The sequence below is a fragment of the Denticeps clupeoides genome, chromosome 3 (genome assembly GCF_900700375.1).
Source record: "Denticeps clupeoides chromosome 3, fDenClu1.1, whole genome shotgun sequence".
NCBI classification, from domain to species: domain Eukaryota; kingdom Metazoa; phylum Chordata; class Actinopteri; order Clupeiformes; family Denticipitidae; genus Denticeps; species Denticeps clupeoides.
Genome location: NC_041709.1, coordinates 12,089,236 through 12,211,131, shown reverse-complemented (window position 1 = coordinate 12,211,131; position 121,896 = coordinate 12,089,236). Strand labels below are relative to the sequence as shown.

The 121,896-nt window shown below is 44.7% G+C and overlaps 4 protein-coding genes and 1 long non-coding RNA gene across 12 annotated transcripts; 1 reads left to right on the top strand and 4 right to left on the bottom strand.

Moving 5' to 3' along the window:
• Positions 1–4,449: 4,449 nt before the first annotated feature.
• LOC114786742 (uncharacterized) lies at positions 4,450–22,284 on the bottom strand. The gene is made up of 4 exons (XR_003749240.1): positions 22,108–22,284; positions 17,147–17,226; positions 5,847–5,937; positions 4,450–4,667 (listed from the first exon to the last, which is right to left on the bottom strand). It is a non-coding gene; the product is annotated as an uncharacterized LOC114786742 (long non-coding RNA).
• A 2,058-nt stretch (positions 22,285–24,342) lies between these two features.
• Positions 24,343–57,596, bottom strand: mef2ca (myocyte enhancer factor 2ca). Of its 5 annotated transcripts, none has more exons than XM_028971690.1 (11): positions 57,505–57,596; positions 54,248–54,373; positions 43,693–43,887; positions 40,460–40,663; positions 33,281–33,421; positions 31,690–31,879; positions 30,661–30,708; positions 29,168–29,340; positions 28,088–28,217; positions 27,501–27,636; positions 24,343–27,177 (listed from the first exon to the last, which is right to left on the bottom strand). In XM_028971690.1, the coding sequence occupies exons 3-11, from the start codon at positions 43,744–43,746 to the stop codon at positions 26,784–26,786; spliced, it is 1,470 nt and encodes a 489-aa protein (XP_028827523.1). In that variant the 5' UTR covers positions 43,747–43,887; positions 54,248–54,373; positions 57,505–57,596; the 3' UTR covers positions 24,343–26,783. The 5 variants fall into 5 exon arrangements, with proteins under 5 accessions (XP_028827523.1, XP_028827526.1, XP_028827525.1 ...); XM_028971693.1 differs by having other exon boundaries at positions 24,343–27,081; XM_028971692.1 differs by having other exon boundaries at positions 31,690–31,876.
• A 15,315-nt stretch (positions 57,597–72,911) lies between these two features.
• On the bottom strand, positions 72,912–75,718 carry cetn3 (centrin 3). The gene is made up of 5 exons (XM_028973352.1): positions 75,578–75,718; positions 75,341–75,476; positions 75,161–75,275; positions 74,821–75,012; positions 72,912–73,496 (listed from the first exon to the last, which is right to left on the bottom strand). Exons 1-5 carry the CDS (start codon positions 75,592–75,594, stop codon positions 73,453–73,455), a joined length of 504 nt encoding a protein of 167 aa, XP_028829185.1. The 5' UTR covers positions 75,595–75,718; the 3' UTR covers positions 72,912–73,452.
• A 13,064-nt stretch (positions 75,719–88,782) lies between these two features.
• Positions 88,783–94,626, bottom strand: arrdc3b (arrestin domain containing 3b). Of its 2 annotated transcripts, none has more exons than XM_028972743.1 (8): positions 94,086–94,626; positions 92,137–92,180; positions 91,809–91,956; positions 91,557–91,659; positions 91,195–91,451; positions 90,948–91,110; positions 90,720–90,853; positions 88,783–90,622 (listed from the first exon to the last, which is right to left on the bottom strand). In XM_028972743.1, the coding sequence occupies exons 1-8, from the start codon at positions 94,389–94,391 to the stop codon at positions 90,554–90,556; spliced, it is 1,224 nt and encodes a 407-aa protein (XP_028828576.1). In that variant the 5' UTR covers positions 94,392–94,626; the 3' UTR covers positions 88,783–90,553. The 2 variants fall into 2 exon arrangements, with proteins under 2 accessions (XP_028828576.1, XP_028828575.1); XM_028972742.1 differs by having other exon boundaries at positions 92,137–92,218; positions 94,112–94,626.
• An 11,625-nt stretch (positions 94,627–106,251) lies between these two features.
• nr2f1b (nuclear receptor subfamily 2, group F, member 1b) lies at positions 106,252–113,511 on the top strand. 3 transcript variants are annotated; one of them, XM_028973354.1, is made up of 4 exons: positions 106,252–106,944; positions 107,137–107,758; positions 107,832–108,019; positions 112,748–113,511. In XM_028973354.1, the coding sequence occupies exons 1-4, from the start codon at positions 106,584–106,586 to the stop codon at positions 112,903–112,905; spliced, it is 1,329 nt and encodes a 442-aa protein (XP_028829187.1). In that variant the 5' UTR covers positions 106,252–106,583; the 3' UTR covers positions 112,906–113,511. The 3 variants fall into 3 exon arrangements, with proteins under 3 accessions (XP_028829187.1, XP_028829189.1, XP_028829188.1); XM_028973356.1 differs by having other exon boundaries at positions 107,231–107,758; positions 112,748–112,910; XM_028973355.1 differs by lacking the exon at positions 112,748–113,511 and having other exon boundaries at positions 107,231–107,758; positions 107,832–109,057.
• The last annotated feature ends 8,385 nt before the right edge of the window (positions 113,512–121,896 follow it).

The window sequence follows — 121,896 nt, the reverse complement described above, 5'->3', positions numbered from 1 at the left end:
GATTGTAGGTGGCCCGTTATTACTGATTTACACTTATATCAAAAGTATACGTGGGGGCGAGTGGATGTTGTGTGAACGGGGGGAAGGGAGATGGGGGTTGCTTCTTAGATCCACTCAAGCCATTACTGAGGTTTCTCCACATCCGAGGAATTGCATATTACCACACGTACCATATGGGCAACAGCAAAGAAAATGAAACACATGAACAACTGGACAAATTGCAGCTACGCTGGAGGAAATATTTCTTAGAAATATTAAGAATTCAGTTAAGAATTGAAAGGTTAAAAGTGAAGTGTTTTAATTTCTGGTGATTACAGTGATATTCTATTTATGATAACAGGAAGTGTTAAGCATTTATCTACGATTGTCAAGAAATGGGATAGTGCGGGTCAAGCATTTCATGCTAACCTGCCATCGCAGAAAGGACATTTCACAAAGGAGTGGCGAAAAGATCTGTCATTTCCATGGCAACCAGCAGCTGGATACCAATCAGGGCTGAGGGGCGAAAGACGTATTTAAAGTAGTAAATACATCCTAAATGTCTCTTTCATTTTCTCTGACAGTTAATAAAAAACACCACACCAACAGGGAAACCTGAAGCATGCTACCACACGACCTCACGTCAACCAACTTTTCATTCCGCAGGAGGATTTGACTGCAACGTTATTTTAAAGATACAGTGGTCGTGGTTTGTCTTCACTTGTAAGGATCTTTGGTCAAATGCAATCTAATCTTTACAGGAAACTTTTTGAGCTCATCCATTCAGAAAGCATGCAGCAAACCTCATGACCAAAGGCAATTAGACATAATAAAAAAAATGGCCTCAGCATCAGTGGACTGTAGTTCTTGATATGCGTTATGTGAAAACCTGTAACAAATTCACAAAATCAGGTTGTGACCTCTGATTAATTTCTAACAATTGCTAGTTATGTATATGATGTCGAGGCTAGTGCTCGTATTTAAATTGTAACACTGCTGTAATAATGTGGTTATTTAGAATTAAAATAATACAAGTGTTGAAACCAAGATAAGAGTGACAGCTGCAAATGTCTGTCTGGCAATAGATTTGCACTTATCTGATTGGTTGTTGCCAAATGTTAGTAGTGGTGCGTGCATCTCACCTGGTTCATTAAAAGGCCAAAGATGAGGTGGTACAATGTAGTCTTGATTAAACCTTTTTTCTCTCAATCACAAAAGCAGACATTTTTTTCCTGACGGTGGAGTTTATATGTAAAGACGCCATCGTTTCAGAGAAAAGAGACAGATGAAACGCTGAAATCTTTTCATTTTTCACAAGTCTAAGGGAATCTTTTGAGCCCATTGATAAGGTCCTGCCATTAGAGAAGGTGGTCTGTGGGGTTCTCTGAGACTGTTCTCTCAGCACTTGACCGGGGCATGCTGGATCCCAGGACTGAAGAGAAGCTGCGTCCAGGCCCTGCTGCTGTGTAGACACGGGAGGCCGGACGGGGCCTTTGGTGAAGACCTCGGCTCCGACCTGCTCCTTCATGGCGAGAGCGGACGGCGCGGGGGGTACGAAGACTCTCCCCACACAGCAGTTCTGCAAAGATGATTTAGGCCCACACATCTTTTTCTCTCACACGCTCACACAGAGTTCAGTGCTTTCATCCCTCATTCTTCCATCTTATAACTTTCTGAATCATTTTTTAAAAGAATTTATTTTCACCAATAATCTGCCTTCTGATATATAGTAAAAAAATTCCCTAAAGTCCAAAGACCTTAGAGATTAGGGTCATTTGGACACTAACCACAGGGGAATTAAAGCCAGAGAAGGACTACGGCCGTTAGACAGCAGTTTGGTTCATTTAGGATGTCTAGTGGTGACCCCGAGGGTTAAAAGGACATGACCAAAGGTTGACCCACTGCTTCACATAATTGTAATCTAATGGACCCCTGCCTGCTAACACATATTGATGACATTTTCAAGATGACCTCAGAGACAGATTATGTGTGTTATTGGTCTTAATGTTCCTGCATCTCTAGAGTGAAGGATTGCAATCATGCTGCTATTGGGTCTCAAATGCAGCAATGAGGAAAAGATGGCAAATTCCTTTTTTCTGTGAATTGAGATGTAAAAGCAGATTTTAAAAGTCACCTTTCAGCGGGTGGTTTATCGTACAGAGCATGTGTGACACAAGAAAGGATCGCCACATTTTTTTTCATGACAAGCCTTTTCTTTAAAGTAGTTCTCTAAAAAATACATGTTTGTGCCGAAAAAAAAATGAAAAAAACAAAAATGCACTATGATTATTTTGGGGTTACAACGTGCTGAAGGTTCTCAAGGAATCATTTCTGTTTCACACTCCACTTGGCTGCTGATTTGAGATTGGCTGTTAGCATAACAAAGCCGCAGAGCCTGTGAACTTGGGGAACCTTTCGACCCTGGTGCTTTAGTGATGAATAGGCCGTGGGTCTGCCTATAGAGATCTTCCTTCGCTCCCCTGTTCGTGGCTAAATTGTTAATCAGGGTAATTTAATATAGTTTTCAAAATGCCTCATCTCTCATTGGGAGGGCATTCACAGGCTGCCTCTCTCTCAGCCTCGGCGGAAAAACACCCCTTCATTCTTGTGTGGCGAGACGGGCAGCTGCAGTCTGGCCTCCTGAACCGAGGGGAACGAATATCAAGGATGGCTGCAAAAGAAAAGAAGGGGCTAGGGTGAACTTGAATGTGGAGCCTCTTAGCCATCTCTGACTCTGAGAACGGGACAGGCTACACTGCAAGGGAGCTGGGCGACAATGGGGCTGTCTGTAGCCAGCCCAGACGTGCCATTCGGCCCAAAGTCATTGTCAGGCTTCCCTCATCGAGTTTTTATTTCTCCACAGTGTGTCACGAGAGTTTAAAAAAATTGTATACAGAAACAATGGCATGGTGCAATAAATACATTTAGTTTGACCGTTTTGGGTGTTTTGAGATGGTATTTATGCCATTTAAAAAATAGAAAAGAAAATGTGCATGCCAAAGATGCATCATCGGAATCGGCTATAACTCCTTCACTGCCCGTCTCCGTCTTTGTGCAGGGATGTAATAGGTCAGACCCACAGAGAAAGTAAACTGATTGCAGCTGTGATATTATGTAATGAATTGCAAAGATTATTGTGTTGTTATGTCAATACATACACACGCACACTGTTACATTGTTGCGTGTTCATACGACAGACTGTTTTTTTTTTTTTTCAAGAAATCCCAGTGCATTTGTTCAACCTGCCTCTGCTTCTAGTCCCTGACATATTGAGTGCTAACAAGAGTTTTTGTGAGGAGCTCGTCATATGTATAGATTCAAACCCGCACGGTCGTCTGGATTAAATCCTGTGGGATGAGAGGACACCAGAGCCAAGGCAATAAAAGGGACCTGTTAGTTAAGTAGACCTGGGTTAAAGAAAATAGGAGCAGCGGCCCTATTGGCTTTTATCATCACCTACAGACTGCCACCGAACCAAATTACTTTCACTTCCCGAGAGTTGTCCCATTCCCAATCCAGATCCATGCACACGTCTGAATGGAAGTATGTGACACAGACTCTGCCTTTGATTCTGGTTGTTCAGAAGCTACTGTCTGCCATCTTTGTGCAGCTGAACAACCCTAATTATCTGCTAACTCAGGCAGCGAAACCGTGTTCTCAGACACAGTCATGTACATTATGGAGAGCTTTATTCAGTCACACATTCTGCATTATATGACACCTTGCTTTAGATGTTGTCATATTTGCAGAACCCCATTATTTTTATGATTTTTTTTGTCTAGTCATTTCAACTTTTATGTTAATATCATTTTTTTGTTTTAGTTTTGTTTTTATTTTTGCTACAATCTACAGCTTCCTAACACCATACTTTAAAATCCAGTGAAAATGTTGAATGAATATATGTACGTATATATCCCATGTATGCATACCATGTATAGTAACTATTTGCACCATTTTTCAGGGTGGTTTATTGAAGGCAAAGATGAATTAATAATCTGCATATTAATACCTGCCATGTGTCTACATCAGATAATTAAAGCATTAATTTCACGTAATATTATAATTATTATTATTATGTGATATAAGTAATATTATAGTGTTCTGTATTATAAATGTAATATGTCTGTCATTTAAAAGAAAAAGTAAATAGAAAGCATCAAGGCCTTTTAACTAATATATGTATATACATGTTTTTTGGCAAGCTGTTATATTTTGTCACTACTGAAAACTGCATAGTGTATAGTGACAGGTTTAAGATTTGTGCACTGCCTGAACCAAACAATATGGAATTTCTGTTCTAATTCTGCATGTACTGGACATAAAAGCATTAGTGATTTATGTTGAGTGCTGAGCCTGTGCAGTTATGGTGGGGTTAGACCGAGTTACAGTGATTACTGGACATGTTATGATCAATGGAAGTGCTGCACAGTAACACACAATTTCCAAAAAGAATTACAAAAAAGCAGTAGATTAAAGGTAGGAATTGCTTTTATTTTCAGCATGTGAGAACAGATGAAAAGAACATTGGACATTCCCCAGAAATGCTACAAAATAATTATTCAATGCACGCTAATTCCCAAGGCCCTGGTATGAGGCCTTCTTGAAAGCCAGACTTCATACAGAGATGACTGCTGTCACATGACTTGCATGGCCCTTTTCTCTGCATGTCACGCTCAGTGTGTTTCCTCCTGCAAAAAAAAAAAAAAAAAATGAAAGAAGTGCACGAGAGGCGTTCAATATACCTGGAGAAAGACGATACCTCAAAAAAAGAAGTATGTCAGGACAGGTAATTAATAAAATATAACATTTACCCTTACAAACTTTCAGACATTGAACATTTTTGGAGATATCTAAAAACACTGGGTAATAAACATTTGCAGTCAATTCACAAAAGCACTAAAATAAATAAGCTGACAGCTCCCATTTAAGCCCAACTCAGAGTCAATGTCTTTCCCTGGCACTGTGATGCCTCTACAATATTTTGTGATCCATGTTAATTCATTCCCTGCTAGGTTTGATCTAACAGGGTCCCCCTTGAAAGGAACCATGTGCATTAGCCTTGCCCCACACAAGGCAATTCTGAGAAGCGAGACACCACTGCTTGCATGACGGTGGCCGGTAAGTATGCCTTTGGCCCTGAGTGGGCATTTAAAGTGGACTGAAATCTGTCCTTTTTTTTTGTGCCATTGTAAATAAAAAAATGCAGGTAAAAGCGGTTGTTTATTTGCAGTGTTAAAAGAGACGTTGAGCTCTGAACTCACGCGCCTCACTGTTCTGAGGACACGCTGAAAGATATTCCTGGTTGCTATGCACTCGGGAATGAGTAAGTACCGTATAAACTATGCCGACTGCCGTTTACGTGCACATGAATACTGTGTCTTAAGTGTTGTGCAGGAGGCTCGGGTTCAAGCAATTGTAAATACCCTCAACCTTCATATCTACCCAGAATGTCATGTATACATGTCCCATTAAAGACAAAATGGTTTTCTATTTATTTATTTTTTTCACATATTCAAAGGCCTCTGAAAGCTGGAGGTTGGGGTTAGAATTTATGGTTGTCGCCAGTTTCATCTTGCCCTTCAGTATTGCTGCAGGTGGTCTTCAAAAGCTTCAGACTGAGTTAACAGGTATCCCTATTCACAGTAGGATCTCTTTCATTATTAACACACATATTTCATGTGGCCTGCGTCAAACTGTTTCTCGCTAGTCTCAGCGTAGCTTTATTTGTCAATGATTTAATCTGGATTTGGGTGATTTGATATGGATGTGAGTTTGTGTGCGCTTGTGGTTTTAGCCACATAATTTAAGAACGGATGTCATGATTTTGGACACAACAGTACAAAACAAGCCCCACCTGCATAACTTACAGTTATATATTTGATGACCATGATGAGCTTCCTGTAAACTTTGACCATTGACAGTCTTTATCCTTCAAATGAGATCCTTCAAACCAAGGTTCTGGACACAAGAAAATGAGAGAAGTGTATTTAGGTTTTTTAGACACATACAAAGACCTGCAGGAACAAAAATGTAATATTACTTCATTTCATTAAAATAATTCCAGACGTGTTATACATGGTGACATTTATATCAATGTGATGAAGATAACACCAGGAGGTGTGAGGAGGCGTGAATCGGAGTAAAGCAGGAAGGACAGCTATCATTAGGTATATAAAAAAGGATGTAATCGTGACATCAGTCTATACATGTATTACATTAAAATAATTGTAGAAAATGTAAGAGTACTGCTACAGCTTTAACTAATGGTGACATTGTGCTCTAACGAATCATCCACAACATTAAAACCACCGTCAGGTTAAGTGATTAGCATAGCTTATCTCAATATAATGGCACCTGTCAACGGGCGAGATGCAGTCTGCAGCTAGTGAACAGTCAGTTCTCGAAGCTGATGTGGAAGCACGAAAAGCAGGAAAAATAGGCAAAAGTAAGGATCTAAGCTGCTGTGACAGGTGCCAAATTGTGGCATGAGATGGCTGAGACAGAGCCTCTCCAGAATGGCAGGTTCTTGTTAGATGTTCCCAGCAGGCAGTGGTGCTCCATGTGAACATCAAAACAGAAACGTGGAGAAGGAAGGTGGCCTGATATGATGAATCAGGTTTTTCTCTCAGACCATGTGCTTGTGGAGATAAATCACTACTACTCTTTGGAGGAGCAAGTGATCCAGCTCTTAATCCAGTTGAGCATTTATGAGAGACATAACAATTCACAGAGTTCCTATTTCACCAATAGCAGGAAATCTGTTTTGTACCATAGGACACCTTTAGAGGTCTCCTTGAGTCCAAGCCTTGATGTGTTACCAAACCTTGTTTGGTTGGATGTGGTGGTTTTAATGTTGTGCCATTGTGTGGTCTCTTGAGCCTCATCTTGGTCTACAATCTTGTATCCTATTCATAGAACGTAGACCTGGCAACTAAGTTGAGAGTACATCCAGACAAGCACACTAAAACATACTAATATTCTGAACAAACTGAACACCTGGAATTGTTGATATTTTACTGTGCTGACTGTGAGTTGTATAAGATTGAAAACTAAAACTGCATTGTTTGAAGTTGGTTCCCCTATTTGGTACTTTTCTAGAATGGGCATCTACATTTAGCAATTTGCAAAGCATGACAAAACAGATATTTGATGGCATAATTGTTTTCTTATTTAGCACAAGAAACAGTGTTTTGTGGCAAACCAGATGTTAATGTACCAACATTAACATCTGGCTTGCCACAAAACACTGTTGAGTTTTAAAAGGAGATGTTAAAAAAGGGGTTCAGCATGTTCTGGTGAATGTGAAATACCAGGGCTTATGGAACGCAAAACACAAGCGTGAGCTTCCCACCAAAATCTGCTGAGGTTCTGAGAGCCCTGGAGTGAACGAGATTCAACTTCAGCATCGGCAATGTTAAAATCAACAGCCCCTCGCTTCTGGCCCTTGGGGATGTGAGCATATTAACTTTAACCCATCTCACCGCAATCCTTTTCATTAGCCTGGATCAATTATTCGCCACACACTTCTCCCTACGCCTCCCCACGCAGATGCCACATCCGCTCACACACTTCAAGCGCCTTGGCAAGCTCCATTTATCGGATCACGTGGAAGAGCACAGAACGCACCAGGGTTCCTCGACAGAGCTCACCTCCTGTAAGATTTATCAGAAACCACAGGGAACATGTGCTGCCATCAAATTGCCAAATAAATAAATAACTCAGGATGTCTTTCTTTTAATAATGCAGAATATTGCTGATTTGAGAAATAACTGATTCCATTTTTAAAAAGAAAAACCCTTTGGAAAAGACTGGTTAAACGTTGTTTTGAGTTAAATTTGAGTAAAGTAAGTACCTTGAAGTAAGTAAGTCTTGTGTGTAATTACGAGATCATTGTCCGAGAGGGCCATTGAAGTCCTTTAAAAGTGCTCCATTTATTTCTTTTTTTCAGATCAGAAAAGCCCATTATGAGCATCTGTACACCCCTTCAAACGGCTCTCAGTGATTATAAGCCCAATTTGATGTATCAATTATTCTTATGCTAATGAGGGTACAGTTTCCCAAGGTTAGCAAATGCAGCTGCTTACAAAAATTCAAACACGCAACCTCTTTTTCATTTTGTTTTCCCCTCCTAAAAAAAAAAGAGAATCTGTCAAAGTCTCGCACAAAGCCTGTAAGAATAGCGCAACAATATTTGCATACTTTTGTCCTCTTTAATTCTGGTTATCCAATAGAGCACAGATGCAGCGTTACACCACACCCCCCTCCTGAAAGCCCTGTTTCTGTGGGTCCCTTTTCATAGCACCTCTCCATCTAAAATCGCTCTCCGCTGTCCGAAGCACCAGTCAAAACACAGGCAGATGTACCTGCTTGTAGCAGTGACAGTGATATCATTATTTATTCACTTTGTACTGCTTGCCAGGTGCCTGCTGCAGTTTTTGTTACTCAAAATGTACGTGCATTTTATCATGAAACAGCTCAGATATTTGCCAATAAACTACAACATGTGCTCTGGTGGCTTTTAGACTATGCATTTATCCACAGCATACATTTTGGCCTCTTGGAGGTTTGAAGGGTTACTCCATTAGCCACCCCCTGGCTTTCTCCTTTGATCCTTTTTACATTTTCAGATTTCTAAGTGACCTGTTTGACTCAGCAGAGTGGTTGGAGATATGGGTGTAAAAAAAAGCACCCTCAGCTCCCATGTTTCAGCTACCCTCGCCTCGGTGGTGGAGGGCAGAGCTGAGGCTAACCTATGTTCCCATCCTGACTAAAATAATTAGACTCAAACCATAATGGGCTGTAGGGCTGCGCAGGGACAGCCATTCCCACACCACCACCACAGAATACAATGAGATCACTCTCTCCCCACTTGATGATGCAGGATGGCACCCAGTACCTGCAAGATGCTACTGAACTTTACAGACTATTTCAGAAACATCACCACCTCCTACAAGCCCACTGAATGGGAAGGGGTTATGGACTGGGTAGATGAAGTCACTGTCATTTTTATAACATCACCCTATACTGCATCATTCTGGCAGACACCCATAACTTACTCCATCCTCTATACAAAGTTCTTCCAAGCCTGGATAGACTCATTAGAGAGTATTCTTTGGGCCCAATGAAGCTCAAAAGACCTCCAACAATGGAGCTAATCACAGGCCTTCCCTAACCCAAGGCCGAGATTTGCTTTCTTTTCTTTCTTTTTTTTTCAACTGCAGTGTCCTGATTTAAACAGTAGTGCTACTATCTTTGGATAACACTTTTCATACATAAGATATTCATTCTCACTTTGAAAAATACTTTCAGCCACAAAACATGCTTCTCTGTCAACTCTGTGTTTTTTTTTTTTTTATTGAATGTCAATGTTGTTTAATGTCCCTATTTATTAACAGCAGAACCAGATCACAATTTTTCACTGTCAAAAGCAGTAGATGTGTAATGCTGGGATTAATTTATAAATATTTAATGCAAATAAAATTAATGAACGCAGATGTGTTTTGTTGACTTCCTGTAATGGTCTGACCTATGACATGGATGCTAAAATCATAGTAACCCAACACATTCCCTCTATAAAGAGGTAGATGGCTAGAATTTGTATGCTTACATTAGTTTAACACTTAGACACATGGCTGCTGCACTCAAACATGAGAGCAACACGCTTGGAGTGTGTCTGTGATGTACCTGAATGTTTTTCACGTGTACAGAGAGTGGAGATCAGCCAAGACCAGAAGAAAATATTTAATTGTACACAGCACCATGTGATGCTTCACAGCCTTTTTGGCTGAATTGTTTCTAAATGAAGCAGAAATTCAACTATTGAACTAAATTTGCAGTATAATTTATATTTTAGTTGGCAAAATGTATTATATAAAAAAAAGACCACATAATTTCCCTGTCTGACACACTTGCCCATGTCATAGTTGTAGACTTAAGAATTAATCACAACTAATCAAGAATAATTCAGTGCAATTAATTACTTTTTTATTTTTAATAAGATTACAGTCCCTTTTCCTAGTATTTTAAGATTTACATTAAAGTTACTTAATTATTATTTCTACACTCTAATTGCATTGAGGCATGCAGCAGTTCTGAGAGTGCAGTATGGAGTACACTCCTCTCAGCAGCAGCAGCCTGGGCTTTGTTGCTTTTTCACTCTGTAGTGCTCGAAATGATCTTTTAGCATACCGCAGGAGATGGAAGGTGGGTCAGGAGAACTTGATTGACCATCACCAATACAACAAACAATGCGTTGTATACCTGTGAATTCCAGATGAAACACCCACTCAGACACTTGTGTAGAGGAGGCATATAGAAAAAGCACCATGTGTTCCCATGCCAAAGGAATCTCATAGCCATTGGCTGTCTTTGTGAAAGACACTTATGACACAATGCACATGGCTTATTCTTCTAGAAATAGCAAAATCCATGAAATTTTTATGCTTGATTTTAGTTTTTTAAGATGATTTTCAGACAGAATTGTACCACTTTAGTCTGTACCTTTGAGGGTATTAAAAATCCTGGTCTGAGCTGCTCACAGAGACAGAACAGGAACATCAGAATTATCTGTTATAAAGTTAATTTCGACTCTAAATCCACAATAATTAATAAAGAATAAAAATAAATAAATAATAACAATAATTAGGAAATAATCGTATTGTTGTGTATTTTTAAAATATGTCTGTTGGTGGATTAATTAATATTACATTATGTTATATTGATTAGGAACAAATGAATCATTGATTTAATTAATTTAACAACCATGTATGTGTTTACTGATGTCTAAATATTCATTTATAAAAATAGGACAGAGGAAATAAAGAGGAAAGATCTGAATACTATTGATTAAAGTGGAACAGGAGAGATGAAGATTATATTAAGATTAAAGAGGCAAATGACGTAAAAGCCTTTAAATTCACAGGTGAAGACAGAGCAGCAGGACCAGCTGATGTGATGTGATGGGAGCTAGAAGGGGAGGAATGTACTTTCTCATCTGTCGCTGAAAAAGCCCTCCAGTCATGATGCGCAAGAAACGAATCAGTAGTGGGGAGGGTTCTCTATGATACACCCATCACATGACAAACTAGCTTGGGTACATATAAAAGGTGTGTGTGTGTGTGTGTGTGTGTGTGTGTGTGTGTGTGTGTGGGGGGGGGGGGTAGCTTGGATTAAATTTGGTATTAAACAGAATTTATTTGCATTATCTTCTGTGACAGTAACATCTGAAAACATCTGACAGATTTATTCATTTGGGAATGTTTATCACTGGTAAAATTGTAATGCTGTACAAAGCTGGACTCATAGCTGGACATTTCATGGAGAAAACAGGAGAATTCTGTAATTTAAAAAAAAATGACAAAAATGTACAGAACAATCCAACAGTTGGTTTGTCCCACTTTGACGAATTTAAGTCTCCATCATTTATTGTCAGAAACCATAATTAATTTCACTTAACCATTAAAGTACAATTTATCCACATTTCCCCCCTTTGCCAATATTTGAATACCACAGTGGTGATGCTATTACACATAGTGGATTCCCATGGTTACAACAGCATTTTGTCTTCAAGTGGGCAGGCTAATTTTAAAACAACTTAGCATAATTTTCAGATGGATACAGGCTAATGGCAATTGCTTTTTGAATGCCACTTCCATTATCACAGGAATGACTGGAGAAGATGGCTTAGTGCATTTCAGCGAAGGGTTAATCACAGTTACTGTCATGGTTAAATACGATTCTACGCTTGGGGGTTTGAGTCAGACTTTACCTTCAAAATTATTTGAAAAAGAAAAAAAACACAAACCATGAGCGATCTACAGAATTTAATGCAGAATTTAAATCTGGTTAACATTATTGCTCATTGTGCACAATACAGAATTTTTTGAACATTTAACATCTAAAGAGACCTTTAGTAATCTATCAGTGTTGGTGTTATTAATTAGTCATTTATTTTGTAAGTTATACTAATGCTATATTGAAGAGTACTGAAGGTCACATACAGCAACAATGCTGTTAAACAACCATTTTTAATGCCCTGCAGTCAAACCACGTTCATCTCTTAGCACATTAGTCCATTCAGGAGGACATGTCCAGATATTAAATTATCACAACACAACTGATTTTATGAAGCATTGAGGTATCGGATGGGGGGGTTGCATTTTCTTTTCTAATTGACTGGCTCTGTGTTGTCTCTTCCTCTTGTCATTAAAGTTCAATTCAGCCACCAGCAACCCCCCATACACACACACACATCCAACCGCTCTCTTTATTTCCCCTCCTGCCTTCCCACCCTCCCCTCATACAAACCACAGTCTGTCTTTTCTGTCCATGAGATTTTGACGTGAAGATGTCGTGACAAGCCTGGCCTTTTTCTCTGGCCTACAGCTGGCATGGCCCATGCCAAAAGGCTCATTGCGCTGGGGCTGTGAGAGCCCGGCTCGCTCGGCTTACCCACCAGGTTCCCACCGCTTTCGAGGCTCTCGACAGCCCAGGCCGAGCGCCCCTGCCCCCCACCACACCCTAATGAGAGCCCCGGGGACAATGCGGGCATTGTTTGGAACCTCAGCTCAAGAACAATAGCTGTTTACCCAAGCAGTTGTCCGGCCCAAACTTTGCCGTTGATTACTGTTAGGTCCCCTTATTAACTCTGCTCTCCACCCCGGCACAAAGGCCTCTTTGACATAGCCACTTCCCTTTCAGTTTGTCCTGCACCCTTCGCCTTTTCTCTCTGCAATCGCTGTCTCCCTGTATCACCACTTGCACCGCATACATCTCCATATTCTGACTAAGGAACTCTCACTCGGCCGTCCTTCCCATACAGCAGCCTGCGCCCCACCCTGCAACAACCGTAATACGTTGTTGAGATGACAGGGAGAGATTTAGAAAATGTGGGAGGCATTAGGGCGCAACATCACCACACGGCCTCGCCGGCTGTAAGTCCTTTTGGTCCTTGACTGCATGATATATTGCTAATTCCGTGCCCTGCAATTTATAATGTTTCATTTACTGGGGAATTCACCAGGGCCTGGATTTTTAAAGCCTGACGAAGAGAATTCTACAGATGATGTCTCCAATGTGTACAATGAATGTAAATGATTTTTTTATCCGTCACCCCGGTGTGAAAATTCTAAATGGTAGAATATGTACATTAAGCAAACACGAGACAGCGTGTATGTAAATATCCCTGGCTGCTGCTCTTTCATGTTACGCAATGTGGCATTTGTGGTCCGGGATGCATTTGCCATGGCCATCTCCAACAGACACTTTTTACTGTGCAATATACTACAACAACAACCAAAAAAATAGGCACAGCACGTCATTCCAAGAGTGTCATTGAGCTTCAGAAAAACACAAAGATCCTTTCATTAACGCTGCATCAGGCAAATAATGCTCCCCGTAAACACAAATTATGGTGAGCAGCATAATGTAGATTCTGCAGTGGCAGACATGACACTTGTAAATGCTAGAAATTAAATTTTAATTAACTGACTTGCTTTTAATATTTAATAATCATTATTTAGTGACAAAAGCTCTACTGCTGGTCTGGAACAAGAACTATCAGCTGTGCCTCGTGCAGTGGCATTCGCTTTGCATGCTTGGAAAGGGTGGTAGTATAGTGGGTAAGACACTCGTCTATGAACCAGAAGACCCAGGTTCAAATACCATGTGTAACCATCGTGTCCCTGAGCAAGGCACTTAAAGGGTGATTGTCCCTCTAACTATTGATTGTAAGTCACTCTGGGTAAGTGCATCTGATAAATGCCATAAATGTGCATGTAAATGAAAGGTGCTGGGACACAAAAAGGTGTTTGGACACAAATTTATATCCAAAAATTGCTGGAAAGGATGCAACAAATTTGTGCTGGTATTTTGATTAAACAGACATTAACATTAATATACCTTAAATTGCACTTACCATGCATGTTATAGTATACAGTGTATGTTATGCAGAGCTTTATAGTTCAAAGTTACATTCAGTAACATTTATTTTAAGTATTTCTACTCTAATGTTTTTTTTCTTTATTTTTGAATGAGCGACATGTGGTTTATTACGTGCTAACACAAATATACCAAAATAGTATATTTAACTTTCTGCTTATGAGAGATGTACATTCGTTCTGCCCCCTCGGCAATGTGGGAAATGTATTAATGTGCCTGATGCTGATTTCAGGTCGCACAGTCAAATTACAGTGTTGGGCTCAGATAATGGCCACATTGCTGCCTTTTACCACCATTAAAATGTTGCTTGTGATATTCAAAAGGTCTCTGCATGCAGTTGGGTTTTGTAATTCTGACCAAATCTGTTTGGTGTAGAGCGTGAGGCATTATAATCACGTCACACCTTTCTGCTTACACCAGAATTATTGCCGTCAGAGTTTACAAATTCTCTCTGTCTATCCTGCATCTGACATCTGAATGAACCTGTAACCTCCATGTTCAATAGATATGCAGTAAGAATAAATGGTAAAATGATCATAATGTAAAAAACAAATGTAAAATAGATATACACAGGTGAAAAAAACTTCATTCACTCCCACACACATGGTCGTAATTTCCTTTATGAGTACATACATCTATTGTTATGTATGATTTGGACACCAACTTTCAAACATCACATTTACGATGTAAATCCTTGGGAGAAATCAGTCTTGGGTAATCCTGTCATTGTGCTGCATGTAAATGAGACCGGTCTGGTCTGAAGGCGGGAAGAGGAACATCGCTCTCAGACGGCGAAGCTCTGTGCCCACTCTGTCCTTCCCATCCCCCTACACTCTCCTTCCCCCCAACCCCCGTCTGCCAACCACACAGAGATCCACCAACACGGCCAGCGATAAACTCAGAACGTCAAACTCCACACACAGCGAGAACACACACACACACGTCTGGCCTGATACGACTTGCTTTAATCCCTCATGGTGCATAATACGGAGCGTATATAAGCCTGAGGCCCACACTCTTCCCTCAAATAAGCTGCACCTCTGTGGAGGTCTGTGGGAACGTTCACTTCACAGGTCTGTCTGGTTTCTTTCTGATGGCAAATATTATTATTGGTTTTATTTGATCATTTCTAGTGAAAAACAATCCCAGATAAATATGTGTTCATTAGCCACTTATGATTGTGGAGTTATGACCAAGCAAATAAGAACAAAGCCACGTGCTTGGAGACATTTACAGTATTAAATACTGTACAAATACAGTGCTGCAGTATAATAGACTCATCTCATTCAATATAAACGCACACATTTTTTTTTCTGAGGAGCTATGGTAATAACTTGGTAATAAAGGTGTAACAAAACGTATCACTTTAGCCTAAACTTAATCGATCATTTTTTAAATTATGGACCAGCAAAACATTGAACCTTTTTTATTCAGATTTTGCCAGCCCCATTTTTTAAGCCCTATATGAAATAAATACAACACACAGACACACACACACCCACACATCCACACATGAACCATGATTTGGGGGCATCGCTGCAGCCGATTCACCATCCAACAGCTTCGACCCAGACATCCAGGCCCAGTCTGGAATATTCAGATAAGGGGGCAGGCCAGATTAATAAATCATTAAGGCCTGGCTGAGCACGACTGGCCCATTCACACACCCTGCGCACCGCTGTCTGTCTGTCTCTCTGCCGCCGCTCCTGCGAGCCAACCCCATTAGACATGCAAGAATGTTAATGTTAGCAGTCGCTGCTGCTTGCGTCTGTAGCGTCGGGCAGCAAGGCGAAGCCATATTGTGTCTGAGGAGCGGAGAGGCCCTGTCTGTCCGTCTCATCAGCCCCATATTGTGTCTGATGAGGGTGTGTCTCTTATGGTGACGCAGAGACGCACTAATCTGCATGCTAATGCCAGCTACAGTTACACTGACCATGGGGAAAGCTGTCTTCGCTAAAACAATCAGCTTTTATTTCTTTGTTTTAAATTCATGGCCCACCTCAAATGTAACGACACTGCATTCAAGTGCAATAAGTAATTATGAATAAAACAATTCTGAATTCAAAAGTGAATGTTCCTTATCCAAAGCATCTCCCAATTCAGAAAGTACTCATCCTTGTCTTTGTCTTAATGAAATACACTGTAAATTCAATGTAGCATGTCTGATAATAATAAAGTGTCTGTATTCACAATAAATAGATGGGGGAAAAATTAAAAGAGGAATTAGCTTCAGCCAAGGGAGCATTAGCATATGTTTCATTTGAAAGACGGGAGCTTAAATAAGACAAAATCATACACACTTTTTAATACCAGCTTGCATTGTCTTGAAGGCTCTAACCATATAGACAGGGGATGGGGGGTTATGATTGCATCACAAAGGAAAATACCAAGTCCTTACCCCCTTCGCTGCCTGCAATTTGCATGCATTTGCATGATTTTATTATATTCATGGTCTTTGTTCTTCGGGTGGGAACCACAGGAAAATGATGTCTGCAATTTTTTTTCACCCCCGACATCAATAAATCACCAGCTCACTTAAATACTAGCAACGTGGATTTTTAATGAAACCAAAAAGAAAGCTGTTCAAATATGAATAGACCAGCGTAGCACACGGCTGCTAGTTGTCCAGCATGTGCACGTGGAAATTCGTCCGCCAGCCGCAATTGTGCAACATTTGGTTGCTTCGCACCTTGTCCACTATGACTTTCAAGATTTCTATATGCAGTTTTCCAGATCTGAGGAACAAACTTCGGGAGAATAATCAATTTTTGCTAAATGCAGTTGTTTTAATTTAGAAACATAATAAAAAAAAAAACACACACACACACATTTTGTGAAACATCGTGTCCAGGCGGCGGTCTGGCTCTGTGGTAAAAGTGGTTTTGCTCGGGTAGATTCCCCTTCCACTGATGTGATTCCAAAACACAAAAATAGGTCAGGGGTTTGATATTGCCTTTGGCCTGGTTTACTTAAACCTCCCTCAAACATGTTTGCTGTGTCCTCCGGCTCGATGAACAATTCCTTGCACTTATTTTGCCACAGGGATCTACAAAGAGGTAACACACCATAACAGCAGCGATGGCTGCAAATAAGTAAATTCACAAAACCTAATTGGCTGCAGAGAAACTACAGGCATTTGCACACACACACACAAACAAACACAACACACTGAGACACAGATGTGCATTCAGAATTTTTTTTTTTTTTGCCCTTTGGGTTTCTAGCTCACCTCATGTTGCATCAGCCTCATGAGGCTGGCTTTAGCTGTATCCTCCTCTGGGCAGCCTGCAGCCATGGTTCCAGTCATACCTAAGTGAGAGAAAAATGAAGATATACATTTTTCATATTTACAAAACTCAAAGGAAATACCTGAGCTGTCATCTAAAAGAAACCTTTCACTTTAAAGTATAAAACATATCTTTCACTTTAAATAACTGTCGTGAGGCCATGCACTGATTCCAACACCTGAATTACTAATGAGAACTGAGAAAAGGATTATTATTTATTATTTTATAACTGGTCATTTGAGGGAGAGGAAAAGCTTGATTTGACTTTTGAAAATTGGTATAAAACATATTTAGATTAAAGGAGACTTTTTTCATTTTTAAGTAGACTCGTCCTTCCTCTTCACAATCCTATGAAAATATGTACACTGTTAGGCTGCACCACTAAGTTTACTCAATCATTTACCCCACAAGAGCCAAAATCCGTCCCAAACCTATGCCCCATTAAATATAAGCACATTAGTAATTTACTGCGCTCAGAAATGTATACATATTTACTATTATAAAAGGGAAGATTATTCAGTTGGACTGATATACTACACTCATACCCAGGATAAGTATATATCTTCTTCTTGTTCTGGATTAGTCAAACACACACATACACAGTGCTTGCAAAACATTGTAGATTTTAGACAGCAGAAGACCAAACCTAACACACTATTGGGTGTTATATATTAGTTGTGCATCATGTAAAAGTATTCCCCACTGCCACACATTGAATAAAGACAAATCATTAGACCTTTAAAATCTTTTCTTTTTTCCACATGGAAAGAAAATAAGTTTAAGTAAGTAAATTTAAATACAGTTAATGGCTGTATCTTTTCTACCTAATGTTGGTTGACTTGAAGCTAAGCAACAATATTGACCACTAAGTCCCAATTATTAAATAGACAATTGTTAACGCCACAATAACTGAGACTCTTGTACATCACAATACAAATTAGTCTGTGTATTATATCACCAGATTCAGAATTTATTATTCTAGTGGGGTTCAGATGCGTCCCTTTTGTCAACTGCATCCCAAATCCTGAGATATATATTCTAAACGCTTTGTTGCGTTTATACCCATAAACAACGTCTTTATTTAGCCATTTTTATGAAATAATGGAGTACCTGATAATGAAACCCCTGATGGATCATGGCCAAACCCGTTCGCTAACATGGATCTTCACAATGATCAAGCTCACTACATGCCATCGGCAGCAGTGTTAATTAGCAAAATTGGTATCCGTGGCAACAGCCACTCATTCTACAATGACATATGCAAAGCGCGCATGTGTATGCCAGCAGACATTTTGGGCTTGCCCCTTCATCCTCCACCGTCAAAGCCATAAGATGGTGGCAGTTTGAGAAAATTGCTTCCTCAGAAGGAGATTTCAGGATGCTCTGTTCAGCTGAGGGGCTTCACGTCGTGAATGACAGAAGAAGTACTTTGTGCAAGTAAATTAATTTCAAAATCCTGACCATTTCAAAGCAAACAGTGCTGAAGCCTCATTCAACGTGTGGGATTTTTTTTATGAATTATTTATACGGAGAGCTATGCATATATTAGGACCCATGTCTGCAGCAAAGCAAATAGTCAGTCCATCAGAACGCTATATTAATATATTAACTATCAGCACCAATATACAATGTCTCAAGAGCTGAGACCAACGTATAACATTTTTATACATATCTTTTCACTTAATATATAACGAATGTATCAGATCTCCTCAATAAACGAAAGAACTATTTGTTCGTTTTTTTAATTTTTTTATTTCATGATTGGAAGAACAATGTCCAGGACTGAACAGCCTCACTGCAACTAATGGTGAGTTTTTATAATTATAATGAAATCGAAGGTAACAGCTGTAACAATTACGCAGAATATTTTAATCTACAGTGAAGATGATATAATTAGCAAAGCAATAAGAAAAATACTAGAGTTCTTTGAAAGTGAGTTCAGAGAAGATCTTCGGACATTACATATGTTTGTTCTTTATCGCTTGCTACCACACTACATCACCATGTGTATCCACCTTCATCATAATCATCAACACAATCACCATGATCCCTGTTCACATCCCAAAAACTCCAACAGTCTTAAAAAATTCCTTCAAGTTCCAATTCCACTGAAACGATTGTCTGTGCAGAATGATAGACAACAGTCAACAAGTGTCAAAATTACTTTTTTTTTTGTGCCAGTCCATAAAATAGACTAATTACTGTGAAATAGGAAGCACCCCACCTCATCATTTCCATGGTTACCCCAATCAGCACGAGAGCTGGCCGCACATGACAGACACCTTCTAGAGCTGGGATGGGCTGTACCATGCTCACACGCTCGCAACACACACAGACATGAGAAATATGTGGCCATATTTAGACTGGAGGTAATTGCCAATGATTTCCATTTTTGTGTGCGAATGATAAAAATATTGGCCTGAGGGGGGTGGTTGTGGTGGTCCCGTTTTTATTTTTGGAAGTCTGTTCAGAAATAGCTATACTGCAGGAGTAAAAACAGACATTTTCATTCATTCTTGTTTTGCTATCGCAATATTTCTTTAAATAAATTGTTATTTAAGCAGTAAAAATGAAATCCATTTTTAAATGGATATAAGAACAGAATCCGAGTAACTGGCGGATTTGGCGCCAAGACTGAAAACCTTGACCTGCAATGACCACAGTCCCGGGGTGTCAAGGGGTCAAAGTTCAAGTCCGGAGGTTACGGCACGTGCTTCACTGCCAAGTCCAAAGTCGCTCATGTCCTTCCTCTCCTATGTTGTGGCCCATGGGGAAACATGGAGTGTGTGTGTGTGTGTGTGTGTGTGTTCCCATGCTCAACGTGTACTTGTAAAATGGCGAGCGCTTCTAATTCATGTCACATACGCCGTGAGCCATTAACCATTCATGCTGTCGCCACTCCACCTCAGCTGTGGGTGGGAAACGTCGCCACCCTCCACAGTGATGCAGATGAGTCGGTGCACTTGGGCTTCTTTCATGACCTCGGCCGCCCCCCCCCCCCCCCCCCCTCCCGTCCCAACGCCCCCAGCCCGCCAGCACTGTCTGTCATATTCGGCTCCACACGACACTGCCACTTGCCCTCGAGCGTGGGAATGGGAGTCTCCGGTCGTTCACATCTTTTACCGCCAGTTTAACCGAATCAATTAAGCAAGACCGAGCCCCCCCCCCCCCCCCCCCCCCCCCTTCTCTCTTTTTTTTCTTCTTCTTTTTTGTCAAATCCATAAATGTCGTTAATGATCAGGCCTACAGTCCGAAGTGGGGATAAAGCCGCGTGATCATTCCAATTATTACAATTAAAAAGAAACATTTGCATATTAAAATTTAGCTCTCTTTTTTTTCGCTGTGCGTTTCTCGTGTGCGTGTTTTTTTATTATAGTATTTTACCCCGCTTAACACCCGCCACCCCTCCTTCTCTGTTCGCGTGGATCTTCTAGCTTCCTTGGTGACCATGGAAGTAGTTCTTACTTTCGGTTATCTAGCTTTATGACGACCAACACACTCATACAGCTAGATAACCAAAGATAATAACGCACTTCCCGTCCGTCTGCGACGCGCCGCGTGGGTTTTATCCACTCACTTCTGTTCTCGGGGAATTTCACAGAACCCACCGAGCCCCGGCGTGTTGAAGAGATGGATGCGGCGTGGACGTGATGCCTGCTTTTGAATTTTGATGAGAATTACACAGCAGCAGCTACGCGCCGCGTCCTGCGTAACCGGCGGCTCCGGTTACGTGGAGAGCGCGCGTCCGCGCCGCCAGCAGCAGCGACACGCAACACGCGACACGCGACACGCGAGGCGCAGTGGACGTCGCGCCGTAACGGCCGCGGCTCGCGGTAATGAAACCCGCCCGGGCTTTAACGTTCGTGGGGTCAGAGGTCGCGTGGTCTCACCGACCACGATCGCCGACCACGACGAACCGGGATGCTACGCTGCTAGCCACGCGCACGCGTGAACGCGCATCCCGCGCCACCTTCTCCCCGCGCGTCGTCTCTGCCCCCTTCTCCCCTCCTCCCGCCACCGTCCCCTTCCGCGGCGCCTATTTCTGGCCCAGCGCGACGAATCCCGCCTGCGGTTCCACAAACACCGTCGCGTCGGCCGCGCGGATCCGGTCGCGCGCGGGCGCGCGCGCTCCCTGGCGCGCGCCTCCTCTCCCGGGTCACCGCGCGGAGCTCGCGTCGCGACGCGGCCTGCGCGGTCACGCGGGAGCGCATCTGCGGGCGTCAAACTTTCTACGCCGTTTATACATCGTCATCATAATCATAGTCACATAAACCATAATAATCATAATTACAATAAACGCCGTGTGTCCATACTCAACATACACACATTACTACAGTACAGTTACTAAAATACTTCACATCAACGCGAACATTACTGCTTCCGCTCACATACGACAAGCAGCGGCTCAGTTCATCTAAATAATCGGTTTCTGGATCAGGTGAACGTCGACGACGTCGCTGTGACGTCACCGCCGCGCTCCAAGGAGGAGAGATTTTCCTCCCTCGCTTCCAGTGTCTACCACAGGTTCACGTCACGAAGGGTTGATAATCCGCTTTTATTCCCACCCATCCTGCATTTCTTCATATATTTCATATTGCTGCAAACGTTTCCCTGGATTTTGTGCTCACGCACTTCTTTTAACTTTTTTTCCATAAACTTTTGCACCGTTTAATAAAAAAATGATGAAATACTTTATTTTCCACATGATTTGGTTTTCTTCACGTTTTCAGCGTATATCGAGCTTTACGCTTTAAGCTCTGCAGCCGATATTCATAAAAACATGCATTATTACCAATATTCACTATTATTTTTTTCAATTGATAAACGGCATTATTTATCACAATGACCCGGTCAGACCTGCACGTAGGTGGGTGGTGAGGGAAGACGGCGAGATTTTACTCACGCGTGGGTCCGAGTCCGTCCGCGCTCCGCGGTACGTTCCACCCCGAAGCAAACCATCCGTTCGCCGGCACGCCGAGGCGCGCACTGGCAGCGCGGTCCGGTCCTGCCGTTACTCTGCGTATTCCGAGTCCGCGGCGGCGCGCACAGCCACAGTGAGCGCGCACAGCGCTGCGCTCGCGCATCAAGTTTTTTTTTTTTTGGGGGTGGGTGGGTGGGTGGGTGGGTGCGGAGGGAGGGGTCCAACCCTCCTGATTCTAAAAAAAAAATAAGTATATGGTCGGCGGCGTCACCGTCACCCCCACGGAGAACTGAGTGGAAAATCCACTCACACCAACCTGCAGGGTTTTTGATTCCGAATGTTTATATCATTCTGAATTCTGACTTTTTTTTCTTTCTTCTCAGTCTGGCTGAGCGTCACCAAGCCCACTAGCAATTAAAACTCGGTAACACCCCACACCAGCTACGGGGTCGCGCCTAATGACGTAGGAGCGCGTATCCGCCGCGCGCGGCCATATTGATATTAATCAAGCAAATTAGGGAATCGCTGCATTCGAGACTCCGCACTCCTCCAACCCCTTTTCATTCACGTGTGTGTTTTTTTATTCCATTTTATTTCTTTTGCACTTTTCATTCAATGAGCGCGCGCGCGCGCGAGCGGCCTGCGCTGCAGGGAGCGCGCGTTTCGAATCGGGGCCTGATCCGCGCTTATTAATATTGATGAATACGTAACTATGCTTTATGCTTTACACACGCTGCCGTGGCCCTAGTCCTGCGTGTGAGGGGTAAGTTTTTCTTGTTCTTCTCCAAAATAATACGTGACGTTTAGCCTTAAATAATTCAAGAGCAGAAATTAATAAGTAAGCGCGCATTAAACGCAGTGGCGGGTTTCATATTCTAGCAAATGAGCGATGTAGCTGTTAATTCTGTCATTTTATTTAATTTAATCAGAGAGCCCACGCCATGTCGAATACAATGTGAAATAAAAACTTAAGCGAAATGTGTGATTATAATGTTTTTTTTTTAATCAGGTTCTAGACTGTTCTGCTTGTACTGACCCATCTTTATTTATTGTCTTTATTTTTTGCTATTTTATAAAGTCACTGTAATAATTTTTAAATTGGTGAACCAATTAAAATAAGGCTTCACATTCCACGACCAGCGTGAAACGCGTCAGGAACGACTGCGCCGCCATGTCCGGATTAAAAACCATTTAAACTGCTGTTTTTTTTTTTTATTCGCCCAGTCCGTAAATTCATTCAGACGGTGGAACGGTCACGACGTGTTCAGGCTGGTGACGGGTTTTAGTGACAGAGCTGGCCAACCTACACACTGCCAATTATGCAGCTATTATAGCACACACACACACACACACACACACACACACACACACACACACACAGTTGCATGTACAGTACATTTGAAGTGCACGTATAATACATATTTTTTTGCCTGCAAGCTACGCTGTGGCGAAATAAAATTCCCAAATGAAAATTTCTATTTATATTACATAACATCTCGTCGCCGCGCGGTTATAATATCGACGTTTAGGTGAAATTAGAAGGTTCCGCGCCGCGCGAAGCTCCGGCCCATCGCGACGTGGCGACACCTGGCGGGCGAAGGCGGGGCTGCAGCGGCGCAGTGCGTCTCCTCGGGCCGCGTGTTCTCTACAGGAAATAAAAAACCTGGACGACGTCCGAAGATGTCTGTCTCTCGGCTCTTTGTAAACGTGCGGGAATTTCATTCTTTGTTAAAAAAAAAAAGAGAGAAAGAAAGAAGAAAAACTTCGAGACTGCGCCGCCCGCGATGAACGGGACCGTCACCACGCCCCCCCTCCCTTATCATTTAATGTACGTCCCCACTACTGGCACACGTACTCGGATGTGTGTTTATTGAGACACAACGTTGTTCTTGTTGTATTTGTACAGATATGATTGTTCCCCCCTCCTGATACCCCGACAAGTGCTGTCTGGTTGTGTTGGATGTTGCGACGTCATTTCGTCCGATTATCGTGTTCCAAATTAATATGGATCCCAATTACGAGACGGGCTGTGAATATTTCTAACAGAAATGACCTTGTGTTTTTTTATGTTCATTTGAATAAAAACGCGATTTTAAAAAACGGGATATTGTCGCAGTAATGAAAATATATTTGTTTTTTGTTTTTTATATGGACCGTGATTGTGAAATATGCAGAAAACTATATGCAGAGACGTAAAGAAAGCACGCAGAAACACGGTAAGAGAGCCAGTAACTTTACTGAATTGTCTGCAAAATACAAATAGCATTTCCATTTTCTCTCGTCAGCCGAGTGTGTTTCCTTGGGGTGAAAGATGTCTTTCTTTCCTTCATAATTTTTTATATTTTATTTCCCAGTAACATTTTGTCCTCAAGTGGCGACAAAGTCCAGCTTGTGCCGCTGTGAGCCTCTTAATTTCAAAACATTTACCGCAAAACGTCCCCATGTCGCATCTCGAAACAGAAATAAAGCACTCAGGCTGGTGGAAACGGGATCATTTATATTCTAAACACCGATCATCAAATTAATACAATTCAGTTCGAGATACATTCATTTTAAAGGTTGCAAACACGATCAAGCCGGGGGGGGAGGGTTCAGCTTTCTTAAAAATGAAACAGCGATACAGACTGGATTAGAGGACAGTTTCATCATCACAGCTACTCGGGTGGGTACGTCACGGCTTTCGGATGATTTACCGTGAAAAAAATTAACCAACAACTCAAGCAAAGGAACAAAGAAAACGGGGAAAAAAAAGTCAAATGAATGGAGACTTTGAATGGACTAATTGTATAAAGCTTTGCACACTACAGTGGATTTGGTTTCATGTCGTAATAGCAACTGTGCCTTGTGTTTAAAAAACTGTCTGTATTCACTCTCGATAACTGAAAACAGGTCTTTTTTAATTTAGAACAAAAAAAAAAATACAATCTGATGAGATAATCATGGGCTCTGCCCTTCATCGACAGCACGTGGACACTGGAGTTCTATTTATTGCAGCCTGGCAAAGAAAAAGAAGAGATGACTGTCAAAGTCAAAAGGTTAAAGAGCCACCGTGTCTCATGCTTCCTACGTAAAGATTCACACGAAAACTGGGAGCAGGCCAGCAGTCCAGCAACAGAAGGAACAGCAGGAAGATCCGATATACTGTACACACGTCAGGTGTGTTTTAAAAAGCCACTAGGAACCAATGGCCGTAAACCGAACAGGGACTTTTCCACTTATAGCTTGTGGCTGGAGGTGGAGGTTTTTATAAAACGACTGAAAATTAATAGGTATTGTGTGGAACAATTAAAAAAAAAAAACAGATAAAGATGGAAAGATGGCCTGAATGCTCGGTAGTCTAACTTTTAAGGCACTGCTTGTCTAAGGGCAAGGACGTGAATGTGGATTCAGGTTTCTGTTGCTTTGTAAAAAAAAAAAAAAAAAAGATTTGGCCATTGCTTAGACTGAGATTGGGGGGGGGGGTCAAATTTCCAAACCCCTTTACGGCCTGATTCCAGTTACACACGCACCTCTGTCCGGAAATGGGATGGGAAGGGTAAGGGTTACAGCCTTGTTCAAGTTTACGGACAATCGTTACAATTCAAACAAAAGTGGAGCTTTTCGAACTTTGGAAAGAGTTTGCAAGATACATAAAGAGGAAGTTGGCTTTCAGTGTGTTTCTATGGCTTTCATGGGACCAAGCCCACTACCGTGACCTTCTCTGGCGAAGCTTCATCACATTCTGGCTCATATAGTCAAGAAGAAATGCGCTGCATTTTCCCCCCTCCCTCCTTCTTTCACTCGCATCTTTTCTATTGTTGAAAATTAAAGCAAAAAAAAAAAAACTGTATAGTACATCCTTTCCACCGGGGATATGTAATACATGGCCCAGAGTGTGTCAACATGGCTCTTAGATCTTAAAATGAACAACATATACAATTTTTTATTCAGCACATTCTCATTTATATTTCATTCTTTTAATACGTATATGTTTGTAACTTCAAGTGGAACACACTTCTCCTGGGCACCGGATTTTCAAAACATTGCATATTAAAACGTCTCTCTTTTATTTATTATAATTTTTTTTTTTTATTTTCTGTAAATAAATCTGCAAATCCTGGCAGGTTTTAGCCCCTCCCTCACCCTCTATGTACATAAATACGTTGAACCTGCAACACAACCATGTCTGTGGTAACATATTTCAGCAAGTTATCTAAGCACTGACGACTGTGGGCTCGGGCTGAGGGAAGCCCCTCATCAATGCATGCATTTTTTTTTTCTTTCATATTTAATTCTGCCATATATATATTATTGTACTAAAAATTAGCTTTACCAAACAGAGTACCAGACTTCTCTTTTTTAAGCGTATGCTCGCATATATACACACATATACAGTACATTACGTATATGGGTGTACAGTATATACTTGGTTTTTTTGTTTTTTTCCTCACACAGCACAAGCATTGCATGACCCCCACCCGCCACCCCCGACCCGTCACTAAACCTCCGACCCTTCCCCACGCTGCAGCACCTTATATATAACTGTAATAATAACATAACGGCACACGCTCCAGAAAAATAATAATAGAATACTAAAGTGAAATCTATGTATAGAAAAGCTCTCTCCCTGAGGAGCACGGGGGGCCGCGGCCGCGGCCCTGGCGACGCCGCCGGGGCGATCAGGACGCCCAGCCCTCCGACAGGCGCACGCGCTTGACGGACGGGCTGTCGCGCTCCTCCTGCGCGGGCCGCAGCAGTCCCAGCGGCGAGTGGAAGTCGGCGCGGTGCTCCTCGCGGTCGCTGCCCTCGTACGAGCTGCCGCAGCTGCTCAGGCTGTCGACGGGCGAGCGGCCCGCGTCTTGCCGGTGAGGGGCCTGCTGTTGCTGGAGCTGCTGCTGCTGCTGCTGCTGAGGGAGAGGAGGTAGCGGCGGGGGAGGAGGGGCGGCGTAGCCCCCGGGGGTGGCCCCGGCGCGGTCTCTAGGAGGAGAAACAGGTTCGGACTTGATGTGCAGGCTTTGAGCAGAGGGCAGGGAGAGATTTGAACCCTGACATAAGTGAGTGCTAGTGCAATTTCTGTGGGAGGAAAGGAAACCTGGTTACAGGATGCGGAATGGCATGCGGTCGTACAGATTTTAACACACAGAGGTTCTCAACCCAGCCTTACACCTCCTTTACGCGTCCAAAACACCACGACTGGCCGGAAAATGATGTGAAAATCCCACAGGAGGTGCAGCAGACTGGGTTTGCACTTACTCATTTCAACACACACATACACCAAGATATACCAAGTAAGCATCAGTGAGAAGATAACAGAAGAAATGGTCTTTATAGCGAAAAGTGATCTTTACAAGGTGCTAAAGCCAAAAGGAGTGTCTGCAGAGAGTCGCGGGCCTCACCCTAGATGGCTGAGGGACGAGTGCGGCATGTTCTGAAGATGCTGCTGCTGCCAGCCGGTCATGGAGCCCAGGTGCAAAGACCCTGAGCTGTTAAAACCTGACAGAGAGGACAGGTCTGCACTGCTCAAAGAATATTCTGGGGAGAGAATACAAGCAATCAACATCCTCTTCACTCCCAGGACCAGTAGCGCCATTCATTTTGCAATGGCGCCATCTTGTGGCAAAATAGAAACATTCAGTATGTTTATAGTGAAAATAGTGAAACTGGCCATTTAAATTGATTTATTCCATATTTTTAATTATGCATAAGGTGCTGTTGAGAGAAAAACACCACTATTACACTACAACACTTACAGTGTATTCTGTTTTGAGACATTCTGTGTATTGAGTTTAACTCGACAAATGACATTTCTTCTTCCTTTATGTTTTTATAGCACGGCTTTCTCTGCCAGATAGATTATGTAGTATGTAGAGTTTAATCCACTGTTGGTCTTTGAAGATGTAATAATGCACAAAAATGCCACTGTGAATATGGTTTACAGTCCTAAACGCTAGAATGAATGTTTCGATTGTGCTGGACTACACACCTGTACCATAGGAGGTGGAGATGGCAGACGGGTATCCACCCATTCCCTGCCCAGGCAGCGTGGGCGTAGCTACAGAAACCACAGGGGTGGCCAGAGACTGGGCAGACTGTGAGTTGTTTATTCTCTGATTCTGTGGATTACACACATAGACAAAGCAGCATTGTGAGTATAAAGATACTGTAAACATGCAGTAGCAAATATACATAGCAGCATATATAAGGTCCCATGGGGTAAAAAACTAGTAATTACCCATCTCACATACAATAACGCACTATCCACCCTCATCTATCATTACGGTATCACTCCTTCTAAGGTCTAGCTGTGGCCATGGAAACCCCAACACTGTCCCCTTGGCAACATGGAAGTGAAAATGAAGCCGTTCTGGTGTGGTTGGTGAGAGGATGAAAAACCCATTGGTAAGACTTAGGTAAGAAATCACAGACCCTGAGAACAACTTATATATTTAGTATTTTCCTGGAAATTTTTTTAGGGAATCACTAGCATCAGCATTTTAATTTTCAGCATTTGGAAATATTTTTTTCCTTTCTGCAATTATATATTTGGAGTGTTGGGTATCTCAAGATGACAATGAAGTGCTTCCAAGTATTTCTACTAACCCTAAAATGAGCTACATTATTTAGTAATACAAATTTTACTGTTTGTACCTCCTGGTGCACAATATCTCATGGAGGGTTAACACAGGCCAATTCCACTAGAATATCTTGTTAAAAAAAGAGGCCACTAACAAAGTTCTGGACTACTTACCAACAACATATCAGCATCCTCTGACTGGAAGCATTAAAAGCAATTGAATAATGGTTAGTTCTATTGATAATGGGCTGTGTCAGAATAACGAAGGAATGTGTGCAGATGGCCAAACACCCCACGACATCAGAAGATTCCTACATCATTTTTTTTCGGAAAACTCTTTTCTGCAGATATCTGCATTTACTAATGTAAAGCATAGTGAGACTTAAATTTATTCAATCAGTAGCGCAGAATATGTGAATCTGAGGGCCCAAGGTGTTTGGTGAGGTGTGAAGGGAGAGAGAGGCCGGTGGAGACGGACAGATGACTTACAATCGAGGGCATGGTGGACTTGGAGCCTGGTGGTATGAGCACACGCAGGTCCGGCTTGCGGTTGCTCATGCTCATGGACATGGATGGTGGGGACTTGGCCTGCATGCCCTTGTTCATGCTTCCTGGAGAAACCAGCAGACCAGGGGAGTTGCGGTGGTTTCCATAACCGTTTCCTAGTGTGACAGTGTGACAATGTGAGGGGACCACTGTTCATGGCAAAACTACATTACAATCAATTCATGTTGTTCCCAACAATGTGACACATATGATGTATGTAATGCAAATATTAAAGACTTTGCTCTCACTAACAATGTTCCAATGATCCCATTTTTGTTTCTGTCTTGAAGTCTAAACAGAAGTTTAAATGTCTAAACACTTCCTCCCTCATGCCAAAATATTCCCAGAAACGGCAAAAGTTCCCCTCCATTTAAAAAAAATGATTACTCAGCATAATTGAGACAACTTAGTTTAAAAGTTTAAAATGATTATTTTAGCATTGCTGTAATGTATATAGACCAATCAAGCCTGAGGTAACCCGTTAATTGACATTACACCAATGCTAAAAGACAAGTAAAAGAATGTACCATTACTCTGATGTCCTTGTCTACTTTTTACGTGCTACCTGCACTGAGCCTTTTGTAGTTACCTACATGCAGGTTTTTGTAGTTACCTACATGCAGGCCTCTGTATGGGGCCATTTTGCTGATTCTGTTGCCTTGTGAAATGCACTCACCTTCTATCGGTTTACTGAGTAAACGAAAGTGGTGAGTGCAGATGCAGTTACTCTGGCTGCCGTTTGCATAGCAGCATTAACGTTACTTGTGGAAGCATTCTGAATAATCTTGGATCAGTAAATATCGATTTTCATAGAACAGTTTCTACTGAAATTAAATTGTACATATTTGTATTTGTGTGTCTCTGACAGACACAATAAAGTTTTGATGTATGACTACAACAACAATAAAGCTTCCTTTGCATTCATATTCAAAACCATATCTCACTGCTACACATAGATCAATGTACTAATGCACTAGTGGGAAATTAGTGTGTAATTTTTGTAATTTTATTAGTTTCTTTCTTCCATTGCTCACTGAGACAAAAACAATGAATTTGTCACTTTACACATAATAAATTCTATTTTAAAAACGATATATCAGATTTCTTTAACCAATCCTGATGACTAAGTAACACAACGTATGCCCCTCCTGTATGATATGTGCTTGATGTACCGTGGCGTAAATTCTTGCTTCTGCTTACATGCCAGGGCTGTCATTATATCAGACTTCAAATACAGTGTGTTTTTCTTCAGGGGCCTTTTTAAATACACCATTTGCAGCCATTTACCACAATGTCCTACAGCAGGATCTACTGGGCAAATATCCGGAGAGGAACCAACCCCACCAAAGCGCAGCTCTGAGTTGAATGAAGTGGGTCAGTATTTATATATGAGAGCCCGAACCGACATGCATAACAAACACATACATCGTTCTTACCAGCACTGGTGCCCACTCCACTGGTCATATCTGGACCCATGAGGCCACCTGAGGTGAGACAGGAGACGTTAAGCCAAACTGACAGGGAAAACATCGGGGGACGTCAGATGACTTCCTCATTACACAAAACTGAGACGAGTCACTCAACATTCACATCCTCCGGCGTCATTCAACGGCGGGGCAGCGCACGGCGCAAAGAAAACCTCTGTCGGTAATCCAACCTGTCTCCGCAAGCAACGCTCGTCTCTATGGAAATTACTGCAAAAGGGGGGACGGGACTGTCCAAAAAAAATGTTTCAAAGTCCTGCTTGGTTTGAGGAATCTTTGGCCGTGCCAAGACTCATATTTAGGTTTGCATCTGTAATACGAAGCAAATTGTACGATGAATCCAAGGATAATGACAGGGATCATGCTGCGGTTTGCCGGCCTCCAACCAAAGGACAAAATAGATCTTTTAGGCAACAATAACAAACCGACAGAGGGATTTAACTACCCACACATATGTCACCACAGACTGTCTCTCCCTGTCACTCTCTCCATCGTCCTCCCTCTCACTTCCTCAATATGTACACACACACACACACACACGCAGAGTGAAACGTCGACAGATTGTGTGTTTGGAAAAATCCTGGTCTGACCACACTTCCTCTCAATAAAACATGCACCACAGGCCCGAGGGTTTCAAAAGCGATAAAATGGGAGTCAAAATAAAAATAAAATAAAACTTTTTCTTAATGGTTGAAAGATGGGAGTTCCTTCACAAGATGCCAGATGGCCCTCCGAGGCATGTGCTAAACCAAGGGAGAACCTCAGAAGATGTGCTGAGCAAATTTTCAAATTATAAAAGATGTCTATGCCTGCAAAAAAAACAGATCCCTGTAATCCTATCTATACACCGCAGTTGAAAGGGTCTGACAACAGGAATCGTGAATGCATTTGTGCACATTCAAGCACATTCAAGAATTTGTTCGCTGCTAAATTAATAAATAATAAATTCCGGTCTGTGATGGTTTGAGGGGACTCCGGTACCTGTGTTGCCTGCACTGGGGGGCCGGTGGGTGACTCCAGGGGACATGCTGTTCCTCTGCAGGGTGGAGTGGGCCAGGGGCAGTAGGTTGGGGTTGCCTAGGGAACCACCTGGATGGCTGTAAATCAGACTGTTGGGATTGCTGACTGGGATGGACACAGGCATGTCGTAGTTAGAAGGTGGAATTGCCTGCTGGGAAGATGCAATTTGGAAGAAAACAAAATTAAGCCTGCAATGTAGACATGAGAAACTTTTGAGACTATTACACTGAAAAAAAAGTGAACACTGGCTAAAATAAAAAAATGAAGTAATCTGTCAAATGATTTAGCATCGCATTAATGTGAATAAACCAAACAAACCTGCTGTCAGCATTATTATAGTAATGTAAAAAAACTATTTTACTGAATAAGCATAAATTAGACAGCTTAGAGCAAACGAATATTTTTTTAACTACTGTAATGAGAAAAAAACGTATTAAAGGTCCCCTGACATGAAATTATTTTTTGCTTTATGTAGGTCTTATTGGTCCCCTAATACTGTATCTGAAGTCTCTTTCCGAACTTCAGCCTTGTTGCAGAACTACAGCCACTTTTATATAGTTCCACAAAGAGATTTCCCCAGGACACGCCGATTCGGTGTCTGTACCTTTAAATGCTAATGAGGAGGAGAGAGGCGGGATGAGGAGAGCGGCCTATAGAAGTTGAGCAGGCATTCTCAGAAAATGCGTCATCAACACCACTCACCAACCACAATGTTTGGCACAAACAGGAAAAAAGAAATATCCTTGTGACAACATAAGGGAACAAATTCCAGGCGTCTGAGATGCTGCTCTCTGAATGGTGAGGCAGAATGGCCAAAGCACACTTTACACCTATCGGACCTGCGTGTGCTCATACCACCAGGCTCCAAGTCCACCATGCCCTCGATCTAGCCACCGCAGAACCATCGACAGGGTAGGGGAACTCTTATTATGTTGGGGAACTCTTATTATTAATGTTCAATAATCACAAAGGTCAGGGGACCTTTAAACAATCAACAGCTACGGTTTACTTTTTTCATGAATCCATACACTGAAAAAAGTAAACACTGGCTAAACGTAACATTTTAGCATTGACATAATGTAAATAGACAAGTTACGGCAGTGTGATTGGTTTATTTACCTTACGTCAATGCTTAAATTTTAGGTGTCACAGATTGCTTCAATTTTTTTAAGTTTAGCCAGTGTTCACTTTTTTCTTAAACAAAATCCAAATAGTCTGACTGAGCCCCAAGTGCTTGGAGAATTCAGTGATAAAGAGGACATTTTGACATTTCTATCATGTGACTTGCACAAACCTGGAACCCGGAGCCAATTGTGCCATTTTGCTGTCCACTCTTTTATTTATATTATATATATTATACATCCAGACAGGTAGTATTAATATCAGGTCAATCATGTCCATGTTGCGATTAGAGCCATCTTTCAGCACAGTACATTTAGCCTCATGCTCTATCTCATCTACACCCCTCGTCTGACGTGTTGTGGAGTTCATCAGCATAGAAGAGAACAAATCCAAAGTTAGAAAAGCGTGAAGAGAGGCAGGAAGTACTTACACACAGTCTCTGTCTGCTGATCATCAGGTCGATGTCCTCGTTGATTTTGCGGTATTTGTCCTCCGACTCTGGGCTGTGTCCGGAGTCGTCTGCGTCGATATCAGGACTGTCACAGCCATTTAGTCCTTTCTTCCGCAGAGTCTGCACAGACAGCAGCCACATATAGATATATAAACTACAGAAGGAAATTTACTTAGGACATTCACCCGGATTTCACATTGAGTATATCTACATTCATACATACATGTGTGTGTGTGTGTGTGTGTATGCATATATAAAATAATACATATAAAGACTAAAAGAAAGACTTCTGTGTGTAATCTCCAGCATGACCACACGGGGGCTATGTTAGAGCAGGAATCGGAACCTTTTTTTCTCGACCACCCAGCATCATGGAAATTAGCTACCGCAGCTGGAGGGGGTGCGGTTTCCGTGTGATAGCAGGGCCGTGGCGGCACAATCTCACACAATCAACAGTGCAGAGCACACCGCTGACATTCAGAGGCTAATTACGTGATTGAAATGTCAAAACTCTTCAGCTCCTAATATGTACCTTTTAACCTTTGATTTCTGTTAACTGCGTCATAATTGGACTGTACTTCTGCACTACGTTTCATTTGAAATAACACGTTTCTTAGAGTGTTTTGGATTACAATTGTATCAGAAAAAAAATACACTAGCAGCAGAACAAGTTGAGACGGCTGAGTGGTTCTCCATCCCCCAGTATCTGGGACCTCCACCAGGGGAGCAGGGGACAGCGTCCCTCGGAGCCACGCTGGAGCGCAATGCGCAGGCGTTGAATATGGGGTGGGGGGTGGAGGCATGTGGTTTGGCTTGGCTTTCTGCACGGCCTCAGCACTTTGCCGCGCAGCACGCAGTCGCTGCACTGGCCAGCAGCAATGTCACTCATTCAAGACATCCCCACCTGTCAGTGGAGTTTGCACCTGTCAACAAAAGCCTTGCCCCCCTCGCCGAAGGGGAAGGGAAGAGCTGGTCGACAGCCAATCACAGGCCAGGATCTCGGCCATGGCCGTAGAAGGCTATTTTTCCGTCCGCCAGGACGCCACCCAACAACCCCCTTCCCCATCCATGAGGCCCGTGTTGCACCATCTGTGGCCCGCTGATGCCTCCAGCACCCACTCTGAACCCACCCCGCACCCCGCCCCACCGCGTACTCCCCTCATTCCCTCCAGCTTTAGTAACAGCGAGTGCAAAACGCGGCCCTGACATCAGCAGACTAAACATCTAGACTGGCATGGGCAACACATGCCACTGAACTCAGAGGTCACCCCAGTCCCCCCGAGATCAGGATGCACTGGGTGGCAACAGGTCGCCAAGCCTCCTTTCCAGTTTACAGGGATCACGCACTGAAGAGAGGATGTCGAAATTGCCCCTTTAGACACGAGTGGCTCAGTGATTTGGCACATCGAGTAAGTGTGCCAGAGGTTCTTTTAAAGTGGGAGCTTTGGATTGGTGCCTCCGCTCGCTCTCTCCCAGTCCTCCCAACCCTTTGGAGGCTTGCTCCTAATTAAACCAGCGCTGCGGCGCTCTCCCACCTGGCACAGGCAGCCCCCAGTCTGTCAGGGTGTAGACACGGCGTCCTACATAGCCCTGACAGTCAGTAACCTTCAGCTGAGAAATGGAGTCCTGTACTGTATGTTCTGTGGCAGGTGGTTCAGAAGTGTCACGCTGGCGGGGCGGGGCGGGGCGGGGCGGGGGCCCAGCTGACCCCGCAGTCTCCGTGCCTTTTTGCGGTTAACAGCTGACTGGCTGCTTCGTCCGCCGACGCCCTTCCCCCGATCGCTGTGAGGCCCTGAGCTCGGCCGCCAATACGGGTGGTCCCTGACACCGCACGTAGATGGCCGGCGGTGTGGTCCTTTCTGCCGGAGGGGGGTTATTAAACAGGGGGCGCGGTCGGAGGGGCATCGCTTTGTGCCCTTTATACTGGTGAGACAATGGACAGGCAGAACACACGCAGGCACGCTCGCCACATCCAAGGCACAGCCAGGTGACCACATTCGGCCCCTTCAAAGAATCCGGGGGCACCGATTAAAAGCCTCCCTGTTTCGTTTCGGTGGAACGGCATTCAAGTGGCGATGTAAAACCCGCCACTTCAAGGCTGTGCAACAACTTTCCCGAAGTGGAAAATATTCGGACGCCGTGACTCACGCCACAGACAAGGACATGGAAGTCTTATTAAAGCGCAAACGTGACTACCCGGCTGTACCCCTCCACGGCGGGACCTTTAATCCACCCGGGTTCACCGCCAAATTCACCCTGCCTCGTCACAAACGAAAAGGCGAACGCATCTGAGATCTGAGAGTGATGGCGGTTGGCATGTGCTGCCTTACACATCAAGCGTGGCGCAGAACTCGTGCTTTTCATCGGAAGCAGATGGGTGGTACAGGACAGGCGAGGCAGAGGAGAGGTCACTGTTTTATTAACCGTGGCCACGGACGTGCCAGAATCATTTCAGGGCCACGCGGGCCGACCTGCGGCCAGCTCCTGGCCCCCGTCGGGTCATGCTGCCACTGCGTGGCACAGGCTGGCCGGCCTCCAGACCTCCGATCCGCCAGTCACGCCAACCGCAGCAGCTGGGCATTGTTTGGAAAATGCCACACTGGGGACTCATGGGTAATTTATCTTCTTTGAAGCTTCTGGTCCCCTATAATAAAGAATCAAAGGAGCACTATTTTACAGGCTCGAGTTGAGCGCGGCGCGCTCTGCATTAAAACATAGCCGAGTGTGCAATTACAGCTCCTCCGCCAGGATCGCATGAACAGAGCTCACCTCAAATGAGGCCTGGATATCAAACCCAGCCAAAGGAAGCGGAAGGCTTCCCATTTGCAATTAAGTTTTTTTTTTTTCTTCTCCACCAGTACTGTAAACCAAAAAGACTTCAAGGGTTTAAAAAGTTGATCTGAATACATACATTTTGAGAAGATTTAATTCCATCTCAGGTGCTTCTGGGAGGTTTGGGGATCAGTGGTTCCCTCTGGTGAAGAGACTTTACATGAAATGTATAAGGTGATTGTTGTAGCCGGCGTTTTTTGGGATTGCCGTATTCCGGGTGCTGCAGACAGTATGGTTATTCATGGTAAATATCCACTGATCTGGCCTCTCTTGCACAATGCCCCTTACTGTAGCCAAATAATGGGCTCTTATGGGCCCCAATATTTCACAGTCACCAGACCGGGCACTGACTCAGTGAGCAGCGAGCACGTAAGAGTGTCCCGACGGGGAGAGGGGGAGAGAGAGCGGCGCCAGCCCCCACCGCTCTGCCTGTCAATTAACAGCTTTTGTCTGAAACTCTCCTTATCAAGGACATCATGGCAGGAAAGAAGCCGCGACACATAACTGGCCTTTGTTGCTCAGCAGCCACTTTCCCTGCCCTGAACGGCCCATATGGGCTCCTGATGGAAAACTCCCACACAGAGTGGACCACGGAGCACCATAGAGTGGACAGTGGGAGTGCGTCCCAGAAACAGTAAACAACCCTCTCTGCCATATTCTCCTATACACTTCGCCTCACAGACAAAGTGTGAAATTTTGCAATATTGTGTTAAAACATGTTTTTCGTCATTAAAATTGGTCTATATACATTACTGTTCAATAAAAATTGTATTAATAATTAGTGGAATTCGAGACTAGTTTTGCTGATAAGGTTCCTTTCATCAACAGCCATTTACAACATTACATCATTAGAAATGTTTGAGCTACTATGGGGGACATTTGCAAATGGCCCTAAACTATTGAATTGAAGTGCATATATAATCTATGTGTACTTTTTAATGCTACTTTTACATTGCATGAATAGATGGACATACTTAAATGACAAAATAAAGACAATCACAAATAATGACACCTTTCAGTTTGGTTAATGAGTAAAAAATGATAGGTGATAAATGTTAAAATCCATGATGTTCTCAGGCTGTCTGTGGCTGCACACGGCGCTCCATCATCAGCACTGTTCCTCCCAGCTTCTCCACTCCACGCCTATTCTTCTCCATTTTCCTTGGCACGACTGCAAGCCCGTGCTATTTTTAGCCGTGCCGCTTTCTATTTTTAGAAAACTACCGGTTTTCAGGCATTTCGTGGGGAGGGATACAAAACACACAGAGCGGACGGAGGGGAGCGAGGGCTTTTTTGGCTCCTGGGTCGAGCGTCTGCTCCTCATTTGAGCTCGGCCCTTGCCGAGACGCTCAGCTGTTTTTCGGCCGGAGAGTCGGAGGCCGGGGCTCAGAGGGCGAGGGGGGGGACGGGGACGGGCGGAAGAATGCAAAAGTTCTCCGTTTTATAAATAACCGCACTCCCAGGCAAGCGGCGGCGCAAAATACAACAAGCTGTTACTAAGTGAAGCAGTAAACCCGTGTTAACCCAGCCCCCCACCCCCCCGAGGAAAAAAAGGGGGGAAGCAAAACAAAGGAGACTCTATTTGGTCAAATTCCTGCTGAGCTGATCTTTGTGAGGCAAATATTTTCTTCATGGACATGTTATATTTTACAGTTTTTTCCCCTTCTCCTTACTGGCTGACATTGGCTTTTTCAGCCCCTATATAAGGTGTTTACTTGTTGACACTCTGGCAGAAAAGAATGAATAGGGGTGGGGCCAAATTCAACATATCCATACATTATATTTATCTCTATTGTTTAGATGTATAGGCTAATTGGCAGAAACTGAATTATGACAAAAAAATAAAGCTGACTATAATACATATTTAGACCTATTACAGGGAAATGATCTGGTCTTTTTAAATAAAATATCCTGAAGATTGTGGCAGTAAATAAAACTTCATTTAGCGTAAATGACGTAGTCTCAATAGCTCAGTTGGGCAAATTTTATTTTTGCCTAAGGCTGATTCAGGTGGAGTGCCCAAAAAACTGTACTCGGCGTCTAAATATTTCCTCTCTATGTGCACCTGAAAAATGCAGGCAGCCCATTTACTTCGAAATTGATATTAAATTTACACACATCACCATTTCATGCAAATGAATTGAGCATAGGACATTTGTCAGTATTGTGACATCATTGTTACTGAAATATTTCATTTACAATTTACCATGTCACAATATTCAATGAAAATATAATAAAAATACAGATATATTTGACAGTTTTAATAGCAGAAAATGGATCTTGTGTTAGTGATGCTATTGCTAGAGCAACAAAGCTGCTTTAAGCCTTAATCTTTAATCAAAGTCAAGGACGCCGACAAGGTAGGGTGTCCATACATCTAGTTCTCTCTTCCTGACAAATTACAAAAATCCTGTGTCAGATTTGCATCACATATATTACTTTTTAGCTGCAAATATTGCTGTCCATGTTTCCTTATCAGGGTGAATTAAAAAGTCTGGATGTCAGGTCAAAAACACAATCATTCAAAATAACTAACCCATTGTCACACGTCTTACCATGACTGAGAACTTGACAATATTACTTTGCGCGTGTGTTTTATCAGGAATCGTAACAAGGAGAACTCTGAGTGAACTGAGAGCAAGTGAAAAAGGTTCTGGCTGCATAAGAAGGGTTTGGCATGCAAGTACATGAAGACAAATTATCTCAATTAAGCAAGAGGAAAAAGGTTTGCGGCAAATCAGCCTAAGACCGAGCCAGTGCTGTGGGTTCGCCGGCATTTTTACACTCGGAATAATATCACTTTGCCAGATGCTCGGGGGAGCGTCTGTGAGTGCCGTGTGGGTGCCCGACATCTAAGGCATATGAAATGAAAAGCTGTCCCCTCCGCTGCCTTCGAGCGCACGAACATACAAGAGGTCGGCCATCATAAGACGGGAGCTTTGCGGAATCTCATTAGCAGGGCAGGTAGTCATTAACAGCGCGACCTTTGGAAATAATTAACGGACTTTCCCTCCTCTCCTCTCCTCTCCTCTCCTTCACCCCCTCCCCGCCCTGGCTCATTCAGAGCTCCTCGCGGGGCGAGGTATGCGGTGGCAGCGTGCGCCGACAGTTCGGGAGATTATAGGGAGCATTTTCAGATTAGTCTAATGAAGGATACGGGATTATCGTTGTTCCTTGCTGCCTTGGCAGGGGGGGGGGCTGTGAGATTTGGAGTCTGGCGTTGTTGCCAGCAGTCAGACGTGCCGTGCAACTGTCTTAACTATTTGCCAATTACCCCACCGCACATCCTCACCTTAGACGGCACAGGCAGGCACCTGCAGGTCTCAACTCCACATGGGCGCCCGCTTCGCTTTTGCATTTACTTGGCATTAACAGAAACCAATCCAGAGATTACAGTACAAGCACAAGGATGTGTCTTCGCCTGTGCTTAGCTAATTGGCAATTACTGATTTGTTTAATATGCCCAGAACCTACAGATGCATACAAAATTCATACTAATGTTCATATTCATATTATAATAAACACAAATTTTATTAAACAGGACCTGTTTGTGAGGCACCTTCAGGCAGCTTGGCAATCCCATGTGCGTCAACGTTCGCTTCTATTTTTTAGACTGGAGTAGGGGACTTTTCCACCAAAAGCATTTTTCCCAGCACTCCCAGTGGGACAGCCATGGCCTGCATTCATCAAAACGCTGGGAACTTTTGAATTTCCCTCTTCCCTGCAAGCCGTGCAAGATTTCCCAAAAATCCGAGCTCACCTCCCACTCTGTGACCTTTCCAAAGGAGTCACGTGTCGTGAAAAAAAAAAAAAAAAAAAAGGTGGCAGCGACGAGCCAGCGGGAACTTAATTCCCTGTGCAGACCACCTGCCTTGGACACTGGCACCTGCCTCGTCCTTTTAAACCTGTTGCATAACAGCGTGCTGACGGAATCAGACAAAGTCTTCATCTCCTGTCCTTTGGCTTGCCTTGAGTCCAGCTTACGGGCTCGGCTGCCATGTGCCGGGCTCATGTCGCAAGGCCCATATTGCGCCATGCCTCTCCGAGGGAGAGACAAACACAACCGGAGTGAAGTGGGTTGTGAGCAACACTGGCGTCATTCTTTGGCGTAATCGCTCCGCAGCGCACAAAATCAGACGATGTTTCACTACCCGAGGTCACACTTTTGTTATTGCAGCGTATAAATACATGGTAATGACATTTTGTCATGTTATACGGTGCGTTCTACTCTACATGCTGGTGTATATACATAATACTGTACTGCCCTGGTAGTGGTGATGAGGGAAGATCTTTTGCAATGCAAGCAGAAAGTTGAGGGTCCCTCACCTCGACAATGTCTGAATTAGTCCGACTCTCGTGGGGCTCGTTGTACTCGGTGTATTTCAGCAGCACTTTGTCCATGTCAGTGCTGGCATACTGGAACAGCTTGTTGGTGCTGTTGAAGATGATGAGAGCGATCTCGCAGTCGCACAGCACACTCAGCTCGTAGGCCTTCTTCATCAGCCCAAACTTCCTCTTCGTAAACGTTACCTGAGAGAGACGGAGAACAGTCACGTCACTAAACCTTCTGTCCGTGGTGTAATGGTGATATATGAAGTATGTTTAAGAGTGCAACAATATGTGCGTACAGATTTAAAGAAATGAAAACAGTTCAGTAAATCGAAAAATGATAAATGATTTTTGAAAAAAAAAAAAAAAAGAAATGCGTTACTCAAGTGCATTCTGATTACTGCCATGGATGGCCCTGTTGCTCCCAAACACAACGTTTTAACTGGCAAGACGACTCTCAGCGCTCTCTGTGCCGTGCCAAATTTAGACCGGGAGGCGTTCAAGGTGAAATTCTGCCCGGCAAGCTTCATAAATTGAGTCCTGGGTTGCTGGGTTTGTGCTATTGCTCTGGCCAATGGCAGCCCCGTGACACCTAGGCACAAAACCAGCAGTTCACACTGGCTGCCGACGGCCTCTTCGCAGACGACTACGTGAGATACAGGGCTGAGAGCAGTTTGGGAATTTGTGAGTAAACAGCCGAATCCGTCCTACAATGAACGTCGTGGGTGGAGTGGATCTTCAGCAAATCCCTTCTTCACGAGATTACACGAGGTCCCCGAGAGGCTAATCTGCGGCGGAGGATCCCACTGGATCAAAAGACGCTAGGTGGCCGTGTGCCTTTCTGATCCTGTGTTCGGACGTCACATGCGGCGTCGCAAACAAACCCACACCAGCAGGGTGACGCTGGCACCCCCACCGCTCGCAGCTCGCACACTCGCACCTCCGCATGACTTCGATTACACCAAAGCACAAGCGCACATGCTCGCAGGACGCCCGCTGCCATGCGCCTCGCACACGTTCCACCGCTGCTGCTATAGATAGTACAGCAGATACGGCGCACGGGGCGCCGCTGCCAGCAGGTAAACACGTTCTCCACAGCCGGCACTCGCACAAAGGGCTCCTCTGAATTTACGTGGGCCTACGAGGAAAAGTGCGAGGGGGAAGGGGGAAAGGTCAACGGTTAGCCCTGGCTTTGCATGAGGGGTCAGGAAACACATTTGATTGCATTTCCTGTCATAACAGGAAGACTCCAATGGCTTCCCCTCCACAATGGTTTTGCTTCTGCTTCCGGCCCGTGCACAGCATGATGGGGGGCTGTGGGTGGGTGGGTGGGTGGGGGGTTCTGGCCGGTGAGGTAAAGGGAGGAAACATGGATGACAGGCAGCTATTTATCCTGCAGCTTGTGTCCATGTGAACACACTGGGGCATTGTTTAAACGGACCAGAGGCGGATCGGCACAGCATCGGGGCTAAAAAATCCCTCTGATCACAACATTTGAACTTTTTTTTTTTTCCTTCACTTGCACAGTAAATTTATTCAGATAAGAAAGACAACTGCAGTCTTTATCTTTATGTCATGTCTTTAATTTGCCCCTGCATGCCCCTCCCCCAAAACAACTCCCCACACAGGGCCGCGTCCAGACACAGTCACACATTTATTCAAATATAGGTCAGGCTGTATTAAAGCTTTATGGATTAATAGTTATTTTCCCCCAAAATGTGTCATACTGTATGCATATGCATGACCTGTATTTATGATCTGTGTATTGGAATCTCATGAATCATGCACACGCTGAAAATGCATGAGAACCTATTAGAGACGCATTCATACATGTATAAAATGATAAATGATATGAATCGAACAAACACACAATTTTGGGAGAAGGGTGAAGAACATTTCTATAATTCTACTACAACTAAGACATTACGATCACTAAGGTTTATGGTGTGATAAAACCAGGTTAGAAATGAGGGGCTATGCTGCTCTGTTCCTTGAGTTTTGGCTCCTGGCATGAACAGCCAGCCAAGGCAGTTCAATGGGATTAATATTTGCTGGGCCGTACTAAAACACATTCTTCTACTGATAAACTCCCTCCATTTGGGACATGTCCAAGACCCACAATTTGGAGTAGGGGAGCTCAGATTGAAGTCCTCAGATTGCTGTCTCCCTGGCAGTTGCATCACTCTTAATGGTTATAAGTTGTGGGGCCCTCAGGAAAGCAGCCCGACACCATTATACTCCCTCCAACATGCTTCACGGTGAGGGCGAGCTTTTGCTCATCGTTAGATCCAAGTCATGGCAAGGTCTTCTTTATTCATTTAGAAATATTAGGTCATGCATAATCTCAAGTGTCATTATGTATGGGTCTTGCTGTCAACAGGAAAACCTTTTTCCTTTCTAAAGCATTCTGTCTAGTTGCTGGGAAAAAAAAAATTAATAAAATGGTTTGATCAGGACACATCGCACAAAACTGCGTTTTATATCTCATGACACAGCAATGTCTCAATATCAGCAATGTTTTGTCTTGGGCAGCTGCAACAATAATAGTAAGGATAATTAAATAATACTAATTAAAAAATGATTTGCATGTGTAGCTTCATGTGCTAGAGGGCAATCAAATCACTTAATACGTCTCCTCCAGTGTCAGCTCTGGCATAGCACTTGGGCTCCAAAGCCTATCAACACAGTGGCAAAACTGGCCCCAATCTGAGTAGTTTTCCACCCAGCGAGGCAGGATTTAGTACTGGATTGAATGGGCTGTCTGCCGAGCAACACTTTCTGGAGCCCCTTGCCATCGTGAACGCAAAATGTCTTCTTCTATGTCTAAACCTTCTGCCTTTTTTCTGAAGAGAAGGCAGGGATCCGGTGTGGGCCAATGTTGTCCATGAGCAATTTTTTTGGAACATCTCAGCATGAGGAGTGTGACACACCCTCAGGACAGAGGACACGCGTCCTTCTGTGCCTCTGCTCCAGCCCCTGTTCCTCCCAGTCTGGACCAGCTGTTCCCAGCAGCGCACGCATTTCTGCCACGTGCCCACGGTTCGACGTACAGAGAGGAGAGCAGGAAAAAGACACACACACACACACACACGGATGCAACAGAACCTGCCCCTGCCCAGCTTGTGAGGGTCTTGTGACTGGGTGACAGTGTCCGCGGCAACTTCCCCAGAGTGCTATGCTGTGTGCTGCTGAGCCTCTAAGCAAAGACACAGACGCTGGGCTGCGTTTACCTGTCTGTTGCGTTCGTCCATAATTCGCGCGATCTGAATCTTTTTCCTCCCCATGCTTCCTGTCTCGTGTCGCCCTCCTATCCCCGAAGAACTCTGCGCTCCTTCCTTCTGCTCTTCCTCTCCCTCTTCGAAGTCTTCACCACAGTCTTCCCGCTGTATTTGCTCCTCTCAGTTCCAACACTCCAGCGTTCGTTCCTGCAGAGACAGGGAGAAAAAATACACATTGTGTCAAATAACAAGTCCCCACACATGTGACAAGAGTTGTCTTCTGTATGTGTTTATGCAATTATTAATATTCAAATGGCTCGGTTCAAGCCTCCTAATCAAGTCACTTCTTTCTTTCCAAAAAGAAATAAATAATACACGGCTTATGAAACATTGAAGTAAACAACGTCACGCTGGCCCATAAAAGCCCAACGCTAAAACACAATAAGTGCTTTAATGGACCATCAAATCCTGAATTGCATTTTCGGTCCACAAATCCGTCGGCTGCACCCCTGTTCTGAGACGGGGGAGGGAGGGGCGGGGGCCGCACGGGACGCGGACAGTTGTTCCAGCTCAGGGCGTCGGCTGAAGAGCGTAGCCGGAAGCGCAGCACGCGGGCGCGGCCTCCGATGCAAATGAGACGGCGCTAAGCGGGGCAGCTGTGGTCTGCGGGCCCGACAGGAGCTGTTTGCATCGCCGTTCCTGTCTGGCCCTTCAGATCTGAGGCCCCGCGCGCACCCACCAACGCGTTCTTTGGCGCTCGCCGGAGATTAAAGCGCGCTTGCACGCAGGCCTATTTGTTGCACCGCGGGCGGCAGCTAGCGAACAAACAGAACCGTTTCTGTCCCCGAAGAGGAAGCTCACAGAAGCGAATGTTTTGACAGCACCATTCATTTGAATTTGAAAAGCATACCAAATGACAGAGAGCGCGGCTTGTTCTCGGCATCAGTGGATGTTTTTCAAATTGCCGATGAAAAAAGTTTGGAAGGTTTTGCAATTAAAACACAATTTCATGCAATTATTCAACTTGCATATGGTCTGTGTCTGTGTGTCTGTGTGTCTGTGTCTGTGTGTCTGTGTGTGTGTGTGTGTGTGCGCGCATAGGCAACCATGACTGGTGAACATCTGACCTAAAAATGAGGTCAAAAGAAAAAAAACAAAATGAACTCGTAGCTGCACGGCCTCGCCGGTGTTCACGACTCCCTCCTGAGCCTCTCCGCTCCATCAGCCGTCCAGTCTCGTGCACCGTCAACCACAGCTCACGCACCGACTCCCATGGAGCAACGCTTTACGTAACCATAAGCTGCTGTTCTAAACACTTAATCCATTAAACCCGGACTCACACCCATCCCCTCGTCCACAGGGCACTTGAGCTGCACCTTGGGAAGCTGCCCGCCTCCTCACACCGAGATGCACTTCGGAGAACGCCGGCTCAGGATGCCGCAGGGAGGGAGGAATCCCTGATCTGCATGGTAGATGGTGTGCGTGTAACCAAAATGCCCTCGTTCAAAAATGTTGCGCAGAAGCTTGGTAAAAAAAAAAAAAGTTGTTAAAAAGCCTCTTACAGTGAGTAATGATACTCGTTCCGTGGAGCACACGCTGCCCAAACGCTGCCCATGAGGGGCTGTGTGGCCTGTACGTGGGGGCTGTACGGGAAGGAGGATAGATACGTGCGTTGGGTTGATGTAATAGTACGTGTGTGTGTTGGTGGGAGTGTTTGGGGGGGGGGGGGGGGGGGTGATAAATGAAAGACAACATATTTGCATATGCAAATGTTATTGTGTCAAATATATCACCTTGGATCATTTTTCGAAAAAAATCAATGTCACACCTGTCTATAAATACTTTATTTTTTTACTTTATTCAGCGTATATAAATGTGTTAAATACAACCAAAAATCGGTGAGATTGGCAAGGTGTGCTGAATGATTTATTCCAGAACGTGTATGTGCGTGTATGTCCATGACTGTGTGGAAGCGGCAGGAGCCAGGAGCTCCAGAGGCGAGCTGAGATAGCGCTACTGGACATGGCCGTAGAACGGGCCTGGGAATCCTGGGAGGCCTTTTTAGCAGCAGGACTCCCTGTAGCTCCCTCATTACAGGGCGGCTCTTTAGCGAAGGGAGAACTCTTACCACAAGTAAAAGGTCTTGTGTGAACAGAGGGAGACTCTCAAGACCAGACTCAGCGGATCGGGAAATGATTGATGACTCCGCGTTTAGGGGTGTATTTTTCCATGACCAACTGCTGCAAATTAATGCCCCCCTTCCTCCCTGACATCTAAATCATATCTCATAAAGCAGCAGGAAAAACAGGAGGTTGTTTATCTTGTTCCGGTTTGAGGCATAATATTGCACAGCCACCCTTTCTAAAGGGAATCTGAGAATTTTTGTGAACTGGGCTCCAACCATATAGCAGAAACCATGTTCCCCTAACTGTACTGTTCACACTAACTGTACTCAAGCCTGCTAACAACTTCATAAACACTCTAAAATGACCAAATCTGGAGTGGAGTGGAGTCCTTTATCAAAACTCTAACTACTATCCAATATTGATATTGTTTTATTCCGTTATTGTGTACAACATATCAATCATTTATTGTCTTGTGGGATTCTATGCAACCCGCAGTCCCAACTGCAAAGCTCACCCTGTGATAATATACACTGTGGATGCAAAACATTAAAACCAATGGTGCTGGAAAACAACTCCAGCCCACTGGTATCCGTGGTATCGGGCAGCAAGATGTTGGCAGCAGAGGTGGTGCCTCCATGGTTCAGACTTGTTTTTCCAGCATCTCCCACAGATGCTCCATCAGATTGAGGTCTGAGGAATGTGGAGGCCAAGTCAACACCTTGAACCTTCTGAACGTTTTTTCTCAAGCTTGGCAGGATATATTACGCTGCTGAACGAGACTACAGCCATCATGGAACAGTGTTCATATCTGGTATGTGTAAAAGTTCACATCTACATGAATGGTAATACCCAAGGTTTCCGAGCAGAACATGGGCCAATTCAAAACGACTGTCTCTGCCACCGCATCCACATGTGGTAAAGGGAAATGTGATTCATTCTCTACGGTCCAGTTCTGATGTTCACGTGTCCATTGTAAGCGCCTCTGGTGGTGAACATGAGCGCTCTGTCCAGTCTGGAAGCAGCAGTAGCTCTTCTGTGGTATCAGACCAGACGATGTTTGTCATTAGTCCTTACATTCATGAGCTCCGGTGGTGCATATTCATTTGCTGCCCAGTGTGCGCCGGGTGCAGTTGACCTCTTTATATTTATCACACATGTGCCTGATAACGAAAATTTGTCATTTATTCTGACTGAAAAGAAGATTTTGAAAAGAAAAAGAACCGAGCTGCCATTCCACTCAACCAATGTGTGTGACATCGTGACCTCAGTGCCGTGAATTGTGTGGTGTAATTAGGTACTTGCCAGTTCTCAGCTCCAGAACCCGTCTCAGGACAACCTCCCCTGCCACACAAACACACATTCAGGCTATTTGAATCATCAAGCATTCTTAACAGTCTGAAGAGGAACTTGTCTGTGCACGCTGGAGAGCATCCTCAGTGCATTGGCACTGTCCCCAGAGCTGTCAGACGGCTGACTGTAACTTAAAGAAGGAAGTGCTTCTTCACAAACACCCCACAGCTACACACACACACACACACACATACACACACACAGATGGACAGAAAGACAGGAAACCTGTGCAGACGCACTCATGGAAGGAAGTGACATGAGAGAGCACAGACAATACAAGGTCCAGAGGTGCTTCCTTCCACGACCCACCCCCTCCACAAAACACATAAACACCCACACACGCTCACATCCTCACACACACATGCATGCAGAGGCAAGCATGCAGCGTCCATTAATTCTGACCAGTAGAGACGAAGCGCGGACTGATACCCGGAACCACTCTGCTAGAGGTGAAAAGGAGAACTGGGAGTCTCGCTGACAGACAGACAGACTTCCATGTTGATTGCATGTTGGTCTACAAGATCCTCAGTCGGACCAAACATGACCAGAGGGACACTGACGGGACCGTAATAGCCATAATCATAGTAATCATGACACAATGTGACATAAAGTTACTTTCAAAATATCATTTACGACCATGTCTCTGATTACAGGGCGTCCCGTCTGCCGTTGTCCGGTGAAATGTGATGGTGATTATACTTGCGCGCTGAGTAGGGTGCATTTCTCTCTATGGATGGATGTACATGTTTATAACTGCAAACCGCTGGTACGCCACAAGTGGTAAAAATAGCAAAACTTCTGCCTCCCACTCGCAGTGCCGGCGCTGAAAAGGCTACGCTGGTCTTACGCAGGGCCGCTACTGTGCGTTACGTTGCAGAGATGGCAGTGCGGAGGAGCGGAAGCCCTTCCTTCTATGGCATGAGGGACACAAAGTGCGCGCCTGGGCTGGTGGGTGGGGTGGGTGGTGTAGAAAACATGGCCAAAATAGCCCTACGAGACGGCTACGTACTGGCAATAACAATGTCAGCCTACACTTCATTGTTCAGCTGGCTCTTGCAAGTCACGTATTTTTGAGGAACAGATGCATGTTAAATTGTAGTTATGCATTACAGGAGCGCTCTTTTGGCAGAGGGGGAAAAATCTGCTTCTGCAATGGACCATAAAAAATGTGTTAAAGATGTTTCTGACCCCAGGAAACCTCCAGAGACACCCCAGTGAAGTCACCGAGAACTAATAAAAAAACAGGCCCCTCCTAACTAGTCCATCTTCAGGGCATTAGAAGCTAAATGCTCGAGAAATGCCTTTTGAGAATGCATACGGTCGTGACGGCGGCCTTGTTTGGCGGGGCCGTTCCACAAGTCCCGCCTCTGCGAACTCAGCCCACGCTCTGTGGCTGCTAATGACAGGGGCAACCCAGATGACTCCAGCCATCCCCGCCGTCCCCGCGGCGGCATTATACGGCGCTGCGCCGCTTCTTTAATAGAGCGAGCACGGAGGCCCCGGCACGGGCTGTCTGGGGACCGGCCGGCTGCTCACGCCGGGAGACGGTATCAATCAGAGCCGGAATGGGGACAAGTGAGTCCCTTCACTCCACCCCTTTCTTGTTGCCGCTGCCGCCACCTCGGAGAAGGAAAAAAAAAAAAAAAAAAAAAAACTTCCCAAGGACAAAAAGGAGACGAGGACCGAGATCGCTTTAGCAGAGTGTGAGACGGAGGGAAAAAAAAAACGGGAGCGTTGGAGGTGAACCACATGGCAGAAAGAGGGCGTCGCCCAGACGCCGGCTTTATTCCCATGGCCCGAGCCTGCTATTCCTCTTTCCGTGCCCCACCCTGCCATGTGTAGCCACCCGCACCACAGAGGGTATGTGGCTTAAGGAGCTCGCTGCCCTTCCCGCGAGCCCCCAGAAACACACCGTGCTGGCACTGCGGAGGGGGGACGGGGACGTGAGAGGGCGGGACTGTCATCTGCTCGCGCTCGTAACCAGAGAGACCTCACCCGGGGCGGGTCGCTAGTCTGTTCCAGCTGCCTGCTTATCGGTTGAAAGGGGGCCGCGGCAACTTTCGTGTGGCCTAATTACGACTCTTGCGCTGATCTCCGACAGTCGTCACCTGTCTGAGTGACCCGCGCCATCGCCCGCCGCTCCGTCCACATGCGTCTTCGGTCAGGTCTCAGCTACGGCCCGTGGAAAAAAAAAAAAAAAAAAAAAACGACCCGAAAGTGGGTAAATCGACAGGAATATGTGGGACGGCTGCTGGTGCTTGATGTGCTGTTTGGGCGCTCATTTGCATAGCTTCCTCTGGCTGGGCCGATGTGTGTCACAGCTGCGCTCGGGCCCTCTGCTGCGTATGATCGAAAGCCACAAACCGAAATGCCTTGCCAACTGAAACTCTGTGGTCATCCTGAGGCCACATGCAAAGATTTCATCTTCTTTTTGATGAACGCAGCTTGCCGGAGCGAGAAAAATTCCACCTCCCCCAAACTCGTTTAATCGTTCTTGTTTTTGGCCCGCTTTGCAGGAGGACTGTCTCTTGCCCCACCGAATGCTCAAAATGCTTCAGCTAGTTGCACAGCGTAAAACCATGCGGCGGCGCGAATCCCTCGGTTCTGCCTTTGATCGGGCCTGCGTTCGATATCCTTAAGTGCGGCCGTCAGGCGGACAGACTGCTCACTCAGGGTGATGGGTTAAATGCGGAGGACAAATTTCACTGTGTGCACCGTGTGCTGTGCTGCTGTGCATCACATGTGACAATCGCTTCACTTTAAAGACTGAGCCGCCATTTTTGGGGCCTTTTCTGAGTGTCCCTGAAAGTCTGCGAGTGTGCTGTGCAGGTAGGTGGCAGTGCGTGAGCTCCTGCTCATCCGCAGAGCCTCTTAAAAAAAAAGGCGTCGCCCCGAGCCCTCGACAGCGAGCAGTAATCAGAGTTTGCGAGCCGAACCGCAGAGGCTGGCTAGGCCCACGTGGCTGCAGGCCGGGCATGGGCGTGGGCGATCTCCCAGCGTGAGAACCCGGGCTCGGGGGGAGGATGTGACGCGAGAGCCCGGCCAGGATGGTGGCGCAAATCCACCCGGCTCCTCCCACTGCCCCGCGCTTCCTCCGCTAAACATACCGCCGCCGAGCACTTCCATAAATAAAATATTGAACTTTTTACCCCAAACTACCCGGCCAGGCTCATAGAGAGGCGGGCAGATGCGCAACTTCACGCTGGAAGGCCTCTTAGAATGAAAGCTGCTTTCTGGCTTCCAAATATCGCCAAGCGGGATGTGCCAACCTACAGCCTAACAAATGCACAGTTAGGGCACCGATTTCTCTTTCACCGGGTTTCATTCAGCGCCTGGTTCCATATAGTAAAACCCCATCGAGACAAAGCAAGAGTCGGCATCAGGCGCGAGACGAAACGCTGCTCTAACATCGGCGTACGAAGACACGCGACGCTGGTCAAACACGAACTGGCTGTGATCGGCGTCTCTCTTTTGACTCACATTTGACCGGCAGTAAGGGGGTCGTCCGATATCTGTGTAAACTGGACTTGGCCTGTATCTCTCTGTGTGTTTCGGCAAGGTAGCTACACCATGGCAACCAGACGCCGGTGAGGGTTAAGAGGGCTTCGGGTGCAAAAAAAAAAAAAAAAAATGAACGAATGAATAAATAATGGGCTTCGAGGTGAAGAAAGTCGACGTTCTGAAGATCCTGAAGGACTACGACCGGGAAGGGAACGGGAAGATTACCTTTGATGACTTTAAAGAAGTCGGTGAGTAGGGTTCCTGTTGTCATGGCAGCCTGTTCCACCATTTCCCCTTCTGCCCATGTAGGATTATCAGATTAATTTCGCACGTTAGGTGTCTTCATTCATTTACATTTACAGCATTTATCAGACGCCCTTATCCAGAGCGACTTACAATCAGTAGTTACAGGGACAGTCCCCCCCTGGAGCAACTTCGGGTTAAGTGTCTTGCTCAGGGACACAATGGTACTAAGTGGGATTTGAACCTGGGTCTTCTTCAAATATCAGTGTGCATCTGATAGTATCGTTACGATTCTCTCATGTATGTCTCTGGTAACGCTTGTATCATGACAGATTAGGACCCGATTAGAAGGTTTGGTGTCAATTGTATGCTGTGCGCGAAAGAAAGTTTCGAGTCTTCCTCGTATCCCCGAACACGTCCATCACTGTCAATCGTCTAAAGCGGAGCAGCACGGGTGCCATGTTCTCTCATGTGACAGCCAGGCACAAACGTCCTGCCGCTTGTTTGTCTCGCCAGGATCCGTAACTCGATTTCACTTCCTAAAGAGCTTTTTCGCGTGTGAATTAGTGAACTGCGAGGATACGCGGATATTCAAAGTGCACGCCGGCGGAACTTCGTCACCGACTTTCGCTCAATTCACCGAAAAAAATGTCTTCTCTGAAGACGGGGGAGCGTTTTTTTTTTTCTTCTTCCACGTTTGTCTAACGCTACATATGGCCGGCGCACAAAGGCCTCTCTGTACAGAGCAGGCGAACCGAGGGATGTAACACGGCCGATTGACTATTTTAGTGACGAAGATTAATTCGATTTGACCAAAAACATTTTTTTTTTTTTTTTACCGACCTGGGACAAAATTTACTGCAGCGGTGAGAGGGAGAGAGGCGATATCCCGGTTCCCATTTCATCCATTCGTTTATCTAGGGTTAAAATGCAAATACCCGAGGCGGGCACCAAGCTGTGGCCTTTTTTCCCCCTTCCAGTCGTTCGCAAGACCCCAAAAAGGAGGGATATGTTTAGATTTTACGAGATCGGAATTAACACTATCTCAAATAACGTCTGCATACGCGAGCAGAGGGGCTGACGTCTGACAAATCAAAGGTTTCTGGACGTGTGGGCAGGGGGAGGGATGAACAGTTTTACGAACAGAAGGCCGAAGCAGCGACTTTTACACTTTTTGCACAATCGTGGCATTTATGAGCTTTTTTTTTTTTTTTTTTTTAACCTGGTTCGTTCTCTTCACAGAACGTGTGCTAATGACATCATGTCCACGGAGACATCTGTCCGCCAGGCTAAGGGCTAATCACGTGAGGCGGCGTGCGGCGTGGAGGTGTGCCTTCTCTGGACCACCCAAAAGCTCGCCCCCCCCCCCCAGCACACGGGCACAGACCTTCCTCACACCCCGGTGGACGCGCCCGCGTGCACGACAGGAGCAGAAACATGCCAAATCGGGGGGTCGAAGGTTTTATTTAGATGTGAGCAGACCGTCCCAGCTCATCCCCGTCACACGCGGCTTTAGGCAAGACGTGGCCTCCTCTAAATGTACATTTACATTTACAGCATTTATCAGACACCCTTATTCAGAGCGACTTACAATCAGTAGTTACAGGGACAGTTTAGGGTTAAGTGTCTTGCTCAGGGACACAATGGTACTACCACCCTTTTATGTACAGATCTATAGCACTATAATAGCTATAGTATAGATAAAGTCATAATAGTGATCAATATATACCATAATACTACTTTGATTGGAATGGGAATGACTGTCAAATAAAGTATCTCGATCTATTTATTGTGAAATGAGAAACTATGTGGGAGTATGTATTAAATTATATGGTTAATAAGAATCTATTCAAATGAATATCTCTGTACTCAACACACAGCATGTTACGTAGGTAAGAAAAAAAAACACATACATTTTCATTTTTCCATGATATATTTCCCCGTCCCGGCTTGTAGTCTGCCTATGCACCGACTGCGAGCGGCACAGCAAAGTTGCTACAGACTTTGTGTCAGCACTGTGTGAGGTCGAATGACACGTGTCATTCATGATGGACAATCCATATAATCGCCATGGTAACATTAAAGCTAAATTCACGTGTCTTTCACAGAAGTTTTTTATTTTTTAATTTTTTTTTACCTTACTCTACCCACATCAGGGTGGAGCACAACGTGCACCCACTGCACTAAACACCACAACTCTATACTTTATCGCTGCAATTGTTTTTTAATTTTTTTTTCAGCCTGTAATAAAATAAGTCCACTTATATTAGAATATTAGAGAGAATATTAGATTACTTTCGTGCCTGCACTTCAGCTAAACTGGTAAAGAAAAGAATCCCGCCGTCCACAAACACGAACAGGGCAATAAACCACACGTTTCAGCATCCCATTCAGCGTGGAATGGTCTCGGGTGGTGTGACGGATCTGTCTCCATTCCCGGCACCGGCACAGGTGACGCGCTCCCACGAGGCTGCGTGTAAAAAGTTACTTACTTCACGGCGCGTGGGTTCTGGCCGGTCCGGAGGAGGTCTTTTTAATCCAGGGCGCGCGCGACACGACACCACATTCCGCGGGACCGGACCGACGCCGTCCGACGGGAGACTTCTGCACGGTCCGCGCTCGGCGCAGCGAGGAAGGGGGCACAACAAAAAAAAAAAAAAAAAAAAAAGGAGGGGGCGGGATTCAGGACGGGTTCGAGTCCCGAGCGCGTCGTCGTCGTCGTCGTCGTCGTCGTCGGGCAGCGGAGGGGGCGTGTCCGGCGCGCGCGCGCGCATCACCTCTCCGTCGCCGCCCGCGCGCGTCCCCGCACCCACCGGCCCTCCGCTTACTGTAAACTTTCCCCCCGCTCCCCGCCTTTATATCTCTATATTCTCGTCAGCCATGAATGTTTTGTCTGCTTTTTATGCGCCGGCCAGCTCTCTTCGAGTTGTCCAGGGCTACTGAACGAGCCGCACGTTTCGCGCGTCGCGCTGCGCCCCGTTCAGTAGTGAGAGGGACGGCGTCCTCACGATCTATAACGATGTATAAACAGGAAAAACAAGAAAGAGCCGCTCGGAGCTTGTCCGTATTTTGAGGAGAAACGATCCGTTTTAAAATGGGAGGAGCCTGATGACTGACAGGTCTCAATAGCTCACGTGCACAGAAATCACCGCTCTTGTTCTATCTGTTTATTTGTGTGAATCGTGAAAGCACACAGCCTTAGAGTAGCTCTGCACTGGAATAAAAGTGCCACCAGCCTCCCTAATTGCCCTGTTTATTTATCAAAAATCCAATTTAGTTTATTACAAATTAATATTCAGAATTACTGTAATTTCAGACCTTCAGGTCAAGTTAGGAAAAACTCTTACCACAATGACTTGCAAATGGCCTTCTGTCAAAAACATCAACCTCAGATCCCTCTGGCTAGTCTTCAGCGCTTCACTGCTTCCATTAAATGGAGTTTTCACGCCATCCAGGCCCTTCTCTCTAGGCACCTATGCATCATGAAAGCAAATATTAATTACAATTTTTTTTTAAAAAGTCCATATGTAGTAGGTTCAACATTTTTAACAAGGGCTGTTCTGGGCCTGGCTGTCAGGCCGGGGCAGCAGCTGCATTATGGCTCTTCAGTGCACAGCAGTGGCGGCTCGGAATATTGCACTTGTTCAGAGGTTGGGCTGTAGCTTTGCATAAAACATTGTGCAGTCAGTGTTATGTTCAGTTGGGTGTCCATCTCAAGGGCTTCGGCTGTGACGTCAAACACCCATGTCAACATTTCACACTGGAACACACAACAGGCTGAGTACAGTGGAATTGTGTGTTTAAATATGGCACAGCCACAACTGTATTTGTTTTCCTGCCAGAGGGGAAAAAAGGTTTAGTTTCAAAATTCACGAATACATATCACACCATATCTTGATTCAACAACAAATGTAACAAGATTCACAAATGTAACTAATGGATTACAAAAAAATGTAACACCATTCACAAATGCATTTCTCGACTCCATAAAATGTTTATGTGATACACAAATGTCAGTGCAGTTACATTTATTCACAAACCGATAAACCTGCATTTACAAACTTGTAAACTTTGGAGACATTTGATTGGCTGCCTTTTGAAAAACAAATCAAGCGCCATCAGGAAATTTGAAAAAATCCACAAATAAATGTACTCACAAATATATGGTGGTTTGTAAATGCAGGTTTATTTGTGAATAAATGTAACTTCACTGATTTGTGCCTCAAATCAATTTTTTTTTTTTTTGGTCGAGAAAATTCATTTGTAAACGGTATGAAATTGCTTCATGAATTTTGAAACTAAATCTCCAGAAAAAGAGCATGTACCTCTCACAGCCCTGCTTATTTTCTAACCAAACACGCTGTTGTACATGTACAAAAGGAACATGTGCTCTCCCGGGATTAAAGTTCCCCCCCTCAAAGCTGCCAAGAGTGGGTAAGGGTAAAATCCTGGAATGAACTTTGCCATCGTTTTTTCATGGAGTTCTTCCTAGTAGATTAACAGGCTGCAAGAGCCCGGAGACACCAACACATTTAAACCTGTAACATCTGCATCTGATGACCTTTTTTCAAGGCTAATTTCAAATATTTTAGGCAGAAGCATGATCACTGGGGATGTTAACGCATGACACACTACATTCGATTCCACCCAGCACGCTCAGACCCGCGCATCTCAGTGAGAAATGTAGGGCGTTCGGCGTGAGCGTAATGTGCTCTGCGCTGCTGTGCCACTGGGGGCTTCTTTTGGTCATTTACATGTTCTGTTGAGCAAATGGCCCCGAGCGCTACACCTGTGATCCATAATACATGAGCGGGAACGCAGGCAATATGGTACCTTTTTGTTGCTCATCCCACTGCTGTTCAACGCAGCGGGCTGGTCGTGGAATAAGAAAAAAAAAAACTCTCTTCTGACTGGGAAAGAATTGTCCGGCTCTGACTTTATTAAGTCTAATTCGTAATACGTGCTGTAGCCTTCAATCTCAGCATGCTGATTACATTCCTTTCAGATAAAATAAAAAAGAACGAGTATATAACTTTCAATATGTCATTGCATATGGTGTGCATGGTGTTGTTTTTGGTTCTTTATTTATTGACATAGGGTGACATAGAAAACCTGGTTTCCTGAGAGAAACAATGCTTCCCCCCCAACTAAAATCAGCCCAATTCTCTCCATCTTTCCTTATCTGATCCTCAGGATACTGTGAATGCCACTGACAGGCTTTTGGAAATGAATAAAGGAAACTGAAAACAATTTTTGACTGGCCAGACGTGGTCTTTTAGGCCTTTTGTCGCACAGGCACAAAAACACTGCCCACGTTTTTGCAACCACTGTTCAAAACTGGAAAATTGTCAACTCTGCAGCATTTTAGTCTGAATGAGTGTTTGGGGAGATGGAATGTAGATATATCCATAGTGGCATTGCTGCTGTGTTTGTACTTGTTCCATGCCCAAGCGCCCATCGAGTCTTTTGGACAGTGGCACCGACCATAAATTCCATTTAGAGCGGAGAAAAAAAAAAACTATTTGAATATATGTATTAATAAAACCACATGCAATTTTATTATTAACACATGTATATTGTAGTAATAAATCATTTTATTTTGGCAGTGCAAACAAAAGGAATTTTATACTGTACATAATTATCAGACTTTTCAAGGTCAAAGAACAGAAATTACTTTTTTTGCCTAAAAAGAAAAGCATTTTTTACCTTGGCCCTTAGCAGTAAAACCACAGCTAAACTCCAGCTACATTGTACGTGTGTGAAAAAATACGGACATTGTGAACGCTGAAGCTTACCCAGGAAGAGCTATATGTCTAAACGTCAACTCATCACCCACTGGTAATGTTATCAACATTCAGAGAGCATTTAATAATCGTTATAATAAAAAAAAAAAAACGTAAGTAATCATCAAAAGAAAGGCATCCTATTTGATGTAGACATATAAAAGCTTGAAAACTAAGCTGTTTTGAACAAACGTGACGGGCGTGACCCGATGGTGAGTAATTTTGTGGCTTATTCGAAATGCCCTTGATGTGCCTTCCATTAGGCGAGATTTGCTTCTGATTGATTTGCCACAGCTGTGGCACTTGACTGCGCCCACCACTGCAAGACTGGAGTGGCAGCGACCTGACCAGTGAATGTTACACTGGCATGTCCCACTGAACGTTTTATGTCATTTGTCTTTCTTGTTTTGCATGTGCATAAACAGAAACGGCCCCTAAAGCATCAAATTCAATGGTAAGGAACTCTAACCTCCAATTTCCAAACGTTGGAGTCGTAGCGGTACTGCTCCACAACATAGTTCTTTTTTTTTTTTTAAGACAAAGGTCTTTAAAAAAGTGCTAAGCTTGTTATGACACAGTCGTGCTCTGGACTGGGAGACGGGGGGACAAACGTATCACTTTACCGAGCAAAACCATGCACTGGGCGCATTCACCTCTAAATTTGAATCTTTCTATTTCTATTTTCAGGCCTGCATTCCCAAAAGGAGGCACATTGAATGACCGTGTCATAAAAGCTCGCACACTTTTTCATAGTTGACTGATTGGGCAGACGCGCCCAGAACCCACAGAGAGACTGGACGCTGGAACGGCGAGACACTTACCAGTCCTAAAGTTCTCTTCTCCAGGAAGTTTGACCCGCCAGCACCTGCTGTGGGCTGGTTTAACAACAACAGCAAAAAAACAAAAAAAAAAAAAGAGAATTACAGAAAAGAAGGAAAAAAAAAAAAAAAAAGAAATTAAGCCAGACCAGCTGGCTTAGGAGAGAAACCCAAAATTGGGTTGCGTTTTGTTCAGATCTCACTCCGTAGTGAGGAGAAATAGCATCCCAGCCCCCACCACACCCAGCCAGGACACGGACAACCGTACACGCGCACACACACACACACGCACATTTCAGCGTGACCTAAAGTCTGTCCATGATCATTCACTGCAAATGTCCAGCAGCAGCTCATTCACCTGGTCCCGTCACTCTCCGGTATATTTAGCTCAGAGGGCTCAGTGACAGCCAGGCTTTTGTCGGCCTTGGCACAAGTATCCACAGATACAGAGGCTGCTTCAAATGGTGTCTGCTAAACAACATTTTTTTTTGTATTTTATTTAGTTCTGTGTTGTATTGGCCCACTGCATGTCTCCCTATTATCCTATTGGGATTGCTGCAGTTATTTATGGGTGGAAGCCTCACAAGCCTCTTTTTGACACCAAAGACTTCTATGCGTTCAGTGTTGTGCCATTTGTTTCTTGTTTAAAAATTCTAAAATGATCAAGAATGTAATCATATAGAAAGAGAGGATCAAACGCTTTCAATGAACATGTGACTTCTGCTCATATGGTTCAAACCCTGCACTACCCTGCAACTGAGGTATAAGAAGTGAGTTCATGGAATGGATAGGAGTCCACTATCACCTCTGTGTCCATGAAAAATATCTGTGAATATGTGTAAATGGTTTGTCTAAACGCTTTTTGAACGGATTCTTCTCCATTATTCTAAATGTAAGACGTTCACAAGGAGCAAGTTGAAACGGCACAATGAGATGGGAGCTATGAAAGCACTCGGTCACATGACCTGTTATGAGTCACCAGACGGCCACATGCAATAATGCGGGGGATGGCTGGGCCTGTCCTGCTACGGTCTCCGACCAAACCAGACACGCCGGTGCTCAGGCTGAAACCAATGATAACAAACATCAGGCCGAGCCGTGGGCTGACGAAACATGGGCGAGTGGGTTCACACAAAGCATCTCAGAAACTTTCGGGAAATGACACTCTTCAGATCCACATTGTGATGCTTTTTTCGCTTACAGCTGTTTACCGTAATATAAATCCTTACAGGAGCTCTGGCTAAAGTTTACTGGAATCTTCACCCATGCGCACCCATATGCTGGCAGGGCAAACGCTTGCATAAGTTAAACTCAATGTAGTCTTAGGTGATATTAGCAATATAAAACAAGAATGGTGAGGATGTTATACAAAGAGACTACTGAGACTAAGCAGGCAAATCTATATACATACATAAAACATTATGGGAATGTCAAATTAGGACACGTGATGAATCTGGAAAATAATTTCTGCCTCCTGTCACTTGCAGTTGGACCTGACAGAAGTTTCATTACCTCACCATGTTGGTTACCGTAAATTGGCTACTAGTTTGGAAGCTGGCGGGGGCAGCACTCGTGCAAACTCATACCAGAGGTTTCAGCGTTAGGAGACGAGCCTGGCACGAGTGGCAGAGCCTAATGACAGGGCACAGGAGCCAGCGAGTGTCCGCAGGAACACAGTGTCCAGGACTCGGCACCCTGGCACACGTCCCCTGCTGTTGCTGTTGGGATCTGAGACCATTGTCCGTCTTAAACTCCCATTCAAATATATATATATATAAAAAACCAGATGCTGGTGTCCCAGTCTCAAAGATCATCCGAGTTTCTGTTGTGTTGTCTAGGGAAGGCGGAAAATACATCAGTAAACTCGGGCCATTACTATAACGAGTTAGCTGACAGATTTGCATGTGCCTTTTCCTAACTTTTCTGCTCTCGTTACCACAGCAATATAAAAACAACATTTATTCAAGAGGCTCCAGCTACCTTTATTCAAAAAAGTCCTGAGGTCTGCGGGCCCCGCTTTTTTCCCCCGGCGTGGCCGTCCATAGAGGTGCCTCTGTGCGAGAGAACAACCGCGCTGTTTCCCTGACACTGTGTGGCGTGAGGCGAGCGCAGGCCGTCAGCCCGTGGCCCCTGCACCGCTGCACAAGGTCGCACTGTGTGTGTTCAAACCAGACGATGGGTAGAGACACACACACACACACGCAATAACAGCAGCAACTGTGGCCCTAATTTACCCCATACAGTCTATAGTTTATATAGATGATGAACATTAATATGAAAAAATTGTGTAGTTTTGGGGGTCTTGAGTTGGAGGGGGACTGCAGTAAGGGGGGTGGAAGAAGTAAGCACTTCCTTCCAAAAATAATATTTTCGGGAGATCTTTGCCCATACATCTGGTTCTCTTCAAGGTCGGATTATTGGTAGTGCCACGGCTTATTTTTCTTCGACCATCACGTCTCCTGCAGAGCTCTCCTAAGCATATACCAGGGGCTGGTATGAAAATCCTAATGCGCCAGGCACTTAGACAGGTCTGACTCAGGGGAAGTGCACTGAGGACTGGCCTCTCAGCTCCTTCCTCGAGTCTGGATGAAAGGGCCAACAGTCCACATGTTCTGTGATGACAAAAAAAATTTTTTTTGACACTGATTTTACACTGAATTTCAATATAGACCTTCAGGATATGAACATGTGCTGTGGTTTACCACATGCTAGATTGTATGTTGTTCTTTGTTTACACTGAGCTGGAGACTGAACTTTAGCTAAAGTATATGGTTGAAGACAAATAAGAAGGCAAACGTTGGCTAAGAATCCAGGGCTGGTTCTCAGCAAAAATGGCTGATTAAATCTCTTTTGAATCGCTTCAAGATATCGAACTGACCACCAAAGTCTATTACCGCTGGAATTACTGTGGATGTATAAAGCTCACTCATGTTTATTTTAAAGGGAGCATTAACAATGACTCTACTAACTCATACATACACTTATAATCAATATACAGTACAGGCCAAAAGTTTGGACCCATCTGTTTTCTTTATTTTCATGACCATTGGTAGATTCACACTGAAGGCATCAAAACTATGAATGAACACATGTGGTGTTATGTACTTAACAAAAAAAAAGGTGCAATAACTGAAAACATGTTTTATATTCTAGTTTCTTCAAAATAGCCGCCCTTTGCTCTGATTACTGCTTTGCACACTTTTGCCATTCTCTCGATGAGCTTCAAGAAGTCGTCACCCGAAATGGTTTTCCAACAGTCTAGAAGGAGTTCACAGAGGTGTTTAGCACTTGTTGGCCCTTTTGCCTTCACTCTGCAGTCCAGCTCACCCCAAACCATCTCCATTGGGTTCAGGACTGTGGAGGCCAAGTCTCCACTTTTTGTTAAATACATAACTCCACATGTGTTCATATATACCTATGATAAACCTGTTCAGACATACAGACATGAATCAACCAGCAGAATCTATTCATAGTGGACATTTATTAACATATTAAACCCATTCAATTCCTTTACCTCCACTTCTACTTCTATCCATGTATAGTCAACCACTAGTCACTCTATCCTTTCCTAATTAAGCAAATGATTGATGCTCCTCATAAGAACAACAACCACATATCCAGTGATCTGCAGCCATCTACTTTGGTAGAACAAATCAGGCTAAATGCAAATCAGTCACAGCTTCTTTTCATTCGAATTGCAGAATATCATGAAAATATTTTTTAATTCCTCATAACTGATTAACTGCAGTAAACTGCTTGGACTGCTTAGTTTTTGTCATTTTGGAGAAGAGCCCCAGTGTTGCTTCATATTCCCTCAAAAAACATGGGTCTGTGATCAATGCTCATATTCAAAGCTCCATTTATCCCTTCAATTTTCTGAACCCAGACAACCTGTGCTTGTCTTTCCTTACAACCTGTTTGCTCAGGCAATATTATGGAACTACTACAAATAGAAAATGTGTGTTTCTCTGAAACATTTCTGAGATATTTGATTGGATTTCATGGATTTTTAATGTCACCTTAACTATGTTATTTGTGAAAATGGCAACAAACCAATAACCTGCAAAAAGATATGTTGGGAAATTATAAATGCCAGTTCATAATTCGATTTGAATTGAATGCTTTAATGTCATATTTCTGAAAGTGCAATGTAAACAGCCACTCGATGCTTCACTTCTTAACCAAATGGATTTGACAGGAACTTAAACTGTTGGACCGGGTACAGCAAACAAAGCACTGACTTTTTTGTATTCATGAAAGAGTAAACTGTGGTAAAAAAAACTGAACGCGGGGCCCTACACATAATCAGAGCAAATCTAAATTGCCTTTATAATTACAAGGTTTCAAAATATAGGAAGGACTATTCGTAAAATCGAATTGTAATGTGTCCTGCTACTTTCATTCAGAACGTTCACTATCTACCACTAAAGATATTGTCCTCCACAAATGGCCCAATAGGACCTGCACTAAAGCCTTAAAGTTACACAAGTATCTGTCACGATGGCTGGACATGACGAGGAACAAGGAAGCATATGCACAACATCATGAAACAGGGTATTTAAGATTACCTTGGACATTTTGTAACCTCACCCATCATATGTTTAATGTTTCATTTGAGGTCAGTTGTAAAAGACATTAGGTCATGTTTAATGATAATTTAAGCCCCAAACTAATTTTATTCATTTAAATAAGAATAATGAGACGAAACTGAAAAGAAATCGGCATGAAGATTAGAAGAAAAAGTACCACAACATCAACTTCCCGGAAGGTGGCAGGGGTCAGGGGCCAAGTGATGTCTGGGAGCGTCACGGTGGAGCCACCACTGAAGCCTTGAGGCATCACAACAGAAGGTCACGGCCCCCAGGATCTGGATGACCTCCATCCGTGGCGGGAAGCTGAGGGACGTCAGGATGCAATGTGACAAGAGGAAGCCGAAGTTAATATGGCACCGATTACGGAGATCTCTATCTGCAATCCCCTCCGAGTGTTTATCATCAGCGGAGCCAGTAATGTGTCAATTTTCAATGTGTCAATTTACCCACCAGACAGTCGTAATGAATGTAGAAACGTTTACGTAAGATGGAAGACACTCTGTGCTTTTTTGTGTATAAAAAAAACAATTGTGAGGGATAAATTCAAGGCATCACATTTTGTCCAAAAAATGCCAGTGGAATAAAGCTATGAGGCGAGATTTACATCTGAAGGGTCATAATACCAAAAATCTCTGAGCCCCGTGCATGCCGACATACCAGGCTGAAAGTGGTGATGGGTTCTCTGAGAGTCCATTTCACCGAACCAGTTTGTTTGCGCCTTCGACTCAGTGGGACTTACAGGGGCTTTAGACCGGCCCTGCACCTCTGAGGGTACTGTTACTGTGAAAGCCATGATCGGGTGTAAAGTAATCTCCTGCTATGGAGCTGCCTGACGTGCCTGAACTTCACAGCATGTCCGAGGACATTCTTCATCGCAGGCCCCACGGGCTCACCTGCTGCCCGGGCACTTTTAATCCCAGCATTTTATCGCTTTTCTCCCTTTCATTTTCCTGTTGGGAGCAGGAACTCTGCTGAACTTGCTCAGTGAATTCTCAAGCTATTTCGAAGCCTGTCCAATTGCATGGCAGTCAACACAAAGCGCAACGTGGCATCTGACAACGTCACTGTGAAGATTGTCCTGTCTTGGCCACACTGTGTGGAATTAGGCTTTGAAATGTCAGACCCACGCTGTGCTTAGGCAACAACACATCAACAATTAAGGACTAAGGGCAGGTTTGGGTTTGTGTGAATCAGAAAATTGACAGATCAAAAGCCCACGCTGCTGTTCGAGGTTTCGTTGCAAACCCTCCGAGCCGAAACTCCCTCAAGATTCCCGTATGGAACACATCAGCTTGTGTGGCTCATTAGCCTCACCCTCCCCTGGCAAAAACCTGCAGGCTGCTGTGGTCGGAGAGACCTGCTGGTGTGATCTGGGGCCCGGAGGAGGAGGAGGACGGGGAAGGAAGAGGGATTTTCCACAGCTGAGGGGTGTGAGTGGGAGAGCTCGAGCCTGCAGGGGAGGCGAGGTCTGTGGAGAGGCCTGCGAACCCAGCCTCGCGCTCCAGATCCAGGGCCCGGCCAAGGAAAACCGAGGTCTTCTAATAGTGCATGATGCATGACTCCTAAAACTAGAATCGTCTGCAACTGAGCAACCGCAGCAGCGGGGGTCTGGGCTGATGCGCTCACCCACTGCACGTTTCAGTGTTTCACCAACGTTCATATCGTTGCGTGGGTTTCGTGAGTCACTGAGCATTTGTCTGCGTTCTTTTTTTTTTTTTTTTTTTTGTCCTTACATGTGCTCTTTTTGCGCACTGGCGACACGCATTTTCCCTGTTTCTGCATGAGTGCCGGTTATTCCTGGAACGTAGAGAGGCAGTCACACGTGGCGTGACAGAAGTCACACTCGAAGACAACACAATACGTCCGCCTCGCTGCAAGAAAACGATGTGTGAATGCCACAACAAGCGCTGCAGCCTTGCATGTGTTCCACCACCTCAGCTGCTGTTGTGGGAGCTGAGGTGCCCAAAGCAATTAGGAAAAGTGAAAAGCAGCAAATGATAGCATGCAACTAGCCTCTTGTGTGGTGTAAATATTGAATTGGACCCATCCGATATCAAGTGACCCCTTATTCGTGTTCCAAATACTTGGCAAAAATTGCGCTGCAAGCTGTCACAACAGTCTGGCTGGTGACAGACAGTGGGCAGGCAGGAAGTCAAAGAGTGTCCAGGAGTCCCATTAGGAGGACCACACATACTGCCGGACACGTCCATGTTGAGATAAAAGGTTATCAACTTGTGTGACAGGTGCTGGGACAAGACCCCCGTCTCCCCGTTCACAGTGGGGCTGCGTCGGTGACGTTCCTGTACAGCTGAGCTAATGAGGGTCTGAGGAGTCCACGAGACGAGAACCCTTATCATCGCCCGGAGACAGTCTACATGCGCTCGGCTCGTTTCTATCTCGCAGGCTTCGCCGGGCCGACATGTCGCCTCGGTGAAGCTGTGAACAGAACCATGCATGGTTGTTTCTCGCAAATTACGTTGACTGCAAAAGAAAAAAATCCTGCGAAATAAAAGTTTTTCTCAGCACGGCAAATCGTCTATAATACGGTCGAAGCCAAACCCTGGATGAAGCCAAAACCAAGGCCTCTGTCAATCAGTGCTGACACCTATATTGCTTTCAGCTGTCCCTCAGGCATACCTGCATGCTTGTTGGTGTGTATGCTGGCATCTCAGCAATGAAATCTGCGACTTTGAAGTGCATGCCTCACCATCCTGTGTCAACTTAGGTCAACCAAAACAACAGTTACCCTAGTAAAACCAAATATCAGGGACAGTTGCTTAACCTTACAATGGCTTCAGTGTGGTAGCATCAGACATCTGAAATTTTTCTTTGTGATGACAGCAAAATAATTGTTTTTTTTTTTTATTTAAGCAAACTCATCATGGCCGCACTAATAGCAGGGACCCCGGAGGTAGGTGAAAAGCATCCACTCCCGACACTGTGGTGTCAGCAGACGACTGCCATTCAGATGTCAAGGGGCCAAGTACTATCATACGGTCAGCAGAGTCCCAGTAATGGCTGACAGGTGTCACTGCTGGAAGAACTGTGACCTTGTTCCTGCAGAGGGAGAGGGAACATCCCCCACTTAGTCAATGGGGGCATGAGCACCACTTCCTGACCAACCTATAAATCTGAACACTGTGCTGCATGTCACCTCCAGTTTCCTCTGTGTGTGCAAATTCAGAGCGCTGCGAAGGAATAAAAAAAAAAAGAAACCTTTTTTGCTAAAATCTGTACAAATCATGTGGCAGTTCTCTGATACATTGATGAATTTATCAAAATCGTCCAATAGTGTTATTGGTTGGACAGCTCTGGTTTTTTGGCTAAACTTAATGAGCGTGCACACACACACACACACACACACACACACATCCCCAATCTAAAGTTTCTAATAAAAATTATAAACTTACAATTCATTTAACAAATACAGGCCAGTAACAAAAAACAATAATGCAAACTAAAGCTGTTTAATATGTAGGCGAAATGGCTGCTTACGATGACGGTTGTGTGGTGTGTTTTTATTTCATCCCCGAAAAGACCTGGTAATATAAGAGACGAGCAACGCACGACAGAAGGGGCAGACACTAGGCCAACACCTCATCTGACAATTTATACAGACTTATCTCATCCATATCTAGCTGACAGATAAACTGTGTGAGAAAGTTTGCTTTCTGATAGGAAGTAGCCACAGCATGATGAGCTCTGGCTGTTTACCTTAGATAACCTACGGCTTCACTGAAGACTTTGCATCAGTGATTTGTAACAGGCCAAGAGTATTTAGATAACAGACATATCTGCGGATGACCTATCAGCAGAGTAGTGTCATGAAGCTGGATTAGCTTGGAATGGAAAGGAAAAGGCAGATTCCCGTGTGGACCGATGGTGGGGGTGAAACGGCAAGGGTAACTTACTTTTTTGGCCATGTTACGTAAAGGTCACCTACAGTATCCAGAGGTTCATGGGCGACTCCCATGCTGCTCATTGTGTTTTCAATGTTCTTCTGGAATAAGTAGTTGTTCTGCAGTTGGAATAAGATGCTGGTGTAATTTCTCCAGCAATTGAGCAATTTTGGGTAATGATTTTTTGAGTCTTTTATCGCTTGAAAAGAACATTAAAGACCACATTTTATTATGCTGTTTGTGTCACATAATGGTTTTCCACATAAATCTCAGCTGCCTCTGTAAGCCATGACCAACTCCCTAGTTGCTCTGGAACAATAGGTTGTTAAAGACGTGCATGCGCACACACACACACACACACACACACACACACACACACACACACACACATATATATACAGATTAAAGCATACTGATAAGAGTGATATAGCAAATATTACAAATATTATTAATAATGAATGGGAACACAACTTTAAGGAAATTTGTGTTAATGTGCAATGCAGTGCAATTCAGTGCCAGGTCATCAAACTGGAGTTTGTGAATTAGCAACCCTTTAAAAATCCACTCATAATCCATTTAGAATGCAGGTTACTTCCAGCATTGTCTTTTGGACGTCAGCATTCTCGAGACCACATGAGATTATGTCTGACATGCATACGCCGCCACAGGCACTAAAAGCCTAAAAAAAACTTTTTGTCTTCTAAATGCCAAGGAACTATGAGTCCTTTTGTAGGCTGGGTTGTCTGTTTCCATCAATGCTGAACGCCATCGTGAATTTACCTGGGCTGAGAGGCACATGGATACCATTTGGCCCGTGAGATTACAGTTCATGAAACAGGTCAATTCAGAAAATAAGCAGAGCTGTTGCACGGGGTATGAGTGATATTGCTAAACTGCACACATTTCTATTTTGCCAAGCAGCGATTTGAGAGTTTGAATGTTCATCTCGATGTGGGGGGGAGGGGCGGGCCGCTCTACTGTATCTTGTGTGGGAGGATTGTTGTGGTGTGTGGGAGGAGGCCGTCTTTTCTTTGGACAAGTTAGTGAAGTACAGCCTACTTCTTTGGCTGCTTGATGCCTTGCCTCAGTATGACAGTAATCTCCAGAGGGCGTCGATTGTGCTGGGAGACAATGGCGTTATATGTAAAAAAAAAAAAAAAGTGCCCCGCTGATGGTAAATATACACAAGGCAGACGGGCATTCTGATGCAGCCAAAATGAAGTGGTTAGGCAGTCCTGACACAATCGCGTGGTGGCGCCACTCTGGCGTGAACAAACTGTGCTGTTGCTGTCCAGGCGGATTCAGACATTCAAAGTGAAGGCCTTGAGGTCAGAAGATATTGAGTTTTGCATTTAAAAGAAACTTATTATTTAAGGGATAATGAATATTTTTGTTTTTAATGCTAGTCGGCAAAATATGATACTCTAGTACTAGCTTGTGTGAGGCACCTCAAACTCACCAACCTGACAGCACACAGCATAAATGCAGGTCAGCAGCTTTGCCCCAGATTTCACATAGAAACCCTGAAAACCTCAACCCCACGGCCCGTTCAGACCAGTATCACACAAGCGCAGCTCTTAAGAGGTGGCTCACGAGGGCGTGGGTTTGGCTGTAACCGGGTAAAGTTGCGAGGCTGTTTATTTCTGGTGCATCTCTACCCAGTGACTCACATGCTGGCTGCAAAATGGCTCCTTCTCCAACAGCTGAGCATGTGCCAACTCCAAAGGCATAGAACTTTGCATTGCCCACCCACTCCGCCTGCTCCTGGCCTCCGTGGCACTCGTCATCCGCCTATTTTCTCCCTGACTTAATCCCAGGGTAATCATGGGGTGCAGGTTTTTATAATCAGTGCAGAGTCTGACCTTGAGCAGGTTAAGGGGTACGCATGAGGTGGCAGAGTGGCAGAGAGAAGGTGGTGGTGGCCTCATTGGGGGTAAATCATGAGGATCAAGGAAATATGGGCACTATGATCTATAAAGTTGAAATGAATAGCAATGAAATATAGACGCCACTCGTGATGTTGAGGTGTGTTCATTACAAAGGTTAGAAATAAATTAAAGATCAATTCATGATCAATAAAAATGCACCACAAGGTCGGGCTAAGCAATTTTGCTCCCATTATCCACAGCCTCTATTCAGTCAAGGCCAAATGTGCTGCCAAAGGCAATGATGCTCTGATTAAAATGTCTGAAAAGGTTAAATCTAATTGGACCAGACTGTCACATTCCAACATAATGCTACTCATTAACTCATTCATGGTGGTAGATGTATGTGGAGCAGTAGACGTATGAAACATGTAAAACAGTCAGCGTCTCACATTTACACAGTTATAGTGAGTTACGCTTTATGATTAGTTAATGCAATTGTATAATGTATAGTAACACATTAAATACTGTACTAAACTGTTGCCCAATCCAGGGGTTGCAAGTTAATTTGGCTGTTGTCACCTCTGTACTGGAGTAAGGTTTTGGGGCTGAATTTACATTTACATTTACAGCATTTATTTTATTTATTTATCAGACGCCCTTATCCAGAGCGATTTACAATCAGTAGTTACAGGGACAGTTCCCCTGGAGCAGCTTAGGGTTAACTGTCTTGCTCAGGGACACAATGGTAGTAAGTGGGATTTGAACCTGGGTCTTCTGGTTCAAAGGCGAGTGTGTTACGCACTAGGCTACTACCACCCTGAATGTTGAGTGATTGGTGTCAATCATGACATAAAATGGTTTACTTTCAACTCGTTATGACCAAAATACAAGAAAAGCAGAATAGCTAGATAACCAAAAAAATTAATCCATCTTTGTGAAAGAGGCATTAAAACCAATAATACTGAAAGTCATGCTGGTCTACACAGTTCTTTAGCCATTGCTGGCTTTGAAAGTTTGAAGATGATTCTAAAAGCCACTGCTGTATTTAGACATGACTGACAGGGGCATCATGCTGTGGGCAATACAAACTAGTTAAAAAAAATGAAATTATGACATGTCGCTCATTTGCATGTCACATCATTCATATCATGTCACCTTACATCTGCTTTGTGAACTGGGCACTGGGGGGGGGGGGGGGGGGGGGGGGGGGTTAGAGGAGACCTGAATGACACAGACGTTCATCTTAACTCTCTGTGATCACCCGACGTTCCGTCCTTATTTGTTCTGTATTTTCATCTGTGAGCACAAACAGCCTCATTGTCAAACAGTGATTTGCCGTCAATCATCTTCAAAAATGTGCTAAATGAACAGGGATTCTAGCTCCCACTCTATGTTTCTCCTGTGTTTGTTGCTCATGCAGACGAGCAGTACAAGTTCATTAGTTTGTGTTTGAATGAGCCCAGAATTGTCTTTTTCTTAGGGTTCTATCCAAAACCTGATGACCATCCTAGGAATGACACAATAAATAGTCTAGGCCATTGGTTTAAGTTTATGAGGTGTGCTAAAGGGGCTCTTCCAGGGGTGCCATGCAAGCCAGGCAATCACTTAATGGAGTTGCTGGCACCAGTAAATACCTAATAAATTAAATTATTGGAAATAGTCAAGAATCACATTGCAGTAAATAATTATGTTACAGTATTTCATTTCTGAAAAATCATGACATATTGAGACATATCAGTCACAACCTGACACAATTCTCCATGCAGGCATCTCTCCACGGCCCTCACAGCCAACCTCGGGTTCATGGGAATGGTCAAGGCAAGGGATCCCTGAGTCACTTCCCATAGCCCAGTGACAGCTGTAATCCTTTAGCTGGTCCCACACCCACATTCCCCCCTTTTCCTTCTCACAGACGCCACACAGCACAGAACCGCGGGCCCATCCTCCACCATGTCCTAGATAGGCTCTCAGCATTAATCATGTGGGCCCGGACACCGTTCAGGAGTGTTTCGGTGGAATCGTTTCCCTTCCGAAAGGCGAAGCAGACTCAGCGTGAATTTGCATCAGCTGAGCGTCTCTCTGCAATACCTACCACCGCCAGAAACAATCTTTGGAACAACAAAAGCTGCGTGTCCGTGTGTCAGTCATTTGGCTTGCGTTCTATAAATAACAATTTGCACAGGCGCGCTCTACAGACTCTAATGAACAGCCTTTTCCAGGCAAAATTACTATGTGCACGGCGCTATCATGCACCGAATGCGGCGAGGTTTGGAAATGCGCACGAAGCACGAGAGGAGTATATGATTGAGTGGTTTCAACTAAAGACATACCAGAGAAAGTTCTGCTCTTAATTACAACTACACAGGGACCCTTCAAGCCGAAATTAAAGGGAGGACTCCAGAGGTTCCCCGTACACTTTTTATCCCCCGTTGTTGAGAGATTGCTCAGCGCCATGCGAACGAAGTCGCCCATGTGACATTTGTGGCGGCTCAATCCAAGCAGTGATGCAGGCATCGCAGTAAATGAAGTAGCTGAATGGATTTTAAGCTATCAACAGTTTATTTTATAATGATCTTCGGTAATGATACTGTTTCCCCAAAGGCATAAGTTGAGGCACAGAAAGCAGATTAGAGGCACATAATGCAGATTTGTGTTGTCATAAAAGGCAGAAATAAATCTTATAAAGGTGGGATAATTTAAAAAAAAAAGTAGTGCTATGACGTGAGAAAATGGTGTGTTGCGGTAGGGTTCAGAAGGTCCCTTGGTCAAGCTTTGAATTTTCATTCATGGATTTTGTTATGAACTAAACTTGTGGGATTTTGCCTCTGTGACACAGTAGCTGTTATCTCTGTTATGTGCAGCATACATCAGTCTGTTATATTATATACAATGCCTTTATCATGAGAGGTCGAAATGAATTTACCTGGACGATTACTGTACCCTTCCTTTAGTCAGCAATATAGTCCTTTAGGATGGGTTCAAGCTAGAAATAAGTCCAACTGTGATCAGCTCTTCAGCACAATGTACGCTCATGCCGAGGCATTCTCAGTACAAAACAGTTCCATTTCCACAGTTGTTTTAAAGGCCCATTTGATGGCAAAGGAACAAAGGGAGAAGTCATTGCTGCTGTTCAAAATTCTATCCATTCAGTACAAAAGTGCTTAATAGATTTTTAAGTATTTTCTAAATATTTTATGAACAATTTTAGTTCATAACAAAATCCATGGATGAAAATTAAACTCACCAGTTGCAACTCACCAGTTTCTCACGTCATAGCACTACTTGATATTTTTTACAATTATCCCACCTTTTTATTATTTATTTCTGCCTTTTATGACAATACAACTCTACTCCTTGTGCCTCTAATTCTCAACATTTTTTTTTGTCATGGTCTATGGCTGATGTGGAAAATGGGATGAACCATTACCATGAAGTGATTTTCATTGTGAAACACTGCAGCACAGCACACAGTGACACAACGAAATGTGTCCTCTACTTTTAACCATCACCCTTGGTGAGCAGTGGGCAGCCATGACAGGCGCCTGGGGAGCAGTGCTTTGCTCAGTGTCACCTTGGCGGATCGGGATTTGAATACCGGCAACATTCTGATTACGGGGCCGCTTCCTCACCCGCTATGCCCACTTTGGCTTGGAATACTCAGTCAGCCTGTTGTGTTGAGGTCTTTGCAGTCCTGTCATCAAAAGTATACCTGTGGGAGAAATACTCTCTGTGAACATGCTGGACGTTTCCTGACCCAAATTAGTCCAGTTCTCTACGATCTTCTCCTTTGGGGCTGGTTATACAGAAGATATTAAAACCTTAAGAAAACCAAGCTTCAAATCATAGCCAGTAAAAACTAAAACCAGACTGTTTTCATGCTTATTTGAAAGAACTGCCTCCCTCTAGTGGCTCAAATAAAAAAATGACCTTCTCAAAAGAGCTGCGTGGTGGTGATCACGTGGAACACCATAATAAACATAAGTGTAGGGTTGTAAAAAACTATACCACTGATTAGACAATACGAACAAGTTAATATACATAATTACAGGTAATTACATAATTACAGAAAAAACTTGTAGTTGTACACAAAGCAAACACAAATTCAAATAAGGGATTTAGGCTGGTGTTGCAGCCTGTGGCACAGGGCAAATTTTACAGGAAGTGGGAAAAATTGATTCATATAGAGTACTGTGCAACAGTTTTAGACAGGCGTGAAAAAAATGCTGTAAACTAATAATGCTTAAATTTCAAAACCTAAACACTAATTGTTTATTGTCAACAACTTACAAGATGGAAAAAAATAGCAAAACCACCATCAGTTCTTAGAAATGTACTTGCATAAAGGCATGGTTTTATTCACATGTATGATCAATCCCTGATACTAAACAGGTACTAAAGAGCAACAGTTTCACAGATGTGGGGAAGAGCCAAACTCTGCTACCAAGGTGAGGTTGTGGAAGAGAGTTTCAAGACACAAGCCATGCACCGTGGCCAGTCAGAATACAGCAAAGAGATGAAAGAAGAATGGGGTCTCATATGCTCTTCAAGCACAGGATCAAATCAAATTATGACTTGTTTTTCTACACTGTACTTGAGAGACACCCTCTACCGCAATCAAATTCCTTGTATATGCTTGCACATACTTGGCCAATAAACATGATTCTGATTCTAATTCTGATCATAGTTACGGTTGGTCAGCAAAGGAAACACAGGAACTGCGGTATGGAATGGAAGCAGATGCTCTGGACCGACGAGTCAAAATCTGAAATGAAGGCATTTTGTTTGCCCAAGGCCTGGAAAGAGGTACAATAATGTCTGTGTCCACGCGAAAAATGGTCTCCTCAGAATGGAAGCTTGCCAGTGTTATAATGTGAAGGTTTTGCTGTGGCCTCAAACTTAAATGTCACTCTCAAAAGAGCATTGAATGTAAGAATCTTGCAAAATTCGAAGGACTTAGATAGTGCTGTATATTTTGCCTGAAACCGCATCTGTATGGATTTTACATTTTTATTCAAACAAAAACAAATAAATAAATAAAATATAGGGCAACATACATGAATATCTTTATTTTTTATGTATAATAAATAGAACATTGACACCAAATTCTCTAGTTTAAAAATACATAACAGCTAACTGTGCAAAAAAAAAAAAAAAAAAAGCTTAGGTTTAAAGAAAACTATGATCAAATTATGACGCCGCAAATTTTAAGACTGCAAATGAGCCGTGGGTAGAACCCACAGAATACAGAATATCCAAAGCGACCTATCTTTGCCACATTAAAGCTAACAAGCTAGTATATAAGCAACATCCAAAGTATTCCGAATGGCACTGCAGATTAATTCTAGTCATAACTGTAGAAGGTACAGTTTGACACGGTGTATTTCAGATAATGAATTGGATTGTAGAGTCTTTCCAGACCAGCTACTTCCAAGTTCCTCTGGTGGGTACTTGGGTGCAGGTGATGTTCAAAAATGTTTCAGTCTTGCCAAAGTCAAATGATTGCTGCCTTTGACAAACAATGTATACAAAGAGCGCCGTTGCTCAGCACCACTCTTCTTTATCAGCCAGAAATTCAACTGCAGACACTCCAGCTCATGAATCTCCTGTCATTATGGAGATAAACTCTTCCTGGTTAACTGTAAACACAAAATATAACATGAATGTGCCTGTAATCGTACTACATTTAGTCTTATCCAAGATAACAGTCAATTGCACAAGCATAATCCCAGTTATATTTTTTTGTATATTATGCATTTTATCAACATAATGTAGACAGGATATTTGGAGCCTGTTGAAGTTTATGAACATGGTAGTAAATTAACTTAATTGTATATAAATGGCATTTTAAGCTTTAACAAACCATGTTCATGCATGGAGCAATTATTACTTATTATTATTCATTGTAATTATTACAATTATCTGGCCTGCTGCGTTCTGATAAAGCTGTTCATTCTTTGACATCTCTCATAACTAGTGCTGCACGATTAATCTAATCGCAATGTCAGTCTGTGCGATTACATGAACGCAAAAAGCTGCGATTTAAATTATTAGTACATGGATTGAACATATCACTCATTCTCTCAAAGTTTGCGAGCTGACTGAAGTCTCACTTCAGTCGAATGTGACGTGTTCGGTCACATGACTTTCGATTTGGTTCGGTTCAATGGAGACCTCAGATTCGTGACTCGCATAGACATATGGGTACACGTACGTCAACATCGCTGCCATATTGCGATAGGCTCTGCTGAGGAATGAAGCATATACATGTCTATGGAGAGAAGTGCATAAAAATGCCTCACTCTTGTGCTGCTTGGGGCTGTGCAAACCGCTGTACGCTCCAAACCAGATCCCGGGGGATTACATTTCATAGGTAAGACTGGACAATTGTTTTGAATATATTTGGCCATTATAAAATCCCGTTTTATAAGTCTTAACCTTAGCTAAGCTAGGCTAAGCTAGCGAAGCTATGCATTCCTGTGTTCAAGTCAGCCTCCAAACAACGTTTTGGTTAATTGTAAGAACTATAATACGGGATTTTATAACGGCCAAATATAATCAAAACAGTTGCTTAGCCTTACCAGGGTTTGTCGTTCGACAGTAATGTAAAAGAGTTTTTTGTGATTATTTAATTTTGTAGAATATTGTATTTTGAAAGCACTGGGCATTTCAAGTTGTTATAAGTAGTTTGTATGTTTCACTTTGAAATTAAACATTTCACTATTAGTGATTTGTATGCAACTTTTGATTGATATACAAGCAAGTGTCCTTTATCATATCGCATATCACAATATTGATCTCAATAATTGCAATATGTCTTTTTCCCCAAATCGTGCAGACCTACTCGCAACTAATGCACAAAGGATATTGTCTGCGTTGATTCTGACTGCAACTGGGTTCATTCAGTCGAGCTACAAGTCTGGTATTTCACCAGGGGCCAATGAGGTATTCAAGTCAACTCACTCTCTCCGTCCCCATCTGTATCAAACTCGTCGATCATGGCTCTGAGCTCCTCTTCGCTCATGTCCTCTCCAAGCTCTCTGGCCACCCGCCGCAAGTTCCTCAGGCTGATCTTGCCCGAGTCGTCATCATCGAACAGTTTAAACGCCTTCAGAATTTCCTCTTTGGGATCACGGTCCAAAATCCTGTCAGTGACTGGACACAAGTATGATCAAGATGTGGAAGAAATGAAGACACCTAACGTGCGAAATTAATCAGATAATCCTACATGGGCAGAAGGGGAAGTGGTGGAACAGGCTGCCATGACAACAGGAACACAGCAGCCTTGTGGAACCCTACTCACCGACTTCTTTAAAGTCATCGAAGGTAATCTTCCCGTTCCCTTCCCGGTCGTAGTCCTTCAGGATCTTCAGAACGTCGACTTTCTTCACCTCGAAGCCCAGCGCCCTCATCGCCACCTGCAGCGCAGAGAACCGTCGCACACCAACGCGGAGCAGCTCCCCCGAGGCGGCGCGCCGCTTACCTTCAACTCGTGGTAGTCGATTTGCTTGTCCTTGTCCGTGTCGAAGAGCTCGAAGGCTTCTTTTATCTCGTCCTTCTGCTCGTCCGTCAGTTCCCTCCGCTTTTTCCTCCTCGTCTTGTCCGCCGTCAGCTCCGACCTGAAAGCGCAGCGCCTCCGAGCCGTGAATCGGACGCACGAACTGGCCGCTCGAACCCGGAAGACGAGCTACGCTACCACGGCGCGGAACGCAGCTCTCACCTCAACGCCAGGCTCATCGTTTCACCCGGACGCACCACGACGCTTCGGCCGTTTAATATCCGACGCCGTTCGTTCCAGCAGCCGAGTCGCAATCCGATTACGCTTCGCCGCAGTAAACCAGCGCCTTATTGGCCGATTCAGTAAACTCGGCTCCTATTGGACGGCGCGACGACACGGCGGAAGCAGCCCGCATGCCTATATTGAATTTTATTTTACTTATTTTTTTATTATTATTATTTATTTATCTTTGCGAACTTCACAAGAGTTCGTTAAACGTTTAGTGCTGAATTGTTTTTGATTCCGGGGTTTGGTGCTTAGTTACTTTTTCCAATGTAGTTTTATTGTATCGCGATCATTTTACAACAATAATGATAATAATAATAATAATAATTGTCATTGTTATAACAATGTCATTGTTAATAACAACAACAATAATAAAAGAATGTTAAGAATATCATTTCTAACCAGCAGAGGTCCCCCTTGCTCAAATATTTTCGTGAATCTCTTTTGATTAGACCGCCATCTACATTCCAGCAACAGCACTTACTGCCACTAATATTAATCCTGAACAGCATCAACCTCCACATGTATACTCATTATTATTATTACGGTAAAGCAGTTATGTAAGCGTAGTGAGGTACAAATTAGTTGTTATTATTATTAATGTTATTATAATGGTTGATATTGTGCAGTTTGGTAGTTTGTTCATTCATTCGTTCATGGGGTTTCACAACATGCCATCAAGGCTGCTGTGTGAGTGTGTCCGTTCACAGCAAAGGCGCAGTTCATTCGCGGAAGCTGCCTTCTCTCGCCAGAATCAAGGTGCTAAATGAAACCTCAACAGGCCTAAGCTGGTTTATTTAGTCCTGCAAGTGTGTGTTGGTTCAATGAGCTAAAATGCATGGAAGCCTTTCTGTGAACCAGATGGAAAGGACTTTGGTGCCATTTGCCTTTTATAAATGTATATACGTTTGCACAAACATTGCCTGACATGCGGTTTTGGCCAATTGCCTTTATGTGCTTTTCATAATATGCAGTAGACGGTGCAAATTGGAGCTTTTTGTTCAGATGTGAAGCATCCAGTTTGTTTATTATACAAGATATTCCAGAAAAGAACGGACTGTCGTTTACCCCATGCACTGGCCTTTAATAGTTGTTTTGATGAGAAACAACGTGCCAGTTTTGTCTGAGGATTCTCTACCACAGAGGCCCATGAGGGAATGGTAATAAGATCTTCAAGTTCCTTCCGTGACAAGCACAGCACTTTTTGCTCTTCTTTGTTCTCTCAGTTTCATTGTCAAGTTTTCCATGTGGCATTTGCACTTTGAATGGCAGTGCGCTTCTCTGACTATTTTAAAGATGAGTGAGCGTGGCATTTGACAGAGGACTGGTCATGTTTACTCCGTTAATTATGCATAAGCTTTGTGGGCAAATCTCACTCTGCCGTCAAAATATGTCGGCTCTTCCTTCATGCCTGTGGGTTGAAATTCCATTAAAACAATATTCACCGAACTGTACGTAATTTAATGTTGTGAAGATGGTCGTTGTGGTGTCAGATGATCCTTCCTGGTTTCATCAGCTCATCAGTGGGAGAATCTCTCCAGTCTGGGCTGGCTCGATCTGAACAAAAGCGACTGAGGAACGACTGCGATGCTGCTGAGGCTGGAATTATCTAGTTCAGACCGGTAGCTGTTAGCCGAGTCGAATCCAGGAGGGTCAAATGGGGGAAGGGGGGCTTTGTTGTCATCCAGGTCATTCATTTCAAGGAAGATGGCTTCGAGACACTTAGGTCATTTTGCTGATTTACTATCCATTTATGCATTAATGATTCATTTATGTATTAATGATGTTTTAAATGAAGTACCATGTTAACACTTTATATCCACTGCAAAGAACTGCTGATTTAGCCAAATTCAATATTTATTTTGATCTCGTTGTGTTGTGAACTGTATCCGAGAATGTACTGGCAAAATATGAAAGCAATAGGTTCAAATTCAACCCCGATTTATTCTGATCATTCATACACCCATCTTCACAATATGCTGACAGTTTCATGTTATGCCAAATGGGAAATTGAGTAAGGTTTTGATAATATGAAAGGATTAGCCGTATTTTTCTTTTTACCCCTTATTTCACTTTCTTATTACTTTTCATTTTCTAATTGGGGCAGTGGTGGCCTAGCAGTTAAGGAAGCGGAAGGTTGCCGGTTCGAATCCTGGTCCGCCAAGGTGCCACTGAGGTGCCATTGTGTAAAGCACCATCGCCACACACTGCTCCCCGGGTGCCTGTCATGGCTGCCCACTGCTCACCAAGGGTGATGGTTAAAAGAAGAGTCACCGTGTGCTGTGCTGCAGTGTTTCACAATGACAATCACCTCACTTTTTTTAGGGACTATCAGACGGGAAAAAAAACATTTGCTGTGGATGGCAGAGCCACAGCATGATTAAAACCGCAGTCGATTCTGTTGTGCTTCCTGCCAGGTTCTTCTTAATTAAATCAGCAGTTTCCAGTGCCAATAATGCTGTTCTGTGACCGGCTGACCCCGAAAAGGCCTGGCACCGGAACTTGTTCTAGGTCCAATACTGACCGTTGCAAATATGTAACGTAATGCACATTTTTACATTCAGTATACGCCATCATGGCGGTGTAAGCAGGAAGGGCCCAAGTGCACAACCCCAGGGAAACAGACAGGGAGTCAAGACATGATACATACCGAGCACGGAACCAGGTGACACAGATGCACACAAGAAATAGGTCACATTCGTATCATGGCACACTCACACACATAACCACAATATAGGTTCAGTTGTTGTTATAATTCAGTAACACTTAAATAAACCCGTGTAAAAGCAAGCACTAAAAATAAAACCAAACCTCCCCGCATTGAACAATGACAGGGACACGGTCATGTGTGACGCTGCCTTTCCTCAGCAGGATCTGGCAATGTCCTTAAGGAAGGAGAGGCCTGCTGATGAAGCTTGGGGCAAACTTCACGTTCTTCTATACATGAGTAAGCACTTCAACATCAGGCAAAGGCGTTTTACAGGTCACGGGTGGCGCTGAGTCTTGTGCAGCGGCGCACAGGAGCCCCACACACAGCTGAGTTAGACCTCACTCTTAGAGGCCACAGAATTGGGATTCTCATGCTGAGATAGGGGGAAAGGCCATTGTTGTGTCAACACAGCCTGAAGTCATGCTGCTAGTGCAGCGCACGCTCTCCGACCAAACTGGATCTCATCCAAAGGCAACCAGAGTGCTATCTCTGACCCATTCAGCAGGTTTGGTGTGGAAAGTACTTCTGAAAACTGTGAAGTGCGTGGAAGAAGGTGGATGCAGAGGGAAGGCCTATTCTCATTGGCAAGACTGCATGAATGATTATTTCAGACATTTGTTAATTCCTGAAATTAACAATTGTCTGTTGGTTTGCATGGAAGTAAGCAAAGGTACAGCAGTTGAAGTTTAACTGTAATTGTACAGAAATTGTAATATCCTTGGTCTTATCATTGGTCATTACAATATCCTTGAAATTGTAATATTTCATGGTCATGGTAATAATCCTGTGTTTTGCAGTTCATGGATCTCTTGATTTTTAAATATCAATATCTCTTCATTTCTGAATGCTGCAGAGAAACTGTATTTTTATTGAGATCAAATTCACCCAGTCTGCATGTCTTTGGGACTGTGGGAAACTGGAGCACCCAGGGGACGCCCACACAAACAACATGTGAATTCCAAACAGAGAGCCCTGGCCATGTTATCAAAGTGCTGCTTAGTCATTTTTTTTATATAACCATAAAAAGATTTTGATGGGGGTATGTTTGCAGTTACCATAAGGAAATCAGAGCAGTATTTGTTTAAAAGCAACGTGTGTTTCCCCTAAGTTGTGGGCACACAGAATTTTCTGTGGTTGTAATTATTATTACTATTATTATTTCTGAGCCATATCGTGATCGTGAGACTTGGTGTGAATGTATGTATAGATTGAGGTGACTACAAGTGAGCAGATAAGCGGGACCCCCTTTCTAGTTTTTTTATAGCCTGAAACAGAGAGGCACATGGAGTGTTTTCGTTGCGAGACGTAATGTTTTCTTGATAAGAGGCTTGCACAGGGCTGAGGGAACATGACACTCCTGCGTTTTCTACAGCTTAGCGCTTGTCCATTTTTCTCAAAGCAACCCTGAGCCGGATCTCTTCCCCGGGATACTCTGTTGGACGTGCAGTGGCCTGTGAACTGTGAACAGAGAAGTGCTCGCCCTCACGCAGCCATGCAGCTGACTGCGCAATTTAAGTGGGTGAACTTTATTTGGCTCTCATTGTTGGAGTGGAGGCTATAAAATTACCTGACTTCCAGGAGCAAAGCGTCTGAACTGGTTTAACTGCTACTGCCTGTACTACTCACTGACTCTGGCTATTCAGCCAACCTGTTGGAGGGCTATTCCTTGTTCGTTGCATGCAGTTACTGTATAATATGTAGTTACTGAATAATAAAAAGCATTTGCCTGTGGTGAGAATCCCTGAGAAGTTAAGGGGTGTGACACAATCAAATATGCAGGTTGATTACTAATTAATATGAACAGTCTGTCCATATGTATATTAAGAACACTATCAGATGTGCAAAGGTTTGTAAAAGCAATTTATAGTAATCCTAGCAATCCTAGCAATGTTCAATTGGACTGAGCTCTGAAACTTTGCTACCAGCCATGGTTACTTGGGTCATGGTTTATGGCTGGACCATGGAATGGTGTCATTCCAAAATTAGCAGCAGCACAAGATGCGCAACATGAACCTCTTTCGGATTTCAGGTACTTTGGTGTATGTGTGTTTTTTTATTATTAAATATTGTCTCATTTCACCTTTGTCCCAGAGCTCTTGTGGAACGATGGTTAGTTAATTTCTTCTAGAAAAGCTGAACCCTGTAATTTCCCTCTTCCTGTCATCACCATGTGTCACTGTATTTGTGATGCGTTGGGTTAGGTTCGTGCCAAACTGCTCTCGGTCTCTCAGATGCCTTCTTTCTTCTTGAGAGTCTTCAGTCACAACCATGAGTAGTTTCTGGCTGGTGAAACATTCACCACAGGTTTAATACTGTAAATGTCCCTGACATTGGACATTGAACCGCAAGACCTCTGATCTATTCTGGGCCACCTCAGTGGTTAAGGAAATGGCCTCGCAATCAGAAGGTTGCCGGTTCAAATCCCGATCCGCCAAGCTGCCACTGAGCAAAGCACCGTCCCCCCACAATGCTACCCAGTCGCCGGTCATGGCTGCCCACTGCTCACCAAGGGTGATAGTTAAAAGCAGAGGACATATTTTGTTGTGTGCACTGTGTGCTTGCTGTGTATCACAATCACTTCACTTCACTGTCCCTGTAACTGATTCATCTTCTTCGGAGAAGAATGTCAAAATTCTTTAAATTATCTAAACTTTGTAAATGAGTTTCTTGCTCTCTCTTGTATTTCACTCAAGCCTTGAAGGATCTTCAGACGATCCTTGTGAAAGTATTGTGCAATCATGTGAATCCCCTTGCTTGCACGAACCTGGTTTCCTGTGGTGTAATGATGTGACACCGACTTTATTTCACAGGTAATTCATTTACCTCAAATAACACTTCCTGTTGTTAATTCTAATTATACACGATTTCACAATTTCAAGTAAATAGCCTTAGTGTCCAATGAGAGGCAAAAAAACACATAACACAAGGCAATCGATTTCCAGTAGGTGTAACACAGTGACAACTGAAAAAAGGGTTTGAAAGCACAGTTTGTTTAAATCCTGGCCTAGTCCGATTTACTAAAATAGGAACTGGTGTTTGTATAGATGCAGATGCATGGGTGACGTCAGGGGGCAGGACTTGCAGTGTTTGAAGGTGTGGTGTTTACTTGCTAAATGTGAAGCTCTATCAGCTGCACGAAACCTAAGACACGAAAACCTTAGGCATGTGTAAAATTCACGGTTTTGTTTAAATATTCAGCGAACAAGATTCCATGCAACAAATAATACACTAAGTGACAAAGGGAAATTCTGAGAAAAATCAACCGTTAACGGTAAGGTACAATAGAATTCACATAATGAGTAAAAAGATATTTGACTTAAAAATGTTGTTGAGTTAAAGTCTCTCTTAAAAGAAAAACTTTAGTAAAGTACAGATACATGGAAAAAGTACAGTAGCAAATTACATTTATTTAGTTACTGTCCACCTCTGGGTAGTGACAATGCAAAAAGTGGTAAGTGTGCAAGATTGTTTCATATTTAGTGTTCGGTGTATCTCTTGAATGTTGCTCCAACCCTCTTGCCATTTTCAGCTTGTCACATTTGTGAAAAAAAGACAGTATCTGTTACACAATTGCACCTTGGGCCTCTGACTCAGACTTGACTCCATGACATGTGTCTCTGCCCTCAAGGCTCCTTCCAAATGTAACAGCCAATTGCTAATGTTGCTGTTTTATACTATTTTGTTGGGTGTTCTTACAGCAAAAAACTGTTAACATAAATGAAAATATGCTCTATTGTTTATTGTATATATATGTTATTTGCTTTATATGTGGTATATTTTTGTTGTACAAACAACCTGAACGAGGAAAAGGTTGCCACTATCTTTTTTTCTTTATTCCTCCATAGTTCATTTTTGCTCTAGTATCTTGATTTACACGGCAGAACTGCAGCAAGCATCTCTGCTAACAAAATCAAGCCCAAGCTAAGTTACTTTTACATTTATGGCATTTATCATTTACCCACAACTTACAATCGGTAGTTACAGGGACAGTCCCCCTGGGACAACTATGGGTTAAGTGTCTGGCCAGGGGTCACAATGGTAGTCAGTGGCATTTGAACCTGTGACTGTGGTCTTCTAGGTTTGTAGGTGCGTGTTTTACCAACCAGGTTACATTTAACTTGTAGCACGAACAAATTGCTCACCCTTTTCCCTGAGGAGAATGGAGATGCACTAAGATGTTTCAAACGTCCCTCGACACCTCCCAGACTCCTCCTGAGTCTTCGGAGAGGCACAGGGGCTCCACTGTTGATCACTTTAACCAGCAACCTTGCCGATGTTGCACGCCTGAGAGTCTGTTTGAAGAGACGAGCCACTAGATGCATCCTGTGAAAATAGGGGGCAGTGGTGGCCTAGCGGTTAAGGAATCGGCCCCATAATCAGAATGTTGCCGGTTTGAACCCCGATCTGCCGAGGTGCCGCTAAGAAAAACCCCGTCCCCACACACTGCTCCCAGGGCGCCTGTCATGGCTGCCCACTGCTCACCAAGGGTGATGGGTTAAAAGCAGAGGACATACTTCGTTGTGTCACCGTGTGCTGTGCTGCAGTGTATCACAATGAGCTTCACTTCAAATTAAGGCCAGTGTAAAGCCTATTCCTTTCTGTTCTCTTTTAAACGTGCACACGGGCCATCATGAGTCTGTCTGGAATGTGTGACGACTTTCTGCTTCTTTGAGAAAACCATTGTCATTCTGAAAAGTGCGTCATGGTCGTCTGTGTTGATATGTGACATGGTTGTGTGAAAGACTTGTGCAGCCACTAAGCTTGTCTCAAATATTTGCAGGGGTGACGTCAGCAAAACCAACAATTTGGACTTGAAATAATTAGGTAAGCTGTTTGCGTGGATTTAAGAGGTAAGGGGCAAAATCTCTCATGCTTGGTCTGTAGCCTTCATGACCTACATCCACCAGCATCCAGATGTTCTCACTGCATATTAAACCTGAGAGGCACAGAAAATATGGAGATTTGTTCATTTATTTGAGGATAAATGAGGGCTGGTCTGTATTGGAGGGCTGTGCTGACTGAACACTGAATTTTTGTCAAAATAGCTGCAGCGTCCTTTTAAATCTTGCCTGCGGTTGTCATGGGAATGCATTTTATGTGATATCAGTAAACATTGGATAAGAGTTGTAGGAAAGGTCAAAATGCTTTGAATGTATTTTTGTATGTGTGTGTGTGTACAGTATGTTTAGACACATAAATGAATTTGTCAATTAAACCCTCTTGTCAACTGGTTTTCTATTTTACTCTATTTTGACATTTATCTGAATATTGCGTGTTATGCACTGCCATGCAATAACTGAAGAGAGATCAGTATTCATCTGTCTGAAAATGACATCAGTATAAAAGTTTAGTTCTTTTATTTTGCTGCCACATACCATGCAACTCATACAGCCAGGGCAGTGGCTTTATCTCTGCAGGCAGCCGTTTCCTCTGACGTCCTTGTCATGTTCCTGGACAAATGTATTGCTGTAGTGGGATATTTCACATTCCTGTGCTGAACAGAAACAGGCTGACTCTGTAGTTTGAAAGGCAGCCATCTGATTGGTCCAGGAGGGACTCTGACGTCAGCAAGAGAAACACAGCGCCTCCCACAAACCCCTTTTCTCACGGCCCAGTGGAAGTACCAGACTTTCTAGCTGACTTTTGTCCTCTGGACCCATTTCAACCAAACCAATTCTCAATGCAGACCAAAGACAAGGCTCCTTTATCAGTAGTGACATCATGCAGAGCATTTAATAGGTTGCATCTACAAGTACAGTACATGTTTCATACACTGCTCATATTATAAAGAGTATTAGAGTATATTACTTTAAGGGCCAAACAATGAGATTGAAATCCATCTTGAGGGTTTTGTGGGTGGAGTTGGCTTGCTCTCCCTGTGTTGGGCAGGTTTCCTTCAGGTTCTCCAGTTTCCTGATGCAATCCAAAAGCAAAGGCATATTATATTATATTATATTATATTATATTATATTATATTATATTATATTATATTATATTATATTATAGCAGCTGCTGGCTGTGTGACACTGTGATGTTTAAAAAGTGCAATCGTAACAAGATATATATATATATATATATATATATATATATATATATATATATATATATATATATATATATATATATATATATATATATATATATATATATATATATATATATATTTTTTTTTTTTTTTTTTTTTTTTTTTTTTTTTTTTTTTTTTTTTTTTTTATTAAAGTTCCATGTGAAACTTGCTTGCCGTTCCACTGTAAGAGCAGTTTGGCTCTGTAGAGGTGTTGCGAGAGACGGTTCTGACGTTAAAACTGTGATGAAGCCTGACCTGGGACACACACTTTACAGCCATCTCCAGTGTCATCTGTCCATCTCAGCTATCACAAGTCTCAGATTTAACCTGCATGCAGCAGTCATGGATGAAACATGCTCTGAGAAATGCCCTGTTTGTTTGTGTACAGTGTAAACTGATTGAGAAAATAATGTATTTTTAACAGCAGAATGACACTTTTTAAATGCCTGTCCCTTGAGGCAGTTATGTGGCAGAGTAAATGACAGTTGGAAATTAGTGGCCACACCACAGTAAACACTGCTCCTAAAATAGGGACAACACATTTACACCCAACTCAGTTTAATGACAGGCAATTAGGCATCTGTCCACACAATCAAAATGCATGGCGACATTCTGAAAAAGACTGTATAATTAATTGTGTGATTCCATCCCAGCAATTAATTCACATTCATTCCTGCATTAGAATACTTATAGAGAGTCCGCAACAAATGCTAGAATGACCAGTAAGTTACAAAGGGGGTGGTAGTAGCTTAGTGGGTAACACACTCGCCAACTGAACCAGAAGACCACAAAGTCCCAGGTTCAAACCATTTTGTCCCAGAGGAAGACACTTAACCCTGAGTGTCTCTAGGGGGACTGTCCGTGTACTTACTGATTGTATGTGGCTCTGGATAAGGGCGTCTGTTCAGTGTCATAAATGTGAATATAAAAGGTTCCTCCTCAGCATACCTTCAGTGATAAACAGGACAAATAGCACACAATAGCCCTGCCAAAGAACACAGATAGCCTTACAGTTCATTATGTCTTAAAATAACTGTAATAATTCATGATGGAAAGATTACGCGTAATAACTTTTCTGACCTTTCAGTCCTGATGACCTCAAAACCCAGTTTCCAGAAGCCTGGTAATTTGAGGGTTACTAATGTTCATTCATCATGAATATTAATTCCTTCAAACATTTTATCAGTCTCAATATAAATCAAAGTAAAAAAAAATCACTTCATAGAACAAGGAATCAGCCACTACAACGGGCCACTGTAGGCCCTGTGTGGCGAAGCTGTTTGTGACAAGTCTCCCTGAGTAATCATGCTGTGGGAAGAGGATTTGCAGGGATGATTGCTGACCAGCTTGTCGAGCAGAGATCAGGACCAAACGCCCTTCTTCATTTGGGATGGACACCAGCTGCTGCTTGTTGTATTGAAGGAGAACGGCTAACCGAAGGGATTCTAGTATGGAAAACCACACATTTTCTCCCCTTAAACAGCGTTGGCTTAAATGCTGTCCGGAATTAAAATGACTTTTAATCAAAACACAATACCATGACATGCCTCAGGTAAATATTTCTTCCTCTCATCTGTTTCCATGGGAGACAAAACACAAGCTGTCATCAACTTCTTATGAGAATTTATTTCTGTCCTGAAACGGATCCCCAGCCCCAAGCATTTTGTCGTGTATCCTTCCGTCAGGGAAAGGACTAGGCATTTGTTTAGTCTGAGTTATGGGCTGTACCGAGGGAGGCACTGGATATTCCTCCAGGATACACAGTGCAGGGTATATCACGACATACAACATAAGGCAAGATGTGAAATTGCGGGACAGTTAACCAACGATGAAGGGAAATTCTTTTAATGTCAGATTCTCTATCAGTTTCCACCTCTTTTTTGACCATTTTTTTCAAAATCATTGTCACAACCTTGAGGTCTTCTTAGACGCAGCAACTAGTTGAAATCTTCACAGCATGAAAGGAGACTAGTTGCTTCCCATTTGCTCCGACTTTGAAAAGTAACAAATAATGCCTGTCATTCTCAAGGGCAAGGCCATTAGGCGACATAAGAGTCCTTCTCCTAATAGAAATTCCCACCGGAGCAGGCGTCAGTCTACTGCCAGACTGAACTGGTCTGCGCTTTGGGAGTGAGGAGAGGCGTGTGATCAGAATGAAGCACAGCGTTTGCCTGCCTAATCTGCCTTGATGAAATATTTCAGCCACCCCAAGTATCTGTGTCAAGAAGAGCAGTGGCCTATTGGGTTGCCTGTCTGCCACCTTCTTTCAGTCCAGTCCAAACCAGTTCTTGTCTATCGCTGGCGCAGTGATGAAAGGAAGGGAGTGTACCCATTTAAATCATAATGAAATTAATGAACCTTTAATAACACTGCACACACTCCACAGATCGTATTTTATCTGTCGTAATTAAGCATCGTAATGCACCCTTCATTATGATATAAGTGATTTCTGGTAAACGATTATACACAAGAGAATTCAATGAAAATTATACAAACATTTCCATCATCACTTTTGCATTTGTAATAGTCTGGGTAACTGAGTAGGTTCTTGACACTTCATTCCGGTACCTGTTACAGGCCGCATGACTTCAGTCAGGGTGGGAAAAACCCTGTTGGATTTTGCACAGGAACATGCAGGAGTTACTCTGGCTGTCCCATACTCTAAAAAGGGGTCAGCCAAGATAAAACACCCAGCCCCTCTGCTGACCGTTGGCTAAACTGAGTCAGCCGAAATGGAGCCCAGGGGTCGAGTTTCGAAATCGGGAAACTGAGAAAGGCCCTTGACTCAGTAACGTACAGGACCTGCTCTCTGCTAACCAAGTATCAGGCTATTGCTGGCTGACAGCCCTCACTTCCAAAAATGACCCCAAGTCTCACTTCCATTTTTAGAGCCCATAAGATTACATAAGCAGCGAAAATGCTGAGAATGTTAATGTGTCCTCGGTGCTTCCATAAGGGCATGGTGTGGTTCTGCTGCTTTTTTCATCCAGTTCGGGGAGAATGCATAAGTTTAAACTGACATTAGTGCTTTACCCTGGTTTTGACCTCATTTGCACCAGATTTTGCACTGAGTTTATTTGCATGTCAGATATCAATTACTCGTGGCTGTATGTGCATTGTCAGTGCTTGTTGATACACAGATTTTGCACAGACACACAAAATCGTGTATGTCGTTTCATTACATAACACGCAAGTGTATAAAATGCAGGCACAGCTACCTAGTTGCGAACTAGTTCATTTTAAGATGATTTATGTACTGTATGTAGTTTTGAGGGAACAGTGAACGCATTTCATCAAAGATGGCAAAACCACATCGTGATCACAGCAGCCATTGTTAATATAATCTTTAGTGTTAATGTGGCAGGCGGTAGAGCATTTATGCTTCGAATAAATTAAGCCACTTTTTATGGACAGTACTGCCCTAAACTGTATGAACAAGTGTTTTTAAAACATACTGTATCCGACTCATATCCCTATATTATACAGTTTAGCTGAGCAGCCACACCAGAGATTACCCAGGCGTAAGAATTAGGTTAGTGGTTCATGGGTGGTGAAAAGCAACATCTGTTCTATGTGAGCCAGTTAGCCACGGCATAACAGGAACATTCCTGAAACTCATCCATTAGGCGAGACTCTTTGGAGGCCCATACGTGCAGACACAAGGGCCTCCTTGTGACCAGCCTCACCATCTGGCTCGGAGAGAGCGATGTGTCTGAGGTCTGAGTGGAAAAGGCATGAAGAGGTGGCATGGAGAAGTCATTTCCTTCTTGGGAGCCAGATGATGCAGTTTAGCAGGGCATTAGTGACAGAGATTAGTGGCTAATGTAAAGTGCATCTTTACTACAATGTTAAAATATACGCATAATTTATTAAAATGTTCCACTACTGTTAGTATTTTTTTAAACATACAAAAGAAATTGCAGAGAGGTGGATTCCAGCACAGATTTCACCATGTGATCTGCACCTGCCTGCACCTTTAAACAGCCATGATGCATCTGTGCTCAGAATGTCAAGAGTATCCTGGGTGTGTGACCCATTTCAGTCTGTTTCTCATGAGGGAAGAAATGGTGGCTGCACATACAGTATCCACATATGCACATTACTCTCTTTGGGCTTATTGGTGTTTCCTATCAGACCAAAATGATTGAAAACTTGCTGTTAAATATAAATGTTGAAATATAACTACTCACTACCTCAGTATGTAAATTAAATTAACACATTTTTTAAATTATGTAGTGCAAGGGAATTGTTGATCGGTTTAAAAGTGATAAACATCACAACCAGAGCTTTAGAACAGTTTGTCCCCACGTCCATAAATTGAACACCACCCTAATGGAGCTAATGGAAGGCAAGTACATATTTTTTTTCCTGTTTAAATGCTCATTTAATATGATTAAAACAAAATACAAACAGAAACATAACAGTGGCATATCATGACAAATAAGCAGAAAATAAATGTGTGTACAAATTAGTGGAAAACACATCCTAGACAAATAATATTGCACTTTGTGTCTAAAATATAGGAGAAGCTTAATTCGGTTTGAAGTGACTCCAGAGGTCAAAGAAGAAACATAAGCTTGTGTTAAACATGGTATTTAGCCACTCTGAAGTGCATACATGCTTTGGGTACTACCTTCTCAAAGGGTGTGGATATGACCCACCCATCCACCAAAGGGAAAAAACAAACAGATACATCACAATAAGCTTTCAGAACTGAGAAATGCCCATTTGTTTTGTTTTTTTTAATTATAGGACAGACAAAATTCCCTTTTTGATCAAGACTGTCAACGAATTCTTTACATAAATAAAGCTCAAGAAGATTCTCCAACTTGCACCGAACCAAGGCCACATAGGCATGTTCTTGTAAAATGACTTGTGAAAAAAAAAAGAAAAAAGAAAAGAATCTTGACTCATTTCATTCTACATTAAAGTACATGGACACAATCGTTGAAAAAAAAATAAAAATGTAAACATCAATAATGTCTCGCTAAACCATTTTGCTCGTCATGCCCCCATAGTAGAGTCAACTTGAAGGAGAAAAAGTGCAGATTACAGATTACTTTAAGGCTAATAAGCCACACACAAAACTGGTCATTTGTTAAATGAGTTGGAAAACAAATGTAGAACTCATTTAAAACCACTCGTCCGCCAGCTACCTCTTCATTAAACTGTGCTTTAGAATACATAACTATCTAGGTATGATGTCACCGGGTCACCCCTGACCCTTGTCAAAACTCAGTGACTTGAGTTATTTTGTTTATCAAGCGCATTACAACAAGAAAGGAATGTCATTTGCTTTGCATGTTTGTGCAGGTCTTCTCTGCTCCATTTCTGCCCTCAGTGTTACGAACAGTGCGGCTGAGAGAGAGCGTACTGCCGCCTGTCCTGACAGTTCGGCAAGTGAGAAGACCACCTGAGAATAAGGGTTTTGATGGACAACAGATGTGACGCTGCAGATCTTGGGTAGAGGAAAAGGCAAAAGGTGGCAAATGGCAGGTCCCATCGTATGGCAGCCTCTCTGAGGGACTCGCTCGTGTTCCTGTCACCAAAAGTTGTTCAAAAACCCACATGGAACGCAAAAAGTCAAAGTAGTGAGAGGGCCCCCCCAAAACAGGCAGCTAGTCCAGAAAAAGAAACCTTTGTTCAACAGTCTCTTGCTTTTTGGTGCTATGTTGCCTTTTTTGGAATTATTTGCAGTGTAAGCCAGCGGTCATCTTCGGTAAATATGGGCACCAATACAAAACTGTGGCCATCTTTAATAACAAGCCACATTAAGCCAGTTATTATTAAGTGCAAAAAAAAAATTAAAAAAAATTTTAATCTGAAATTGAAGAGACAGGACTGATTTGCTTCTATGCTGGTTTTTGGGTGGAGCAAAGTCTCGCTCGGCCAAAATCTACTACGATGCGTTACAGGCCATTCCACCTAATCAGTACACTACGCTATGCGGCCTGCCTCTGACCCCGGCAGGCTTTTTCAGGGCGTGGACTGTCCTGCCCAGCCAATCCCGCACAGAGAGCCCTGGTTACAGCCTCTAACATTTGCTTTAGCTTGTTCACATAAAAAGTTCCATCACAGGTCCAGGCCATGTTAGATGATTAAAAGCCTGTCAGCACTGGACAGGCACACTGGGCTCTCAGCGAGATGGACACAGGTCGGGTCTCTGCTCCACAGGACAACAGGAGTGCTCTGGATTGGGATCAATCTAGAGAAAATGAAAACAAAAAAAAAAAAAGATTTGGATTTCCAGTAGCAAAAACTTTTTTTCCTGTTCCTGGCACAACAGGAAATGTTGACCTCACCTCGGAATATAAAGGAGGTGGCTGTAAACGGAACTCCTGAATATAGGAGTACAGCACTCCCTCTGGGTCCTCTTGCACTGCCGACTCGATGGGACCCTGCCCCTCCCGGACAACCTCGGAGTAGCTAGGTGGTGCTGAAAGGAGGTGGCGAGACAGATTAGTATTACTGCGATCATCATCATCGTCCCGACGGACGGCACAAGACCAGTTTCCGGAAAGGACACGTACCTTCCGGCCTCTCAGGCAGAGTAATGCCCAGCCAGTTCATGGTCATGCTGCACTGGCTGCTGATGGAGGACGTGCGGCTGCCAAACGGGTGGAGAGGTATGGTGCCAATCACTAAAGGTAGGCTCAAGGACAAGTTAATGGCTCTGGGGATGTCCACATACACCTTAAAAACAAAAAACAGCAATAATGGGATATTTGAAAATAGAAAGTAAATTTGATTATCATTTTATTGGGTTACTGTGCTCACCATCAGAGAGTACTCCACTCTGATAATGCTGCAGTCGAGGATTGATGGGGAGACTGGGGGAATTTTCAGCATCTTCCCATTCCAGGTATCGGTTTTTCCAGAGGGAAGAGCATCTCCACGCAGGTTCGCAACCAGCTGCTTAATCTCCTTCACCTTGCCTTTGGCATAAAAGGTCTGTGTTTGATAGATGGCTGCCTTTGGCACAACCACGCGGGAAGAACAGTTCTCAATCTCAGCAAAGATCTGGATCGACTCTCCTGAAATGAACCAAAAAATGTTTTGTTGTATATTAAGAAAATCAGCAGTTCATCCATTCAAATCACACAAAAATCAAGAGGGGGGCACTTGAGATTTGTTCTCACCTGGAGTGTAGCCCTTCCTTTCGATTTTGGCACTTAGTGAAATGGGGCCTGACGTGCAAAACCAGCAGCAGAGTGTTTTTTCTTTCGTGCCAGCCTGGGGTGACTGCAACATCGAAAAGAAGAAACGTTAAAATATCCTCCTCGCACCATATCAGCTTTGCTTTAGCAAGCTGGGCACACTTTCAACAGGAAGGACACACCCAGGGTTGTGAGCTATAGTAAAAAAAAAAAAAAAAAAAAAAAAAAATTTACCAGCAAAAGAGGAGTGTTTATGTCAATATGCTCAAAGACTGTGAATTCTTTCTTCACTTTCATGGGCAGGAGCCAGGGCCTGTGCAGCTCAGCCTTTAACCAGTAGCGCACGCTGCCATGCTTCCCTTCGAACGAAGTAGCCAAGGGACTACAGAGGGTGAGAGCGAGATGAAATGAACAAAAAGAAAAAAAAACCACACACCACAGCAATGTTTGCAAAATTATAAAACAAAAAAAATATCCAAAAATATTCTCTCTGTTTTTGCAGTCACTGTAATATAATAAACCTACTAAAGTACAGCTTTAGGTAAAAGTGGCAAATACTCACATTTGTGGAAGTTCAAGGCTAAATGGATACTCGTGTCTTCCAGTCTGAAGAACGGTGATGCCCTCATCAGGATTGTCATCATCTGAAAAGAGAAAAAAAAAGAAATACAAATACATGCATACCATACCTGACAAATTCTTTACTTCAAGGCACCTAAATCCTAAATGTACACATCAAAAAAAAAAAAAAAAAAAAAAAAAAAGACGGGGGGGAAAAAAAAAGGCACACTTTGTTCAAATCACATGAATAATAGCAAAAATAAATAAAGGCAATCTTACAACAACTTCATTTTTTAAATCTTTATTTTTCTTTCCACAATAAAAAGAAACACATATAAACATTAAAAAAAAAAAAAAAAAAGATTGTCAAATTTAATGTGGAGCATTAAAGGATTCAACCATGAACATGCAATGACTTTACGCTAAATGAGAACAAAGAAACTACACAAGATATATATTTTTTGTATTCAAATATATAAATGTACACACAGTTAGTTATATACATTTAAAAAAATAAATAAAAAATCTCGGAAATACAACTCCAGCCACTTCTGCAATCCCATCTGACTCTAGCCGCCCTTCCGTAAACAAGTCCCCGGCTGTCAGTCAGCACAGCAGCAGCAGCAGCAGCAGCCAGAGAGGACCGGACTAAACCGGAGCGAGCAGCTTCCCGCAGCCGGATTTCCCCACGCATACATCACAGCCCGGTCTGGCACGGGCGCTGCTCAGGCCGGCCTGAGGCACTCGGGCTTGTAATACTTCCTTCTCCCCCCCCCCATGCAAAAACATGACTTAACCCTTCTTAAAAATTAAGATTAGACAAAGTGGAGAACACACAAAGAGCACACCAGAGGCAAAGTACGGTCTCATTTACGTCACTTTTATTAATCTACAAAAGGCATAAATACAGGGATATGTTCCCAACACAATCAATTTTTAAACAAACATATAAAAATAAAAAAAAATAAGTCCAGCTAATAGTCCAGTTAAGTACTATAGTAATGGTTCATATTATTAAATACAGGGCATTTTCATTAAAACACTTGTTTTTGTGTAATATATATATATATATATATGATTTTGGGGTACAATCATAACAGAGACATTTACTGAGACGACAAAGAGGCTACAGAAAACCGGCAGATCAACAGCATCAAAAAGGGACTGAACGAAGAGGTACCATGACGGCATTTCTTCCTTTGGCGAAGCACGTGTAAATTATTGGAATAAAAAAAATAAATAAATAAAAAAAAGATGCTCATCGAGATGCTCTGCTACTTCAAAATGAACATATCGGCCAGTGCTGTGGCATTAAAATAAAGTTGACCTTTTTTGCGTCTTCGAAAACTACACACATCTAAAATGTCACAGCCTTATTGCGTGGCAACAAAGCGGATAAGCCGACAAAAAAAGTTGCCCGACAGTCTTCTGTCACTTTCTGCAGAGAAGTGACGTCACCCAGACACACGAGCACTTGGACCAATCGGCGCGCAGAAGCGGCTCGCACCGCCCCGCCCCCCCAGTCCCAGTCCACGGCCACTTTCTGAACAGGTTTGAACCGCTTCTAACAAAAGGTGCAAAAGCTCCGGAATCCTCGCAAAACAGGCAATTTTCGACAAAATAGCCACGCGGCCGTCGTCCAAACGGCCCCCCGACAACACGACACCCCCTAGGACGCGTCTGTCCGCACGTTTTCGGCGTTTTAAGACGGGCTTCGGGCTACTTTCGCTGGCCGTGTCGGTGGGGCAGGGGTTCCGCATGCGGCCGGTGCTCGTTTTCTTTTTACGGACAAAACCGCGTCAATGGTCGCCGAGCATCCCACCGCGAGACCGCCCTACTCCAGTTCCCTCAGAATTAAAACTACAATACAGAACAACTGGAACACGCCAGGTCGTGGCAGAGAACGCGGCTCTTTTCAGCACTGGACCAGCAGAAGCATCTCTCATTGACAGCCCATTTGAACAGTAGCCTCTTACCTCGGTCGTGTCCAATTAAGATGTCTCTGTAATTTAAGTACTCCACTTCCTCTGTGTAATTTTGGGTATAGGCAGTGTTGGATCCGGCATTGCGTGACTCGGTCCAGCGAACTTTCGCCAGCCCTTTGGCGTGAATGTGCAAGGACTTGACGCGAATGTCTCCGGTCACCTCGACTACCACCCTCCCTGAGACGCAGTCCCCGCTCGCGAACACGGGGACATTGCTGTCGTTCAGACAGTCGTAGCTTACGAAGAAGCTCTTCACCTTTCCGAGCACCATGGTGTCTTAATAAAAGTGAACAGTCGGAAGTCTATAAAAAAAAAAAATCAAGATCTCACCAACAAAACGAAAAAAAAAATAAAACACTGACCAGCAGGTATGCCATGCAGAAAGCTGCAGGCCGATCAGTGTCACCGTCCCTAGCAAACCATTGAGCTCTGTGTACTTCAGATAGTCCCTCACGACCCTGCCCTGCTCTGGCCTCGGTCTCCGCTCAGACGGACTGGAGCTGCGCGACCCGGCCGTCTTATAGTGGCGGCTTGTGAAAAACAACCGCAGTGCGCATGCGTCGGCGGCGTCGGCGTTCCTGCTTCCGCCTTCCCGGGACACCGGGAGTTATCGTCACCGCGGAGCCGTAATGCTCTCCGGAGCTCGGAATCTGCCCCGAGACGCTCGAAATCCAGCCTGCTGGTCGCATTTACGGTTTTCCTGTCACTGTTTCACAGCTAACGTGATGTTACCTAAACAGGGTCTTAAAACATTAAAGCTGCTAAATTTACTTTAATATCTATATAAGCTATTTTTTTCAGTGCTTTAGATTTAGAGCAATTAAATATTAAATTGTTCAGCTAGTCAAGTTGTTCATGTCACGGGTCAAGGATCCTCTGCATTGTCTGCATGTCTCACTACCACATGGCGCCACCCACCGACTGAAATGGACACTCCGCTCAGTTTTGGTTGGTTTTACTTGTATGTTTTGTGGATAATGTTTGCTTGTGTTCTAGGTAGCACACCTGTGAACCAGAAGGTATGTTGAACTTTATTAAATCCTCAGGAAGGTTCTTTTTGGTCACTTAAAATATGCGTCACATATTTGTGTCACATAAGGTGGTAGTGGGTGGTAGTGGCCTAGTGGGTTAGACACTTGCCTATGACCCAGAAGACCCAGGTTCAAATCCCACTTGCTTCCATTGCGTCCCTGAGCAAGACACTTAACCCTAAGTTGCTCCAGGGGGGACTGTCCCTGTAACTACTGATTGTAAGTCACTCTGGATAAATGCTGTATATAAGGTGATCCTTTATTAGTACCACAAGTGGGAAATTTACATTGTCACAGCAAAAAGTGGAAAAGGAGAAAAGCAACAATACAATATATCGACATATAAAAGTTAAATGTACAAATGAGCAAATAAATTGTCCTCGAAAAGAAAAAACAGTGAATGTGAGTTGTGAAAATAAAAATCTCTCAGTATATACATAAAAAAAATTATTTGTGAAAATGTACATATGTACAGAGTGGGTATATATAGCCATATTTCACATAAAATGGAAGTACTGGATGTGTGTGTTTGTGTGGTCAGCTGACAGCGGTTGGCAGGAAAGACCTTCTGAATCTCTCAGTGCTGTCAGGGTCTCCTGCATGGGGTGGGAGATGTTGTCCAGCAGGGATGAAAGCTTAGCCACTATTCTCCTGTCACTCACCACCTGCACTGGGTCTGGAGGGCATCCTAGAACAGAGCTGGCCCTCCGGATCAGCCTGTTCAGTCTTTTCAGTCGTAAAAGGTCTTCAAGACCTGAGCCTCCGCAGCAGGTACAGCTTGCTCTGCCCTTTCCTGTAGAGGGTGTCAGAGTTGTGAATACAGTCCAGTTTATTGTTCGGATAAACACCAAGGTCCCTGGCAGCTGTGAACAGCATCAATGTATATACTCTGGATTTTAAGTGGTTGTGGTGGAGGATGCTTCTGCCTGAAGAAGTCTACCACCAGCCCCTTGGTCTTTCCAGTGTTGATCTGGAGGTAGTTCTGCTGGCACCAGTCCACAAAGTACCTGGTCAGTTGTTTGTACTCCTTGTCTACACTCCTGTGTACTCCAGCTTGTCTCACAGGATTGTGGGAAGTGCCTGGTGTTGAAGGCAATGGAGAAATCAAAGAACATGATTCTCACAGTGTTCCCAGCGGTCTCCAGGTGAGAGAGGGAAGGATGTAGGAGGTGAATGATGGCCTGCCAGGCTGGTAGGCAAACTGAAGTGGGTCCAGTGATGAGCTCACCAGGGGCAAAATCTGAGCCAGGACCAGCCACTCCAGGGTCTTATATGTAAACATTGAAGGCATTTGGCAGATGCCCTTATCCAGAGCAACTTACAACGTGCTTCCATGTTATCATCAATAAAGTGATCAATTCTGGTTCACTAGGACCCCCAACTATGAAGACAATCTTTTTATTCACTCTGTTGTAGTTTCTATTCATAAGACAGACAATAATAATGTTATTATTAAGAGGAAGTTCTTGAGGGTCTTCATCAGACAGTTGTGCCATTGCTATTGGAATAACTTGAACTATTGAAATAACCATGACCTGGATGACCGAGAACCTTCAGAGATAGTCAGACTAATTGTTTCTGCTTTTCACCGTCCTCCTCTTCTCTTTCTGTTCAACTCTGCTGAGTCTGGAAATGAGACAACAAAGTCAAGGTTTCAAAATCGGGCTTAAAAAGCTGCACTTGTCGGGTTGGATTTCAGGTCTGTTGAATGCGCATATTTATCATGACTTGCAGTAAGGAAGCAGACCCGTAGTTGGAAGGTTGCCGGTTTGAATCCTGAATCTTCTCCCCGGGCAGTGTGTGGTGATGTTTTGCTTTGAGAAAAGCCTCAGTGCCTCCCTCTTGAGTAAAGATGCTGAACTACAATTTAAGAGGATGCAAATGACATCTTTCTTTAATAATAGAGCATTATATACACATTTATAGATTCCGTAAGTAAATAAAAATGGTACATTCCATTTGAAAACAAAATGACTGTGCATCCGATCACCACTCTAAAGGTCATATAAATTCATTCATGTCATTTTACCAGGAGAAAGCTTTCAAGCTGATGTGAAGTACTGCACAAAGGTTTAGGCAGTAGTTAAACTAATACGTTTTTTTTTTCCAACACTAACTCTGAAATTGTCCAGGGAGAAATATAAAAGTGTAAAGCACACAAATAATAATTATTAAAAAGTGAAAGTGGCAATAATTTCATTTTATTTTGGTCCCTCTTAGTGAATGATCTACAAGCAACAATCTTCAGATGTAGAACAACATTGTATTGATGCTCAGAGTACAAAAGAATAACAGAATCTCTTTCTCTATACATGTCATTTAAGTGTTGAATGAAAACAAGACAATTCTGCAATAAATGGTTCATGTATTTGATCCATGTTTGACATAGGGTTTTTTGTTACATTAAGAAAACTGCTTGCAGCCCAGATAAACTGTGGATTTGGTTTCACAGGTTTGCACAGTATTGCATATCATATTTCTCTAACACACAATTTCGAAGCCTGAGGGGACAAAATGTTTATTGCAAACTTATAGAATTCCAAAAATTTCATATTTTAATATTTTTTGCACTACAAATAGATGAACCGTAGTTGATTCCTCGTGTTATGATAAAATGCTACTGTAATGTCATATTTTAACCTTGAAGTAAATGATGACCCAGCACGCAAAAACCTGGTAGACATGTACTGCCCTGTAGATTTAAAAAAGCTACAAAAAACTGTTGTACCATCACCAAAATGGAATAGGGCTCCAATTTTTGAAGGTAATGCTCCTGAAGCTGCTGAAGGTGAACATATTTATTTCAGGTATAGGATTCTGATTTAACCCTGCCACTGTGCAGGCACGTCAATGTGTATTTATTTGGGGTAAATGGGGGAGGTTGCATCAGGAAGGGCATCCAGCATTAAACCAGGTCAACTGAACGGACAGCCACGCCAGTTCATATGCTATGGCCGAAGGCAGAAGAAGAAGATAAAAGAAGATTGAAGATTTTCTTCAATGCAGATTTCAGGAAGCAATAAAGTATTTCAAGGTGCTTTAATGAAACTGTTTACTTTTTACTAAATGATTATCATTTAAGCTTAATTTAAGATAACAAAAGCCCATTGTGACCATTAATTATCATTATAAATAAAGTTGCAAAAATGACTGAGCTAAAGAGCCATTTACCAATGTGTGCTTTATATAGTACACAAATAAAACGCTGAACCTTCTAGCTGCAGTAGATGGCAGCATTACTCTGCTGAATCAGCCGTCGCAGCCAAGCGACCGTGTTTTGCATGGTGATGAGCTGAGGAGACATTAACAATCCTGAGCATCCCAGCCTTGGTCCTGTGGAGTGACCAGAAACCAGATTGGAAGGGTTCGTTAAGGCTGTTTGATGCTGGGCGAGTATCAGCTCGATCAAGGTGAATTAAGAGGCAGGATAGAAATGCATTGATCTGGTCCAAGACAAAATATCAATTTGTCTAATGAGACTGGGGAACAGACATAAATATTTTCTTTAGTGCCATAACGAACTTAATCTAACATAGAATTTAATTGAATTAAAAATGTATAATTGAGTTAATATGTATGATTCATTTCCCTGCTGTAATCATCTTGGCAGCCTTCACATGTGACTCTGGTCTTGGGGGACATTACAGGGTCAAAGAGAAGCAATGGCCATGACTGGCTTGAAGGATCCATTTCTTCCTCTTTTCAGTGCAAATAACTCTGAGCCATCTTATCGGTTTTAACCCCTAGAGTTGTGCCTGGCCAGTTCTGTCAGGATCAAGGGTCAGGAGTCCAGTTCAAAGGTCAATCTCCCTATTGAAATAGGAAAAGTTAGCAAAATTTAAATGTGTCAGGGAGGCTGTCCCCTTGTTTCCATTGCTTGTCAATCAAAATTTTTGTGTGTTGGCCTATTTTAATTTGGCCTGCATTATTGGCTGAATATAATATTCATATAAATTTATTTCAATTTTTGCAGAGGTTAGTTTAGTACTGTTATGTGTTTGTAATAAGGTTTGTTATGAGTTTAGACCATGTCTAATAGAGAGTTTTGGGTTCATAAAGGAAATTAATACATTTCGTTGGCTCAGAGGGATATGCGTATAACATATGCAAGTCCAACCACTATAGTTTAGCTACACATAGATTTTTTTTTAACTGAATTGGAACAACCAATAATGTGTAATGAGTTACATTTCAGCTCAGTGTAGAAACTGAAACAGAATTTCTTGAATCTATGCACTGAATCTCTAAACCTTTTTCTGCAGGAATCGTGTTTTTTTTTTTTGTAGGCTTGTCTTATGACTTTGTGGAGTCCATTTGCAAGGATTAATGACGAATGCTTATACTAGCCGGAGGACTTGACCTTACACTGACCCATGTTTTCCCACTTAACATAAGCAGTTAGTGTTTGGGGAAAAAAATGTGTCTGGGGGAACGTGTCTGGTAAAGCCCAACAAAATAACAGGAATTCAGTGGCAGTCACGCGTTTAGTGTAATAGCAGAGACACCAACTTGGTAAAAGTTAGTAATTGGCAAGCCTCTTTAAATAAGAACCAGATTTAAAATGGGCTAGAATAGAATAACCACAAACCAGCCGCTACACTTTCTGCATGGACCCTCCTGGTCAATAGAGTAAACCTACTATTTTATTAGTGATCAATACCGAACATATCCATCAATGTGAACTTCCCGGCTGATTGAAATGGGAGGATTAACATGTGAAAGGGTCTGAGCCCTGCATTCTAAATCTCCACGTGAAGAGCTGGGATATATGTGCGAGGAGAGGTCGCGCCCTCAGACGCATTATCAGTTAGAGAGGTCAGGAGAAGAGTGCAGGGCCAGCAGACTGTATGTCTGCCCCGTGTATGCTTGACCTGGCTGAGTCACCTCTCTTGATAGCAGCTGGCTAAAAAAGAGAGCGGGGATATTAATGGATATGGCGGTCACCGGGCCACTCAAAGGGCACATTATTTAGATTGCATTACACTAAAAGAGTAGTGCTGGACATGCTCTGCCAAAGGCCAGCATGCATGCGCTCTACTACAAGCATGCTAGCAGTAAAGAGAGCATTTAAAACATTGGGCAAAGAATGAAAGCGCCGTCGAAAGTTCAAATGGCTTGAATGTGCTCATGCCATACCTTGGATCCTGCTGAACTCTTGAACCCACATCCAACTGTAACAGCGTGGCACACATGCTGCAGAGTGTCACAAATAGCGGCATCACATTCTCCCTCCAGTCTCCCTAGTGAAGCCCATCTGCTTATGTCTGAATTCCGAAAAAGAGCGCAGTCTCCGGAGAGGTCACGCAGGTCACACATCTGCATGTGAAATGTGACGCCCTTTGACACTGCAAGGTTGCTCCTGAGCTTCACTCACCCCCTTTGTTACATAAAGTGTCAGTGTCAGCCTCTAACCCACTGATTTAGAGGCCAACCTTCAGCCGGGCAGCTGGTTTAGTGATAGATTTCCCCTCCCTTCCCAGACAAATAAAGCTCCATGTGATCGGCATTTACAGATTGAAGGATTCTCCTGAGGCCTTCACGAGCCCACTGAACATTGAAGTAGTGATTAATTCATAAATGTGCTCAGCCATTTGTAGCTTTTAAGCAGTGTCCACAACTCCAAGGTCCACCCCATGAATGCGCAGGCTGAGGAATGACCAAGGTGGAGTTGTATGCACAAGTGACATTTTTCGGACAATCGCTCTAGAAAATTTACAGTACACCGTAAGATCTCAGATGCCCTCAAAGGCATTCTGGGTCTGGACTCTAATTGTTGCACATCCAGGGTGGTAATCGAGGCTCTCGGGGAAAAGATCTTTCCTTGTGCCCTTTCACCCCTAACCCTGACCTCTATCCTTGTCTCTTCTCATTGGGCTCCTTGACCCATTAACCTGCTGGGCTCTGCAACCTGCTCGCTGACATGCCACCTACTCCACCCAAGTCATGTGACTGTTTTGTCACTGGGACCTTAGAGTTCAGGCGCTATTCATAGCACATGCTGACCCCTGAACTGATTGAATTAAATATTTTGGTGGTTATGAGGCCTGCGTTTTACTTTTGCCTATATTCAATGTCTTCAGTTGTTTGTGATTTAGCTTAAACTCTGGCTAAAAGCCTCTGTCAGGATTGCCTGCAGCTGGGCTCCACACCGGAACCCAATCCTGACGCCCCATAAATGCCGGAAGTTTCCGCCCGTTCGGGGTCGCTGGCATTTTCGTGAACTCTATGCACGAACTTGACCTTGTTTAGTGTTATGTGTTTTGAGTTCTGGCAATCGCCACACGCCTACGGGTTAGTTTTAGTTTATCTGTATTTAAGTTAAATCGTTTTCGGCCACCGCGCCATTGTTTCTTTGTATTTCTTTGTTTGTTATAATAAAACCCCCTTCCCAGCATGTCAAACCTCTGCGCTTCCTTCCCTCGTAAGTCCGTAGTCGTGACAGAATGCCAGCGACCCCCCCAAAAGCGCAGAGGTAAAAAACAGAGGAGAAGAAACGCCGCGAAGGACGCAGCGCGGCGCGGCGAACGCGGACACCAGGGGAGAGACGCGCCGCCCGTTCTGGTGGAGCGTTTTCTCCCCGAGAAGCCGTGGTACGCGGCGCCGCGTGATGACGTCACCCCCGGGAAACTCCGCGAAACCCGGAAGCGACAACGTCGGCGGGTGAGTGGGCGGAGCGAGGACGTTGGCGTCGGCAGCAGCGAGGAAGTGACGTGGGCAGCGAGCGCAGAAGATGCGACCCCCACGATCTTCGCCATGTCGAGCCAAGAACTCTGCGCTCTGCTGGCAAGGCTCCCCGTGGACTGGGACGACACGGACGACGACGAGAGCACGGGAGACGAGAGTTGGGCTCCGCCCATCGCACCAGTCTGCGATCGTCGCAAGGTCCGTGGGGACCCACGTCACTTCCAGGGGGGTGAGAAGCGACAACAACGGCGGCGTCCCTCCAGCGAGGGGATGGGCAGCCTCCAGCCCGAATGGCCAGAGTACTGTCCCTGGGAGTTGATCGCACCCTGGGTCCAGGATGTCCGCAGGGTGGACGACCCTCGGAGTCACAGGTGGGAGGACACGGATGACGAAAGCGACAATGACGTGGATTTTCGTTGGGCAGTCGGGGCCGGGATGGCTCCACCCAGCGCGCGCGTCCGAGATTGTCGCGACATCCGTGAAGATCCACGTGACTTCCGAGGGTATGAGGTCGACACGGACCAACACGAGGATGACGCCGATTGGGCAGTCGGTGCCGGGATGGCTCCGCCCATCGTGCCCGTCCATTGCGAGGTCCGTGGAAACCCACGTCAGTCCCAGAGGTGCGACAACAGTGAGGAGGAGGACAGCGATGCGGGCGTAAGCTGGTGGAACAGGGCAACAGGAGGTCGCCAACCAGCAACTGCACTGTCGGAACTGCCTCACAGGGAAGATGCCCTCCCAGTTCCAGTCGCCGACCCGCCTTCCCTCTGCTCGGACGTTCCCCAGCTGAACGGCAGCGCATCACCAGCGCCCCCGCATGCTGGAGAAGACGTCCACCACGCCACACGCCCACCACCATCTCCAGCGACGCTGCCTGGCAGCAGGGAGAGACCGACAGGAGTTTTCGGGACTTCCAGCAGAGACTGAGGGCGGAGTTTGATCGGCCAGAGCCTGAGCCAGGGATCGAACTCTGCCCCTCCACCACATCCAGCGCCAGTCAGGATCCGGGGCAAGAAGACCAAGCACTGGCGGGCGACGAGAAGGTCGCGCCTCCCGAGATCCTGGCTGTGCCCCCTGAGGAGGTCCCGGAGTGCTCAGAGAGGGAACTAGACGACCCTCTCTTCTGTCTGTCTCTGTCTGTGTGTGTGTGCGTGGCATATGTGTCCGTATGTCGCCCCCACTTCCCCTCTTTGTGTCCACCAGATGGTGACCCAGCAGCAGAGCCGAACCCCAGGGAGGGAGTTCCCAACCTGACTGCACCGGTCCAAGGCGAGGTGGACGAGCCCCAAGGTACCCCTAAGTCCAGCCGGGGGGGGGTGCTCCCCCAAAGAATTTTTTGGGGGGGTGCAGTTCGGGTTGGGGACTCCTCCTGAGGGGAGGGGAGGTGGGGAAGCGATGGAGCTGGGTCCTCCGGTAGCCAGTGAGGAGGGCGGGCCAGGCATGGGCCTGCGTCTGCCTCCAGAGGGGTGGAGCGCCATAGAGCCCCCGGGTAGGCATGAGGACCCAGCTGGGACAGACAGGAAGAGGGCCTGCTTGTCCCAACGGACGCAGAAGGGGCTAGCCGGATGGTCTGGCAATGCCCCCCCCTTGGCACCAGGGCCGTGCAGCGAGAGGGGCTGCATAGTCCCAGAAGGCACCAGCCTGGGGTGCCTGGAACAGTCGCCGGAGGCTCTGGGACAATCTCCCTGCGCGGTGCAGGGGGTGACACAAGATGTGTCAGAGGGGACATGTGGAGACAGGGCCCACATGTACCCAGATGGATCGGCCCTGATTATTGTGTGCAGGTACGGGAGTCCGGGGCCGGCAGGCGGGACCACGCCGGGGAGCCAGGCCGAGGGTCCGGGGCCGCCAGGCGGGACCACGCCGGGGAGCCAGGCCGAGGGTCCGGGGCCGCCAGGCGGGACCACGCCGGGGAGCCAGGCCGAGGGTCCGGGGCCGCCAGGCGGGACCACGCCGGGGAGCCAGGCCGAGGGTCCGGGGCCGCCATGCGGGACCACGCCGGGGAGCCAGGCCGAGGGTCCGGGGCCGCCAAGCGGGACCACGCCGGGGAGCCAGGCCGAGGGTCCGGGGCCGCCATGCGGGACCACGCCGGGGAGCCAGGCCGAGGGTCCGGGGCCGCCAAGCGGGACCACGCCGGGGAGCCAGGCCGAGGGTCCGGGGCCGCCAAGCGGGACCACGCCGGGGAGCCAGGCCGAGGGTCCGGGGCCGCCAAGCGGGACCACGCGGGAAGCCAGGCCGAGGGTCCGGGGCCGCCAAGCGACCACGCCGGGGAGCCAGGCCGAGGGTCCGGGGCCGCCAAGCGGGACCACGCCGGGGAGCCAGCCGAGGGTCCGGGGCCGCCAAGCGGGACCACGCGGGGAGCCAGCCCGAGGGACCGGGGCCGCCAGGCCTGACCACGCCGGGGAGCCAGCCCGAGGGACCGGGGCCGCCAGGCCTGACCACGCCGGGGAGCCAGCCCGAGGGACCGGGGCCGCCAGGCCTGACCACGCCGGGGAGCCAGCCCGAGGGACCGGGGCCGCCACGCCGGGGAGCCAGCCCGAGGGACCGGGGCCGCCACGCCTGACCACGCCGGGGAGCCAGCCCGAGGGACCGGGTCCTCCAAGGGGAGGATACAGCAGGGCAGGAGCCCTGTGGTTGCCGCCATCCGCCCCGCCGCCTCCACTGATGGTACTGTTGGGGCTCCGAGGACGTAGCCCTTGGAGGGGGGGCTCTGTCAGGATTGCCTGCAGCTGGGCTCCACACCGGAACCCAATCCTGACGCCCCATAAATGCCGGAAGTTTCCGCCCGTTCGGGGTCGCTGGCATTTTCGTGAACTCTATGCACGAACTTGACCTTGTTTAGTGTTATGTGTTTTGAGTTCTGGCAATCGCCACACGCCTACGGGTTAGTTTTAGTTTATCTGTATTTAAGTTAAATCGTTTTCGGCCACCGCGCCATTGTTTCTTTGTATTTCTTTGTTTGTTATAATAAAACCCCCTTCCCAGCATGTCAAACCTCTGCGCTTCCTTCCCTCGTAAGTCCGTAGTCGTGACAGCCTCATTGTGATGACATTGATATCTTTAAAGCAAATTGCCTTTCAGATGATGGTGAGGAGATGATTTTAGACTAACAGTGACAGATATAATAATGTACACATTTTCATACTCCAGCAATAGAATTTTTATTTGAAAAGTTTTCATTCCTGAGTCGCTCCAGCAAATGTATTGTAGAAAGAAAATAAGTATACTTTAGACTGTATGTCTTTAATTCTGTATTAATTATATGGCCTGTTTTATTCCTTATTTTTATTGGTTAAGCAGATTTGAAATGTGCAAAGTGGTGCTAACCCAAGAGACTTTCATGAGGCTTTTTATATGTAAAGCCACAAATGTAGTTTGAACAAAAAGAACAAATACATTCATAAAATGATTGTGTAAACCTTGAGTTGAATGGATCAGTGGATCATCCAATCAAGACAAAGGAACATACAGGCCCAGGCTTGATGTCAGTAATGGCTTGGCTGGCTCAGTTGAGCTGATGTTCAACGATTTGCCTGACAGTCACTGTAAGGAGAACCGGGCCTTGTCTTTCCTCTTTTCCCAAGAGCATTAATGCATGTGATGCGACTAAAAACAATCATGGCACAATGTCATCACAGCTGACCATGCATAACAGATGTACGATCATTAACGTAAATGTAATTTCCGTTTGTAAAGACAACAATTATAAATGTACGAATACATATTTGGTTCGAACCGAAGCGTTTTTCATTGTGTGACAAAGACCATATTGCGTCCATATTGTCTGGGTTTCTTCATATACCTACACTAGATGGCAGCCCCATCCATTCATTCATCTGAGGATATATGTGGCTTTATAATCAAGAAGGCAGAGATAATATGGGCGCTAATATAACTGGTCGTTATTTTCATATATATTCGTTCGACCAAAACGCATAATAAAGTGAGTAAAAAAAAAAATCCCCAATATTAAGTTTTGAAATGGCTCCAAAAAAAAGTGAAGTGATTGTCACATGTGATAAACAGCAGCACAGCACAAGGTGCACACAGTGAAATTTGTCCTCTGCATTTCACCCATCACGCTTGGTGAGCAGTGGGCAGCCATGACAGCCGTATGTGGGGACAGTGCTTTTGCTCACTGGCACCTTGGCTGATCGGGATTCGAACCGGCGACCTTCTGATTATGGGGCCGCTTCTTTAACCGCTAGGTCACCACTGCCCCGTCAAAAAACTAAGTTGCAGGTACCTTTAAATTCAGAATATACATGATCGCATGAACCTATATACCTGACACTCCGGAGTAAATCAACCGTCAGCGTCATCGGCGAGCATGTGGTGTCCGGCCAATCAGAGGCGGCGCCCGCGGCCGCTGGCCCCGCCCCTCCCCGCCTCCCATCACCTGGCAGCGGCCGGTTCCTGTCGGCCAAACCGGCAGCCCTGCGTGCGGGCGAAGGTGCGGCCGTCGCGGCGGGGGACGAGACGCGCACCGCCGGCCATGTCAAAGTTCGCCGTGCACGCGCAGGAACGCGCCGCGCGACGCCGCGTCACTTCTCTCGGACCCGCGTCCACGGACCCCGCTCCGCGTCATCATGGGATTTTAATCCGCGGCCGCGTCGCTCGTCTCCTCGCCGCGTTCCTGTAAACGCGTTTCACGGCTCGGTCTCCTCCGATCCCCGGATGGCCGGACGGCGCGTCTAGTCCAGTCAGCCCCCCCGAACCGACCGACCGAGACCGCTCGAGAAGCCATGGCGACGGTCGTCGGCGTGTGGAGGGATCCGCAGGAGGAGGGTCCCGGCCCGGCGCGGGACGCCCGCCTCCCCGCCGCGTCCGCCGCGGCGGCCGCCTCCAGCGCGGGTCCCGCGGAGGACAAGGGCTCCGGCCACGCGTCGCACGTCGAGTGCGTGGTGTGCGGGGACAAGTCCAGCGGGAAGCACTACGGCCAGTTCACCTGCGAGGGCTGCAAAAGTTTCTTCAAGCGCAGCGTCCGCAGGAACCTGACGTACACGTGCCGCGCCACCAGGAGCTGCCCCATCGACCAGCACCACCGGAACCAGTGCCAGTACTGCCGGCTGAAGAAGTGCCTCAAAGTGGGCATGAGGCGGGAAGGTGATTACGCTTTGCTTTTTTTTAATAAAACAGTATTTCATATCAGCCGATCGTTTTGTGTCAACTAAATATAGTCACGAATATTCTTTAAATTCACTGTGAGTTCATCCACGGGTCGGATGGGCTGTGGGCGTGTAATGTATTTGTAGCCCACAATTTCACAGGGACACTTTATCAAATTTGATTTGATAGACCGATCCGGGCGTTGCGTGGACGTTCCACGAACGTCCTGTGGATGGCGAGCCTTTGGATGCACATTTCCTCTCCCTTTCCGTCTTTCCGTCAGCGGTTCAGCGAGGAAGGATGCCCCCCACCCAGCCCAACCCGGGCCACTACGCCCTGTCCAACGGGGACCCCCTGAACCCCCACGGCTACCTGTCGGGCTACATCTCGCTGCTGCTGCGCGCCGAGCCCTACCCCACGTCCCGCTACGGGAACCAGTGCATGCAGGCCGGCAACATCGTGGGCATCGAGAACATCTGCGAGCTGGCGGCGCGCCTGCTGTTCAGCGCCGTGGAGTGGGCCCGCAACATCCCCTTCTTCCCGGACCTGCAGATCACGGACCAGGTGTCGCTGCTCCGGCTGACGTGGAGCGAGCTGTTCGTGCTGAACGCGGCGCAGTGCGCCATGCCGCTCCACGTCGCGCCGCTGCTGGCCGCCGCCGGCCTCCACGCGTCGCCCATGTCCGCGGACCGCGTGGTGGCCTTCATGGACCACATCCGCTTCTTCCAGGAGCAGGTGGAGAAGCTGAAGGCCCTGCACGTGGACTCGGCCGAGTTCAGCTGCGCCAAGGCCATCGTGCTGTTCACCTCAGGTACGCGCATCCACGCCGAGCATCTGGCACGTTCGCCTTCGTTATTACATGTAATTGTCTCGTTTCACGGCAGACGCCTGCGGCCTGTCGGACGCCGCGCACATCGAGGGCCTGCAGGAGAAGTCCCAGTGCGCCCTGGAGGAGTACGTCCGCAGCCAGTACCCCACCCAGCCCACGCGCTTCGGGAAGCTGCTGCTGCGCCTGCCCGCGCTGCGCATGGTGTCGTCGTCGGTCATCGAGCAGCTCTTCTTCGTCAGGCTGGTGGGTAAAACTCCGATCGAAACGCTGATCAGGGACATGCTGCTGTCCGGGAGCAGCTTCAATTGGCCCTACATGTCGATTCAGTGACGCAGCGAGTGACGGGAGCAAAAAAAAAAGAGAAGCGGATGACGTCACGAGTGACGGAACGAAACCTCGCAACAACAAAAATAAACTCGTTTTTTTTGCCTTTTTTTTGTGTGTGGACGCAATGTGAAAAATTACGGAAGATGACTTTAAATCCGTGCGTTTCAGGAGCACTTGTATTTCTAGCGCGGGAGACAACGGTGACGTGTTCACTCTTCCTTTTGTACGAACTTTGCTCAAGACTCACGATTAAGAATTTAAATGTCAGCCAGTTGCTACTTCAATGTACCTTTCCGTCTGAATGAACATGTTTTATTATAACCTATAACTCCTGTTTTTATTTTGTCTGATAATTTCATAAATACTATTTCCAATGAAGCTCTGTTTTCAAATCAAAGCAAACAAAACAACAACAACAACGACAAAGAGAGAAATAAAAACAGAAAATCATACTTGATCCCAACTAATGCTTTGAAAATGCAATTTTCGACTTACCTCATTAACTGGAACGGCGAGGACAATGGATTCATGCATTTTTATTTATTTGTCGTTATTTGTATTTATTTACCTGCTTTAAAATATTTGTTCCGTGCTAATAACTCGATCCTTCTTCTTCTTCTTCTTCTTCTTCTATAGCTATTTAAAAATATTCTCTGAGCAAGCATCAACCCAAGCACTTACCTGTTACCTGCAGTGTTTGTTGTTTTTATTGACATCTTGGTCCAGCTAATTATTATCTGCAATAATGTGTGGTTCAGCAAATGTACTGTACAACGTGCCTGAGATGTAAAGATTTCATCCGTTGCCGTTAATGGTTGAGTATTGGCTCAATAAAGCAGTATAGCGAGAAGAAGTCGTCCCTTTCCTCTTGGCTTCGTACGTGGAAGCTTCTTTCATGTTTCATGTGTTTCCAAAAGTCGCTGCTTTCATCTCCGCCGTTCTGCACTCACAACTACAACAATAATAGTAATCGGCTAAAATTGGGCTCTAATTCACATTTTAGGAACCATTTTGCACTTCAGGACCATCCCAGTGTAGCCAAATTGATTGTTTATTTTATTGGATTATCTTCTCAAATGAGGTTCTGCCAGGGTATGAAGGGGAATGGAATCTTTCATGTAATCGTTTTATTTAATCACTTCTTTTCTGCTTGCTGGCGATACATGGTTACCTCCGGATCCTCCACCCTCATGATAGGAGAAGGTGTGGCGGGACAGGGCGTCAGTGTTTTTGGAACAGGGCTGAAATTGCTGAAATTGAACGTGATGAATTTACCGAAGATGTGTGCTTCAGGACCAAGGATTGAGGAGCAGAGCCGGACAGTTTACACGTCGTGCTTCTCCACGGTCTGGTTGGTGCCACCACCACCCCCTCTCCGTCCCCGCTTTTAGTCACACTTTGTGGTTGTAAAATGTCCACATCTCTTTAAGAGTCCAGTATTGAGTCGAAAGTTTGAGCACAGCCCCTCCCAAGAAGCCCACACACACACATCTTCATCTGCACCACAGCTCTCCGGTCAGGCGGCGGGAGAACATCTTCCGTCCCGTAAATAAATGCTGGGGACGTGTTGTACACGAAGAAGATGGGGAGGGGGGCACTGTGTTGGGACTGACTTTGAGTTTGTTTCTTCTCTGCCCTTTTGTTGCAATGAATCATGCAAAACAGGGTGTAAGGGCAAAGATAAAAAAGAAGTGTGTGTGTGTGTGTGTGTGTGTGTGTGTGTTCACAGTCCTGTGGCTAAAATGAGAACCAAAATTGGCCTTATGCAACACAACAACATACCGACTGCTGTGGTGCGCATTTAAATTCAGGATTGAAGCAGAGACATGGTTTGCAATTATATAATATATAAATATATATATTTTAATTTATAAATAACAATTTGCTGTCCTGCTTATTAGAGCCTAATAAGCGAGATAATGAAGTCGACAAGTAAGCGTCCGACTCCATCTTTAGACTACAGTAAACATTTACTGTAAACATCAGGAAATATTAATAAATATGAAGAACATTTGCATCATTTATCCACTGGTCATTAAAAAGAGATTTAGTCGCTTTTAAACGTGATAGGTTTTTGTTTTTTGAAAATAAGCTGCTTTGGGGAAAGTGCCTGGGCTCTGCATCACCATGTCCTATACTCACCAGTGTTAGTTGGAGGTAAAGCGAGGTAAAGTTTACCTGCCGTGCGCGCTGTCCATGGTGCTGCCGGCCTCTCCACCCAAATCCGAACCTGTACTATATCAGAAATATAGTACACTGCGGAAAGAGATACAACTGATTTAAAATTACATTTAAATGCTTTGTTAAACGCACCCACATCCGCTGTAGCAATTGGCAGGTGCGAATTTTATTGAGACCCTCTGGGCTAAAACAATTATATATATTATGTACATTTACGTGTGAGTGTGTGTGTGAAATATGTGTAAATTACGATATGTGATTTTCTATACAAAATTCATTCGATTCGATAATTCTTTGGGAACCTCATTGAGAACATCACGATAATTAAAAATTAAGGGAATGTGAAATGCGTTTACGTCGCAAGACTGTCTTGCGTTTCATAAGGGATTATGGGACTGTTTTGACGTAGTCTACCAATTATAAAAAAAATTGTTAAAAATATTTTGTTAAACAGCACAATGTAAAGTTTATTAGTATAAATTGTATTTGTTTAATTATTCGAGAGCGAAACAGCGCACTTTAAGTAAACGTCGATAATAAACTTAATCACTTGCTTTGACCGTCGCTATTATTTTATAATTATTATTGTTATTATTGTTGAGCGCAGAACTAGTTTTGACCGCCGATAAATTACAATGATATCTGTCTTCTTACAGCAGGTCAGGTCTGAGGCCTATAGGCCACTTTCGATTCTGATTTTATATAAATCTTTCTAATAATAAATAATTACATAATTTGTAGCGTGGTTATGTAGAATAAAACGGATCCACGTGGAATTTCTCTCGGGTCCCAAAGTGTTTGGTGGAAAGTTGGACTTTCAAGTGAAACGTCGCGGCTCGAAAGCGAACACCGGGGGAGGGGACGGCGGGACGGGGGTCTCTCGGCAAAATGCAGATTTATCGGCGAAAACCGACGCGTCGAGCCAAAGGAACCGCAGGCAGCCGCGCTTTGTGTTCGCGTTTGACAGTTTGAACCCGCCGTTCGGCCGTGAATGCCCGACGGAAGGCCAGTGCGCTTTCATCCCCCGAGGAGGATCATGAACTCCCCCGGTCCTCAGACGCTCCGCTGACAGGGCTGTGTGACACCTCGCATGGTCCAGCCCTGACCCCACCGAGCTGGACCAAAGCATGCCTGCACACACACACACACACACACGCACACACACACACTGGGGATCTCTATTGGCTGTGAATACGGAATTTGAGTGTCATGAACTCCACCAGGGTATGATGGGCTTCAGCGAAGTGTTTACAATGACAATACAATTCCAACGGAGACCGACACACATCGCTTTCTGTCTTTTCAATTCGTCTCCCTCCACCCTTCTTACTGCTGTGTGTTCATGTTTTAGTTTGACAGAATCCTTCTTCTCTCCAGTCCCAGGAGTTGTGTGCTTAAAGGTTTTATTTGAAAAAAAAAATGCATTCAGTGCTAAAAAAAAATGGCTTGAAGTTAACCAATTAGCCGATTATTTTATTGCTGATCGCCTTTGAGAGACTAGCCACTGTGTGAAGGCGCTACTGGTTTGGTCCAGTTACAAAGACACAGAATAATAGGGGCCGGAGTATTTACATGGCAGGACATCTGGGGACGGATCACAGCAATAATTAGTGCTAACTTACATTAGCACGTCGGAAAAGTGTGATGGATCGCAGATTCGCGAGGAAATCTGGATTTTTAAGGCTGCCGATGTCTCGCGGGCCTTTTGAAGTCTGTCTCTATTAATGTGCTGTTAAAGCTGCGTGCCACGTTTTATGAAATTAAATTGTGTAAGGTGGCTATTACAATGGGAAGCCGTCATGTTCTTTGTGTTGCCAGAACAATGTCTCCTTTTTGGGGGGAATTTTGATACGACTGTGAATCACGGACAGGCGGAGGACGAATCGGAAGGGTCTCATCCTGGCGTGGCTTTGGTCGCCGGGCCGTTTTTAGAAGCACTGCTAATTTGGCTTTGTTTCAAAGATGAACAGACACCTGCTTCGCTGGAACTCAGCAATTATCACGCGTGGTCCCCCATTTTCTGATTCAATTAGCATGCCTCACAGCCATCCAGTGTAATTGCTGACTACTTCAGCGGTTTGTCCGTGATTAATCTTTGTTCGACAGCAAGCCGTCTGAAAATGTCATGGAACAAATTGGAGTGGTTTAATACCGAGTGTCTGAGAGTGGAGCTTATACATCTATACGTCCACATATATGAGACGGACACACACACCTTCACCTTCAGGATGCTTTCAGCCTCAAACATTCTACGCTTTATTGGTCCTGACTTCAGCCATCAAGCAGATGCCATTTGTCAGAAACGAAATAAATAATATCAAAGACAAGCACATCATAAAGTACAATGAATACGATTAATAAGGCTTTAAAATGTAAGTCTTCTGATTTTGTTGTTAATATTAGGAAGCTGGTTAATACAACATGGCAGATTAAAAGGGCCCTTCTCTTGGCTTTATTCGACAGAGCTCCCCTTTAATCCCCCTAATGAAGCGAATAAGGATATCCTCATAAAGCGCAGCATCTTGAACCAAAGCGTTCCCCCTAATCCCATCCAGAAGGGCCGGCGATGGCGCACCTGTCTGCTTTTCTCATCTTTTGCCATGCTGCACATGAGGCTGTAATGGAGGACATCATCAATCCTGCTGATCTACCTGCAGACGGCACCTCCATCCGTCTTCTGACCACACATATGAAAGGCCCATATGTTCGGGACAAGCCTTTGTGCCTTTACATGGTCTCCTGTTTTCTAGATTGTTCTTTGTTTTGCTTGGTTTTACTACCCTCGTGGGTTGGTATCAAACTGAACGTGTGCCTGTTATTTAGACATGGCTGACATTTAGCATTATTGTTAAACGCTATTGTTTCAGTGTTAAGCAATGCCAACCACTTAGATCATAATTCAAACTCACTGGGTGCGACAAGCTCTGTTTCCATGACATCTGGCACGTCACTTCTTTGCCAGGTTCCTCTGGACACGAACTGTATGGTTATGTTGTAACTGCACAATTCCAATCAATATGGCATAATTATGGCGTGTGACACGCCAACCAGTGATGTTATAATCATACAGGAAAGATCAAATTGGCCTCAAACACGGAAGGCTGGAACCAGTGTTCTAGATCCTAGCGTGGTTTTCTTTTGGAGGAAAGCCTCCCTTCCACTGACACGGTGACACTTGTCACACCTCTGCCGGGTAGCCTCTGATCCTGAGCCAAAGACAGGACTAAGCTGGGTCACACCGGGTACCTGGCATGTCTGTCAGATCGGGAGCAGCGGCCTTCACGCAGTCGCTCTGTTCTCTTACACACGTGGTACGGCAAGTTGCTAATCATATTAGTGCTACTACTTAAGGTTTGGGTTACGCACTGGCTTTGCATTACGAACGGCGTAGTAAGAGCAAACGATAATCATTTTTAGAGCGCCCTCTCTACATGTGTCGGTGGAGGTGCTCCATCATTCCAACATCATATCAAGCTTTGTACTAAATTCTATATTCTGTATTACATTTTACACATATGACTTGTAATCTATATTATATTATATATTACACCGAAATAAGAACAGTGTAAAAACGGCAAACCTTTCAGTTTCTGTAAATAATGGAAAGTGGCAATTTCATTGCTGGAAAAAAAAATAATAAAACATTTTAAGTCTAAAAATGGCTCCAATCAATTCCTGTGTTACATTAAATTAATGTCGATTATCTAAAAATGTATGCGTATAACAATGTGCTTATAGTGAGTATCGGGATCTCATGGCGGCGGTGACCTTCCTCTCATCCGCCGTCTTCGTGGGTAAATGCGGCCGGTGGTCTGCCCCTCACTTGCCCTCGCCGAGAAGCGTGAGGAAGTGCAGAGCCTGACAGCTCGGAGAGCGGTGCACGCAGCAGCGGAGACCGGCGTTCCTTTTTCTTTCCCTGCGAGCCTTTGAAGTCCGGCCCTTTGTCTAATTGCAGGAAGGAGAGTCCATTCATCATGGCTGAGTGTGCGTGGGCATGTGTGCTGCGCTCGAGTTCAACATCGGAGCGCTTGGGCTTAGGCAACTTGCTTTGGAACTCACGGTGGAGATTCAAATCTGTAACAAAAGAAAAAAAAAAAAACATCTGGTGAGCGAGCAGAAAAATAGACCCTGGTTTGAGAACAGGCAGGGGCTTCGCGGAGAGCGACGGACCTCAGGAGACAGAAGACGGGCCCACGCTGACGCTGTCGGAAATGGAACCTCACTGGCCGAGTGTCAGCAGAGGCCCCGGGAGCAGGAAACCCAATAAACTGTCCTGCTGAGTGAGCAGAAGAGGACAGGATCTACACCTATCTGAAACAAAGGCAGGGGACAGGGGGAGGCTGAAAAGGAGATCAGCCGGTGGAAAACAAAGGGAGAGAGGGAGAGAGAGAGAGTCTGGAGCGATGGTGCTGGAAGTAGTGGGAGTATGTGGGGGAACATTCCGGTCTTTTTTAGTGGTCACAACCCCGGTGCGCACAACCCCGGTGCATGGGATGCTCTCATCTAGTCATGTTCCACATGAAACCTGGATTCTAGAAGGCAAGATTTAGTGATGAATGACCTTTCTTCTGACATTTTCTCTCACTGCAGAAAGTTTTCTCTTCACCCTGATTTTTGGCAGGATGAAGATGGCCACGGTGCGTGGAAGTGGAAAGGCTAACTCCGGGCTAATTCTCCCGCTCCATCTCGGCTCCATGCACTCGCTGGATGTACCTGCATTGTCACTTTCCCCTACGGAGCTTTTAAAGTGGATTCTTTATGTTGGAGTCGCCCGTGACAAGCTTCTTGTCCTTGAGATTAGAAAAAATAATAATAATTCAGCGGTGAAATTTTGTGCCTCCATGGCATAGCACTATCAGCATGTCTGCTCGGTGTCGTCCTGCCACCAGGTACAAACTAATCATCCACCAGCGCCTCAGCCGGCACTGCTGCCACCCACACTGCACTGCCCTGAGGAGCGTGCCGGGAAATGATCAAATTCAGAAAAATGGAGAAAAAATTACATCACGGCCTCCCCACTCGACAATGGACTTCAATGTATAGTTCAGTGATTTAAAATGTCAGCTTCAATCAATTCTAGTCATTCAAAACACAGGCTCTGCAGTCTAGAAGAATTTAGATACCTTTCCGGTCCCTGGTGATTTTAATGGAGTGCAATGGGCACTGTGTACCACGGTTCAAATTGAAGCAGAAATTATTATTATTATTATTATTAATTTTCATTCACTCTGAATAATGGTGCCAAGTGTCCACTGCAATACTGAATCTGAATGAGGAGCTGAAAGACTTTCTGCAGCCATTGGAGAAGGTGTTGTGGAGATGACGATGTGCTGTGATCGCCTTTGCAGGATGGAGAACATCTCAACAGCGATATCCACTCCCAGATCAGACACTCAAAAATCCCCCAGCCAACAAAATCTGCCCACCAACGAGATGAATAGTGAATTTTTTCCACTTCTGATCCAAAAATGCCCACTACTGCGTCTTAAGCAGTCAGGTACCATCAATGGCCTGGTAATTTGTTTGCTGAAACCGTTCGGTATTCACTCGGTGGGACAATGACACATCGTCATTATACCAGATGTAAGCAACCTCTTGAGATAAGAGTTTCCACGTTCATGTCTAATCCGTGGCGCGCCATTGTGAGAGTCAGGCCACGGAAAAAGTAGCAACTAATGGCTCCTCGGCTGCATGCGGTTATTCAACAACACGGCCTCGGCCTCTGGCTGCCATTTCCCCTTTGTTTCCTAAGTGACTCGCGCAGCCGAAACGTCAAGGATGAACTGTGTGTGCTAGCGTCTCTGGGAGGGCAGACGGCGATCAATGCGAAAGCATAACGGCCACACTCGGGCCGGCGAATCAATGCCGGGAAGAAGCCTTGCCCGGGGCCATGCAAATAAAAAGCCCATTCAAGGAGCATGAGCGCATACAGTAGGCGAGTGAGAACCGCTGCATTATTCATGGGCCGGAGAAAGCCTTCGGATTCCGCCGCTCAGTGCTCATAAAACACGAGGCCCCTGCCTCCCTAAAAAACAAATTTGTATTGTAGCCAATTAAGACGCGAAAGTCCCGCGGGATCCCGATTTGCTCGGCCGTTCTCTGTGATCAGCGCCGCCGCGATAGCTGCCAGTCTGCGGAGGGGAACATATATAGACGTTTTCATTTGTCAAGCAATTGGCAGTCGACGGTAATACACTGCAGGGACGGTGAAGTATTAAGGCTGCGACGGGTCTTAAATGGGCAAATTAATAGGGTTATCCATGTTTTACCCACAACGTCCAATAAAGAAGCCGCAATTAAACGGCAGCGTAATTGCCTTAATGCAGAAACGGCAATAAAAAACGCTTGCGAAGCATTTTCACGGGTGAGGTATGAAACCAAATGCGCAGAGATTCATAGACAAGTGTACTGAAGTGTTCCCAGTAATTGCAGTGGAGCTGTTAACTATGTTTGGGAAATTAAAAACCAAGATTGCTAACCAAGCTCAAGAATATATTTTCACTTTGTTTTCGGGGGTGTTGTCTAGAGAACGAGTGTTTCGCTCAAATAAACAGTTGGATACCGAGAACAACTCTAATCTGTTTAAAGTCACTTTTAAACTGGAACTAACCCGTAGCGAGTGACTGCTGTCACCCGCCCCACTTCCACACTCCACTTTCCTGCTCAATGTGTTGAAAGGGGGCACAAGCTATGTTGCCAGTTTTTTGTATGTTTTGGACTAAATTTGTCCAAAAACATGCCCCACACAAAACAGATGAGACTCTCTGGCAGGTATTTAACTGCTCTGGTTATTTACTGCAGCAAGAATTGGGCTCCTCGAAATAGTGCATTCAGAACCATCAAATCTGGCAACGAGAAGTGCAAGATCCTCTCTGCATTCTTCCTCCTGTGTTCTAGTTTTCTCTTTGTTAATGGTAGATGTCTGAGGAGCAAGTCCACTACCAAACTTGCAGACTATTCACAGTTATATTAAAGAGTTCTGTTTCTAGTGAATCTATGATGCATTCAGAAATCTCTAGTGCGCTATGACAAAGAGACTATTTTCTCTCACACACACTCACGCACTTAAAAACAATGTCCTTGAAGACCACCTGTTGTCCATTATTTTTAAAATATTTCTTGCTCATAAATCATAACACTGTGCAATTAATCAAGCTGTCAAAACTGAGACTGAAGGTCACATGGGGGCTGACAGGGGTCGGCCTCACGCCACCCCACGCATTATCAAGGCTGGGACGGGAGAGAAATCAAAGCCAGCGGAGTAAAAGCAGATGAGATCAAAGTGACGCAGGTGTGATGGCTGGACGAAGTACGAGGGGCACGTTGCCAAAATGTAGGCTACACGAGTTTCTCTGACTTTAGAGAGGTGTATAAGGTGAGAAAGACTTCAACATGTAGGTTCCCTGCAGGCTGCAGCTCGTCCCACACACACACACACACACACACACACACACACACACACACGCAACGCGGACGCCTGTGTGTTTCATCCACAGCAGCATCTTTGTTCAAGAGATCTATTTAGCGATCTGTGAGGCTCTAGGGCCAATTCAGTCCAGTGTCCTTTTCATTAAGTGCAGAGGCTCCCCTTCTCAACCACTTAAGGCCCACATTTCACACAGTCTCTCCTCCCCCATCACATCAGCAGCTCCACCCTCCACCTGAACCCGGCGAAGCGCCGCGTCGTCTGCCTGACATCTTCGGTTTATTCGGTCTGCGGTTTATTCGGCCCGTTGTTCATGCTGGGTCCGTCCCTGCCACTGACGGAAAAGATTTTGCTTTTCCTAACATTTTTTTTTTTTTTTAGCTCAGTGCTGCTTATTCAAACAGTCAAACAGTCAGAGAGGGCCTGGAGCATGCTGCTGCGCTGCTGCTCCGACAGGTCTCCAGACTCGAGCTCTGCTGCCCCCTGGCTCCTTGCACCGAAATGCATTTGGCTTTCACCATCAGAGATAATTATGAAAACCTTTGGGCTATGGCGTGTCCCATTTTGATCATGCTATAGCAAAGCTCTGTGACAGTTTTTTTCTTATTCTTATTCTCCTTTTTTCATCCTCCTCTTCCTCATCTCTCTTTTTTTCCATACACAACTGTCTACTTCCTGTGTCTTTATCACACAGACTGAGTATTTGATATGCATTAAATTCCCCTAAAGCAGGGATGGGTCTGTGGGCACATTACGCAGTTACTTTCCAATAGGTTCCTTTCTCACCTATTTCTAAAAGCCATAGGGTGTGTTTTTGATGAGCACAGATGAGTGTAAGGTCACCCCCTTCTCTATCCCTCCATGAAGACAAGAAGTGAACGATAGTTCATCTCATTACACAAATATTGTCCGCAATTTATGTGGACAATATTTCACAATCTGAATATAAAGTAGTTTGCTCTGTTTTGTGCATTTTGTGCTGATATCTTCAATACAACAACATGCCTTTAATTTTAAGTGAATCAAAACATGCAGAATTCTAAATTTAAATTGTACAAAGCACCAGGCTTTTTTACTGCGTTATGTGGCAAGTCAAACAAAGCTATTAAAAAAGTATTTATAGCAATCAGACTTTTTGCTTATACAATCCACAGCTATTGGCCTTTTTTTTTCTTTTTAATTACTGCACCATGAGGTTTTACCATTTTAAGCATGTATCAAATGCACAGAAAATAAGAAGAGTACAGCGATATGGGAGATTACATTTTCAATGTAATTACCCACAGAGAATTTGCTCTAAGCAACGCGGTCATTTAACGTGTCTGTCTTTTTGATGGGTGGTGGGCGGGGCACTTCTCTGATAAAAACAAAGACAGCAGGGGGAATAAGGGAGAGGCTGGCTGGAAGTGCCTGAAACGGGTCTCCTCCTCAGGTGGCAGCCGTGCTTCTATTTCCAGTGTGGCTCCTGTCTGTGACCCACTTCTGCTGCCAAGCAGACCGGCTCCTCGCGAGCTGCCGGGGCCACGTTACCTGGGGGCCAATCTGCCGTTCGCCCCCTGCTCTGCCGGGCAGGCCCGCCACCAGATCCCTATCTCTGCGTCCAAGTCCTCCAGCGTCTCAGCGAGGAGGGAAGGGGGAGGGAAGGAGAGAGCTGAGGAGGCCCAGGCCACGCTCTCCCCCAGGAACCGCCTCTATTAAGTCTGCTAATAGAAACCGCTGCCGTGCCATAGGCTACACCTGAGATGTACCGTCTCTTTTTCTGCCCGCCAGTTTTCTGAATGCCCATAGGTGAGATGGAGCAAATTACCGTGGTTCTCCATTTTTAAAATTACCCTTTACTGGTCTGCCATGCTGTAAACTGGCTGGAAAATGGGCTTTACTCTCTGCTGGTTTGTCACAGAACAGCCTGCTTGATCATAGTGCTCAATAAAACCCTTTTACGGTTATGAAAAATGCACCGAGGCACAGTGTTGCCATAACTGCCCACCCCAACGATTCAGAAAAAAAAACAAAAAACGGACAAAACAAAGGAACGCAGAGGGGGGGGAGCAGCGAATGAAAAGCGCTGGTGATTGCTGAAGTGGTTCACCGCAGTGGTGACACGCCGACGTTCACCAGGATCCTCGTTAACCAATGAGGACGGAAAGAGGCAACAGGAACCTGCTCAGCCTTTCCAGTCACGTCTCAGCCGTGGCATCTGGAGTATTATGGCGGGGTCAATGTCAAAGAAACAGCGCGAAGCTCTGAGCAAGCAATCAGTTTACCATAAAGAAGATAGCGGAGATGAGAGGGAGGCGGGTGGGGGGAGCTTTAGTCTATGCCTAATTAGCCGCTGGCATGTTCCCTTTAATAATGCAGCATAAAACAGCAGTTAATAACCAGAAACCCTCTCAGATGCCATGGTGGGATTCAGACTCATCCAACTCCCAACAGGCTCCCAAAATTCCTCAAGGTATAAGTGGAGGCTGTGACAGCGGGCGTCATGTTTCTCACCCGCGTAGGTTTTGTGTTGCTGTGTTTGTGTGTGTGTGTGTGTTTTTGTACAGATTTGCTGTGATGTGTGAATGAATAAAAGCAAATTGAATAACGAAAATCCTCTCCTCGCTTCACTGATGTGGGGATGATAAACAGTGGCGTCACGTGGCAGCAGTTGGACCTGCGTCCTGTCAGCGCGGCGAAGTCACTGAGGGAGGCGCTGTCATCGGCGGCTCCTGGCTCGTCACGGTGAAGCTGTCCACTGGTGGGGTCCCTGTAGGCTGCCACAGGGGCTGATGCAGGGGCCTGGGTGGCCAACAGCTGTCTGCGAGCAGCTGGGCTGAGACTCCAGGGACCTCTGACTCTCTCCCTCTCTCTGTCCTCCATTCTCATCCTCTCTCTGTCTCTCTCCCTCCCTCGCTAGCTTGCCGTTCCTTTTGGCGCCTTTTGCTGACAGCCTCGGCGCCTTCAGCTCTCCTGTGAAGTGAGACAAACATGAGGCACCTCTTGAGTCGAGTGTGTTTGTTTTGGTGGTCTGTCAATTCTGACAAGCGTCTCGAGACTGATGAGGAATTGGCACTTGATTTGAGCCCAGCGGCCGGCCAGCTTCTCCCGCAGCCGGTGATATTCCCATGCTTCCTTACTATGGAATTCACACACGAAATGGATTTCACTGTACTCCGACACACTCTCTTCTTCACTGGCTCGCTATTTGACAGGAGCGTTGTTCAGTATCAGAGCCTTCAGTCACGCCTGAGCCTGGCCATGACCTGTTCAGATTGAGCTCCTACCACATGGACTTTAGATCCTTGTGTCGTTGCTACCCTCTTCAGCTTGGGCCCTGTTTTGGAAATCTGGTTCATAGCAAAAAGCAGAAAAGGCAGATGCATTAATGGGCATGTCCAAATCCATTCTGCTATTTTGAACGTGGAGAAAACAGACTTTGGATCAGCATCAGAATTATTCAGAGGTCGTTTTTTTTAATAAACCAGTCAACATGGCACCTCACCTTAACAAGACAATTTTGTGTTCCAAAAAGGGAAACCAGACCAGTTTTTAGCTGAGGAAACGGGCCTGCTTGTGAAAATGTGGTAGCATGATTCTGTATTCTGTGCCAGTATTCTGCCTAATTACAACAGTAAACTGCATAAAGTATTATTGCAAATTAGAAGACAAAGTAAATTAATATATATAATCATAAATCATTATTTCAGGAATCTTTATTTCACATTAATATTTACAATAAATGCATGAACAAGAGCACAGAAAGAGGATTCAGTTCCAGAATGCACTTCACGCGTTGTGGTGCTTCTGTCCAGATACAAGCTTGAAGATACATGTCTGAAACACACCGATTTAAATAATGCACTACTGAGTTTAGACATTATTGCTCAAATCACAACATAATTATGCTTTCTCCAAAGTGGCAACAGCCACACGTCATTTAAAAAAAAAAAACCCACGCCTATCAGCACAAAACAAAAATCATTTCTTATTCTCTTGCTTCAAAGTTCAACTTTATTCTCATCAGCAGCTTTGTACATGAACAAAGTGTGATGACACCGTTTCTCTATGGCCCCAGGGCAACGTATGGTAACGTTTAGTGACACTGAACATCACAAACATCACAAGGGGCAAAGTGCAAAAAGGAAGTACAAAAACTTAACGATGCAGAAATGGAACAATAGTGAGGAAGGAAATGTACAGTTCC

Bases quoted from the DNA above. Each gene is read 5' to 3' on its own strand.
- arrdc3b (XM_028972742.1), bottom strand. From the start codon at position 94,391: ATGGTGCTCGGAAAGGTGAAGAGCTTCTTCGTAAGCTACGACTGTCTG. The intron at 91,660-91,808 runs GTAAATTTTTTT...TCGATGTTGCAG, and splicing joins TAAACACTCCTCTTTTGCTG to TCACCCCAGGCTGGCACGAA. The intron at 90,854-90,947 runs GTACGTGTCCTT...ACCTCCTTTCAG, and splicing joins TCTGCCTGAGAGGCCGGAAG to CACCACCTAGCTACTCCGAG.
- nr2f1b (XM_028973354.1), top strand. From the start codon at position 106,584: ATGGCGACGGTCGTCGGCGTGTGGAGGGATCCGCAGGAGGAGGGTCCC. The intron at 107,759-107,831 runs GTACGCGCATCC...GTTTCACGGCAG, and splicing joins CATCGTGCTGTTCACCTCAG to ACGCCTGCGGCCTGTCGGAC. The intron at 108,020-112,747 runs GTGGGTAAAACT...TTTATTCGACAG, and splicing joins AGCTCTTCTTCGTCAGGCTG to AGCTCCCCTTTAATCCCCCT.
- cetn3 (XM_028973352.1), bottom strand. The intron at 75,276-75,340 runs GTAAGCGGCGCG...TCTGCGCTGCAG, and splicing joins TCGACTACCACGAGTTGAAG to GTGGCGATGAGGGCGCTGGG. The intron at 73,497-74,820 runs GTGAGTTGACTT...TTGTGTTTACAG, and splicing joins TACAGATGGGGACGGAGAGA to TTAACCAGGAAGAGTTTATC.
- mef2ca (XM_028971690.1), bottom strand. From the start codon at position 43,746: ATGGGGAGGAAAAAGATTCAGATCGCGCGAATTATGGACGAACGCAAC. The intron at 40,664-43,692 runs GTAAACGCAGCC...CGTCTCTCTCAG, and splicing joins TGGACGAACGCAACAGACAG to GTAACGTTTACGAAGAGGAA. The intron at 27,637-28,087 runs GTGTGTAGTCCA...TTCTCTCCCCAG, and splicing joins CTCCACCTCCTATGGTACAG to AATATTCTTTGAGCAGTGCA.